This window comes from Prunus persica, chromosome G5 (genome assembly GCF_000346465.2).
Source record: "Prunus persica cultivar Lovell chromosome G5, Prunus_persica_NCBIv2, whole genome shotgun sequence".
In the NCBI taxonomy this organism is placed as follows: Eukaryota; Viridiplantae; Streptophyta; class Magnoliopsida; order Rosales; family Rosaceae; genus Prunus; species Prunus persica.
This window is the reverse complement of record NC_034013.1, coordinates 11,936,949-12,046,222: the sequence shown is the minus strand read 5'-3', so window position 1 is coordinate 12,046,222 and position 109,274 is coordinate 11,936,949. Positions and strand designations below refer to the sequence as shown.

Here is a 109,274-nt window from a genome sequence, read left to right as displayed (position 1 = left end):
ATGATGGTTCTATTTTATAAATTGAATTTAATATATAGTATAGACGAGCGGCTATATTCTTTTACATACGTGTTCATATATATGTACATACACACATATATAGGAACGTATTTTTCAACAATACATTCGTGTTCTATACACGTCTCACGTTTTCTTTAAAAAGCAAACATACAATAGTCGTTTTGTACATGTACGTACGTATTTCTAATATTTTATACTATTATTTTTTACAAAATTTTCAGTAACACACACAAATTCACGTAGTATACCAGTAATTCTCACGCATTATTGAATAAGAATAACATATTTTATAAAAATTATATTAAAATATCAAATAGTGGAATATTCATATCTACTTTGGATATGTTGCAAATTGATATCCATAAGGTACAAACCAATGCAACTAGGAGGGTCCTTTTTTGTATTTTTAAAATTTTTTATTATTTAAAAAAAAAAAAAAAAAAAGCGTACAGCCGCACGGCTATACTCAGTTTTGAAATTTTTATTAAAAAGAAACGTGTTGACACGTGGGCATAATGGCTGGGGGTTTTTTTATTTAAAAATAGTATAGCCGCGCGGCTATACTCTATTTTGAATTTTTTTAAAAGAAATATATGTGTTGACACGTGGCTCCTATTGGTTGGGGGACTTTTTTCACATTTAAAAATAGTATAGCCGCTCGGCTATACTCTGTTTTGAAAAATTTTTTATTATAAAGAAATGTGTCGACACGTGGGCATAATGGCTGGGGCTCTTTTTTTATATTTAAAAATAGTAGAGCCGCACGGCTATACTCGGTGTGGAATTTTTTTTAAAAGAAATGTATGTGTTGACACGTGGGCATAATGGCTGGGGTCTTTTTTATATTTAAAAATAGTATAGTATAGCCGCACGGCTATACTCTGTTTTGAATTTTAATGTGTTGGCACGTGGCCCCTGTTGGCTGGGGGACTTTTTTTATATTTAAAAATAGTATAGCCGCACGGCTATACTCTGTTTTGAATTTTTTTTTAAAGAAATATATGTGTTGACACGTGGGCATAATGGCTGGGGGTCTTTTTTTATATTTAAAAATAGTATAGCCGCACGGCTATACGCTGTTTTGAATTTTTTTTGAAAAAGACACGTGGCCCCTATTGGTTGGGGACTTTTTTTGTATTTAAAAATAGTATAGCCGCACGGCTGTACTCTTTTGTTTTTTTTTTTTTTTAAAATTTTGTATATAACAAAATATAGTAGAGGCGGGAGGCGTTACTTTTTCTATTTTATAAATTGAATTTAATATATAGTATAGACGAGCGGCTATATTCTTTTACATACGTGTTCATATATATGTACATACACACATATATAGGAACGTATTTTTCAACAATACATTCGTGTTCTATACACGTCTCACGTTTTCTTTAAAAAGCAAACATACAATAGTCGTTTTGTACATGTACGTACGTATTTCTAATATTTTATACTATTATTTTTTACAAAATTTTCAGTAACACATACAAATTCACGTAGTATACCAGTAATTCTCACGCATTATTAAATAAGAATAACATATTTTATAAAAATTATATTAAAATATCAAATAGTGGAATATTCATATCTACTTTGGATATGTTGCAAATTAATATCCATAAGGTACAAACCAATGCAACTGGGAGGGTCCTTTTTTGTATTTTTAAAATTTTTTATTATTTAAAAAGAAAAAAAGAAAAAAAAAAGAGTACCGCCGCACGGCTATACTCAGTTTTGAAATTTTTATTAAAAAGAAACGTGTTGACACATGGGCATAATGGTTGGGGTTTTTTTATATATTTAAAAATAGTATAGCCGTACGGCTATACTCTGTTTTGAATTTTTTTTAAAGAAATATATGTGTTGACACGTGGGCCCTATTGGTTGGGGGACTTTTTTCATACTTAAAAATAGTATAGCCGCGCGGCTATACTCTGTTTTGAAAATTTTTTAATTAGAAAGTTTTTTTGACACGTGGGCATGATGGCTGGGGATCTTTTTTTATATTTAAAAATAGTAGAGCCGAACGGCTATACTCGGTTTGGAATTTTTTTTAAAAGAAATGTATGTGTTGACACGTGGGCATAATGGCTGGGGTCTTTTTTATATTTAAAAATAGTATAGCCGCACGGCGATACTCTGTTTTGAATTTTAATGTGTTGACACGTGGCCCCTGTTGGCTGGGGGACTTTTTTTATATTTAAAAATCGTAGAGCCGCACGGCTAGACTCGGTTTGGAATTTTTTTAAAAGAAATGTATGTCTTGACACGTGGGCATAATGGCTGGGGTCTTATTTTCTATTTAAAAATAGTATAGCCGCACGGCTATACTCGGTTTGGAATTTTTTTTAAAAGAAATGTATGTGTTGACACGTGGGCATAATGGCTGGGGTCTTTTTTATATTTAAAAATAGTATAGCCGCACGGCTATACTCTGTTTTGAATTTTAATGTGTTGACACGTGTCGCTGTTGGCTGGGGGACTTTTTTTATATTTAAAAATAGTATAGCCGCACGGCTATACTCTGTTTTGAATATTTTTTTAAAGAAATATATGTGTTGACACGTGGGCATAATGGCTGGGGGTCTTTTTTTATATTTAAAAATAGTATAGCCGCACGGCTATACGCTGTTTTGAATTTTTTTTGAAAAAGACACGTGGCCCCTATTGGTTGGGGACTTTTTTTGTATTTAAAAATAGTATAGCCGCACGGCTCTACTCTTTTGTTTTTTTTTTTTTTTTGAATTTTGTATATAACAAAATATAGCAGAGGCGGGAGGCGTTACTTTTTTTATTTTATAAATTGAATTTAATATATAGTATAGACGAGCGGCTATATTCTTTTACATACGTGTTCATATATATGTACATACACACATATATAGGAACGTATTTTTCAACAATACATTCGTGTTCTATACACGTCTCACGTTTTTTTTAAAAAGCAAACATACAATAGTCGTTTTGTACATGTACGTACGTATTTCTAATATTTTATACTATTATTTTTTACAAAATTTTCCGTCACACACACAAATTCACGTAGTATACCAGTAATTCTCACGCATTATTGAATAAGAATAACATATTTTATAAAAATTATATTAAAATATCAAATAGTGGAATATTCATATCTACTTTGGATATGTTGCAAATTGATATCCATAAGGTACAAACCAATGCAACTAGGAGGGTCCTTTTTTGTATTTTTAAATTTTTTTATTATTTTAAAAAAAAAAAAAAAAAAAGCGTACAGCCGCACGGCTATACTCAGTTTTGAAATTTTTATTAAAAAGAAACGTGTTGACACGTGGGCATAATGGCTGGGGTTTTTTTTATTTAAAAATAGTATAGCTGCCCGGCTACACTCTATTTTGAATTTTTTTAAAAGAAATATATGTGTTGACACGTGGCTCCTATTGGTTGGGGGACTTTTTTCACATTTAAAAATAGTATAGCCGCTCGGCTATCCTCTGTTTTGAAAATTTTTTTATTATAAAGTATGTGTTGACACGTGGGCATAATGGCTGGGGTCTTTTTTATATTTAAAAATAGTATAGCCGCACGGCTATTTTGTTAAAAAGAAATGTATGTGTTGACACGTGGGCATAATGGCTGGGGTCTTTTTTATATTTAAAAATAGTATAGCCGCACGGCTATACTCTGTTTTGAATTTTAATGTGTTGGCACGTGGCCCCTGTTGGCTGGGGGAACTTTTTTATATTTAAAAATAGTATAGCCGCACGGCTATACGCTGTTTTGAATTTTTTTTGAAAAAGACACGTGGCCCCTATTGGTTGGGGACTTTTTTTGTATTTAAAAATAGTATAGCCGCACGGCTCTACTCTTTTGTTTTTTTTTTTTTTTTGAATTTTGTATATAACAAAATATAGCAGAGGCGGGAGGCGTTACTTTTTTTATTTTATAAATTGAATTTAATATATAGTATAGACGAGCGGCTATATTCTTTTACATACGTGTTCATATATATGTACATACACACATATATAGGAACGTATTTTTCAACAATACATTCGTGTTCTATACACGTCTCACGTTTTCTTTAAAAAGCAAACATACAATAGTCGTTTTGTACATGTACGTACGTATTTCTAATATTTTATACTATTATTTTTTACAAAATTTTCAGTAACACACACAAATTCACGTAGTATACCAGTAATTCTCACGCATTATTGAATAAGAATAACATATTTTATAAAAATTATATTAAAATATTAAATAGTGGAATATTCATATCTACTTTGGATATGTTGCAAATTGATATCCATAAGGTACAAACCAATGCAACTAGGAGGGTCCTTTTTGTATTTTTAAAATTTTTTATTATTTAAAAAAAAAAAAAAAAAAAGCGTACAGCCGCACGGCTATACTCAGTTTTGAAATTTTTATTAAAAAGAAACGTGTTGACACGTGGGCATAATGGCTGGGTTTTTTTTATTTAAAAATAGTATAGCCGCGCGGCTACACTCTATTTTGAATTTTTTTAAAAGAAATATATGTGTTGACACGTGGCTCCTATTGGTTGGGGGACTTTTTTCACATTTAAAAATAGTATAGCCGCTCGGCTATACTCTGTTTTGAAATTTTTTTTATTATAAAGAAATGTGTTGACACGTGGTTTAATATATGTAATTGTATTTTCATTATTATTTTTTAGCGTGTTTATTAAACTTCCCCAGAGCCCAAGAGGCCCAAGGCCTATGTCTTTGATTGATATAATTATTATTCATGAAAGCCGAATCCAAAGCCAAGCCTATGGCAAAGCCCAATGGCCGAACTCTCCAGTGTTAACCTTGCTTATCAAACCAGCACAGTGTTTTGTTTATAAATATCTTTATATGATTGTGGATTTTCGATGTGGGATTTTCACAAAGGGCACCTCATAAGATAGGCCTACAAAGAAGTCTATATTTTTATTGTTGGTGCAATGTGAAAATATATTTAAAGCCCTTGAAAGTCTTCGTGATGCATCTATAAATGCCCTTCAAGGTCTTGTATCTATCAACCCTGATATTATTTGGCTCTTATAGCTGATGTTTACTATTCTCTGAAGAAAAAAGACACGCCTTCACCCTCCACATCAGACATACCTGAAATCTTACAAATTCTGCCCCCCACATCAGACATTTGATAAGCTTTATATAATTCCTGAATCTGCAGTCTTCCTTGCCATTACAGGAAAGGAAATGGCTGCACTGGCTTTTAAACAATGAAATGGATAAAAATTAAACAGACAAAAGCATTGTCATTAGTTTAATTCAAATAAAAAAATATGATGTCAGTTATTAGCAGCACTGTTTCCATCTGATGGAACCAGCAATGGCATGTAAAAGAGTTGTGTAAATATTTTCAACTACATGGAGGTAACAAGATTGTGTGGAGGCAATTAAATCAAAATGTTTTCTACTTTCCAGTTTGCCAGAATAAGCATGGCACATTTACATCTAGGATCAATAGATGTTCTGACAAATAAAAAAAAACATCAACACCTGAAATCATGAGCTGGGTCTATTTATTTTAGTAGTAAGGCAATGGATCATTATGAGAAGAGAAATTGAAAATCTACGATGTTATTAGTACAAAATGAGTACAAATGCTGTTCTTCTCACAGAGCTGACATGCTTTGGTTCAGGCACTAGGACTGGTGACAATATCTGATATCAATTTCATCAAGGAGCAGACCCCACCCAAAAAATTATGGTCAATAACACCTTTGCCTTCGATGACACGCGCGAAATCGATGAGTTTGATTTCAGCACCTGAATTCCTCCTTCTCATACACCATTAACACTGAACAAGAATGGAAATGGAAAATGGTCTGCTCCTCAGACCATGACTTCAGTTCCAACAATTGTGCCAATATCCCAGCAGGACCTCCATAGACAGTCGATGGAAAAGAACAATCTGGTTTGATATCTGAATCTGTAGAGGGTTAGAAGACACAAATTTCCTCAGAGCTAACCTAGTATCCTCAATGGTCTCTCTATCTTTCTTATGACATAATCTTCAGCAGCTTGCGGGTACCACCATGTTCTGGAACCAATTTTTGCGTCTAATACAGATGGATTGATTCTACTTGAGACAATATCTTCCAATGCTAGGTGAGAACTTGCGGATGTGGTCTGGAATCCTAGTGTCAGTAGAAAATGATGTATAGAATGCTAGCTCATGGGATCCACGCCCGTCATTCTGAAGAGGCTTGTAAAAGTGCCCTGAATCATCTATAAGAGGGCCAAGCTTCCCATCACCGGCTTGGTGGCCGGCAACTTGATGATCTGGGACCTTAAGCATAGTCTAGAATGTAAAGAAACTTATTAGATGTAATCAAATTACAAAGAGGTTGTCATTGTAGGCAGTAGACAATTAATATTTAAGATTTTGTGAACAATAAATATAGTGCCTTTATGAATTCAAGGATGAAAATTGTATTAGCAATAAAGAAACCACTTGAGTATATCAATTACGAGCTTCTCATCATCAAGAAGTGAGATGGTAGCAAGATGTATGAGTTTTCTATTATGCTAAAACTCACCAACTTAGCACATTCAACTCAAAGATAATTAATGTTTTCTTAGTCCCTATAGAAAAGCAGGTTCAAAATGATAGCAAGATGTATACTGGAGTAAATTCCCGCTATCATGTTTACATACCAAAGCTGTATATCTAGTGACATGCACCAGGAAATCAAAACCTCCAGAACATAATCTGTGTGTTTTTGATTGGATGAATAAGTTTAATACGGGCCATTCTAATAATCTAAGCGTCAAATACATGAGGCATCATCAAGTTTTGAGTTAAGGGGTTTTTTTTTTTAAATTTTAATAACTCACGTTAAACATTAACATAGACAATTAGAGTAATTCACTATTTTTTGGTGACGCAATTTTGTTTCTTTCTCCCAAAAAAAAAAAAGGTTCTAACTTGACTTTGTCAATTGTTGTTGTTACATTGAATTGAATACATTTTGCCGATGTCCGTGAGGTATGTCTGAAAGAGATGCAGCCTTCGGCTTAAACAGTCTTATAGTTTATGGTTCCTTTGGATCTTATTTGCATTCAGTGCATAAGATGTTTGCGTAGCGGCAGACTAATCAAAGTGGGCGGGAGAATTGGTGGATCAGCTACTGGGCTTACTGCTGTCCTATGTGTGGTGGAACATGGGTTCGTTCGAGTTGTAGATGACTGAACTGAATGTACCATGGAACGAGCTTCAAGGTGGACATACACAAACCATTGCTGATCATTGACAACTGAATGAGGTGGCGCTGCTGATTGTTGACAATCATAACAATAGTCTCCCGTGGCGGATCCAATAATTTTTCGTGTTCATAGTGGAGCACAGAATAATAAAATTCACAATTGTTTGTCCATTATGCGGGACTTCATATGAACCTAAACAGTTTGATGATCCGGGCACCTAGACTATTAATGCAATGTAGAAACATGATAACAAAAAAAAGCATGAGACTGAATGAAGTAAACAAAGGCAGCAACCACAAATCATAAGATAAAGAGAAGGCATAATTTTGATCGGAAAAAACGTAGAAATTGTTTCAATGTGTACTTTCAAAAGCACCATGTATCCGACTTACATTCACTGACTCATACCCAATTGAGTGACCCATCACACCCTCATCAGGCACTTTTGAAAATGGTATATGATCACACCTAGTATCAACTAATATCCAATCATCCGCGCCACCAGCAGAATGTTCACCGCCTCCGGAGTCACTGGCTCTGCTCAGGTGACCAGGTGAGCCAGGAGCAGATTGCGATGCATGGTCGATAGTAGGACAATTGTCGTTGATACAGCCATTTGAAGCGTCCAAACCGACAACAGAAACAGACTCATATACCTTCTTATGGGGGGCAGAACAAGTAGGAAGCAACTTCTCTGGTTTGGACCCATTGGAAGATGAAATTGGCTCTGTTTGCTTCTCTAAGGCACAATTCGGAACAACATCCATGTTCTTTGCACTACAAAATGATGCCTTCTGTTTGTTGAATAATGAGGGGAGAGGTATGGCCCTCTGCTGCTTGTAAAAGGACATGGCTCTCTACAAAATAATCACAAATCAGAATTGTTAAACCCATATATTAGGCTATCGCAAAACCAAATACCAATACCTCAAAAATTGCTGTATTTTTGTAACATAATGATGAAAGGGTCCAAATTTTCTACATCACTTTATGTTGGTAACTTGGTACTAATTATATAACATCTGAGTTCATACCTGAAAAACACAATCGTTTATGGCAACAAAAAGAGAAGCACTCGAGGCAAGTTTGGAAAGCTCCGCTTGGGTTTTTACAACCTCCTGTGAAACAAAGAAAATACCATTATGATTGAAAAATTAACATTAACGTAGATAAACCACAAGATCCAACTATAAATTTTACCTCCAGATAGAGAAGCTTCAAAGAATCTTCATCAACATTTTGACTCTGTTCTGCATCCATTAGTTTTAGGCATTGATTATATAACTCTGGATGAGTAAGCTCTGCCGAAATATCAAGCTTAGAAAGATATACAAGCCAAAGACGATCATCATCATCCTTGGATATCTTAGAAAGTTCAGGTAATTGTTCAGCAATACTGTTGGATGGTTTAGGTGGTTCCTTTGCTAAAGCATCACCATTTTGACCAATTTCAATCTTCTGACTCTTGTCCACAAGATCATCACACTGGTTCTCTTGATTTTGAACTTGCAGACTTGATGCTCCTAACCAAATTTCATCCTCTTGTGTTCGGACTGCAGGCTCCTTTGCCCGAAGTACAGAAGGCAACTCTAGATTCACACCATCATGTGGGCCCTTCCACATATCTGTTCTTGTTTCCGACCGCTGGCCATCAATTGGTTCTCTATTATGGCTCCAGTCAAGCCTCCCATATGCTAGAGAATTAGTCCGGGCAACACTGTTAATTTCATCCCACGCATAAAATGGAGGAGGCTGAGAGCCATCAATAGGATTCGGCCACCCAAATGAATGGTCTTGCCTGAGGAACCTGTCAGCATCATGGATATGATGGGGAAATAAAGAGCGTATATCCATCACAGGTCTGACACCATACATTGGCAAAGCAGAAAACGGATGCATAACTGGATGTAAACCAACAGGGGGAGGACCATGACGGAAATGAGTGAAGCTGTTCATTACTGGAGAAGGCCGATTTGGAACAGCACTCCTGGCATTAACTGGAGCACCGTTCCTGGCATTACCATACATTCGTCCAACAATGGAACTATTATTTCTCTTGTATCGATGGCGAGGTGGAGGAAAATTGGACCATGAGTTGCTAGGCAATTGATCAGCTTTGACAGAAGATAAAGAAGAGAAACCATCAATATCTTCCCGGGATAACTCACCTGTAGGAGGTGTCTCTGAAGGCGGCTGCAAATTTCCTTTGCCTTCAGTACCAGATAAGTCTCTGTGCTTGGTAACACCACTCCTCTTTCCAAATTCTTTACTATCAAAACTCCCCTTAATACCAAGTGTGGTAAACTTAGAATCATCAACTAGATGCACAGCAGAAGCACAGGCATCTGGATTCAAGCACCTTGCAGCGGATAAGTCACCCAAATGGCTGTCATCCTTGTCAATCAGTCTCTTGGTAGGCTTAGACAAAGAAGACTGTTTGAGTACTCCACAAACATCTGCAACCTCCTTAAAATGAAGGAGACTATGCCTAACCCTTTCTTGAGGTTCAGAGTCACCAGACATCAATTCTGCTTCCCTTGAGTGCCTAAAGAAGGCCCACAAGGACATTCATTAGTAGAGGTTCTATAGCACAAATATTTTGACAGTGATTGCTTCTTGTCAAACCAAATGACCAAAAGAAAAAAAGAAAAAAAAAAGTGAAGCACTAGCAACCATAAGATCATTATGACATATCCAGACAAATTCCAAGTCCCTGTATGCAAATTACTACTTAAAATTGTAAAGAACACATAAAAGTAGATTTGACTGAATTAGAAAAGTTTCAGATTTCCCTTCATCGTAGAGAATTAATGCCTGACATCCATATACAACTCATTCATCTTCATGTCACTTATCAGTATGGTCTACAAAGTCCATTTTTGAAACAGATAATTATTGGCACAAAACCATTCATTCCAAAAACCGCTACAACTAGGCACTGAAACATGCATAACCAGTCAACACTGAACAACAAATGCCTTTTCTAAGCAAAGATGCCAAAAAAAAAAAATCATTTGAACATAACAACACTTGCTGCATTCATGAATACAATACAAGACTGCATTCTCTAAAAATCCTTACCACATGATGAGAACATAAAATAAGAAGAAAAACAATTACCTGCACTGGTCTTTCGCAACATGAGAATAGGAGCTAGGGAAACTCATCTGTCTTTTATGACTTGCACTAAAGTCTGCATCAACACAGCATTTGTGAGAATCTTCTTTATCATCAACAGACTTTACCATGGCTCTGCCTGTAATTTTCTTTTCTGCATCAGCGTGTTCCCTGGTACTTAGGCACCTACTGTAGATTTGGTCCTCTTTATCATCATCTCGCTTTCCCCTATCATCACTGTATCTAGTGTTTTGACCATCGTCATAATTACTACTATCAAATCTTGATTTCTTATATCGAATTCCACCAGCATTACTTTTATCCCTTGTGTACTTAGTACCCGACCTGTCACCATTGTGATCTATTAAGGCATGCTCATCCTTGTGCCTGTCTTCCCACTGTGTTTTCTTCCAATCAACATCTTCCTTAGGCTTGCTATCCCTGTGCCTCCTATCTTTGTCAGCATCTTCTCCATATCCATCCTTGTAACTTCTGCCACCATCTTTTCCATACTTGACCTTATAACTTCTGTCACCATCTTCTCCATACGTATCTTTATAACTTCTGTCACCACCATCTTCTCCATGCTTTACCTTATAACTTCTGTCAGCATCTTCTCCATCCTTATCCTTATAACTTCTGTCACCATATTCTTCATGTTTTACCTTATAACTTCTGCCAACATCTTCTCCATCCTTATCCTTATAACTTCTGTCACCATCTTCTCCATACTTATAACTTCTATCACCATCTTCTCCATACTTGACCTTATAAATTCTGTCACCATCTTCTCCATACTTATCCTTATAACTTCTCTCTGCATCTTCTCCATGTTTAACCCTATAACTTCTGTCACCATCTTCTCCATACTCAACCTTATAACTTCTGTCACCGTCTTCTCCGTGCTTAACCTTATAACTTCTGTCACCGTCTTCTCCGTGCTTCACCTTATAACTTCTGTCAGCATCTTCGCCATACTTGTCTTTATAATTTTCATCATCCATGTATCTTCTATCCTTGGCATGCTTTCCCGTTGAAGACCGCCGACTATCATTATCATCTCTTACATAATCTTTATATTTCGCCTTGTCAACAGAGCCATCTCTGTTCCTCCTAATTTGTTTCTCAAGCTCCTCCTTTAACTTAGGATTTCGCACCTCATCTTTCAAATACCTCTCTACAAAGTGAAACATATAAACTTAAAAAGATACATGATAACAATCAGGTTGAGTGCACTCAATGTGTATAAAAATCATCAATAGAAACTTTTCAAAGATTAATTATATTCTTATTAAGAAGCATCAAGACCTCAAAGTACATTGCACATTGTACAGTAAACATTAATAGGAACAATAAAAGTATTTAAAATTTAAAATTTAAAATTCAAAGCACAGCGTAAACACTCGCAAAGAGAATTCAATCACATTACCCGTGTCATCCATTGCTTGTCCAACCTCTGGAACCTTCTCCTTCACATCCTTCCGAATCCTCTTAATATCTTTTCTCCTCTTTGAAGCAATGTACTCGACCTCAGCTGAATCTTCATTATCATCTCTCACATAATCTTTATATTTTCCCTTCTCAACAGAGCCATCCCTGCTCCTCCTAATATGCTTCTCAAGCTCCTTCTTTGGCTCGGGATTTCGCACCTCATGTTTCAGAAGCATCTCTACAAATTCAAACATATATACTTTTTCAGATGCATGATATCAATCAGTTTAACCGCACTCAAATGTGTATACAAATCATCAACAGCAATGTTGGAAAAGAATAAAATAAAAATAAAAAATTCATCAAGATGGAGTAAAACCTCAAACTACATTGCAATCATCACCAGAAACAGAAAAAACTCAAAGCACAATGGAAAACACCGACACAGAGAATTCAGTCACATTACCAGTGTCTTCCGTTCCTCTACGAACTTCTGGAACCTTCTCCTTCCCATCCTTCCTCTCACTATCTCTTCTCCTCTTCGAAGCAATGTGCTCGACCTCAGCCGAATATTCGACGTCATTGCCACGCTCTCGCGGTCTTCGCTTGTCACCGGGGAGCGAATCCTTAGAAACCCTAACCGAGCTCTCTTCTTTACCATTCCTGCTCTTTTTCGTTTTTACTTCGTCAACTATTTCTATCTCCTCTTCTGAATCCGAGTGGTCTAATGCGGCGTCGTTTGAGCTGTGCTTGCTCTGCTTCTGAGTCCACTTCTGTCGAGAGTTCTTCCCCATAATTGTTTAACTTCCGCTGAGAAATGAAAAACTTGTTTTTGTTGATTAACAAGTACAATTGGAAAGAAATCGAGATAGAAATCCAGCGACGGTGAGAGTGGGTAGCGATTTCATCGGAATCTGACGGTTCAGATTGCCGGCAAGAGAGGGCGGAGGAAAATGGCGGTTTGATATGAGAGGGTTTTGGGACGGAGGAGACGGTAGACTGAAGGGGTTTCTGATTGATGTGAAATGGACCAGATCACCCTCATTCAGTTTCCCGGGTTACTTGTTGCCTTGTTGGTTTGCCACGTAGGTTCAGCCATGCCAACTGGAGGGAACACACATTGCCAAATTTTGCAGACCGCCATCACTTTTGGGCCACACAACGAGCCCAATCCCTTGGAGGCCCTTGACGTTTGGCCACACTCTATATTGGGAGAAAGTCTTAGGTTCGACTGTCCTATACGGCAACACACTCACAAATGAATGAAACCGATACATGAGCGTCTCATCTGATCCCACTTAGACATATAGAACAGTTGTACCTAAGACTTTATCCGAATTTGATAGTCGGTTATTAAGATTTTTTATTATAATTTTTTAGATTTTTCAAAAAATAAAAATTATTGTTTACGAATTAGTTTATTCACAGATGATTGAGATGTAATGAGGAAATAAATGTTTAGTCGACGCAGTATGGATATTGTGAGTGATGAGGTGTGTATATTGAAATGATGGGTACATGTGTTTTTTTTCTTTTTTTTGTTTGGTCGGAATGGGTACATGTGTTTGGCATGTGTCTTTTTGCTGGCCTACATCACAAATGAAGACAATAATACTACAGGCATCAAACAGATAGGGAAGATAGGATCATAGGACATAACCCAACAAGAGTCTATTGCGGCCACAAATTCTAAGTGTTGATATTTCTCTCTTCTTCTTCCTCTCTCTCTCTCTCTCTCTCTCTCCGTTGATTGCAGTAGTAAAACATGGCTTCTAACATAACTCTCCCAAGCTTTCAAGGCCCTCTTCTCAAATCCAATTTTCTTGGAAGAAATGATCTCTCCAATCGTGCTCATAAATCGTCTTTCACAATTCACAAACAGCCATCGATCCATTCCCTAAGGCCGTGTGCCAAATTCAATCTATCTGAAATCTTGGGAGGCAGAGGGCTTTGCAATGGTGAAGAAGGTCTGCTACAAGAGCTTACAAGAAATGTTGAAGAACAAAAAGATGTGGAAGAACAAGTATCAGCAGCTGTTGCTGCTGAAACAGATGAAGAAAAATCAGATAGTTCTTCGGCAAGTGCTCTTAAAAGCGTTCAAGAAGATGCTTTTGAAAAGGAGCTTATGGGGCTTACTGGGGGATTTCCTGGTGGTGAGAAGGGGTTGCAAAAGTTCATTGAGAAAAACCCACCTCCCAAAAAGCCATTGGTTGCAGACTCTGGATCAACTGCGGCACTTGTGAGCTCAAAGAAGCCAAAAGCACCTGAATTGCCATTGTTGCTGCCTGGTATGATTGCCATTGTGAACAACCCTAATAGCCCTTATTACAAGTACTGTGGCATTGTACAGCGAATCACCGATGGGAAAGCTGGGGTTCTTTTTGAGGGAGGGAATTGGGATAGGTTAATTACTTTCCGACTGGGAGAGCTACTGCGCAGAGACAAGGGCCCTCCTGGGAAAAATCCCAAATCTGCCGTCCTCGAACCTTTTCTCCAAAAGGATTCTGAATGAGTCATTCCCTTAGAAACTATCACATGCATATGTATTTGAATTCGGAATGTGCAGTACTGAAATTTCTAACTTAAATGGCAACCACTTGTTGAATGAGTCATTCCCTTAGAAACTCTATCACATGCATATGTATTTGAATTCCGAATGTGCAGTACTGAAATTTCTAGCTTAAATGGCAACCACTTGTGTTGTAAATTGCATGAACAAGACTACAAGAGAAAACATGTCATAAGGATGCCAATCAATATCACATCTTTATTGTTCAAAGTGTTGTCTATCATTATGAATTTCAGCTAGTAGGTTATTCTTTAAACAATATAAAGAAGTCAACTCTGGATACTTCCAGGTGCTTTAAAAGGGTCAAAATATTGTCCAACACATAGTCCTCTGTACTTCAATCTCCACACAGGATCAGATGCAGCCACCCAACTGCCCAAAGACAATTAACATAAATAAGTAAATAAGTGCAAGCCCAAAGAAAAGACAGACAAGAAATTTGATGTCAAGTTGGTCACATTAGCCAAGAAAATTGATTTCAAGTTCATCACATTAGCCCTTTCAAAATTTTGATGACGATGGTTCACTGGACTAGCGCCCATCCTGATCAAGACTCAAATGTTTAGTTCACACTTTATAACTCACATATAAAAAAGAATCACCATTCATCATATACCATAGCTTTGTGGCGAACAATACATGTCTCTTAAACAGTGAAGAGGAATTTCCTAACAACTGCTGACTTAGCATAGATTTATTAACTATTAGTGAAACTGAGGAATCCACCACTTTCACAACATTAGCCACTTTAGCCATTTTCGCCACTTAATACCAATAAATACATGACGCATCAATAGCCAGTCAAGAGGCAAGCATTATCCTTTTTACACAGTTGATTATTTGTTTAAGCCTCAATAGTGATTAAAATCACAAGACAGAGGAAGCACTTAAGGCTGCAAAATTCATTGCATGAAAATTTGATGAATCAAACCATAAGTGTAGAACTTCTTGAGACAAAAAGGAAAGTTCCACATACCAAAATGGCCTCAATCTCCTCTTTGGACACTGGTGTTCGTTCGGGTTGAAGAGAAGCTTTTCCTCCTAAGGTGGTGGTGGTTGAGGCCTTTGAACCGGAGAAGAAAGTATGAGAAGCATCACCAGCCAAAGGTTCTGCTTGAATTCGAGATTCGGAACCTGCCAAGTAAATAATTACAAGTGTTAAGAAAAAACATGAACTATGACCCAAAAAGAACAACATAGTATCTAAACAAATGTGTATGACTCAATGGAGAAGAACAAGTAAGAAACTTCAAACAATAGCTGAAAATGAGGATTACAATTAAGATAAAGATCAACAATAGATTCATCATGCACGTCCAATTTTGCTACACCGATAGATATGCAACACGCACAATGTATGTATTTAATGTTCTTAGACTGTCAATTATGACTGCAAATTCAAACATGATTTCACCTTATCAACAGTTCTCATAAACAGTCCAACTGTCTGATAAAATAGCATTATCCTATACATATTTATATGTTGCCATAATTTGAATGCATATTACATGATTCTTCGAGTCTGAATATTACATGACTGAGCATGAGGCAATCAAAACAAGAAAACTCAAAAGTTGGTTCCCCTAAGTTATATGACTCCATATTGTCAATCTAAATTGTAGCATTGCCCACTTGTTTCGCCTACATGTCACCACATCAGAATGAATGAAACCGCCAAATCGATTAAAGATCAACAACTACCCATAGAAGTGGGGATTCGATTTGGGGTTATGTTGCATGAGTTCACCCACCTCAGAAAGTATAACGTTGAGGCCGAAACATTCCGGAACCTGCAGAAAATTCAAAACTTACATTTGAGACTCCCTCCCCAAGCGGCATCTTCCGGTTAATCCTATTCTCAATGTAATCAATTCCCATATTTTTAGCACTGCCTATACCTTACTTTCAGCATTTGCATGATGCAGCCAAGCCGAATAGTTTATGCACTTAAACCAACAAGCAGAGATTTCCATCCAAAAAAATCGAGGCAGCTAATCTTAGTAAATGAAACCTATCAATCTATTAAGCTCACACAAATGGTTGCCCAGAAGCTTCAACCAATGGCAACATGTTACAAAAGCAACCAATTGAAATCAGTCTATAGTTCATACCATTAGGCGTTTTGGAGATATCACAAATCCAATCTATGATTCAATGTAATACAGAGAAAGAAAATAAGACATCAATAAAGTTCCCAAATTTACAAGCAACGCACAAATCTTAGGCCAATTCAACAGAACCCATAAGAATTGGAACAAAAATACAGCGTAAATTCAAACACATATGTACATACATGCATAGACCTTAAAGTTAGTGGAGAGTAAAATCAATATATTGAGGTGAAACCAATGGTTCAGAAAACGATTAGAACGACAGACCAGAGGGTTTGGGATGTCTCTGAGGAAACTTGATGCGAGGGATTCTCTTCATCGCCTGGGCTCCACCCATCTCTCTCCCCTTTTTTTTCCCCTTCCTTCTGAGCAATCTCCCTCCTCTGTTGAAACGACGAATAAAAAAATTTAAAAGCTTTTAAAGTCTAATAGTTCTCCCACAACAATATGGGTCACACCCGTTTTGTTAAGAAAATAAAAGTGTTGGAAACTTGGGACAAATTAAAAAGTAGAATTTCGACCTAAATAAAAAAAGAAAAAAAGTAGAATAATCTTTCACATCTTAGTGCAAATTTTTCATAACAATTTACACATCTAACTCTCAATATTTTCCTTTTAAATCTTAGACGAAGTATAAATTTCAAATCACTATACCATGTTAATTACAAAGAATTTTTGCCAATTAGATTAGTTAATTTTGCTTACAAAAAAATTATTTAGCATTTTGAGACAAATCAAAACTTTGATATTGAAGTAAGGGGCTTGTAACTCAAGTGATTAAGATGAAGTTCTAGTTTTTTTTTTTTTTTTTGATAGGCAGCTCTAGGTTCGATTCCTCCTCTTTCAAATCGTTTATATATAAATAACATATAAAAAAAAGTTTTGGTATTGAATTGGGACACAGATCAAAATTCAACTACCAAAAAAACAACCCTAAAATTTCTTTTGCATTTTGGGTTGTATAAGAATCACCCAAGTGGTGTTTGTGGCTCCAGATCGTACACCAACTCCATACATATAACATGAGAGCATGTCTAATGTAAGGGCAAGGTGTAAGGGGTTAGGTGTTGTTTTAGCCCCTTAAAATGGTACTATTCATAAAATCTAGCCTCTTAATTTTTTTTTTGTGGGTCTAGTGGTGGTGAGGGGCTAGGGGCTAACTCAAAACTTGTTATTTTAATTTATTATTATTTTATTTGTGATAAAAATCTCAGCATAAGAGAAGCAACACAAAATTTTATTTTTGGAAACAATTTTGAGCCATACTTTGGAACAACAATTTTGAGCAAAATGAAAAAAGACAAACAAGTAAAAATGTTTGGAGTAATTGAGAGATTTTTTAGGTGAGAAGGTGATGAACAAATGGTTAGGTTTTAATAGAGTTGTGAGCAAGGTCTAAAATATCAAGGGTTTCAGAAATATCGGGTGTCCAAGAACATAGATATATTGATAGAAATATCCGAAAAGTATCGATATCGGTAAATATTGATTAAAAATCATGAAAATTGTAAGAAAAACTTGGGAATTTTGATTGAAATTTTAGATGATGTTTATTTAGTCAATTATCTATTATTTTATCAGAAAAAATTAGAAGAAAATGCATTACATGGTAGGTTTGACTTATTTAAGTTGATTATAGAGTGAGCTTACAAATATTGTGAGTGTATTATATATATATATATATATATATAGTAATTAATGAAAGAAGATTAAATACAACATAATCATTTATGTATAATGATTAACTACAATTTTTTACACTTAATAAATTGCATGGTAATATACATGAGTAACTTAGTACCACATAGAGTTCCTATGAGGTTCAAAATTTTATTTTCATCATATCTATGTGTAGAGTACGTGTATTGTGAAAAGTAGTCATCAAATGATAAGTCCCCAAAATAGTTTTGTATGTAATTGTTAACATGTCGCTCATATGAATCTAAGATTGGTTGACATTGTCCATAAGCAAAATCATTTGAAGATTGGGTCTCGGATTCTTTCTATTAGCAGTGTGATGGATGAGGCGTTAGAGGAAGAATGGAAGTGGCAGGGGTTCAAATCCACCTATGTGCACGCATAAGCCTTTTCAAATTTTTTTTTTTCTATTCCATATCCATATTGCGGTATATTGACCAAATGCTTATGATAATTGAAGGATATTATCGGTGCCCAAATTTCTGCGATATTTTCGATAATTATACGATAATTACATAAATATGTTCCAAAATATCCTCTACTAAAAAAGAATAATATTCTCAATATTTCAGTCATTGGTTGTGAGGGAAAAAAAAGGAAAGAAAAAAAGAGCCAGCAACTAGTCGTTGGGCTGTTGCATTTGAGAGTGCCACGTGGCATCTTCTCAATGGATGTTGGGTCAGCTTTTGTTGCTCCTTGTTTTCTTTTCAAAAACTGAGTGTAGAGCCCTTTAAAAAAAAAATTGAGACCAGATTTGGACCTAACCCAGGCCAGATTAGTCCCATTTTATTTATTTATAGTCGAATCCATATCAGTTCCATTAGACATGCTCTAACAATTCAAAATTTGACCCAAGTGCAAATTTGGGTCTAGCCTAATGTATAAAAGGGCTGGGCCTAAGCTTCGATTTCTTGGTTAGTTTAAACTCACCAAATCCAAATCCAAATCACAATCTAGATTAGCGAAAATCTATACAAAGAGTTTAGAATTTTCCTGTGCTTTGGCAGTTTGGATACGTGATTGAATTGGTCAATCTAGTCATCCTCTCAGCTTTTTATTTCTTCTGACATATACTAATTTTTTCCGATTATTAATTTATTACTGATAATTTCTAGATATTGCTAAACTATAAGGCATATTTGAGATGGAAAAAAAAAAAGAAAAAAAGAAAGACAATGACTTGTTTTTTTTCCCGTCCATTTGATAGATTGTCATTCTGAAATAAGTATATATATATATATATATATATATATATATTTTCATTCAATTAAAGTTGATTTGTTTTCTTTTTTTTAGGAACTATTGTGAATTTTGTACTCAACAACAACATGTTAAAAATTTGACAAAGCCAACCAAGCCTCAAAAGGCTCACTTGACTCTTCTTAACTTTCAAATTTGGTCATAATCCATATTTGTATTTTGATTTTTATATATTATATCTTAGTTTTTTTCCTTTATGAGTTCAATTTCCTTGTGCCCTCCTGTTTCTTTCTTAATATTTCGCCATTTGTACTCATACTAAACATAGAGAACACCCGTTAACTCATGGTTCAAATTTCAAAACAACAAATATTAAAAATGAAAATAAAAAAGTATTTTATTTTTATTATTTTATAACTCTCTGCAGTTTCACGGGCTTATTGATCTTGTTTAGGTCTTCATTCACATTAACAATTTCCTTGGAAATTAGGTCTGTTTATTTTCTTCCCGTTCTCCCAAATTCTATCTTTGACTTGTTTTGTTATCGAGAAACACGAGGAACATAACAGAATTGATTAATATTTTTTGGATTGATCTTTGAACAATATGTTATGCGTTTCTTCAGCAACTTCAACCATAACCAAAGAGATCAAAGGGTTTAAGTGCTAGATTAACCCTTGAACCAGATGCATAGGCTACAATCCCCTGAAGGTGGAGGCGAAGACATCGATATGGTGAGGGATCAAGACGGTGGAAGAGTGCCAATTTGGGCTTTATTATTGTTTCAACTTCTGAAAGGATTGGGAGGGGTTTGAACTTTGATCGATGGGTATTTCTCATTGGATGGTTAGAAAGCCAGAGGAAGAGGACAAAGTTTCCTTTTCAATATTTGTTTTAGATTTTCTATTTAAACCTCATACTTCTTTTAGTTCACCCTAATACTTAAATCATTAAGTTGTAAGTTTTATTATTGTGTAAAATGAAAAAAAATGTCATCCAACTTAATACTTAACCCTAGTACATCTATATACATTCATCACTCTTCATATTAAGTTTTAGAAAAATACGAACTCCTTTACATCGTATTGCCAGAGACGTAAAACATTGACGAGCATGCCTCTTAGAAATCTGCGTGGGAGCTAATGGAAAGACTTGTTGATTGTTTGGCTGTAATGATCTTATTCTCTTCCCTTTGTTGATTGCTTGGCTGTTGATTGCTTTTGTTTGTTTATTTTTTTTTACCTGATGTTTTAGTAAAGCTGTTGGGAATAGTAATATTATTGTCACTTTTGGAATTCCAGCATGCTTCAATAGTTGGTTATTTTTCTTGTTGCTTTTCCACTCTAATAAAAGCTTCAATGTATTCTCCATTGATGGCCGATTAGATGGCTTACTCCTATTGCAATGTGTAGCAACCTCAAGTACCCGTTTTATCTCATCTCAAAGTAAGTGCCTAAAGCTTCAGTACATAGTGTTTCAATGTTTAAAAATTCTAGATGGCATTCGCAGGAAGAAATCAAATAACAATCACATATTATGCACAAAAAATTTACCAATATATAAATTAACATTGTCAACAAATCAAGTGTCTGTCAAATAAGAACGTACTTCCTCCTCTAAGGGTAGCTTGTGGGGTTTAAATATAAAATTTCTTTTATTTCTTATTTTTTGAGCTTGGGGTGTATTTAAGGGTAGTTTGGGAAGATAGTGGGGTTTTCTTAGAAATTGTGAAAATTCAATTAAAAGTTGAGGTAAACTTAGAGTATGGGGTGAACTAAGAGAAGTGTGGGGTTTAAATAGAAAATCTCTATTTATTTTATTATTCAATTCCAATTCCAATTAACAGTTGTGATCTCTCTATTAAGTATGGGACATGTGGCGAAATATTAAGAAAGAAACAGGAAAGCACAGGGAAATTGGGCACAGGAAAATTGAACTCGTTGGCTTGACCACACAACCAGAGACGGACTCAGGATTTCAAATTTGATTAGGCTAAATTTAACTTACAGATAAACATACTAAGTAGATAGAGAACATATAATGTAATTTCATTGATAACAACAAATAATAATACACCTAGTCAAAAGAGGACATAAACAATTTCTTCTACTTTTCTTTCTTTTTTTCCACTGGCTGTGCATATATTTTTTTTCCCTATGGGTAGAGATGTGCAACTTTCCTTTTTTCCATTATATTCTCCACGTGCACTGCGAGGAATTCCTTAGGATAGTAACTTATTCAATTAGCTAGGCTATAATTTTTTTATTGCTTGGGGAAAAGAAAAAGCCACCTAAGATGTAGCCCAAGTTAGCCATGCCTATGGTTCGTCCCTGCATGCAACTTATGTCTAATTAGTATTATTTAAGGCTAGTTTGGCATTGCTGTGCTGTGAAAATAATAGCTGTCAGATTTGTTGTGAGATAAATCAGTTGTGAGAAAAAGCAGTTTGACATTTGGTAAACTTTTTGTTAAAAGTGTTGTTGGTACATATTCCCGTATAATCAAAAAATGATTGCCGCATAATCATTAAACCCAGCGCCTCTTCCAAACTGATTCTTGCATAATTAGAAAATGAAAAACACTTTATTAATTGTTTTCCCTTATAACTTTCTCTCACATCAATTTTTAATAATAAGTGATTTTCTCATAATTTACCAAACGAGTTGGGTTTTCCAAATTTTTAAAAAAATCACTTATCACCCCAAATAAGCAATACCAAATGGGCACTTAGTGTTGGTGACTTTTTTCGTTGTAATTTATTAGATTCCAACAAAATTTCTAATCATTCATAAATCAATACTAAGAATTGTGTGTTATTAGATGATTCAACTACTATAGTTATAGAGAACTTATTCTCTCACTCACGACAATAATTTGACTCTCAGACTCTTCTACTCTTAAATGAAAAGAGAAGAAATCGTTAATTTGAATAATTCAAGAGTCCGAAATATGAGCTAGGTGGCTTGAGTGAGAACAAACCACTTAATTGTGTTGATGTTGAACCTCATCGTTCCCCTTTGTTCAAGTTAATTGACATTATAATTTTTGTAGTTTTTCAAGATGCCAATAGTTGGAAGTTTAGGTGCTGCGATCAAATTCATTGACTAGTCAAGTCTGCCGCACAATTCGCAAGACTATCCAAAGCGCGTATTGAGAATCACAGAAGACAAGACACCAAGATCAATTTCAATCACATATGTACTTCTTCCAGCTGACTAATTAAAGTTTATGAGCGCCACTGATATTAACAGTTTGGTTTTGAAAATTGAAATTTCCATCTTCGGTCATGGTTAAAAACGTTCTATCACACGAAATTGAATTTCCAAGTTCGATTAGTTTTATTGGGTTGCATGGCTCGATACAAATTATGAAAAACGGAAATAAGCATAATCTAAATAGGTGGTCTATTACAAATTGTATATTGTCTTTTGAATTAAAACATGACACTATTTATCATCGTTTCACCTAAAAAAACATGACACTATTTAAAGAATTCATTAAGCCTAACATCGCCCAAATAATGCATCTTTTTATCCTATAAGCTAGATTGCTTTTGTTTTCAACACATAAAACCTGACTAAAATATCAGAACTTACTCTGCACTAACTACAAATTTTATTCTCCAACTAATTGTGGCAACATGTTTTAGAGCCCCAAAAAACATAAGCTGTTAGGAATGAAAACAAGGCAAACAAGTTTGAGGGCACCCCTCCCGTCTTGGGATATTGTTTTTAGAGATATTTAGTCATATATTTTTTCTTAGTACGAATACTATGGATAAACTCTACACCATTTAATTTCTATAAACAAACTAAAAAAAAACTCAAAAAATGACAGTTGGCCATATTGAATTTTATTTTGATTATTAAATTACTTTGATGTCCTATTGAGTATTTTGGGCTTTTTTTTATGAGGTTTTGAGTATAATAGTGAATCTCTCATAATTTTATACTTAAGTTAAGATTTTAAGAATTTAGTGTATTGAACTTATAATTTTTATTTTGATTTTGATAAAGTGATATTCTAAATTATTCAAATTTATCTACAAGGAGGAAAATTCGAAGTCGAGCAGAAAGAGACATAAAGAGAATTGACCAATTCCTTCATTAAAAAAAAAGAGCATTGACCAATTCCTTCTTAAAAAAGAAAAATAAAAAGAAAAAAAATGAGCATTGACCAATTCCAAAATGGTATTTATCTGTTTCTACTGCAACATGATTTTTGCTTGTACTTCGGGGTCCCCTTAGTCTTGTGACAGTCTACCACTTGAGCATGACTGGTAGAGAGACTTTGTGCACTCCTCATGAATCATGATGCACTTGCAGAAATTTACCCCATCTTACACTCCATGCTATCTCTGTCTCATCTATATGATCAATTAATTGCTATATATACACATATCCTCAACTTCATTATGCATCATCTATCTATCTATCTATCTCTCTCTCTCTCTCTCTCTCTCATAAAAATGTTGAGCTCTTTCCTTTCTTTTTTCAGTAGGATCAAAACAGTAGATGCCATGCTAGAACTTGAGAAACCCGACGTAAAAAATTTTATATACAGAGATGAGTTAAGTAAGAAGCCATTTTCAAAGAAGCAAAAGATGAATGGCAGTACTTGCTTTGAAAGTTCAGAGTCACTGATCAAGAGGGAATTGGAAGATGGGAAACTTTGTGGGGGGAGATCAAGCTATGGCAGTGCAGCTGAGGAGAAAGGAGAAGTGATCAGAGTAAAGATTAAGATGACGAAGCAAGAAGCGGCACAAATGCTTTCCAAGTGCAAAGATGGAGGAGTTCTCGAATTCAAGGATGTAACTTGTGCGCTTGCGCAGATTCCAACGAGTCGTGTTCGTATTGACCCGTCACCAGCCACTTGCTGTGGTGCTGTTCCAGCAGTTCTGAAGACCATCCCTGAAGAATACTGACAGTTAGTTCAAATATTTTTACATAATTGGGGGTATTGGTTAATTTTTTTGGGCCTTCAGATTCAGTATGTAGTACTAGCAAATTAGCATGTGAAATTTCACTTGATGATTATGTTCTGATATGCTGCAGTTTTCGTTGGATCTAATGAAACTTATAATTTACTCAATTACAGTATCAAGGTCCCCATTTTATTTAATTGGTACTTTAGGCGAAGATGTCCTTTTCTATCGTTTAATATATAGTTTACATAGGTTTGTCCTCAGATATATATAGGCCTAGTTCCAGGCTTAAACTGTAATTTCGACTCTCAAAACTGTTTAGAAATGGTGTTCGGTTTTCTTTCTTTTTATGAGTTTTTTATGGCAAAACGTCTCTGTGATACACGAAACTGTCACTTGTGGTCCTTAAGATTTTTTTTTCTTCTGTTATAGATGGTCTTGCACGTTAACCTCCGCACATCCAATTGGTCTCTACCGCCACACGCGGTAAACCCCTTTCATGTCACTTGAGCTAAGGATGATGAGCTTCACCAATTTGCATGTATTATGTAATTCTGCAATTGAAATCTCACCCCCCGTTTTTGAATAGGGCTTTGCCAGTAATTGGATCCCAACTTACCCAATGATGGTTTGGATTTGCAAAACATCATGAGATATCTGGCCTATGATTTCTTTTAGGTGTATGGGCCTTAGGTGAAAAGAAAAACAAGAAGAGTCTTGGTCATGGTGAAGTCTTTGTGGCTGAAGCTTGGGCCTTATTTTATGGTCTTAAACTTGCTTGGCAGCTGGGTTTGTGTCAGATAACTGTTAATTCTGATTCTGCCCTCGGTTTTGATATGGTCAATGGAGATTGGGTGGACTCTTATCCTATGTCTGGTTTGCTTACCAAGTGCAGAGAGCTTTTGAAAAACCAGTGGAATTGCAGCATTCTTCATGTCTATAGGGAGACCAATTTTGCTGCTGATTCTCTAGCTAAGATGGGTCATCATAAGGATTTGGGTTATCATGAGCTCTCTTCTCCTCCTGACCAGTTGCAGCCTATTTTAGATGAGGATAAGAATGGTCTCTTGAGGCCTAAATTTCTTTCTGTGTAGTCTTTTTGGTTTGGGCTTTGACTCCTATTTTACCTAAAAAAAGAAAAAAAAAAAAAAACAAGAAAAACAAGAATCTGTCTGGTTTGGGTTGCCTTAACTTCGACTTGTAGGGTGCCACTGTCACTCAAATTAAAGCCATGCTAATGTTTCTGCTGTGAGAGATTACTATGAATGAAATTCAATGCCTAGATAATATTATTGGTTACTTGATTTTCTTCTGGCTATTAAATTCAGTTTGGCAAGAGCTCAAGCATGAATGAAGGCCACAATTTTCCATGGTGTTCTGCAATCTGTATGTCAACATGTTAGAAATTTGTGGGTTGAAATGGGCTGCAAGTCTCTGTTTGGAGTAAATGCATGTGGCAAAATGGTAGTTAAAACACTTGTGAGACACACCATGTTTCATTAGTCATAAGCTGGTTCTTAGACTAACCATCCATAAATAATTCAATCCCCACATGCAGTTAGGTGCTCACTTCAACTATGGGGACCCCAAGTGTATATATATATATATACACTAAGTTTGATTTGATTTATGGTTTGATGGAGTATCTAAATATATACACCTTTTTACTTTTTTCTTTTCTTTTTTCAACATCAACTTCCACTAGTGCCGGATGATTGAAAGGTAGCAAATACTTCACAGATTTCTGAATTTCACTGGCTCTGAACAGAATATAAACATGGGAAAATATAAGAGATTTTATTGAATCAAACTCTCTGGATTTAAATTTAACGAGTATGTATAAGAAAACTTTGGAAAATGCTAGCTAAAAACACAAATAATCTTCAGAAAAGGAACCCCCAACCCCCCCCCCCCCCCCCCCAAAAAAAAAGTATGTTTCCTGGCAAACCGACTTGGACTTGCCAACTTCAACTTGGACCATAAAGATATGAAGAGAATTTAAAAGCCACTTTTCAACTTGAATTTGTACGGACATGTTATCTACTTGCATGGACAAATGCCATATACATGCATATACAGTCTCAAATTCCCTGGTATAGCTTTGTTGGTTGTGCTTTTTCATTTGTACTCATGTGGGTAGAGGTTCGAAACCTCAGGTATCCAATTAATATTTGTGTGTAAACTCCCCTCCTCAACCAATCACTTGTACTAAAATAAACAATCCCAAATTCCCAATTGAAAATATGGAAGAAGACCAAGATCAGAGCAAGAGAAAGTTGTTTTACATATCAAACCACATCTGAGCTCACCATTTTAGAAAATTTTAATTACAAAATTGGGTCATCACCCACATCAAATTAAACTCTGCAAACAAAGAAAAACAAAAAGAGTTTGGATTTTGAGACTCATCTATCCATCTCATTTACTTCAGGGCACTCCATGATACTCTCCAAAGAAGGCTTCCACCCTTCCTCAACTTTGGCTCTGCTTCTCTGGATCTCCTCCAAAACATCTTCCAAGCTCTTCCCTCCTCTATCTTTCAGCTGAAGCATCAACCACTCTAGCTCTTCCTTGGTCAACACAATCTTCACCCTTACGTTGCCATCTTTGCTCAAATTGCTCTCTTTCACAAACCTAATTTCATTTTGTCTTTCTTCTTGCTCATGCTTTTGCTGCTGCATTTGATCCTCTCCTTGCTGCCTCTCTGTGCATGTCTCCACACAATTTCCCATGGTCTTGGGTTGTGTCTGCTACCAAATAATTAGGAACCACACCTTCCCCAAAATGATAAGTTTTGATTTGAACAACTCTTTTTGTTGTTTTAAATCAAAACCATTAAAACCAGTTTTGGACACAAGAAAAATCAGGCTTTGATGGAGAAGTAGGTTAATGTTAAAGTGCTTTTTTCTGCTGATAGATATATATAGCTAGTTAGAGCATGTAATGGATGAGAGAAGGGAGCTAGCAGCATATATTTATATAGGTGTGAAATGGAAGAAATAAAATAAATAAAAACAAAGAAAAAGATTACGTAGACTTGTTTCATTCACGAGTTTTGATTCTTCTAAATTTAAAAGTGAGAAATTCTTATGTCACTGCCTATGGATATGTCTGCTTGTGACATTTTAAGGCCCTGTTGCTGCATAATGCATAGCTAAGCGCTCACAAGAGTCGCAACTATATTGTCAACATTTTTTTTTTAAAAACCGACATTCTATTCTAATCAACTGATCTAATTCGCATCTAAATGCTAATTTCTTTAAATATTTTTCTTTTGGTTACAACAGAGGTTAATTATTAAAGAGCAATGGAAGAGCAGAATCATATGTCGGCTCATGGAAATTACTATTCTTCATATAAACAATGGAGGCACGGCCCAAATAATCATTTTATCACAGTTTGGCCAAATCGGGAAGTACTTGCAGCCACCAAATTATTGATTGAAATATTTGAAAATGCAAACTACACAACAAGAACAGAAGAAGAAACTTTCTTTGTCGCGGCACTAAATTTGATAACGAGAAATGCTTAAACATGTTTAACGGATGTATAAGATTTGCAAAAATAAAAACAGATTCGCATCCACTTTTTTTAGAGCCCAACATATACAAATTTTTTTTTGCTTCTACTCTACTCTCATTTTCCGTTTTCTGTACACGTCTTTATCAATTTCTTCCTAATATTGCAACAACAGTTTTCCCCCTTTCGTGGACAATGTGAACATAATTTGGTGGAATCTGTAGGCTAAATCTACAGAAGTTTCATGTCCAAAATTCATGGACCCCATTCCCCGACATGTCACGGGCATACAGCAAGTCTGCAACCTAACGTCCTCTGCCAGTGCCAACCATGATATTATAATACAAGGTGCCAAAATTAATAGATATATAGCCACAAGTCCTGTCTTTTCCATAGTCTACTAGGGTTTTTGTTTTCTTCTATAGCATCAGTAAGCACGGATAATTGGGATGGGATGCATAAAAATATAAAATATTTGAATTTACGAAAATACATGGAAAATTAGACAGTCTCACACCGACACCATTTCTATTTTTTCTATAATTTTGCCTACGCAGTCATAATTTCCCTCTATTTCAGCAAGTTTTTTCTTTTTCTATTATCATTTTACTAAAATAATAGGGAAAGAAAAATAAAATAATAATTAATTAATTTTTATACCAATATTTCCAAGTGTGCATGTGAATGTGCCATAATTTACGTAGAAAATGTCTACGAATTTTACCTACTACATATATTTATTTTCAAAGTGGAATGCAACTTTTAAAAAAAAATTTAATTAATTTTGGGTGAAAGAGATTGAAGTTCAAAAGCAGAAGAAGAAATTCGCAAAGGCACACCAATGAAACTTAGAGATTTGGTTTTTACAATTGAATTGAAAACATAGGGTCAAGAGAAAGGGGCTTATGGTTGAAAACATCTGCCCTCCAGAATTCAAGCATATACTTTTGTGGTGATATATGGTTCTTTTTAGAGATCACTCACTTTAGAGAGTGACTAATTTTCTATTTTGTTTCAATGATTGATCACTTTGTAATTAAAAACAATAAAATCCAACCTAATAAGCACTTTTATTACTTTAGGTCTGCAAAAGTTTAGGACCCAAGCTTTTTCTTCTTTAAAAGAGGTATGAACACGAATATGATGAGCCCTTTTCCAATTTTTTTTTTTTTTTTTTTTTTTTTTTGTAAAGCAAACTAAGGACTGTAATTAAGGTTTATTTTAAAGTATCGACTAATCTTATTTACAACTGTAAAAATGTTGATTTTCTGTTAAAATGATTAGACCTCTGTCTATTTTGAAAGCCGCCACAAATTTGGAAAGAAATCTTAAGTCAGGCTATTCTATGCGACTGCCGGTCTCACTATCTTGTGAGAGCCGCCGCATATAACATGTGTTACAATAGCATTATGTTGAAACCCCAATTATCTAAATAGCCCAAAACGAAAAACATTAACACGTTGGCCAAATTACAATCTTGGTCCTTTACAATTTGATACATGCCATTTTAGTTTTGACAATTTTGATGTTTTGTTTTGTTAACAATCACGACTCTAATATTATTAAGAAAAATAGATGGAATACTTACGTTTTGAATAATTGGTAATCAAGAAAAATAGGGGGTGTGTTGAAGTCATCATGACGACCAATGACGAAAATACATGGCACCCCAAGAAAACAAAAAACCCTATGCACAGAAGAAACGTAGAGAAAATCTTGACTTGTTTAAAATACAAGGTGAGTTTGAATTTTTATACGACTAATGATAATAGCTTAATATAATTAGATCACTTTTAACAACCGGAAAAACTATAAGTTATACAAATCTTCAATGAAATATATACTTGCTTAGTCCTCTCACTAATCAGCGGTACATTAGTCCTCTCACTCGAGAGTCTCCAAAGTTTAGGTAGGATAATGACTACTTTTTTTAATTTTGGATAGACTCGATCAACTGTAAAACAAATGAATACAATCATTTTCCGTCCCCAAGGGAGGGCTAAAAACCAAGGCCAAACCTACTTTTGCCCCCTCCTGTTAAAGAGTGTTGACAAATCTGCATTTCATATGGGGATATTTATTTGTGAATCAGAAAATCACGGCCCCAAGATTTCCTCAGCCCCACCCAATATTTAAGTGCCAAATAAGCTTTAAATTATTAAGACCACGGAACAAATCAACATCTAGTCTCACAGCAGATTTGAGTTTATTGTTTGTATAGGAGCGCTCAAACGCTAACCGCTCGTTTGAACCCGCTCCACAACGTCATCTCATAATCCAAACTGTTCCTTTTTCTTACGTCATCATAACGTTTTGACAGCATGTACGCGTGTACCTTGTCGTCATAGATTGCAACACAATAATACCGAATTGTATGATCTAGTCGCTTATATAAACATTTCATCTTGAGCAAATGAACAGAAGAACCTCAAATTATTGTCATAAGGTTAATATGTAAGTCTGCAAGGTAGTAGCATTGACACTAGTAGAACATTCTAACTTAGAACAGCCTAGATGTGCAAAGGCTTTTAATACTGTTACTGAAACCGGGAGTAACTCCAAAAGCAAACATAGAAGGTTAATAACGTTAACACAGCAAAGATGCAGTAATAACTTACTCTACACGCCTGCGCTTCTTTGCTAGATTCTCAAAAACCTGGTGGACATCATCAGACGTGATTGCCTTTGATGGATCAAATGATTCCTGCAAAATTGTGCAGCTTACATTTGAGCACAACTTAAAATCGCATATTTATAAAAGCGCATACTCTAAAATGGTCTCTTACATGATTTAAGATTATATAAGCACTGCACAGAAAAATATTAAAGTTTATAATCATCAAGGACATACCAGGAAAGAACGAAGCTCATCTTTCATGTCCGCAATGCCATTCAGAATCTCTATTTTCTCTACATGGCCAAGTTTATCGAGCATAGTCAACTCAGCCCCCTCCTGTTGCTGCAATTTTTCTTCTCTCTTCTGCTTTGCCATTTTCTCATACTCCATAATTGTGTCTTCCTTGTCAAGCAAAAACCTGATATGCTTCTGTTCATAAAATTCACTGCACTTTTCACACCTGCAGAGTGCATCCCTCCAATTTTTTGATAGAAACAATGGCTTACACTCTAAAACAGGGGAAGCATCCACCAGATTAACTCCAAGAACACAAGTAACTTGTGAATTGGCATCTGTCGTGCATTGATCAGAACCTATATTTTTCCCAGAATTTTCTCCAAGGAGCAAACCCTCCTCACCAGACACAGGTTCAGAAATGTTATTATAACTATGAGAAATATCATTCTCCAGCTTTCCAGATCCACAAGCTAAAGTCACATCTCCCAAAACTTCTTTATCCTTGCCAGTATTAACGGAAGAATCTTTTTGGCTTCCTGCTGCCAAGATGTTTTGACTATATAGCCTTAAAAAAGAGCAAATTACTGAGCATCCCTTACATATAAAATCCTCATATAGAGGTTCACCTTCCTCGTCTCTTGGAATCTGTAGTACAATCAAGGACAAGTAAATGTAAGCAGGGTTCTTGGATAGAACATCAACCATTAAAAATTGGAAAAGTTTAGATGTGATCGTCGCAATTGAGAGAGATCAAAGATAATTTCTTTTTTACAAGTAAATGTAAAACTCTAACCCTATAAAAATAGTAAGATAAGTCTTCATACTAAATTTCAAATTTTCACAAAAGGTCTAAAATCCTTAGTACAAAAGCAGGAAGACTACCTTCAAGATTTAGAGTGGCTAAAGTACTTCAAAGTGAGGATTTAGCAATCTAGTACAGCTATATTAAAATTATCATTACGTTGATTAACTTTCCTCCAAACTGATGGAAAGCCATTACCAACTGATAAGGAACAGTATCAGAGTATACCCCCTGAACTGATATCATAGCTAAAATACAAGCAGCAGCAGTATACAATGGGCCCCAAAATATTTGATTTGCTTTACTGTTGATGATTAATCAGCACAAAAGGTGAGAAATTGTAAGACTCATCATAAATACTGGCCGTTCAAACTGACAGCATGACCCAAAACCCAGTACCATTGTATTAATTACACCACTTGGATAGGAAACATGCCTTGCCTAATAGTCGGAGAAAACATGATCTAGATATATCGCCTACAAAATGAAACAAAAGCAGTATAAAACATGTCAAATATGTAAATAGCTCAAGCTACCAACCTCATCAGAAGAGTCAAGGCCGATATGTTCCTCATGGAACCAGTCCTCACACACACAGCACTGTATCATCTCTACTTGGTCTTCAACATCTGGATCAGGATAGGGGCGACCGCAGGTGCAGTATGAACCCTTGAAATTATGGTTGTACGAATTCTCAACATTTTCCACATCTTTCTTTGGAAAAAGCTTGCAGAAGAATTCTCCAAATTTTGAATTTCCACAATCACATCTAAAATTTCTCTTGGTCCATAGTTCTACAATCTTCTCCAAGTAATAAGAAAGGCCATCATTAGATTTAGGCACTAATACATCAAGATGTAACAAACTTGAAATAGTAGAAAACATTTAAAGCAGTAGAAATAACACACCAGGAATACCAGAACCCAAAAGAACATAGACCACTGAAGAGGTGATATAAGAAATGAAAACAAAAATTGCAAAGCCTTATTTTATTAACTTAACATAAATATTTAACATTGGTAAGAATATCAAAATACCTCGTGGCCATCATGGCAAGACAAGCTGCAAGCTGTGCAAACCCCAGCATTCCCGTCTGGGGTGCAAGTCAAGCATGAGAAAATTGCTTGCCTCTTCATATAACCATTATTATAGGTACACTCCTTGCCTTCATCGCCTCCCAAAACCAAATCAGCTTCCTATGAATGATCAAACACCAAAAAGTAGGAAATAACTAGAAAGCAATAGTAACGTTTTATTTGAAGTCTGTATTACTCTTTTCAAATTTAAGATTATGAAGGCGGATCAAGCAGTCCCAGAAGATAATTGCTCCTGCTCCTCAAAAGATTTGGCTTGGTTCATTGATTAAACAAATGTATAAACAAGACATTGTTTTAAAGCTGATTAGTTAAATGGGACAAGACTAAACATCAAATTAATCAGTCTGAAAAAGTAGAAGAACTGGGAATTCTGGAATTAGAATAGAGTTCCCCAAAGACAAACTACTAATCTATGTTTCATTTTCACAATCCATCACTATTTGATTTAATCCTTCCTCGGATCTTCTGCCATCCCTCAAAAAATCAAATATTTGGTCACCAACCCTTCGTCCAGTTGAACAATTAAATACATTTTGAATGAGCTGAGCTCAATCTTCTGTGTGCAAGAGGACCAATCATGACCTTTGTTAACTTAATCAGGACTTGTGAGCCAGTCCAGGCTAGTTGTGCCAAACTCAAACTCTCAAAAAGCTTTCAGAGTACTAACTTGACCTTATTTGGGCTTGTTTACAACCCCAGAAGTAGTAATTCTTTGCAACTTAATCCTCGCTTGCAAAATTTATTTTCTTTTCATATTCGCACTTTCAACATTTACTAATTTTTCTGTTACAAGAAATATCTTAAATACTGTTAAGCATGAAGTTAGCTGTCCAACCAAGCAAGTATGTACATTCACGAAATCTTCAATCTTGAAAGGACAACTCAATCGCAGAGAAGTTACATAACCCTTAAGCCAATCGAACCTAGAATGGATTGCTTATCCATTTAAAACCTGCTTAGCTCATTATAACAACTCTGTTCAAGATTAAACCTAGTATTGTCTTCAAAACACTATAAATGGTAAAATGCAACATTTTAACCCATTTAATTTCACTGACATCTTTACAAAAGTAAAACACTTTGGACAAATTGGTAACTGATTATGATAAAAAGAGGCAAACCAGTTCCTGATCCTCAACATCCTTGAGATACTCTTGGATTGAAACGGTGTGTTCAGCCTCATCCTCAAACGCACTGTCCATCTGCACAAAGACAATCAATTTGCTTCAGCGCAAACCTCTGTACCCAAAACCCAATTTGAAAAACAAAAATTTCAGTCAAGAAATTAATCAACAATTGCAAGTCAGGAAAGAATACAACCTAGAACAGTAAACCCTAGACAAAATGGGGAAGTGAGTTTTCGATAAAAAGTACCAATTTGTTGGGGCAGGTGTCTTAGGGCAATCAGAGGTAGACGAGAATGACGATGTGGGTGAGATATTGAAGCAGAAGAGAGGCGTTCGAAGAAAGAGAGAGGAGAGGCAGAGGGCTAGGGATTTTATATGTGGTAAGGACTATAAGGACATTTTCCCGCCATATTGAGCCCCTATTGAGGGGTGAGTTCACAGATCAAATTACTAAATTCCGTTCCCTCCAATCGAAATGTGAATATTTTTGGAGTTGCTTTGCTTCTATAATGGCCTTTTTTTTTCAAAAAAAAAAGAAAGTATTTTCCTTCAATAATACACATGTATAATTTATTTTCTTTTTATTTACTTGATTTTTAAAAATATATTTTAACTGTTAAATTTTTACTTTTTAGATGAAATGACAAAATTGTGATATGAGATAGGACAACGTGAGATGAGAAATGTGTTAAGTGAAAGGCAAAAAGTCATTTTGGTACTTGTAGTTTGTCACTTTTATCATTTTGGTCTTTGTCGTTTCAATTTGATTAATTTTGTCTCTATAATTTTCAATTTAAGCAATTTAAGGACAAATTCCAATTTCTGTCAAAATATAACTTCTGTTAGTTGTAGAGGGTCATTTCGGTCCCAAAATAAAATGGTAAAAATGGCAAACTATAGGGACCAAAAACGACTACAGTTAAACTAAAAATTATTTAAAATTGTTTTATGGGTTTTTCTCAAAAAAAAAAAAAAGTTTTATGGGTTGGGCTAAGTTAGGCTTGGAAGTAGGTTGGCTGGAAATACAAATTCACAATCTAGTCTTCTTCTTTCTTTTTTTTTCTTAGTCATATTTGGTATATAAGCATCACATTGTTGTATAAGATTGGAGTATCATATTTGATAAATTTACCTAGCATAATCAACTTTAATTGATATCCCACATATTAGTTAAATCAGTATATTTTACAACTATCACTACTAGATTCCCTTATATTGGACTTTAAAAATTATTTTTTGGTATACTACACACCACTTATTACATCATGTGGCATTAAAATATGATTACGTAATTAATTCGAGAAATTTGATCCTCTAGGTCAATTCCAGTAGAAGTACATAATGATAGATACTTATTAACTTGTTGGTCCTTTTTCCCACAAACGCCTCTTGTTGGATTTGCTCTACGGAGCGAGGAGGTCATTGAATCAACACCAATGCCTCGTTTGGATCTTCTTGGCCTGCGGAGAGGATTCTCTCAACTTCCGAACAAAATTGAAAGTTGAATCACGTTGACAATAGCGGGCGAGCTTGGGCTGGGCCCTGTCGGTTTGCTCCTTCCGTCCTAATTCAGGAGTCGCGTAGGCATGTCACTATTGGATATGGGACCAGCTCAATAGACCTGGTGTGAGTGGTCTGGTGTGTTGATTTATTGTGTTTGCAAGTGTTCTGGACCTCTGCTCAAGCCATTGTTCTCTAAGGGGGGGTACTGGCCTGGATAAGTTCTTTTTTATGCATTACTAAGAGGACTTCAATATTCTTTCATTTGTGTATGTTAGTTTGACAAATACGAGCAATATCTAATCAAACAAGGAGGAAACCAAGATCGTGGTTAATGACATCCTATTTGGGTTTATAAACCTAGTTCAAATTCAATTGACCCTTAGATAGGGTCAATATTCCAGTCAATTTCGGGCCCAACAAGGTAACTTGGGCCCAAATCAACCTTCTATTTTTGGATTAATATAGCCCTATTCGGGCCTAGACCTTTATTTTGGATTTGAATGATAAATTTAAATAGTGCGAGGGCGGGAAATTAAATTAATCTACTGAAACATTTAAATATGTAAAAGCGATTAAACAACAAATGTCTAATGAAACAGTAAAGGTATATTCCAAAATCTCTTTATTTGATTTTAACTTGACAACAAAAGGAAGATGAGAGTTATGAATTTATCCATTTAATTAATTTGAAATATAAATGATAATGCAAGGAAAAATTGGAGATTTCTCTATCCAGTTAGATGGATACATGAATACAAACTGATCATTTAAAAGAAAATCATACAATGAAGATGACAAAGCAATAAAAGATGAACCATGAGTTGTCAACTGGTTATTTGGAAATTAAGCAGGTTGGTTTGAAAAGATCTTGAGTTTTTTCAAGTGTTTTCGAGACATTGCATCTAACTTGGAGAGAGAGTCCTTTTCTTCTGTGGCGGAGGCTCTTTATTTATAGGCAAAACTTCAATGATGAAAGCTGAAAGATGATATTTGGCTGCTATCTAAAGTCAGCTGTTGATTTGTACCGGTTCATAGGTCAGATGATGAGATGCTTATGAAAAAACCGCTGGTCCCTTGCGATATTCTCCTGACCTGAGTCCTTTGTACCTGGAAATCTAATTGGCAATTTGGCTCCCTCTGGTTTTGGTGGCTTTTGTCTAGTTTGCTTTCTTGTTAGGCGAGAAGAAGGTCAAGTCGTCATTAATTGTGACAATCTTCTTCAGACCCTCACGTGGGTCAATGTGCAATAGTTACCGATTTTTTTAATTTTAGTGCGACTCAAAGGCCTGAGCTTTCTGACTTTGTGGGCTTCTATTAATTTTCCTTGCTTATTGACGGCCCACTAAGTATGAGGATTTCTTTTGTCTTTTAAAGAAAAGAAAAATATATTGGGCCAGGGCTTCAAAATATATTCTTTTGAGAGATAGATCATTTTTTAGTCCATTTACAAAATATGGTACAAACATAACCTCACTCTCTCTCTCTCTCTCTCTCTCTCTCTCTCAATTAGCACATCAAACATGGCTATGATATTAGAGCTGTGTATTATAACAATTTTCTTGTTTAGCTTTCTTCCACACATAGCAACAAGTGTTGATATTCAAAATCTGTGAGGACATAATAAGTTGCGGCGCCAATTTGCAGGTTATTTGATTCTCGTTTCGACTAAACGGACACCAAGATTCTAGTTGTGGCTATGATCGCAACTTTGATCTCACATGCGATTGTTGCGGTTGTAGTCCTTGTTGCTGTCCTTGTGGGTATCTTCTGCTGCACTTTGTTTAGGTGCTGCTGCTTGTAATGCTGCAATGCCTCAGAGGCATTATTATACTACTATTAGGAATGCATTTTGTCATGTTATTCATACGGATTTGAGCTAAAAGTGACTTTTGAATTTCTAAATCTTGCTTAAGTATCACAGAATAAATATTATCGATACATTTTTTATACAATAATTTGATGGACACCAACTTATATACACCATGATCCAGCATGACATGTCTTTCCAAGTCATATTCCACATCATATAATTTAATTACTTAAAAATTCAATCCTGCCACATCATCTTTTCCTCTTGCAACTCAAACGATCCTCACTTTAATCAATATGCCTAAACCGCTGATCATAGCCTTCATCATTGTTATATCGTATCCGTGAGATGCCCCACCGTCAACCGCCACAACATCATCGATCGGCTTCTATGGTGCTTCGTCATTAGTTCGCGGCTATTTTTGGATATATAAGGCTTCAAGCGTCAAATTTGAAGTAAATAAAGTAGGTGATGTTAGTACCAAAAGTTAATGGCAACAACCACAACTAACACAATTTTGTGTCAAGTGGTCAATCTATGGTGGCCAACGCCCTTTGATCACGACATTAATTATTTATAACAAACATGAATATAGGCCATAGGTTATCTATGAGTGTGACTTATAATAAAATTTTCTAGTAGTGGATGTATGACTTGGAAGTTCATATCGTGTTTCACACATAAGTTAGTGACGTGAAAATTTTATCCAACCAAACATAATTAAATATCAATTTATCGTAAATTATTGTGTTTTTTTCAATGGTATATGAATATTTTTTAGTTTTATTATGTAGTGTTTCAGTGCCATATTTTCTTTTCTTTTTCTTTATTACTGACGTCTATCTCACTGCATTATAAAATTAATTAGGCCAAGCACTGATCGAAATCTTGATTAATTACAGAATTCATATTTTCTTTTTGGTCGGAATCAGATAAACTTTAACAAACATACTATTCTAAGAAGCTGACATGCAGTATAATGGTGCCTGGAAATTACTATTACCACGTACTGGTGCTTCATGTTTCAAACTTAATTTCAATAATTTATTTTGTTTGCTAGGTATTGGATTAAAGAAGACTGTGAGGGGAACAAAAAGTAATCAAGATATTTTATAAAGGGAACAAAGAGTAAGAGTATATAAATGATTATGAAGATATAGTTTGAAGTTTATGTAATTAACGATTATCAGTCATTCATGTAAATATATAATCGATATTATTATTATTATTTGAAATTAATTTAGTTTTGGCATTATTTGTTGGGGTCCTCTGAAAAGTATGCATGGAATCAGTGGACTCTTTAATTGATTTTCAGCCTAGGTCATATATATTCTCTAGAAATTGTGCAAAAGTAGACTTGGTCTTGTCAAATGGGTTAATAAAAATAAAAATAATGTTTAATGAATTAAATTTAGAAGATTCAGATGGTCTTGGCAAACAAACTGTGTAAACTTGTCAATTAGACTCCCTCACCTCACCCCATGTGATGTGAGTTCGAAGCCACATTCAATGAGCCTTCATAGACCCAACAATTTGCTTCTTGTATCAAACGCTGACTTCTTCCACTATGCCATGCCACCCAAATTTAATATTCAAGACAAAACAAGAGTCTGAAGGCGATGACTTTCGCCCAGTTTCCACCGTCACGAGGCCTCCAGCCCAACTATAATGTCAAACCATTTACATTTTTCTTTTCACAATAATTCATCATAAAATATGTCGAGGTTATGAACCACTCTATATGCCTAACTAGCTTAAACCCTTCACCAAACAGCTCATTTCTAGTTTTCACTATCAAATGGCTGCCTTCGAGCTCTTCTTCTCATTCTTACTCTTGTTGATCTTCTTCTTCATCATTCCAACACGGGCTTCCTGCCCTCCCTCAAGCTGCCCGAACGGACCGACAGTCCGCTTCCCTTTCCGGCTTCAGAGCCTCCAACTCCGGCGTTGTGGGTATGCAGGGTTTGACCTCTCGTGCAACAACCAAACCCTTCAAACCACACTCTCTTTCTCAAACTCTAGTGGCAATAACTTCGTAGTCCAAACCATAGAATACGATCTCCAAACACTTATTGTCAACGACCCCGATCAGTGCCTCCCCAAACGCTTCCTAGACGGCAGCTTCGACAAGCTCCTCAACACGAGGCCGTTCCGCATCCATAGTTTCCAAATGTACACGTTCCTCAACTGCTCGCCTCAGGCGACGTCGTTTCCAGCCCCGGCCAGGAATATTTCCTGCCTCAGCGGTGAGAATCACACGGTCTTTGCTATGCGGTCGGGAGAGTACGATAATTGGCTTCAGTCTACGGCTCCGTCACCGTCGTCGTCACCATCGTCATCAGGACTTTCGTGCGAGGTGATTTCGAGTGTTCGGGTTCCGGCAAGAGCTGCGAATGAATTGGCTGTATTTGGAGATGCCATAGAAGGTGTTGCGTTGACTTGGTCAACGCCTGATTGTAGAGTTTGTGAAACCAGTGGGAGATATTGTGGGTTAAACAGAGATAATCAGATTGTCTGCTCTGATCCTAAGGCTAAAAGAAAAGGTAGGTTTTTTGAATTACTCGTGATATATATAATTAATTATGTGCATGATTGAAAGTAATTAACAACAGCTCTGAAATTAATTTAATTTCACTCACTTATTTCTGTTTGGTTTTGATTTCACTCACTTACCACAATTTTATTGGGAAATTTGGTTTTGATAAACAGTTTAAGATACTTTTTTTTTTTTTTGGGCCTATTTGGAATCAATCTGAAACGAGGAATTAGAATTATCCCAATATTTTCACACGAGTTGAATAAACCTTGATCGAGAGAGAACAATGTCTAATCAGGTAAAGAAAATGACTAAGTCAATTCCTGGGAGGGGTCGTGTTGCATATTCCTTGGGTACGTCAGACTGAACTTTCATGTCCACTTCACTTGTGCATTTGAATTCTCACCGTATACCCATATTATGATTAAAATGAGTTGAACTTGGATGTGCACTCAAATATTGTTCATACTTGTGGTTAGGACATCTCTTTCTATCATTAGCAAAGCCACTATGTGGCAGTGACACGTAATGCCACGTAGCATGGTGTGGCCTTTTAATTATGGAAAATGCTAGGGAGACCAACTTTAGATACCAACTTGTGTACCAACTCTCTAATAGAGTGTGGGACCCATTGTATTGGTGGGCTCCACCTCTATTAGAGAGTTGGTACACAAGTTGGTATCTAAAGTTGGTCTCCCTAGCATGACCCTAATATAGCCTAGTTTGACCCTTGAACCGTTGTGGACCTTTTATCTCAATCCATAGTCAAGTTGTCAACCCAGAAATGAGGGATGAACAAACGCGTAGCTTGACTACTGAAAGTTTCCATGCTTACCAACTTACAGCTTCAAACATTTAATGTCATGATCATCAGCTTCCAACTTCTGAGAATTCCCCTTCAAAGAAATTAAGCTTTTTGTTTGTAGCGGCCAAAATCATTCTATTTTTAATATATTACAATACGTCGTCATTAGTGATGTGTACATGCACCAATTGTTCATTATAGTTTATTATTAAAAAAAAAGGACAAAAGAATTTTGCAAAATACTAACGTTGTCTATTGCAATTTCAGGTCTTCCCAGAAGTGCAAAGTACGGCATAATCATAGGCGTGGTAATACCCGGGTTCTTATGCATCCTTGGACTAGCAAGTTATGTCTGCGGCAGAATAAATGCTTATGGTCGCCGCAACCAGCCTGACATGGACCTATCTACCTCTGCTTCTCAGCAGCCCGCTATTGTCGTAGTGGGCCTTGACAGTCCAACTATCGAATCGTACCCGAAAACTTTGCTAGGGGAGAGTCGGAGGTTGCCCAAGCCCAACGACACCACTTGCTCCATATGTTTAGGTGAGTACCAACCCAAGGAAGAACTGAGGACTATACCAGAGTGCAACCATTACTTCCATGCTAGTTGTGTAGACGAGTGGCTCAAAATGAATGCAACGTGCCCCGTTTGCCGGAAGTCACCGGAGGGCTCAGCTCTTGTAACCCCTTCGTCTTCAATGTCTTCATCTTCAACTTCTTTACCATCGCCATAGAATTCGATGGTTTATTTTTTGCTTCTTTCTCACTTTTCGCCATAATTTAATTAGGTATGGTTGTGATTTGTTTTGTATATAATATACTTGGGGGTTGTAATCGATAGAGACAATGATTGTTTTGTAATACAATAGTTTCCTTAGTTAACGTGGACGATGTTGTTTGTTTGGTTTGTTTTGTCATGGCATATTCATATATATAAGCCGGCGGCCACTACCTATATATTGGTCTGGTTTTCCCCGCCTAGCTCATATGGCCACCTTAGAAATCTTCACCTTGTTATTCTTCTTGTTCTTCTTCCTTCCTCACACACCAGCAAGAGCTACAACATGTCCTCGATCAAAATGCACAGCCGGCAGCCCATCGGTTCGCTTCCCTTTTCGGATAAGCAACCTTCAACCCTTACATTGTGGATATCCAGGGTTTGATCTCTCGTGCAACAACGAATCTCAAACCATTCTCACTCTCCCATCTTCCGGAGACTTCATCGTCCAGACCATCAGTTACAAGGACCAAATCGTATTGATCAACGACCCCGATAACTGCCTCCCTAAGCGGTTCCTCGACCATGACATAACTCTTAAAGATTCACCCTTCAACTACGCTCATGGCCTCGAAACCTACATGTTCCTCAACTGCTCGGCTGCAGCTGCAGCTGCAGCAACATGGACTTTTGCACCAATTTCTTGCTTGAGCAATGAGAACTACAAGGTCATTGCAGCTCCAACGAGCTTGTTATCACCGCCGGGTAACGTTTCAGGGCAGTGCGTTGTGATTTCAACAGCTTTGATTCCCAGCTTATTTGATCCGTTGCAAGGTGTTCAACTGGGATGGCTCGAGCCTGAATGTATTTCTTGTGAAGCAGCTGGTCATTATTGTGGATTCGACAGTGCAAGTTCGCAAATTAAGTGCCTTGATCCTTCAGATTTCTGTATGTTTTTTTTAGTACCTGAATTTGTTCCTGGATTTTATTTTGGTCCTTTCAGTTGTATCATGCATGGTAATTTGGTCAAACCGTTAATTTGAGGGGTACAATCATCAATTTGGTCATACTCATTTCGAGACCATATTGACGGAATTTGACGAAAATACCAAATTATTAGGGGATATATGAAATTAAAAATTAACACCATACAAATTCATGGTCCATTGCAATTAAAAACACACGTCCTAATTAATATTTTCATCATACTTGAGCATGAACTAATGGTATTCCTTATACTGTTGCAAATTCAGTCTCTTCAGGTCTCTCAAGAGTTGCAAAGTTTGGCATAATGATAATCATGGGAATTCCTGGGCTTTTGTCCATCATTGGGATTGCGGTTTGTGTTTGTGACTCGATAGGTGCCGGTAGTCGGTCCCACCAGCCAATTGCAGAACTATCCACAGTAAGCAATCGAGAACCTCACATGCTCAGAATGGGGCTTGATGGTCAGACCATCGAGTCATATCCTAAGACTCAACTTGGTGAGAGTTTGGAATTGCCCGAGCCCAAGGACAACACTTGCCCGATATGTTTGGGAGAGTACAAAGCCAAGGCAATACTGAGGACTATACCAGGTTGCAGCCATTATTTTCATGCCAGTTGTATAGATGAGTGGCTTAGATTGAATGCAACTTGCCCCATTTGTCGAAATCAATCGAACAAACAGTAATATTAACTAAAAAATTTTCAACGTCGTTTTAATAAAAGCGTTTCTGATAAAAATTCTTTGGTGTAGAAGTGCTTTTTATAGAAGCACTTTCAAAACTAATCTTTACTAGTCTTTTGCTTTAAAGATTTGGCTTGTGTATATAATTTTTTTTTACGCAATCATTTATCTCATATTTTTACTTTCTATAAACAAAGGTATATATATGTCGATGAGACAGAGAAAGAGATGTGGTTGATTAGGCTTATGATATTTGGGTTTATTGTCACGGTCATAGGCCGGCCATATTATAGACTCATATTGGTATAGTTTTCACCGCCTATTCTATTGCTATGCCTCACTCAGATGGCTACATGGCTGCTACCTTAGAAATCTCCACCTTCTCGACCATATTCCTATTCCTCCTCTTCCTTCCACAGAGCGCTGCAAAAACCACCGCCTGCGGTAGTTCAACATGCACCGCTGGTGCCTGGTGGCCTACTGGTTCGTTTCCCTTTCCAACTAAAAAACAACCAAGTCCCAAGTAATTGTGGGTATCCAGGGTTTGATATCTCATGTAACAACCGAAGACTCAACTAGGTGAGAGCTGGGAATTGCCTGTGCCTAATGACAACATTTGCTCAATATGCTTGCGCGAGTACCAGCCCAAGGAAGTTTTGCGGACCATACCTGAATGCAACCATTATTTTCATGCTAATTGTATAGATGAGTGGCTTAGAAGGAATGCAACATGCCCTCTTTGTCGAAATCTACAAGAGAGATACATAAATAAAAAGTGATTTAGTGCATGTTTGGCATTGCTTATTTGGGGTAATAAGTGATTTTTTAAAAATTTCGAGAAGCCCAACCCGTTTGGTAAACTATGAGAAAATCACTTCTTGTTAAAAATTGCTGTGAGAGAAAGCTATAAGGGAAAGCAGCTAATGAGGTGATTTCATTTTCTGATTATGCAGGAATCAGTTTCGAAGAGGCGTTGAGTTTCGTAATTATGTAGCAATCATGTTCTAATTATGCGTAAAATCAATACTAACAACACTTTTAACAAAAATTTTACCAAACACCAAATTGCTTTATCTCACAGCTGATTTCTCTCACAGCAAATCTGACATCGATTATTTTAACAGCACAGCAATGCCAAACTGGCCCTTGAGATATGATTGTCTCGTACTAGTATATATGTAGATGTGTAAATAAGTTGGTTTGACTTGCTTCTTTTACGAGCCGAACTCGATCACCTAAAAGAATTGATGTATTGGCGCTTCTGCCATTTCTGCAAGATTTTTTTTGGCATTTGACTCATTGAGAAGCCATGTTCATCCTTCACAAAGCTACTGAAGAAATTGCCCAAAAATCACTACACTAAAAAAAAAAGCGGCAGTAGTACTAATTATTTTTTGTGTGACTGTTCTTATTAGTAACGTTTTTTAGCGACTAAAGCCAACAGTCACCCTGCAGTTACGAATTTTGGGTTTGTTACATATGTGGCGGCCATGACTTTTTGGTCTTTGTTACGATTAAAAAACATTGGTGACACAATATGTTGACTTTCTATAGCTCCAACACCATGGCCAATCAAAATATTTTATAATTGTAGTATTTATATTTGTTCAAGTCTTGTATTTGTATTTATATTGTCTTTCGTATGGTTGCTTGCTTATGCAAGGAAAATGCCCATCAGACTCTCTTATTTTATCTTTAAAAAATAATTCAAACTTCAAATTCCTTTTCATATTCCAATAAATCATTAAGAAATACACATTATACAACCAATTCTAACGCAACAGGTAGAAGGTATCAATGTCCGTGCCATTCAATACAACATCCGTGCGTGTGTAGTGAATGGTTCATTGGGGACTCTCTGTTAGCTTTTCCGTAGATGAGGAAAACTGACGATTTCTTCTTAAATGAGAAAAAAGCTTACTTGAATGTTATTGTTGATGCTTTCAGATATTCATTCCTCTTAATTTATTCTCTCATTTCTTCTTTCTTTGAAATAAATTTAAATCATCTTTCTCCCAATTTTTATTGGTCTGCTTGTGAAAGAAAATCATTGAATTTTCCTTTTCTTTTTGGGGGAAAGGGGGATATATTAGTTTGAGGATCTTTCCCATGGGAGTATCAGTCAAACGTTGATTCTTGTTAAATGAGTATTTTAGACTCAAACAATGGCTGATCGATTTTAAGTGGGATTTATTGTATAATTAACCCAAAAGAACTGTTGACACTACTTAATATAAGAACAATGCTCAGTGGATTGAATGAGAACACCCATGACCATGGCTTTTGAGAGAGAACCAAAGAGAGAGAAGAAGAAGGAAAAAAACTTGCAAAGCTTTGGGCGGTGAGAAGGTGTTGTGCATTTGGAGAAAGACTTACATGTCATTGGGAAAACACTGTTTTGCTATCCCCATCCAATCACGCTTCGTCATGTCGAATTTTTATCATGCGTGGCAGAACATAATTAGTATGAGATAACAAAACAGTGTATTCCCGTAGTATACAAGTTTTTCTCGTACATTTTCCACTAAGGTTTGATGGGTGACGTTAACAATAATATCAAACGAACATTAGTTCCTCATTTCCTTTTAGTAGCTGTTGCTCAACTGTCCTCATGTCATTCGTTGATACCACCACTTGGCAAATGCCACGTGGTACTACAATACTATTTTATAATTTCTCCCTCTGTAATTACATCAATACATCATAATCAAGTTAAGCACAACATATAGCATAACTCGATTTGGACGTGAACGTCTTCCTTTCTGTCGTATATACGATTAGCGTTTGATTCGCGCAATATATATTTGGGATGGGATGGTGACCTAAAATTGCCATGTATGACTACTATTATTAAAGTGTTGTGCCTTTAATTAATGACGACAAGGAGATAGATACATGCATATATGGTCAATTTGGTTTGTAATTTATTTGTAAACCCAAATATTAAAAGTTAATCCTCAGACATCTTATAGATGATTGGGATGTTTAGTTGGCCTTATAGATTGGGTTTATTGTTGTCATGAGTAGTATTGTGTGGTTTTCAATATTAACATGGCTACCTTAGAAATCTTCACCATCTCCATTTTATTCTTATTCTCCCTCTTCCTTCCTCACAGAGCTGCCACCCATTGCAATGGCTCAACATGCTCCTTTGACGGCCCTGTGGCTCGATTTCCTTTCCAAATAATAAACAACCAACTCTCAAGGAATTGTGGATATGCAGGGTTTGATCTCTCATGCAACAACCAAAGTCAAACTATTATCACTTTCCCATCTTCTGGGGACTTCATCGTCCAGTGGATCAACTACAGAGAGCAAACCCTATTTATCAACGGCACCGATAACTGCATCCCTAAACGCAGTGGCGGATCCAGGATCCGTAACCCAAGAGGTCATAGTGTAAATGTTCCAAAAAAATATTTTAGAGAGTTTTTCATTTTTCTTATCTATTATTTCAAGAGCTCTTGTTGCTTTGTTTTTCTAAAAAAATTAAAATAAAAATCACAAGTAAATGCAATACAATACAATACAAAACAAATTAACACTATTTGAATTTAAAATTTTATCATGCAAAGATTAGATTAGAAGTTTTAAATTCCTCAATTATTGTTGCATTATCGAATTAAAACATTACTTAAATATTTATAAATTTCTATATATTTATATTGATTGTTAAAATAGTTTTTTTGTTTGTTAGATAATCTTCTATTATATTATATTGGCCCATAGGATAAAGTTTATAAATAATTCACCCATTACCATGAAGCCAAATCTCATAAAACCGATAAAACCAAAACTAGTCCATTAAACCCATCGACAATGACGAGGCAGCCTAATGTTGAACACTAAACCCACCGTTTCACTAAAGGAGGCTAATCACAAAACGGTGTGTTTCGTTTATAAGGGCACCGAGACAACCCAGACATCATCTTCCTTGCCAGGCACACACAGTGCCTCCTCTGCAACTCCGAAAACCTTATTAAAGGAGGCTCCGCTACCCTATCAATAACAAAGCTCTGGTGCATTCGGTCTCTGCTTCGTGAAACAGAGCCATCACAGACTTAGAGACAAGCTGGGACTTTCATCGAGCACCTGGTGTGCACACAAAGGGTCGCTCCGCAGCTGTTCAAGGGGTCGTCCATGGAGTCCACAACCAAATTTCAGGCATTCCAAGGGGTCGTTAGACCCCTCTTGTCCCAACGTGCGTCCGCCTCTGCCTAAACGGTTCCTCCACCGTGACTTCAGTTTTAAAGACACACCCTTCTTTTACTACTCGAGTCATGACAGCACTACAAACTACACGTTCTTCAACTGCTCTCCCGATCAAGTAATATATTGGCCTTCACGCATTGTGTCTTGCCTAGGTACGGAGAACTACACGGTCCTTGCTTTGCCAACAACTTGGACTCTGCCACACCATGAGATATCGTTGCCTAATTGCACTGTAATTTCGACAACTTTGGCTCCAAAATCATTTGAGTGGGAGGAAATTAACCACGGTTTCGAGCTGGCATGGGACGTCCCTGCTTGTCGTTATTGTGAAGTAAGGGGTCAGGCTTGTGGGTTGAAGAAGGGCAAAAGTTTGACAAGTCGATGCTTTCGTACTTGTATGCTTATAATGTTTGTATATAAAAGTTTGGCTTGTACTTTATTTTTGTAACAAAACCGTTCAAGGTCAAAGCCACCATCCCATCGCAGAATTATCCACCCTAACCAGCCAACAACCTTCCACCATCGTAACGGGGCTTGATGCTTCGACCATCGAATCATATCCCAAGACTCTGCTGGGTGAGAGTTGGGAATTGCCCAAGTCGAATGACAACAGTTGCCCAATTTGTTTGTCCGAGTACAAATCCAAGGAAACACTAAGGACTATACCAGAATGCAACCATTATTTCCATGCTAGTGGTGTAGACGAGTGGCTTAGAATGAATGCAACCTGCCCACTTTGTCGAAATCCACAGGAGAGATAATAATAATTTAATGAACGTTTCTTGGATTTTTCATGTCAGTGTTCAAAAGGGAAGATGCTATATATACAATTCATCCCATATGAAAGAAGTCGAGAAAAAAAGGTTAGGAAATGAGTTCAATTGTGAAGCATTTCCTATTTAATTACTTTGATGTAAGCTACAAGATTAGAAGGCCAAATACGGCACATCCAATTATTTTGTGGAATGCACGAGACCAATATTGGGATCCCTTGATCTTCCTCTTGGAAATTTTTTATTTATTTCATGAAAATAGGAAGAAGTTATTTCAGAATAGGACTCTTTTTTTTATATTTTATATATATATATATATATATTTAGCATCGTTATTATATATAATTTATATTCATTTGCCTGTCATTGTTTTGCAACCGTTTATAGTCAATGTATATTTGTGAGATGATCGTTTGATTTGCATATTGCTAATATATGTACAGTCTATATCTAGTGATGGAGTCAGAAAATTTTCACAGGGGGCACCTTATATGTTGCAAGGAAGTGAAAGAGAAGGGAGGGGCGGCGCAGGGGAAGGGGAGGCAGTTTTGGGTCACTCGTTCTCTTTTTTTTTCTTTTTTTTTTCCTTTTGAAAGGGTAAATGTATAATTACATATCCAGCTCCAATTAGTTTTCATTTTTAAAAATAAAAATAGATGGCAATTTCTAAATAGAGTATTATTACCATCTGACGGGATGATACAATATCACTCTGTAATTTCTACTTTCTGTGGTATATAAGATTGGTATTAAAAGTTCATCTTCATCGCCTTCTTCTCCTCTTTCTTATTTTGCCTTCCTCACACAAAGTACCAACTGCTCACAATGCTCTAATTCATCTGGAAAAATACTTTTGTTTTACACCCAGTTAGCTCTCTCACATGTAATAAGTCCTAGAATATATTGTGGATTTTGGTTTGGTTTGTTTTGTTTAAACAAAGCGCGTCGTTTTTATCTCATATGTTTGTCATTGGATCTGTACAATATATTTGGGGTGAGATAAAGACATGATTGTTGAGTATTAGTACTATATATGATTGGTTTGTGGCTTTGAATAATGCATAGAAAGAGATGACTGGGATGTTTCGTTGGCCTTATATAGACTGGGTTTATTGTTGTCATGAGGTCAATACAACCAATATTGGTATGGTTTATTGTTGTCATGGCTACCTTAGAAATCTTCAACATCTCCATTTTATTCTTATTCTCCCTCTTCCTTCCTCACAGAGCTGCCACCCCTTGCAATGGCTCAACATGCTCCATTGACGGCCCTGTGGCTCGATTTCCTTTCCAAATAAGAAACAACCAAGTGTCAAGTAATTGTGGATATCCTGGGTTTGATCTCTCATGTAACAACCAAAGTCAAACTATTATCACTTTCCCATCTTCTGGGGACTTCATCGTCCAGAGCATCAGCTACCTAGCACAAATCCTATACATCAATGGCACCGATAACTGCATGCCTAAACGGTTCCTCCACCGCGACTTGAGTTTTGAAGACACACCCTTCTCTATCTACTTGGGTTTTGAGGGCACTAAAAACTACACGTTCTTCAACTGCTCTTCCGACCAAGAAATATATTGGCCTTCAAACATTATCTCTTGCATAAGCACAGAGTACTACAAGGTCCTTGCTTTGCCAACAAATTGGTCTCAGCCACGGTTAAAGTTGGCTAATTGCACTGTAATTTCGACAACTTTGGTTCCAAGTTCATTTGAGTGGCAGGAAATTAACCAGGGTTTCATGCTGACATGGGACGTCCCTGATTGTGGTTATTGTGAAGAAAGAGATCAGGCTTGTGGATTGACGAAGGGCAAAAGTTCGACAATTCAATGCTTACATACTGGTATGCTTTATGCTCACACACATCACGTGATTTTTGTATAAATGTTCTCTTCCCAACCTCAAACTTTGAATTTAGACTATTATAATTCTTGTCTAAATGTTGTCATACTTGATCCTAAACTAATAGGATAAAATTCAATTGCAGATAAAGTCTCTTCAGTTCTCTCAAAAGAGGCAAAGTTTGGCATAATGATGGGCGTGGGAATTCCTGGGCTATTGTTCTTCGTTTGGCTTGTACTTCATTTTTGTAACAGAACAGTTCAAGGTCAAAACCCCCAGCCCATCACAGAATTATCCACCCTAACCAGCCAACAACCTTCGACGGTCGTAACGGGGCTTTATGCTTCGACTATCGAATCATATCCCAAGACTCAGCTGGGTGAGAGTTGGGAATTGCCCAAGCCGAATGACAATAGTTGCCCAATTTGTTTGTCTGAGTACAAATCCAAGGAAACACTAAGGACTATACCAGAATGCAACCATTATTTCCATGCTAATTGTGTAGACGAGTGGCTTAGAATGAAGGCAACATGCCCACTTTGTCGAAATCCACAGGAGAAGTGATTGAGATTTCATGAACGCTTCTTGCAAAAAGGGAAGATCCTATACAATTCATCCCATATATATGAAAGATTTCGAGAAAATAGAAGTTAGGAAATCAGTTGAATTAATGTAAAGTAAAGTATTTCCTATGTTTTTTGTGTTGCCTTGGTGTGTTATTCATTGCGTTATCTCATATTTGTAGCACTTTCTTTAATTTGGCCGGTAGAAATGAGTTGAATGCAAAAAATATTATAATTTTTTTTAATTAATTTGATGTACGCGTACAAGATTCAAATTAGTTTGGAATGCACCAGACGAGAGGGTTCATATATAATTTTCTTTGTTTCATATAATTAAAAAAAATATTATTTCGGATTGCAAAGGACGAGAGGGTCATCTCTTATCAACCCAATTAGGACTATTTTTTGCAGTGAATCATCATCGTCTTCACCATCGTTATTATGTAGTTTATATTCATTTGCTTGTCATTGTTTTGCAACTGTTTATAGTCAATGTATATCTGATTGTCGTTTGATTTGTATATTAATACATATATTTGAATATTGTGCCTTCAATTAATGAAGACAGAGAGATATGGTTGAATTTGTTTATAATATGTTTGGGCTGGTCATTACCCAAACACTAACGTTAATCTTCACCCACCTTGGCTTTGAATAATGCAAAGAAATAAATGATTGAATATATATGTTATTTGGCTTTGATGTTGGGTTTATGGAGTCATAGTAATCGGCCGGTCAACGGCCATTGCAACCCAAAATGTTGGTTTAGTTGATCACCGTCTCAGTCTATGGTTCACTCCCTACATGGAGAACATAAAAATCTTCACCTTCTTCATCTTATTCTTGTTCCTCCTCTTCCTTCCTCACACCGTTACCAAAACCACCTGCGGTAGCTCGACATGCACTGCCGGCGGCCCACTGGTTAAGTTCCCTTTCCAACTAAGAAACTACCAAGCTTCAAGTTGTGGGTATCCAGGGTTTGATGTCTCATGTCACAACAACAGTCAAACCATTCTCACTCTCCCATCTTTTGGGGACTTCACCGTTGAAAGCATCGACTACAATGGCCAAGTCGTAACGATCAACGATCCTGATAAATGCCTCCCTGCACGGCTCCTCAACCATGAAACCAGTCTTGTAGAATATTCACCCTTTTCATACTTAAGCTTTGGCGGCCCTATAAACTACACGTTCCTCAACTGCTCCTCCTCTAAACCATCCATCTTGCCTGCACGCATCATCTCTTGCCTCAGCACTGGCTACTACAAGGTCATTGCTTTGCCTACGAGTTGGCTTTTGCCACCGGATCCGATATTATTGCCTCATTGCAATGCAATTTCGACAATTTTGGTTCCAACTTCATTAGAGTGGGAGCATTTTAACGATGGTCTCGAGTTGACATGGGAGGTGCCTGATTGTCGTTCTTGTGAAGTAAGGGGTCAGGCTTGTGGGTTAAAAAATGGAAAAAGCTTGGAAATTCGATGCTTTGGTCCTTCCAAGATACACTCGGGTATGATTAATTAATTCAACGAACATAATATAATTTGTTTTCTTCCCCAATCGTGTTTATATCTTCTTAGAATATGAACCATTGATCATATTGATTCTTGCCTAAATAGGCAGTGGTATTCACATTTTAGCAACATAAGCATTTGTGAGACAAGAAAATATTTTCCCTCTCTCTCCATAAATCCTAGATATTGTCATACTTGAATGATGATGAACTAAAGTGATGCAATTGAATGTTGCAGTTAGAGCCTCTTCCGGTCCCTCAAGAGCTGCAAAGTACGGCATAATGATGGCCATCGGAATTCCTCCGGTATTGTTCATCATTTGGCTTGTACTCTATATGTGCGGCAGAATGATGATCGAAGTTAATGGTCAAAACCACCGGCATATCACAGAATTATCCATCGTAACCAATCAGCAACTTCCCACAATCGTAACTGGCCTTGATGCTCCCACCATCGAATCATATTCCACGACTCTGCTAGGCGAGAGTTGGGAACTGCCCAAGCCTAATGACAACACTTGCCCAATATGTTTGTCTGAGTACCAATCCAAGGAAACACTGCGGACAATACCAAAATGCAACCATTATTTCCATGCTAATTGTGTAGACAAGTGGCTTCGATTGAATGCAACATGCCCGCTTTGTCGAAATCCACAGGATAGAGATAACAATATAAGTCATTTAGTGATTGAGATTTGATTTTATCTGTTTTATTATACCCTTAGTTTTGATGAAGTACACTAAATCTGCATTTCATGTCTAGTGGTCAAAATGGAAGATACTATAGAATCTGACTTTTGTTTTCTCAACTCTCTCAAACGCGATGAGTCTGCAATATAATAGGATAGGATTCGTCCCATATAAAAGAAAGTTAGGAAATGAGTTCAATTTGTGAACTATATATCTTTTTAAGCTTTTGGTTGTCTATTCATTATGGTCTTTAAGGGTCCGTTTGATAACCATTTCAATTTTAGTTTTTAGTTTTCAATTTTTCTTTTGGGTGCTAGAGTGAGGAAATGAGAGTGAGAATGAGAGTTTGGATGAGATTGAGAGAGAGGATAAGAGGGGAGGATGGGAGGGAGGAGTAACAAATTGAAAACAAAAACTTGAAAGTGAAAACAATTTGAATTAGATTTCAGCTTTTATAGCTTTTGTTACTTCTCCCACGCATCTTCCCCTCTCATCTTCCCTCTCAATCTCATCTCTCCACTCTCATTCTCACTTCCATTCTCCCTTTTTTTCCTCTATACTCTAGCACAAAAATGAAAACTAAAAAACTAAAATTCAAATGGTTATCAAACAGGCCCTAAACTTTTTTTAAAAAAATATTTTTTTATACCTTTCCTTAAGTTGGTTGGCAGAGACAGCTCCATGTTCGTGAAAAAAAAAAAAAGAGATTATTTTCTTGCACACACAAGAAGAGCACAATTACCATAGACTCTACAATATATTGTTGAAGACAATTTTTGGAGATTGTTAATCTGAATTCGTTAAAGCTACTACAGAGGGTTTTTGCTAAATTTATACATTGAATCCAATGTGCTTAGTTATGTGATTCAACTGTGATATACCTGTCTTTTTGCCCGCGGCATCTTGTTTCGTCTTCAAAACTTTTCCTATTGCCTTATTTGATAAGAGGAAGAATTTGTATCAATAGTGTTCTGTTTCCTTGTCGTTGGTGGTTCGGTGTGAGCCATATGAATGTTTTGCTCTGGCAATGCTGTTTTATTCAAAACTTTCTCATCTTATCATTGTCCGTCTGGAAATGATGAAGTTAAAAGAATCTGCCACAACCGCAAGAAGCTGTCTAATATAAGAAAGATGTGTGAGGCATGCGTGCTTTCTATTTAAAGTGTATAGCCGTGCGGCTATACTGTTAAAATATTCTATTTAAACGGTATAGCCGCGCGGCTATACTCTTAAAATATTTTAAAATGGTATTATTCTTGTTTGTACAACCTCAGAAAGTATGGCATTCGGAGGTTCTTGTTGGTGGATAGGTATGATGGTCATAAGCTTCAGTACCGTGATGAATATATACAGAAGATCAATGTGAGTTTGGCAATACCCGTAGCTCCCTTATTTAATTTCTTTCCTTTTCATTTTATGCTTGTGAGCTTTATGTTTCTACCTGAGTAATTCTACTGTTGGGGGATAAAATTAATTTTGATGCAGATAGTTTAGTTGATGTAATTGTATGTATTGGCTAGTTGAGCTGATGTAAAAATCAATTTTAGTTGAAAACAGAACCTGAAACTTAAATTAACACACACACACACACACATACAGAGAAGATAAAATATTAATATAACCAAAAATATTGTGGGGAAACAGAGTAACCTGCCAAGACCAACACACCAAGGTAAATCTTTCGATCCTTCAGAGCTAACTGCCAAGCCAACAATGGTTACGTTAAGAACTATAGAAGATCTCAGAACCTCGGACCTAGTCAACCAAGTCAACCAATATAACAATTGCTTGCTTTGAAGTTCGTACAACGTTTAGAAGCCTAAAAATATGCCACGCATCAATATCACTGTCCTCATCATCAGCTTCTTTCTTTAGCATCATTTCGACAATATATTTGGGATGAGACGGAGACATAATTGTCATGTAAGACTAGGATTATTACGTTTGATTAATGAAGCCAAAGAGATATGTACATATATATACGGTTGATTTGGCATATAATATACTTGTACGGGTCACTACACAAAAATTAAAAAATTAGTTTTCACCGACCTTCTCTTCTCTTGTTTTTCTTGATCTTACTTCATGATTATTCTCTAGTGTAGCTAAGCTAAGCTCTATCTCTCTCTCTCTCTCTCTCTCTCTCTCAAAGCTGATGAACTCAAAAGGAAAGTGTAGTGCTACTTTTGCTAACATCTTGGAGCAGATTTCATGGTCTTAATCAGTTGTTAGGGACAACTGGTTTGTTTCGATTGGAGGAATTTGTGAAAAATACATGAGCTAATTATCTCATATATATTTCATTATCATATTTCGTGCATTATACTTCACAGTCAAGATACGTATGGATGTGGAATTGTTATAAGTTTTCAGTGGTGGAGCCATGAATGTTTAATTTGTCTTACAATTGGTACGTGCCTTCTGAGTAATTTCCTTTGGGTATGTGCCTTTGAATAATTCAGAGAAAGCGATGTGGTTTATCTTGTTTATTGGGTTTATAATTGTCAGTCAGATAGGCCAGTCAAATATTACCGCGTATGGCTATGGCTACCTTAAAAATCTTCACCTTCTTCTTCTTCTTTCCTCTTGTAGTACCAAGCACTACCACCTGCGTTGGATCGACATGCCCCGCCGGCGGTCCATTGGTTCGATTCCCTTTCCTGCTCAGAGACCACCAAGCCTCAAGTTGTGGGCACCCAGGGTTTAATCTCTCGTGCAACAACAAAAATCAAACCATTCTCACTCTGCCATCTTCTTCCGGGGACTTCATCGTCCAAAGCATCGACTATAAGTACCAAACCCTAACGATCAACGACCCCGATAACTGCCTCCCAAGACGGTTCCTCCACCATGACATCAATCTTAACAATTCACCCTTTTTATACGCATACCCCCCTGAAAACTACACCTTCGTTGGCTGCTCGTCCCAAAAAGCATCTTGGCCATGGAATTCAGCACCCGCAATCCCTTGCCTCACCGAGCACCACTACAAGGTCATTTACGTTGTACAAACCAGTTCGCTTTTGCAGCCGGATCGTATACTTTTTCCGCCGGTTCGGAAACCTTTGCCGGCTGGTTGCTCTAAAATTTCGACAGCTTTGGTTCCATTTTTATTTAACTTTGGTGCTCAGTTGACTTGGGACAGTCCTAATTGTCGTTCTTGTGAAGCTAAGGGTCGTGTTTGTGGGCTGGAAAATGGTACTACAACTTCTCAAATTCGGTGCTTTGGTTCTTCCGGTATGTTTTATAATGTCATATTCATTTTCTTATTTGGATACTGCTCGACTGACTATTATTGAGGGCTACTGCCCTGGGCCCCATCTCAAGGAGGGCCCCAAAATATTTATTTATTTTATTGTTCTTTTAAAAGATGCTTATAAATAGTTTATTAATATGAGGTACAGTAGTTTATGATGATTGATGAGTTGATGTTCTGATTATAAAATGTATCAAATGGACTATCTTTTGAAAAAAAGAGGACTCTAAATGACTTTGGAAGGAGTAATTTGTTCTACCCCTCTTTCTTCCTTTGGTGCATTCTACTACTTAAAATGTCATATCTTTCTTCCAATCATTGCTTTCAATTTTTTTTTTTCTTGTGTTCAATCATTGCTTTATATATAATTTTTAAACATTTCCCAAAGTCAAATGAAATTTTTTTTAAGGCTTAATTTTTGTTACTAGCTGTAAAATGTCTACATTCTATCTACATACCTATAAATGAAAACAAATATTTTTACTTGTACGTAGACTGGAGTCTTGCATTTATAGGGCCTTCTTTTTTGACTTTGCCCTGGACCATCAAAATCTCAGGACCAACACTAATTTTCTAGCCTGCAACAAAACAAGGTGCTTCGGTGACGACCACTTTTGATAATTATCTTTTCCATTTTTAATTCCATCCCTGATATAAGCTTGATTAGTTTAGTGTGTTCAATCACATCTACGATCAAAGTCAGTTTTGAGTTACTGCCCAAATTTTAAGAGTTTAATTTAAAATTTGAAGTACATGGTCGATGGCAGAAAGAAAAACAAAAAACTGAAACGGTGTTGATGGTAATCAAATAGCTAAATTTTTTTGTGAAGTAGTAGTTTTTGCATGGTTGGTCGTTGAAGGAGAATCTAAAAAGATAACGGTTCGGATCAACAAATTTGAAATAAGATATTCATATCCATAAATACATATAAACTCCTCCATATATAAATGTAAATCATATTCTAAATATTGTCTTACTTATCCGAACTAACGGGACGCTATGGAAATTATTGTGATTTCAGGCTTTTCAAGTCTGCCAAGAGCTGCAAGGTATGGCGTAGTGATAAGCGTGGGAATTCCAGGGCTACTGTGCATCATAGGGCTTGCAGGTTATGTTTGTAACAAGACGAGGGCTCGTGGTCAGATTCACCAGCCCACCATCGCACAATTGTTATCCACCATACCCGATCGACGACCTTCGACAGTCAGAATTGGCCTTGATGATCCGACCATCAAATCATATCCCGAGATTCAACTTGGTGAGAGCTGGGAATTGTCAAAACTCAATGACAACACTTGCCCAATATGTTTGTCTGAGTACCAGCCCAAAGAAACACTAAGGACCATACCAGAATGCGGCCATTATTTCCATGCTAATTGCATAGATGAATGGCTTAGAATGAATGCAACTTGCCCAGTTTGTAGAAACCCACAAAAGAGATAACAATATGTTTATGCAGTACTGGTTATTCATATATAATTGTTCCCTACATATATAGGGTTATGATTTCTCCACTCCCATTTTCTCCACTTACACTCCTTTTTGCTTTTTAATACTTTTTAATCAATTTTGTTCATTCTCTTTCCTATTCTACCCTTACCCTACATTAATTTCTTTTTAAGGTTAATCGTTTTATTAGTCCCTGAACTTTGACCCGATTTGCATTTGAGTACCTCAATTTTCAAAATGGTTCCCGTGGCCCTTTAACTTTAGTTTCATTTGGACAAATAGTCCTGCCGTCAATTTTGTTAACTTTTTCTGTTAAATGCATGGGCAAAATGATATTTTTATATTAAAAACAAAAAAATGAATTAAAAAATCATATCTTTAAAATAACAATAAAAGAAAATCAAATAAAAAACCAACCAAAAAAACTATATATCAAGTTTTTGGGGAGTAGAAATCAAGATAGAGGGGGAGAGAGATTTTAATTTTAATTTTATAGTTTTTTTTTAAATTTATAAAATTTTTATTCATATTTTTATCAATTTGATACAAAAATATCATTTTGCCCCTGCACTTAACAGAAAAATTAACAAAATTGACGGCAGGACCATTTGTCCTAACAACACTAAAGTTAAAAGACCACGGGAACTATTTTGGAAATTGAGGTACTCAAACGCAAATCGGGTTTAAATTTAGGGACTAATAAAACGATTAACCCTTCTTTTTAATTCACTTTTATATTAATTCTTTTTCTTTATACTTAATTTTCCAACTTGCACTCCATTTTCAGTATTTTTTTCTTTAATCGAGTAAAAAATTAAGTTTGTTTTTCCTTTTAATACTGAAAATGGAGTATAAGTTAGAAAATTAAGTATAAAGAAAAAGAAATAATATAAAAGTGAAGTAAAAAAGAAATTAATGTGTAGGGTAAGGATAGAATAGGAAGGATGAAGAACAAAATTGATTAAAAAGTATTAAAAAGTAAAGAGAAGCGCAAGTGGAGAAAATGGAACCGCATAAGAGCAAAACTCTATATATATATATATATTGTGAGGCTTAGGGCGAGACCAAAGAAAAGGCCTTGTATATATTATTTGTTTGTGTGTGTATATAACAAAGAAAAGGCCTTGTACATCAACCAAAATTATGTGTGTAAATATTGATATTCGTAAGAACACAAATATTTAATTTAATTTTTTTTTTGATATGAGCGATAATCTAAACATTTTATACAAGTTTAGAAAATGTCAACTTGGTCAAAAATACCGGGCAATAATCTTTAAAGCAAGAGCCCAATTGTTATCACTTTCTTTTTACTTGTGTGACAGATGCAACAGCCTGCACATGAAAAATGCATTTTCCTGCATATCTGTAACTTTCAAGTCTTAATATATGGAACACGAAATTCTTACATCAACATGTATATATATGAGCTTGTCCCTTAGCAACACATATAGATCATACAAATACTTTGAAAAGGCTCTACATCAAAGTCTATTATAAGGCCAAACATGATGCATCCGATCACAAAGATCATAGCCGTTGTGATCATCTCAATGGTTTCTGGGGCTGCCATGGGTGCTGATCCTCAATCTCCCTACTGCGACATCATCCTCGACCACTTCACCCCTTGCCTTCCCTACATACTTCAAGGTGAGGTGAATCCAGCCAAGGTTTGCTGTGATGGTGTCCTGGGCCTCACACAGTATACAAACGCCAAGGGAGGCCAACAAGATATATGTGACTGCGTGAAGGCTGCAGCAATTTTGATGGGGGCACCTGTTGATAATTTCTCTAAGATTTCTTCTCTTCCCAAAACTTGTGGCCTATCGGTCACACTTCCACCCATCTCTAGCGGCACCGATTGTTCCCAGTAATTAACCATTTCTGCTCTAAATTCTATCTCTACTTTCATATCATGATGCTAATGTTATATATGAAAAGAGCTAATTTCTGATTTTGGTTTCTTGAATATATTACAGGGTTAAGTGAAGATTTGATGGAAGGGGTAATGCTTCAACAGACAATGGAATAAATGAATAATTTGTCTAATGAAGGGGTAAATGTAATGAGAATATGAAGCAATATATGTGGAATAATATTACCTGTTTTAAACTTGTGGAGTGGTTTGGAATTCTTACTCTAGTATTTGAACTCACCAGTTCCATTATCATGCAATTCTATATCACACTATATATCACGTCCCCAAGCAATATAGTTTCTAAGTTTTTTTTTTTTTTTTCACCAAAATTGGATTTTGGTAAGCAATAACCTGATCAAAGGATTTGGATTTGGTGGTTTTGCGCTAATTAAGAAGAAGGTTAATTATTTATGGAGAATCACTGTAAGATGATTTTAAAGTGATTATATATGGAGAAGTATTCTCTATAAAAGTGATTATTGGTCTATCGAGAATCATACCAAATGAGTCCACGAGTAGTGATTCTTCATAAAAGTATGTTTTCTTTATCAAAGTCGGAATTCTTCTCAATTCCTTCATCACGAGGAAAATGACTTTTTATTTACACCTTCGCGTCACGAGTAGTCTAGCTAAAAGCTCTCTTCATCTCTCTCAAAAGGAAAGTACGTAGGGTGCCACATTTACTATAACATCTTGGAGCAGATTTCATGGTCTTAATCAGTTGTTAGGCAGAACGGGCTTGTTTTGGTCGGAGGAGGGACTTTTGAAAACACATTTTTGCTATTATTTCATATAGGCAAGGTACGATATGGAATTTCCATTTGACTTGTATATGATAATATGTTTTCGGTGATGGTGATATAAAAGTTTAATTCATTTCTCTTGCAATTGGTACGCCTCTTTCAATCATTTGTTTTTGGGTAACATATCCCGGTCAAAAACCTTATGACGGCCCCAAGCGCGAGGTAGGTTCTGGAAAACTTTTTTTCACCAAAATTGGTTTTTCGTAAGCATCATTTCGAAAGTCAATATAATTTTCCAGTTTCTTGTCATTCTTTCGCATGCAATTATAAAATCAATTTGTTTGTGACTGCCATTTGACTGTATATATATACACATATGGATATGGATTTGTCATATGTTTTCAGTGATGGAGCCATGAATGTTTAATTTGCCTTACAATTGGTACGTGCCTTCTGAGTAATTTCCTTTGGGTATGTGCCTTTGAATAATTCATAGAAAGCGATGTAAATTAATCTGGTCTATTGCCTTTATTGTCACGGTCACATAGGTCAGTCAAATATTAATAGTAAACTTCTCGCTGCGTATGGCTCACTCATATCGTATGGCTACCTTAGAAATCTTCACCTTCTTCTTCTTCTTTCCTCTTGTATTAGCAAGCGCTACCACCTGCGGTGGATCGACATGCACTGCCGACGGCCCATTGGTTCGATTCCCTTTCCTGCTCAGAGACCACCAAGCCTCAAGTTGTGGGTACCCAGCGTTTAATCTCTCGTGCAACAACAAAAACCAAACCGTTCTCACTCTGCCATCTTCTTCCGGGGACTTCATCGTCCAAAGCATCGACTATATAGACCAAACCCTAACGATCAATGACCCCGATAACTGCCTCCTAAGAAGGTTCCTCCACCATGACATCAATCTTAAAAATTCACTCTTTTCACACGCAAACGCCCCTGAAAACTACACGTTCGTTGGCTGCTCGTCCCAAAAAGCATTTTGGCCATGGAATTCAGCACCCGTAATCCCTTGCCTCACCAAGTACCACTACAAGGTCATATACGTTGTACAAACCAGTTCGCTTTTGCATCCGGATTGGATTCCGCCGGTTCCGAAAATTTTGCCGGCTGGTTGCTCTAAAATTTCGACTGCTTTGGTTCCATTTTTATTTGATTCGGAGTATCTTGGTGTTCAGTTGACTTGGTACGTGCCTAATTGTGGTTCTTGTGAAGCTACAGGTCGTGTTTGTGGGTGGGAAAATGGTACTACAACTTCTCAAATTCGGTGCTTTGGTTCTTCCGGTATGTGAGTTTTATAATGTCATATTCATTTTCTTATTTGGATGCTCGACTGACTATTATTTTCTAGCCTGCAACAATTTTCCATTTTTAATTCCATCCCTGATATAAGCTTGATTAGTTTAGTGTGTACAATCACATCCACGATCATAGGATTTAAGTCGAGTTTTGAGTTGCTGCCCAAATTTTAAGAGTTTAAAATTTAAAATCTTGAGTACACGGTGGATCGCAGAAGTTATTTAAAAAAAAAAAAAGGGAAGAAAAGAAAGAAAGCTGAAACAGTGTTGATGGTAATCAAATAGCTAAATTTATTGTGAAGTAGTTTTTGCAAGGTTGGTCTTTGAAGGAGAATCTAAAAAAATAACGGTTTGGATCAACAAATTCCAGATAAGATATTCATAATAGATACATATAAACTCCTCTATGATATATAAATGTAAATCATATTCTAAATATTGTCTTACCTATCCTGACCTAATGGAAATTATTGTGATTTCAGGCTTTTCAAGTCTGCCAAGAGCTGCAAGGTATGGCATAGTGATAGCCGTGGGAATTCCAGGGCTACTGTGCATCATAGGGCTTGCAGTTTATGTTTGTAACAAGACAAGGGTTCCTGGTCAGGTTCACCAGCCCACCATCACACAAGTGTTATCCATACCCGATCGACAACCTTCGACAGTCAGAATTGGCCTTGATGATCCGACCATCGAATCATATCCCGAGATTCAACTTGGTGAGAGCTGGGAATTGCCAAAACTCAATGACAACACTTGCCCAATATGTTTGTCTGAGTACCAGCCCAAAGAAACACTAAGGACCATACCAGAATGCGGCCATTATTTCCATGCTAATTGCATAGATGAGTGGCTTAGAATGAATGCAACTTGCCCTGTTTGTAGAAACCCACAAAAGAGATAACAATATGTTTATGTAGTACTGGTTATTAATATATAATTGTTACCTATGTTGAGTCCTTACTTCGTTAGGATTTTGGTTACTTACCCATTTTTCTAGTCCTATTATAATTGAGATTTATTTCTTATTGTAATTCATATTTATTTTCTATTGTAATTTGGATTTATTTCCTATTTTATTTAGGGTTGTATTTTTTATTTATTTATAAATTCCTCAATATTAGAGAAGAATAAAGATATTTAGGGTTGTACTTTTTTATAAATACCTTCATATTGGAGAAGAATAAAGATATGAGCATAACTTAATATTTTTCCTAATTTGTTTGACTTATATATATAATAAATCTATGCCTTGAGTAAAGAACACGAAACATGTCAATTGCTAAACCTTGAGTCAATAAAGAAACGTAAGAGTGATGGAAACAATTTCCTTCACATTGGCCTAGTTGAAGTAGCAGTAAAACCCCTAACTAGATTAGGACTAAATGTCTCTATCTTACTTTACCTACGTGATGCCAGATTTACCAACTTTAGTGATAGTACCCTATGAATAATAGTCAAGCTTGTTTAATGGTCCAATTCATTTTGACTGCTACTCAGACTTCACAATAAGCCTTAGTGATCCCCACATATTAAAAACTCTAACATTAAACATTAAAACTTCAGGGTATAAAGTCTTACCAGGAACCCAACCTCTAGCCCTAGTATATAGAATATATTATAAAGTCACAAGAACTAATATGAATTTTCAAGCCCTTAATAAAAGCCCAAAAGACCAAACCTTACTTATACAAAGTAAGTAAGGTTTAGAGTATTTGGTCAAGGTCTAGAGTGTGTGAAGTTTGTTGCGTTCTTGATTGAATATCTTTTAAATTTACCCCTCGTCACCTAAGTACCAATTTCACATTCTTCCCTCCCAATTGAAGGAAGATCCAAGTCAGAAATAAAAGAATTAGCCAAACAATTAATGATTCAAGCCTCTCAGATGGATGATGATGATGATGCTTCCCCAAGGTCACGTTCCACTCAAGCCTCCTCCTCTAGTCAGACAAAAAATCTTTCAAGTAGTCAAAAGGATTCCACGCAGAAATTCAGATGGGCCGACTATCCGGATAGTCAAGACCCTTATGATTTGAATGAAGACTAAAATAAAAGATAGCGTAATGCCTCCAAGACATGTTCCCCTACAGTCAATATTCTTTGATAAAGGAAAAAGCAAAAGCACATGTGAAAGCAAGAAAGCAAGATTCTCCACCGACACTTTTGAGTCTTTAAATAGAGGCCCATTTGGCCATAGTTAGGAAGAATGTAATTTTGAGTTTTCTCAGTTTCAAAGTTTTCTCTGAATCACCTTCAAAGAAAACTCTACTTGTGAGTTCATTTTCAGTTAAGATTTTCTATAAGTTCATTTTTTGTAAGTTCTCTCATTTAAGTATTACTTTCATTTACACATTATTTTCCTGGCATTGGCACCCTCCTGGTATATATATATATATATATATATATATAGTCCCCTTTTATTAAGGGACACCCTTTAGGGAACCCTATGAACTTTTTTCCAACGATCCAAACCATTTTTTTTTAAAGTCTACATTCATAGATCATCCTTGCAAAAAATTAGACAAATCGGAAATCCTTTCGACATCCAATTGTATCTTACAAAATTAATGAACACGGTGCTTCAAGAAAGTACTAAAATTTCAAACATAATTGAGTGATCAAACAATACCAGATTCAAGTATTTTTTGTAGAGATGATCTTTGAATGATTATCTAAAAACTAGACGGTTTAGATTAGTAGAATACAATGTGGAGTGAGGCCCTACAAAAGTGTCCCTCAAATAAACTTATTTAAGGAATCCCTAGATATATATCCCTTATATTTGTGAGGCCTGGGGCGAGACCAAAGAAAAGGCCTTGTATATACAATAATATTTGTTTGTGTGTCTATAACAAAGAAAAGGCCTTGTACATACAACAAAAATTATTTGTGTAAATATTGATGCGTATGAACAAAAGTATTTAATTTTTTTTAGTACGAATCTAAACATTTTATACAAGTTTAGAAAATGTCAACTTGGTCAAAAATACCGGGCAATAATCTTTAAAGCAAGAGCCCAATTGTTATCACTTTCTTTTTACTTGTGTGACAGATGCAACAGCCTGCACATGAAAAATGCATTTTCCTGCATATCTGAAACTTTCAAGTCTTAATATATGGAACATGAAATTCTCACATCAACATGTATTCATATATATATATATATATATATATATATATGAGCCTGTCCCTTGGCAACACATATAGATCATACAAATACTTCGAAGTTCTCTACATCAAAGTCTATTATAAGACCAAACATGATGCATCCAATCACAAAGATCATAGCCGTTGTGATCATCTCAATGGTTTCTGGGGCCGCCACGGGTGCTGATCCTCAATCTCCCTACTGCAACATCATCCTCGACCACTTGAACCCTTGCCTTCCCTATATACTTCAAGGTGAGGTGAAGCCAGCCAAGGTTTGCTGTGATGGTGTCCTGGGCCTCACACAGTATACAAACGCCAAGGGAGGCCAACAAAATATATGTGACTGCGTCAAGGCTGCAGCAATTTTGATGGGGGCACCTGTTGATAATTTCTCTAAGATTTCTGCTCTTCCCAAAAGTTGTGGCCTATCGGTCACACTTCCACCCATCTCTAGTGGCACCGATTGTTCCCAGTAATTAACCATCTATGCTCTAATTTCATATCATGATGCAAATGTTTTATATGAAAAAAACTAATTTTTGATTTTGGTTTCTTGAATATATTGCAGGGTTAAGTGAAGATTTGATGGAAGGGGTAATGCTTCAACAGACAACGGAATAAATGAATAAGTTGTAAAATGAATAATTTGTGCAATGGCCTCATATAATGAATACATATAGCTCATGTGATCATATGATCATATGTCTTTTTCTTTGAATTAATCACATTCTTATCTTCTTCTTCTTCTTCCTCCCTCTCACGTAGCTACCACATTGTGGTGTCCCATATGCACTTCGATTCCCTCTCCGCCCAAAAAAAACACACGAACTCTCACGTTGAGGATAAATATATAAACCTATTTAATTAGATCTGTTATCTCAGATATAAATTTATATATATATTTTACACATTTTTTATGAGCACGACTGGTGTGACAGCAAAATCCCAGCCGCACGAAAACCCAAATTCCTACTATATTGTGGAGAGTAAGATTCACATGAATCATGATGAAATTAACCGCAACAATAAATTACTCCATACATCTATATATATAAACTTCCCCCATATCAACACAGCCTACAAATTTATAAGCCAACAGAATTGAGGCCAAATATGCTCGTCTAACCAAGATCACTATTGTGATCATGTCACTGGTTTCTGGGTCAGCTATGGGTGATCTACCTTGCTGCGAAACCATCTTCGAAAAGTTGAGCCCTTGCGCCAAGCAACAAAATAATGACGTGAAGCCACCGCAGACTTGCTGTGACGCTACACAGAGCCTCAGCTGGTAGTCAAACGACAAGGAAGATCGACACGAAATATGCGACTATATCAAGGCTGTAGCAATTTTGGCGGGGCTGCCTATTAATGATTTTTCTTGCATTTCTTTTCTTCCTCACGCCTGTGGCCTATCCGTGAAACTTCCTGTTGGAATTTTAAAAGGTTTTAAAAATTTAACCGTTTTATTTATTTAATTATTTTGGCGGTTTTATTTTATTTATTGTGGGGTTATAAATATTTAATATTCAGGTTTTATTTCTGGTTGGTAAAAGCTTTAATTTTTTGGTTGGTGAACTTTTATGGTTGGTAAAGGTTACATGTTTTTGGATGCCTATAAAAGGCCACTCCTCCTTCACATTTGAGTATACACAACACACACAAAAACACACAATAACACATGATATATACAATACCCTATCAGAATATCACATACACATTCTAATTCTCTCTTTTTCTACTTTTACATATATTCTCTACTTTATTATTATTATTTTGGGCAATGGTTATGTGACTTGGATACCTATATGTCTGTGAACGTGCTCATAGCAGATCTTGAGTTTGTGTATAAGGGGTCGTATCTTGGAGTCTTGTAGACCGTCAATACCTGCACGTAGGGAGGCTACAAAGGCTTTAGGACAGCGTCTTTGACGTGCTTCACCGTACCAAACTCACCTTCTTACTTATTATTTATTTTCCTTTACTTACCTATTATTTTATTTTCTTCAATTTTATTATACCTTCAAAGCTTTCCAATTTGTTTATATGTTATTTATGATATAAATGTTTTGTATTTGGCTTTACGGAAAGAGGAAAACTATTATTTTTTATAACACTTCCACCCATCTCTACGACTGACATCGATTGTTCCCAGTAAGTCTTTTGGCTAACCATAATCTATCTTTTTTGGTGCATTGATATGTTAACACAAAACATTTTGCATTAATTCCTTTAGTAGGACTTGGTGCATGGAGTGTACATGACGGAGTTTGATATTGTCATTGGATTTGTATATAATATGATTTGGGGCAGATCGAGAATTTGTTGTTATGTATGATCACTATGTGGCATTTAGTTAATGCATAGAAAAAGATGTGGTTGGCGTATTGGGTTTATTCCCACAAGCATAATAGGCCGGCCATCACCCAAAAACTTTTGGAGAGCTAGAGATTTATTTCACCATGCCTGCCTTAATAGAATATTTCTTGATCTCCTTCCTCTTGTTCTTCTTCTTCATTCCTCACCTAGCCTCAACAAGCTCCGCCACCACCTGTGGTGAATCGACATGCACTTCCACTAGCCCTCAGATTCGATTCCCTTTCTGGCTAAAAAACTCCAACCCTCAACCTGCGGGTATGAAGGGTTTGGTCTCACATGCAACCCTAGACACCGATGGCAAAGCATTCTCATCACTGTCCCATCTTCCTCGAGGCACTTCGCCGTCCAAGAAATCGACTACTTGAACCAAAACGTATGGATCACCGACCCCAACAACTGCTTCCCAAGGCGGTTCATGGACAACGACTTCAGTTTTGATGGTTCACCCTTCTCATACGTGCATGCCCTCGAAAGATTCACGTTCCTCAATTGCGCTTACCAAGCAGAAGTATCGTATCCAACCATTTCTTGCCTTAGAGCATTACATGGTCACTGGTGTGCCATCGGAGTGGATTAATTCATCAAAGACGTGGTCTTCGTGCTCTGTGATTTCCGAAGCTTTGGTTCCACTCTCAGAACCATTTGAATGGGACTATCTTAATGGTTTTGAGTTGGAATGGTATGTGCCCAATTGCCGTTTTTGTGAAGCCGTACCTGGTAAAGTTTGTGGATTCGACAACAATACAAGGTCCAAGCTTAGGTGCTCTAATGCTATTAATTCAACCAACGGTACGCTTATGAGTAATATTGTTACATATACATCATACGTAATTGATTATGTTGTCATCATACTTGACCATAATAATGTTACAATTGCAAGGGCTTGTAGTGGTTAAGAATATTTATCCATGCATCCGAGGTTTTAGGCTCGATTCTCCCCCTCCCCTAGTATCGCTTGTATAAAAAAATGTATTAATGTTGCAATTAATTTCAACATTTTTTCAGGTCTCTCAAAAACTGCGATGTACGGTATGAAGATATGCATAGGAATTACAGGACTATTTTTTCTCGTCATTGTGATCATGTTTAGGCTGGGGGCTTGCGGTCGGGTCAATCGACCCATAATAGAATTATCAGCCATACCTCATCCACAACCTTCTGCAGTCATAATGGGTTGATGATCCAACCATTGATTCATATCCTAAGACTCAACTTGGAGAGAGCTTGGAATTGCCCAAGCCTAATGACAACACTTGCTCAATATGTTTGGGAAACTACCAGCCCCAGGAAACATTGAGAACCATACCAGAATGCAACCATTATTTTCATGCTACTTGTATATATGAGTGGCTTAGAAGAAATGCGACGTGCCCGATTTGTCGAAAATCATCCGAGGGTAATACAGGGATTGAGGCGTGACTGTTTTGTATTACATTCTTTACATAAACTTCAATATGAAATAGAGGAGATCGTGTCAAAGAAAGAAAATAACAAAACAAGGAATGAAAGAGATCTATGTACTTCTAGGAAAAAAAAAATTGAGAGAAGAAGGAAAATAAGCTAGATGAATATATATATATATATATATATATATACTTTCCTTTTTATTTTTTCTTAGTGTACTACTTCTTAGCATAGTATTGCTTTCTCAATGTCTAACTTTGAAGATGTGGAACTATATATTGCTAAGTGTTTTATATTGGTATTTGAAATTTAAGATATTATAGAAGCCAACACATTTCGTAAGAGAGCTGATTTTTCCACTCTTTTTTTTGTTCACTTACACTTCCTTGTATGTTATAATAAAAAGTATTTTTAAAAAAATAAAAGAGAGTGTAAATGGACAAAAGGAAAGTGAAAAAATCACCACCCTTTCCGCAAATGTTAAAAGGACTTGGATTGTGAAGTGTTTTACTTTCTTTGGATGAGCAGCGGAGCAATTAATTCATTAAAACAGAAAAGCGTTTTTCTATTCTTTCGCAACACACGTCTAAATTGACCCAACAATGAGAGAGAGAGAGAGAGAGAGAGAGAGAGAGAGAGAGAGAGTGGTGGTGGCTGGTAAAGGAATGACACGCCTCATAGAACTGTTGGTTCAACGGAAACAAATTTGATTCGTTTTTGGTAATTTCCTTGAAGCTAATCTACGAAGTTAATATATATTATTTAAGTGTGTATTTGATATATTAACCCAAAACATGTTTTGATTTGTATAAAATTAATACATGTTGCCGTGCATTGCTATGATTCCTAGGTGTGTATTTGGATGGATTTCAATGAACACATAGAAAGTTATGTTGATTATATTTGGCGTATTGTGTTTATTCCCACAGGCATAATAGGCCGGTCATGCACTTATTACCCAAAAAATATTGGTCTAGTTTTCATTTCACCATGTCTACCTTACAATTCTTGATCACCTTCCTCTTGCTCTTCTTCTTCATTCATCATAACGGCGCAAGCGCCCCAATCTGTAGCGAATCTACGTGCTCTTTCAATAGCCACCCATGGATTCGATTCCCTTTCCGGCTGCAAAACCTTCAACCCTCCCTTTGTGGGTACTCAAAAAGCTTTGATCTCTCATGCAACAACCAAAATGAAGCCATTCTCACTCTCCCATCTTCCGGTGACTTCATAGTCAAAACCATAGATTACACTGGCCAAAACATATGGATCACTGACCTCAATAGCTGCTTCCCTAGGTTGTTCCTCGACCATGGCTTGAGCCTAGAAGGTTCACCTTTCTCATATGCGAATGATCTTGTAAACTTCACGCTCCTCAATTGCTCCTCTTTCGCAGAAACACCATATCCACCCATCCCTTGCCTTAGTAATAATGAGCAGTACGTGATCACTGCTGTGCCGTCGTCGGATTCTACGGTACCACCTTTGTGTTCTGTGTTTTCAACAGCTTTGGCTCCCCTGAGAGATCCACGCGATTGGAGCATTATTGATCTTTATGGTGTAGAGTTGGCATGGGATGTGCCCGATTGTCGTTTTTGTGTTGAATTGGGAAAATTTTGTGGGTTTGAGAATGCTAAAAGCTCCAAGCTTATGTGCTACGATATTTATAAGTATTATCCTTCAAATAACGGTATGTTCATAGAACAATGTTTATGTTACATCAACTTACATATATCATCAACCTAGGGCCTCTGCCTTTGTCATTAAAAAAAATCTTTGTATTTGGTTTAATATTTTTCCAAATGCAACTGTTGTTTGATCAAAGGAATTTAAGAATTTTTCGGGACTCTTCTTTGTAATTTTCTTTTGTACTTCATAAAAAAATACCTTACATATATCATATAATATACACACACATCCTAAATGTTATCACTCCGCATGAACTAATGGAATGCTATGGAATTCATGTTGATTTCAACCTTTTCAGATACAGCAAGAACTTCAGAGATTGCTCTAATAACATGCTTGGGAGTTCTAGGGCTACTTTTTACCACTGCGATTTTCCTAAGGCTCATGAGGACTTGTGGTCGGGTGCAGCAACCCATCGTGGAATTATCCACCATAACCAACCAACAATCTCCCGCAGTCATGAAGGGCCTTGATGATGCTACTATCGAGTCATATCCCAAGATTCAACTTGGTCAGAGTTGGGAATTGCCCAAGCCAAATGACAATACTTGCCCAATATGTTTAGGCACATACAAGTCCAAGGAAACATTGAGAACGATTCCAGAATGCAACCATTATTTCCATGCTAATTGCATAGACGAGTGGCTTAGAAGAAATGCGACGTGCCCGCTTTGTCGAAACCCTTCGGAGGGTAACAAAGTGATTATTGAGGCATAAATATTGTTATGTTGTATTAAGTACTTTGCATAAACTTCAATGAAATAGAGGAGAGATCATGGCCAATAAAAAACGAACAAAATAACCTAACAAGGAATGAAGGAGATCTATGTACGAGCATAAATTTTTTTCCTCTTTTTCTTATAATTAATGTACTATTCTTAGCAGCATTATTGCTTTGTCAATGTGAGACTTTGAAGCTGTGGAATTATATTGCTAACATATCTTTTTAATTCTTTTCCAACGAAAAAACCTTCTTTTTTTTTTTTGGTTACATTAAGAGGAAAAAAAAACCCCAGGTTTCGATCACGGACCCGGACAAGTGCTTCACTAGGCGGGTCATGGACAATGACTTCAGTCTTATTTATAAGTTCACCATTTTCATACGTTCCTGCCCTTAAAAACTTCACCTTCCTGAATTGCTCGTCCAACGTGGAAACATCCTATCCACTTATTTACTGCCTTAGCAATGAAAATTACATGGTCAGATTGATCCGGATCCTTCATCTCTTCGTTCTGTGATTTCCACAATTTTGGTTCCACTGGAAAATCCATTTCAGTGGGACAGTCTTGATACTTACGGTTTTGAGTTGGCATGGAATGTGCCTAGTTGTTATTTTTGTGAAGCAGTTCCGGGTAAAGTTCGTGGGTTCGAGAATGGTTCAAGTTCCAAGCTTACGTGCTCTAGTACTATTTATCCTGATTCAAATAAGGGTATGTTTATTTGACATATTCTTGACTAATGTTTACCTGTCAAAAATAAGGGAAGTCATGAATCAACAAACTTAGATAGGATAATCAAAGATTTGAAATCAAATCAACTATTTCCTGTGATTACATTTCTGATTTTGAGGATATTTGATTACAAATTTAAACGTAGAACCTACATAATTTTTTATTCATTATGTATTAATCAAGGCACGAGAAGCCATGAATTAGAACCATTCTAATAACCAAGTATTAGTAAAACACAGTACTTTCAATACTGTGACCATTAATTTCAACCTCTCTCAGGTATTTCAACAACTGGAAAGTACAGTATAATGATGATATGCAGGGAATCACAGGGCTCTTGTTCATCTTTGTGTTTGTAGTGATCAGGATAGAGGGCTTGTGGTCGGGTTGATCAACCCCACCAACTCAATATGGTAGAATTTTCCACCATAACCAACCATCAATTCATTGGGCCTAAACCCAAGCCTAATGACAACACATATGCCAAAGGAAATATTGAGAACCATACCAAAATGCAACCATTATTTTCATGCTAATTGTATAGACGAGTGGAAGAAATCTGACGTGCCCACTTTGTCAAAACCCCTCGAAATGTAACAAAGTGATTGAGGCATGACATTTACTGTACACAAACGATTAGTACATTAATTGTATTTTACTTTGTACCCTTCTAGCTAATGATTTCCTTAGGTTTTTTAGTTAAACATGTGTTTTTATCTGTTTTTATGTATTTTTCATTCAATTCATTGAACTTTAGGGTTTAGGTAGCAATGATGACTTTAGATAAATAAAAATATGCAAAAGAGTGCAACCTGGTGACTCAATCAGTTTTCAATAGAAATGACTTTTTGGTGGAATTTTTCTACAAAGCCAATTGGATAGTGAAGCTAAGGCATTGAATATGCCTGCGTAATTTTTCTAGAAATTTTGGAGCAGCCAATCACAGCAGTATTTAAAGACAATGCAACTTAAAATGAATTTGGACGCATCTGCATTACTATTCCAAAAATAATATTTGAAGGCCTTTCCAATTTTTCCTTAAGATTGACTATATATGGTTAGAAAAATAAGACAAAAAGCTTGAAGATTCATATTTTATGAACAAAGGAACGAGCCCAAAATGTGCCAACAAGCAGAGCATTCACTATCAAAACCGAACCACCAGCTATACAATCAAGGAGTATCAACCTTTTTTATGGCTTTCATTGAGAATTGGTGACATGACCTTAGTCCATTGGAAAGATCATTTTCTAGGCTTCAATTTAGTATGGTCAAAGTCTTCATTTGGAGTAGAAAAGTCCACGTTATAATGCTCACAAAGTTGCTTGGTCATGCATGACCTATGCATGAGCTAATTGTTTTTTGTGAGGAAGTTAGAAAAAGTTGATGAAGTGTGTGTTGTAGATAAAAGCAATACTCAAATTCGATATTTCATTCCCTTATGCCTATAAATAGTGAGGTTCTCCAAACTTACAAACATCACAAAGGAAATGAGCTCAAATATAAAGGAAAATTTAACAAAAGAATTTTATTACAACATTTGAGAGAATTTGAGAGAGAGAAGGGAGAGGAGCTCTAGAGATATGTTTGAGAGCTCCCCCTCTTGCGGTGTGTTCGTAAATTTGGAAAACCTCACTATTTATAAACATAAAGGAAGGAAAAATCTTATTTAAGTATTGCATCTACCTACAACACCAACTTCACCAACTTTACCTAACTTTCCAATAAAAAACAATTAACTTATACATAGGTCATACATAACCAAACAATCTTGTGAGCATCACAACTTGAGCTTCCAAACTCCAAATAAAGACTTTTACTACACTAATTTAAGACAAAAAAATGATCTTTCCAATGGACTAAGGCCCTATCGCCACTTCTTAACTACACAGCTGTTGGCCCAATTTTAACAGTGTGCACTGCAATATATTTGTAGGCACATTTTGGGCTCATTCCTCGTTCATAAAAAATTCTAAAAAAATATTAATCTTAAAACTCTATGTTCTCTTTCCAACCATATATACTTCATCTGAAGGAAAATTGAAAATGCCTTCAAATATTATTTTTGGCACAATAATACAGATGCTTTCGAATTTCTCCTTAAGCTGCCTTATCTTACAAATACAAGTTTAACTAAAAAATATAACCAAATCATAAACTAAAAAGATACAAAATGAAACACAATTATGCATTAATCAACAAACTTCAAAGAATGGAGGAATTTGTATTACATGAATGTACTTTCTTTTCTTTAGTGTTTTTTTACTTCTAAGCATTGGATTAATTTGTAGTACTACATATTTTATACTAGTACTTTGAAATGATAGAGACGAACTTTTTATCAGCAAGTGGAGAATTTATTTTGGAGCGACCACGATGACTTCATGTGGTGTTATCAATTCACATATAATACGAGTGAACGACACAATTTATATTTTGATTCCTTTCGGAGTTTGTACCATAATTTACATTAGTCAAGGTATGCTTGTAATTTGATTTTGTATATAAAATATTTGTGGTGAGATGGCAGACATTCGATTGTTATGTATTACAAAAATTACTATATGCTTTTACTAATGAAAAGGATGTGGTTGTTTTTGCTACCCTAGAATTTAGAAATCTTCACCATCATCGTACATGCTTCTTCCTTCCTCGCTAACTTTAATAAACTCATATTTTAGATTTTTTTTTTCAGGGGTTAAATCAAATCTCTTTGGGCCTACGAGCCCACGGGGTTTTAGGTTGTGATTATCTTTTTCGTTTTAGCAAACTCAACAAAGAAATAATAATGAACCACATTGTAATTACCTTCACCTTCTTCTTTTTTTGGTACAAGCGATTCTAATAGGAAATGCTAAACACAAAAAAAAAAAAATTTAAAGTAACGATTGCAAAAGTTAAGGGTACCTCTAATTGCAACTGACAACACCATCAATGATCAACATCTTACTAGCTTCTTATAGTAGTCGTGCAAATTTCTCAATAACATAATTCAAGGGCCATTGTAATGGGCACCGGTGAGCATAACAAATTTCATATCAATTATTTATGCAAAAGATTGTGATATGATGTACAATTTTTCTCTAAGAGAAATGGTGGAGGTAAAAATATAAAGTGTCTAAACATGAGTAATCCCAGGACGGATGACGATACGGTAGAACGGATTTTTAAATGTACCCCATAAATTTCAAATGGAATATATCCTTTACCCTTGGATGTACATAAGTGGATGTCAACAACATGTCCAAAAGTTTGATGATGATGAATGGATGGTGGGGGATGTGTTGTTGCAACACATTAGACATCACACCTTATGAATGGTAACAAAACGCAAATGCTCGTCAAATTATTGATCCTGATAAACTCAATGCGATTGGCAAGATCAATAATTTAATCCGTATCAACTCTTCGTTACCATTCGTGAAGTGTGATCTCGAAACACAGAGTCCCCAGAACCCATTCACCATCAGTTTTTCACACACATTGTTAATATCATACAACTGTTTCTGCAACAACCAAAGCCAAAGAATACTTCCATGAGAAACCCTTGTGGTAACATTAAAAATGTTACCTCTCATCAACTCCCACATCATTACCCATATTTAAATACCTACCTACCTACACCATTTTTCTTATAAAAAAAAATTTCTACATCATATGAATCATTTTCACATAAACAATTAAGATAAACAAGTTCACACATGTACCTATTACAATAGATCTCAAATTATGTACTCGAGAATTATCTCCAATGTATTCAAGAAAATCACAATCAAAATCAGTTGAAATACTGAGGTTGAGCAGAAAAGAAAGAATACCTTGTGAAGATTGAAGATCTGGACTTATTGCCTCTTCCCTTGGATAGGGAGGGAGGAGGAGACTTGGTTTCGATTTTGGTTTCGAAAGCGGCAGCCGGTACCTCTATGCTATCCTATTTATACAGGTGGAACAGAAACTACAACCCTAAGCGTTGAGAAATGATTCTCCAAACTAGTATCCTGACCGTTGAAATTAAAAAAAAGGATCCCACGGCTCTGTAGGAACAGAACCATTTATCTCGTGTTTCGGCTTCGTTGAAAATTGATTTTGGGTAAAAAAGTCATTTAGACATAATTACTCGGTATCCCTCGAATGGAGGGGGTAATGGCAAAGAAAAGACGACGTAAAAAATACAATGAACGACCAATGGAAGAGATCTATGTATTTTTGTAGTTTAGAAATTGAAATAAGAAGAAGAAAATAAGCTAAACGGACTTTGAAGCTGTAATTTAGATTAGTATTTGAAATTATAGAAGCCAATTTTTTTTTTCCCTTTTAAGCACAACATTTATCTCGTGTTTTTATTTTCTATGAATTAATATGACTAGCTCTGATAGTAAAAACATCTAACACCCGTCCCGGCCTTGTCCAGGGGCAGTCAGTGCGATTGCCCTGGGCCCATTATTCAAAGGGGCCCCAAATTATTTTATTATAATAAGTGTTATATTATATTATTATAAATTAATTTAATATTTTTTCATAATTTTTAAGAATAGGATATTGAGATGAATCTGATCCATGATGAGAGTTTTAAAAGAAATTCTTTGATATTGGCTTGACTTGCATTCTTGAAATTATTTGACTCACTAATATGGTATCCATAGTTGGACATTTGTTTTCATTATTTAAGAATATGGAAGACATTGCTCAAAGTCTAAAAATATTTTCGAATAAATACTTTCTCAAAAAACCCAATACTTAGTTGATAAAATAAGAAGTATACTAATATTAGTGATTAATGTATGTAGTACAAACTTTAGATTTTTTTTCTGGATCTTAGAAAACTCAGGACCGACCCTGTCTAACACAAAATCAATTTACAATGAATAGGTCAACTTGAGATCTTTTGTGCACTCATACTCATTCTCTGTTATATATAATCTCAACACTTACTCATGTCTTTCATTTTAGTATTATTATAAAGTTCGATCTACTTTTGTTTCCTTTTTCAATTTGTACCACAACTTACATGAAGTAGTGAAGATATGTTTGTCATTTCATTTGCATTTAAGAGCACTTTCATTCGCATTTAAGAGCACTTTCATTTCATCCCCTTTTGTCAAGAGGCCTAGGCTCTAAAAACAACATTTATCCAAGAAAAAATTGACATGACAAGAAGTGGGCTATGAAACTGGGCAAGTTGAAAGGCAAGATTTATCTGGGCAAGTTGACGTCAGCGACCAATTTAAATACTAAAATATTTTTAAAAATGAGGAAAATATACCCCCAAATTTAAGATTTTTTTTTCTTCTATAAATACCTAGCCATATTATTCACTTCCCACACCAAAATTCATACAAATTCCTCTCCTCCATCCCATGTGAATAGTGGTTACCCTTGAATTGTCATGGTAATGGGTGGGAATGCATCACAAAAATTACTAGAGCATGAACCCTTACTTACCCATACCCTTTGTCATGATACAACGGGTGTGCTCTAATACATTTTCGGGTGAGATGGAAGACATTTGATTGTTAATTAACTTATGTGATTAATGCAAAGGATGTGGTTTTATTTGTCAAAATCAACATTGGCCGGTCATTACCTTAGAAATGTGCTTATTCCTAGTTCCTTCCTCACATAAAAGCAAGCGCTAAAAGTTACTTCTACTTAGTGAATTGAAATTTTAAATGCAAAATAACAAAGTTCATTCGGTCTTGGTGATTTTCTTGAAGCCAGTCTAACGGAGTATATTAACACAACATTATTTTTTTCTTAATTTGTGACGGAGTTTGATATTTGATTTGATTTTTGTATATAATATATTTGGGACTAAGGAGAACCAGACAAATTTTTCATTATACCATGCCTACCTTACAAATCTTGATCATCTTCCTCTTAAGCGCCGGCGCCTGTGCCGAATCATCATGCTCTTCTAGTTATATCTCATCGATTCCGATTAAATTCCCTTTCCAGCTAAAGACACTAGAGCCCTCACGTTGTGGGTATGAAGGGTTTGATGTCTCATGCAACAAAAGCAACCACAGTCAAACCCTTCTCACTCTCCCATCTTCCGGGGACTTCATCGTCCAAGGAATCTACTACTTGCGTCAAAGACTAGTGATTGCTGACCCCGCTAACTGCTTGCCTAGGCGGTTCCTAGAACATGACTTCAGTTTAATAGGTTCACCCTTCTCATTCATCCATGGCCTCGAAAACTATACGTTCCTCAACTGCTCCTACCAAGTAGAAACATCGCATGAATCTATTTCTTGCCTTAGCAATGAGCTCTACAAGGTCATTGGTGTGCCGTCGAAATCGATTAATTTTTCTGCTCCTTCTCTTTGTTCTGTGATTTCCACAGCTTTGGTTCCTCTCTCAGGGTCATTTGAGACTGATGGCTGGGACTTGCTTAACTATTATTTTGAGTTAGCATGGGATGTGCCTGATTGTCGATTTTGTGAACAATCGGGTAACGTTTGTGGGTTCAAGGATGGTAAAAGCTCGGAGCTCAAGTGCTCAAGTATTTATTCTTCAAAAAAAGGTATTGTCTTATGAGTAATTTCAACCTAATTAATATTGTCATATACTTGACCATGAACTAATTGAATTAATGCAACTCAATGTTGCAATTTCTCAACCTTTTTCAGGTCTCTCAGGAATTGCAAAGTACGCTTTCATGGCATTCACTGGAATCATGGCAATAATTTTCATCCTTACTCTTGTACTTCAACTGAGGGATTCTGACCGGGCACACCAACCCATGACAGAGCTATCCACCGTAACAGATCGACAGCCTCTGGTAATCAGGATAGGCCTTGACGATGCAACCATCGAGTCATATCCCACGACTCAACTTGGTGAGAGTTGGGAATTGCCCAAGCCTAATGACAGTACTTGCCCAATATGTTTGAGCACGTACAAGCCGAAGGAAACATTGAGAACCATATCAGAGTGCAACCATTATTTTCATGCTAGTTGTGTAGATGAGTGGCTTAGGGTGAGCGCGACGTGCCCGCTCTGTCGAAACCCCTCAGAGGGAAACAAAATAAGTCATTTGGCTACTGAGGCATGATTATTATTATTTTTTCATTTTGATTTTACTTCTTAGCATTTTTTGCCTGAAATTTTGAAGCTGTAATTTGTTAGTTGTTTTATTTTGTATTAGTATTTGAAATCGAAGAAAATGTAAAAGCCAACCTTTATTTTCAAAACTTGATTTGCATTTACTTTATACATTAATTATTAATAATTGTCGACACTTTGACTCATATCTGATTCATATAAATCAAATCAAAGACGCGTCCATGATCGCTCAAACTACGTACCCAAAAAATAATGTATACATGTAGAAAACAAGAAGCAAATAAAACAAGAATTTTACGGAGTTCACCCGTTATTTCAACCCGCTATTCCAACACTCTTCCTCTTCATTATAGAATTTGATCTCTTTTTTGTCTCGTTCTCATTCTGTGCCACAATTTATGTTAGTCAAAGTATTATTGTGATTGATTAGTAGATAATATATGGGGTGAGGTGGATACGTGTGTGTTTGATGGCAGACATTTGATCCTTATACGTATTACGTGGTTTATTGTCACAATCATGACTGGCCGGTCATTATTCAAATATAATCTAATTCTGATCACCTATGCTTCACTCACATGGCTCCCTTAGCAATCTTCACCATCTCCTTATGCTGCTGCTGCTTCTTCTTCTTCTTCTTCCCTCATAAAGTAGCAAGCGCTACCAACTGTGTTGAATCAACATGCACACCGGCCGGCGCACGGGTTCGATTTCCTTTCTGGCTAAGAAACCTTCAACCCTCAAGTTGTGGATATCAAGGGTTTGATCTCTCATGCAACAACCAAACCATTCTCACTCTCCCATCTTCCGGGGACTTCTTCGTCAAGACCATCAGCTACAAGGACCAAATCGTATGGCTCAGCGACCCCGATAACTGCCTCCCTAAGCGGTTCCTTGACGATGACGTCAGTCTTCAAGGTACACCCTTCTTATTTGCTCAGGACCTTGAGACATACACTTTCCTCAACTGCTCAGCATCCCAAGCAACAGAGTCTTCAGCCATCCCTTGCCTCAGTAGTGACTCTTACGACGTCATTATCGTGGCATCGGGTTGGTCAACGTCGTTGTCAACGGCTAATCATGCATCGTCATCATCTCTCTGCTCTGTGATTTCGACAGCTCTGGTTCCACCAAGTTTGGTTGAGGGATATCTTAGCTCTAGTCTCCAGTTGGCTTGGAGTGTGCCTGATTGTAGTTCTTGTGAAGCAAACGGTATAATTTGTGAGTTGGACAATGCTACAAGCTCACAAACTATATGTCCTCATTCAAAATCAGGTATAATGGAACATATATTTCTACATACCATCGCCTAAATATTATTACAGAAAATTTGGTTAAATGAACTAAGGAAAATTAATGCAATTCAATTTTCCAATTTCAGGTCCGTCAGGTCTTTCAAGCGCTGCAAAGAACGGCATAATGATAGGTGTGGGAATTCCAGCGCTATTTTGCGTCATTGGGCTTTCTTTTTATTTTCACAACAGAATGAGGGCTCCTGATCAGCTCCGCCAACCCGTATCTGCCGATGTACCCAATCGGCAACCTCCGGTGCTCGCAATATCGGGTCTTGATGGTCCGACCATCCAGTCATATCCCACAACTGAGCTTGGTGAAACTTGGGAACTGCCATATCCCAATGACAACACTTGCCCAATATGTTTGGCTGAGTACCAGGCCAAGGAAACATTGAGGGCTATGCCAGAATGCAACCATTATTTTCATGCTAGTTGTATAGACGAATGGCTCAAAATGAATGCGACGTGCCCACTTTGTCGAAATCCACCAGAGGCCAGCAAAATAATAAGTCCTGTGATTGAGACATGATTGTTCTGTATTTCTATGTACCTTTCAATTAGACATGATTGTTCTGTAACAGTTCATTTGGCTTTTGTTTATGTTTCTAGTCTTAGCAGGTTTGAACTCTAAATACACAAATCGCGATATGTTTTTTCCATCTCATGCAACAACCAAAAGCAAACCATTCTCACTCTCCCGTCTTCCGGGGACTTCATCGTCCAAAACATCAACTACAAGGACCAAAGGGTAACCGTCAACGACCCCAATAACTGCCTCCCTCGACGGTTTCTCGAACATGACTTTAATCTTACAGATTCACCCTTTGATTTTGCGACCGGCACTGAGAACTACACGTTCCTCAATTGCTCGTACAAAGATGTAGAATGGGCTTCACCCATCACATGCCTCAGCAATGACCACTACAAGGTCCTTCTTGAGCCAACTTCGTCCGAGTCATGGGCTCCTTGCTCTGTCATTTCCACGGCTTTGGTTCCCTACTATTCATTTGACTGGTACGACCTTAATGTGGTTGGTGTTGAGCTGGAATGGGAGGTGCCTGATTGTCGTTCTTGGGAAGCAAGGAATCTTCGTTGCGGGTTGGAAACTCCTACAAGTTCGCAAGCTCAAGGCTTTGATCATTCTTCAAAAGTTTGTAAGTTATCATTTAATTTAACGATAAAGTTACATTTGATCCCTGTATTGTTCAGTTTGGTTGGGTTTCAATTTCAAGGACACACACAAAAAATTCCATCCAATTATGTCCAAAATACCCTTCACATGAGGGACACATGCTTATTTCATCATAAAATTGGACGGAAATTTGGATGTGTCCTTGAATTGCAATGAATATCAACATAGTCAAATCGCCATAATTGAAATCACATGGACCAATACATAGGCAAAAACTGATTTTTTTTAGTGACACGTCGACATGTTATTTGGCCTCTAAGAGTGCTTCATATTCGGCCTCATTGTTCGTTTTGAAAATTTGAAGCTAATCTAAGACTCTACACGTGTTTAATATCAGTGTTCCAAGTGGAAGATTGTCAAGTATTTCCACTTGAAATTTGGTCCTCCGAATTGTTGAGTGACACGTCGACATGTTATTTTGATATCATATTAGAATATAAACATTCAATTAACATCTACTTGAGGTAGAGAGGCTCAAATTTTTTAAGATATTAATAAGCTAAGTTTTAATCGTTCGATATAGGATACTCTCAACTTATTCTTACCACCTATAGTAAATTCTGTCTAAAAAATAAAAACCTCTCATTTATTTTATGTTATGCTTGTTAATTTTACTATATATATATTTATATTTGGAGAGAAAAGACGTCTGATGATCGATTTTGGCTTTTTATATACATATACAGAGTTTGAAGATTTAAGGCAAGGACTCAAGGAGTAGTTCAAATTCAATGATCACTCTCTCTCTCTCTCTCTCTCTCTCTCTCTCTCTCTCTCCTTCTTCTCTTCCATGTTTCCTCTGTATATCGTGTACTTTTTGATGAATTAGGGATAACAAATTGGAAATTTATTCCTTTAAGATTAGGAGGAGGATTGTTTTATTCACTTACTCTTTTATGTCATCTTTTTACTTTCTTTGGATGAGCATAAGTAGTGTGACAGCAACAGCCCAACCATGAAAAATCATTTTCCTGCATATGATGCAAGTCTCTGGTCTTAGCTCTTAACAATAACTGGTTCATGAGATTTACATGACAATCAAATTCTAACCACACAACAAACTAACAAAATAAAAAACAAACACCCCCTTATAAATAAACTTCTCCCACCATCCCACTATCCTTAACACATCTATTTTACAAACCAAGCAACTTATAAGGCCAAATATGATTCATCAAGCCATTCTTCTACTGTTCTTGCTGGCTTCTGCTTCTGCTTCAGCCATGGGCCCCAAACCCTCGTGCCCCGACATCACGTATCAGTTGGCCCCCTGCGTTTCTTACCTGCTGCAAATTGAGGTGGCGCCGCCTCCGGCTTGCTGTGATGGTGTCAAGTACCTCAGCCAGTATTCAAGTGACAAGGAAGATAGAGAGGCTATATGTTGGTGTATCAAGGGCGCAGCTAGTATGATGGGGCTTACTGATTTTCCTCTCATTTCTGCTCTGCCTAATACCTGCGGCGTTTCTGTAAAACTTCCACCTATCTCTAGCGACATTGATTGTTCCCAGTAAGCAGTCTTGGATTCTTGGCTAACTTTGTCATCTATGTGTATGCATGAAGAGAAAAGACTGAATTTTTTGGTTTCTTATATATACAGGGTCTGAACTGAAGATGTAGAGGAAGGAGCTAAAGAGTTGGGCAATGTTTGAATAAGTGCAGTTCTTCACCGTTTGCAATGGGAAAGGAGTAATTATGTGAAAAGAAACAACTGTAATGAGAATAATGGAATACGTGGAATAATATTTACTTTGCGGTACTTGTGGAAGATGATTACCCCATCACTTCTATAATTGAAGACAAATTCTTACTCTTAATCTTACTCTCCATTTTAAAATTTTGATGTGCCGAGCTTTTTAAGGCAAAGAAAATAAAATTTCGTAGTATTGTTCATGACTCTTATACACTTAAAAATCATTGTATATTTCACACATACATAAACTCAAATTATTTATTAATTCAATGTGATCTTATGTGTAATTGTTTCGTTTTCAAAAGCTACAAAATATGATCAAACAAAATATAAATAAAAATTCACTTAGAACACCACAAAAGTTTACATTCAGCACACTACCATGTTCAAAATAAATTAATCATAATGAAAAGATGAAAAATGAAAAACAAATAAAGTATACTTGACTTTTTTTGGTTGTAAAATCTAAAAATACCTCAGAGACTGATAGTTTAATGAGAATGTCAATTTTGCCCTCGATGAACTAAATTCCCTACGAACTTGTACCCGTGTAAAAACCTAGACCGCCATTGATCTCAGCTCATGCTCTCAGACAGGAATCTAGGACTGTCTGTTTCTCTCTCTCTCTCTCTCTCTCTCTCTCTCTCTCTCTCTCTCTCTCTCTCTCTCAGTACGGTCCAATACCTCTCCGATAATCAAGCGAAAATCCAAATTCAATCAGATTCAAAATCCATCGTCTTCGAGACTCTGTTAGGGTTTTATTAGGGTTTAAAGAGTCCTTTTTTCTTCCTAATTAATTTGAACTTTTCTGTATAGAGAGCTAGTCATACTCAGACAGACGTATCGATACACATCAATGGCTTACTGGAGAAGCCTCTCCACCAGAGCGAGCTTTACAGCTCGACGACGACAGAACCATCCGTCCATCACTCACATTCTCCACGACGACGACCGCAAGCACGACGTCGTTTCTGAACAAGCTTCTTCGCCGAATTTGAATCATTTTCTCAGCCAAAAGCGATTTTTCGGGAACAATTTGGGCAGAATATCGGGTTTTGGCGGTTTTGCTCCAGACAGGAGGATTTCAAATGCTCTGCTTTCTTCCAGTTCTGGGTTCGCGTGCTCTCGATATATGTCGACGGCGATTGGTGGCGGTTCCGATAAGGTAGAGCTGTTGAGTGATGTATCGGGGGTTGTATCGGACGCGACGATGGAAGCCGTGGCTTCTCAGGTCTCGGCAATGAGCGAAATTGCAATTGCCACTGCAGACTCGTGGCTGCCGGTTAAGGCCTTGCAGTACTTGATTGGTTCGGTGCATACTTATACTGGCTTGAACTGGTTAGAAGCTATTTGCTTTTGATTATTTTTAATTGTTAATTTTATTTAGGCCAATCTTTGAATTTGTGAATGATCTTAAATGGAAAAGAATTTAGCCCGTTTTATTTGATTTTCTGAAGCCAATTTCAGAAATTGTATGTTAATTGGGTGAAATGATTTGCCTACACAGAACATTTTTTGTTTTGTCTAGCAGCATATATAGTGGTTATGATTGGTTTTGATATTGTATTACATTATGAAGGTATTTTATTGTTTGTTACTTTTCAGGTGGGCTGCCATAGCAATAACAACTCTTTTGATTCGAACAGCCACGGTTCCAATTCTAATTAATCAACTTAAAGCAATGTCAAAGCTCGCTGTAAGTTTTGTTGTTGTTGCTGTTTAAAACTTGTACAATCCACCTCTTGTTGCTTTCTTTCTTACACTTAGAGTGAGAATTTCTTGATGGTAGCCTCTCAGTGCTTTATTGGTGTTTCAAGCTTTAAGTGACTATTCGAGTATTTTAATGAGTGTCTACTTTCCTCGCCTAGAGACTGGTTCTTCTATTGACTTGTGTGCTTTCTGCAGCTCATGAAACCTCAACTGGAGGAATACAGGCAAGAGATGCAAGACAAGGTATGATGTCTGGTTCTTGTGTGCTTTCTCCCACCAAGGATGTTGCTTATCTAATGTCTCTGCTTTATGATATATCTAGTTGCATTAGCAAGGTCACCTTTGCAACAGCAATCTCTTTGTCCTATTATAGACACTGTCGTGTTGTGCTTGTCTAATTTCTACAGTTAATGTAATAGGATGGTAGGTGCTTTAAGAAATGAATATTTTGACTAGGCAACTTAAGAGAACACTGTCCAGGCTCATAGCAAGGATGGGCATGGATTTTATAACTGAGCTCTCCCAGGAGACTAAGAAATGACTCTTTCAAGCATGTTTATCGATGTTCTTTTCTCTTTTATCAGGGTATGGGTCGTGAGGCTGTGGCTGAATTTCAAAAGAAAACGGGGAAGCTATATAAGGAGTAAGCAATCTTGTTTGTGTCATTCCACCTTACTGAGGTTTTCCTTATTATGATTTAATAAACGAAATATGAGATCCAGTGCAGTGTTGCCTGGGATAAATGCTTATCGCTTAGTTAATTATATATATATATATATATATATTATTTCTTCTTTTTAAAAGTATCTTTATGCAACTACCAATTCTCCTTCCTGAGCTTTTTCATTTTGTTACTGTGATTTGGGCATGCAGATATGGCGTCCATCCATTATCTGCAATGAAGGGAATTTTTGTTCAAGCTCCTGTCTTCATCAGTTTTTTCCTTGCTGTAAGATCTCTCTCTTAGTATCTTCCAACTGATGATGTCTGATTTTAGATTTCGTGTTTGATGTCTGAAATAGCTTTGTTTTGGTTTGGCAGATAAGTAACATGGCAGAGAAAGTGCCATCCTTTAAAAGTGGTGGCGCCTACTGGTTTCTTGATCTGACAACTCCAGATAGCATGTACATTTTTCCAGTTTTGGCAGCATTGACATTCTTACTAACCGTGGAGGTACCCAACTGCTTTGTCATATAATATTTTTCAACTTTGTTGGTTTCATTTTAGAAGGGATACTTTCCCTGATGAAATAGTACACTTGAAATCTTTCCTTATTTACAGTAGAGTGAATTTTGACAGGTTTAGATCCACAGAGGCTTTTGCTTTCCTTAAATTTGGCCATGAGAGAAGCACTCTAAATATACAGGAAAGGATAACAATTTTGAATAGGACCAGTTGTATATGCTAGTAAATCCTGGGCCTGATAGTCTGTCAAGTTGTAGGGGGTTTGGTACATTTGATACCTAGTTGCTTAAGAAATGTTTATTATCTTTTTTGTGCCATTCTCAGGCTTTTTTTAATATTTTTTTCCGGAGAGGGAAAGACCAAAGGTGGGGGTGGGTGTGTGTGCAATCAGATTGGTTCAAAAATTCTGTCAAACCAATTTGAAAATTTATTTATTTACGTTTGTTCTCTAGTGCAATCTGCAAGAAGGTATGGAGGGAAATCCTGCTGCTGGCACCATGAAAAATGTTTCAAGAGGCCTTGCTGTTCTTACAGTTCCATTTACCATGAGCTTTCCAAAGGTATCTTTGCTAATTTTAGTGGCTTCTGATATATTCTATGTGCTTCTCTCCATTCATTTCTATAATAGATGTGAGTAAGTCTTGCACTGTCACGCCGATGGCTTTGGGCCTAATGGCACCTCCTCCTAACCAGTGTGGAGGCTGAATTCTGGGTTCAATTCCCATGAGGTGCATGTGTAATTTGCCAGGACTTCCACCATCAATTTTTGTTCCTCAAAGGATCTTTTACTGTCCAATGTTCTTCGTGAATTAGCTCTGTGGAGGTTCATATCTAGATACGATTTGGACCTTTTCAGACAGTATATGTTCTTTCGCTTAATCTTTGTGCAAAGCTATGCTCATTAAAGCTGTTGAAGGCCAAAATATCATATGGTTGATGGAATAAAAGGGATTTCCAGGGCAAATTCATCCTTCACTTGCAAGGCACATAATTACATATAAGGATGGACAGTCGAAGAATTGTCTCATATATTTCTTATAAGGATAGACAATCAAATAATGGTCTCATAGATGTCTCCTATTTGGTTGCATGTAGTTTTAAGATCACAATATAGACCACTTATGAGGTTTTTTTAAATTTGTTTTAATAATGATAGTTACCTACACAGAAATAAGAAAGGTGGTTAAATTTTGTTTTACATATGTATTTGTGTTTTGGGTTTGTTTCACTTTCATGTTATCAACCAAAGTCACATGATGACAAACTTTATCAGACTTTGAAGCCAGGCTGATGGTATATTTTACTTGGTCTTTATCAACTGTGCAGGCTGTATTTTGTTACTGGGTTACATCCAACATGTTTTCGCTTGGGTATGGACTGGGTGAGTCCTTCTAGATTATATTTTCTGAACAATGGAGCGCCCCCCTCCTCTCTCGCAAAGAATATCTCAGACTTATTGTGCTGGAAGTTCTGGTGTATTTTTCCCCTTTCCCCTTATAACTAACTCTACATTTTGATTTCAGTGCTTAAATATTCTGGGCTGAAGAAGGCCTTGGGTATTCCTCGGCTGCCTAGTACTCCTCCATCACAACGATCACAACCCGCATTTTCACTGTTATCCACAATGAAACAAGTCGCTGCAGTGACTCAGGATACAACCTCATCACCTGTTGAACAATCAAAGGTTCAAGACGGAAGAACGTCATCGTCATCAGTTCTCAGTCAAAGGATTAAAACTTTAGAGAAACAAGTGAAGGGAAGAAAGAGAAACAAGAAGAGGTAGAGAATTTATTGATTTTTACAAGTTCAACCGTAGGCATGACCATTGATGAGGAGGTTTCATTGCTTTACGGTTATAATATAATATTCTTTAAATTGGCGACTCATTGTTTCACTTATTGAGAGATGGTAGGGATCGAATGGTTTTAATGAGTTAGATTAGAACTATCAGTGCCTGTAATTTTTGGTCGGAAAGTTTGAGAATTTTGTGGAAGTCTTTGAGGTGGTGGTCCCTTGTATCTTACTCTGCAAGAATTAACAAATCCACTTGCATTGTAAAATAAAATAAAGTTATATGTTTCTTTTTAAAATTATCAACTAATCATCATTATTGTAACTGGACTGTGTTATTTGATTCCCCTAATACATCATTATTGATCCCATATTCTGGCTAATCACACATTATATAATTTTGATTAAACTAAGGGCCATTTTATGGTTTCCTTGTAACTTTTTATCCCTAGCCTAAGACTGGCGGACTCTTATCCGAGTCGGCGTTTGCATTTTAGGAGACGCTGCAGAATGACACTTCGTCCCAGACGAATTACTTATTAGTTTCGTCACGGTCTTTGTATGGGAGAAGGGCAAAATCGTCATAGAAAAGGTTGGAAATCGGACGTTTCCTGTGCAATAGAAGCTACACTAACAAAACATTGATCAGTTTCAAACCTTTAGCAGCAGCTTCTACGCGCGTTGAGCCAGCCAGGCATTTAGAACTCTGATCTGATCCGTCCTAAGATGTAACAATGGCAGTGCAAACCAGAAGTAGATATTTCAACTCACAAAATATATTATCTTGATGTAGCAATGAAAGTGCAAGCCAGAATTAGACATTTCAACTCTCAAAATTGATGTAGCAATGGAATTTATCATGCAACTGCTTGTCAAGGGAGAAACACTTACATGAAATGAGGATAACACTGTTTTACTATTTTCGGTCAATTATAGTATGTCACATATGATAATCTTTTCACATAACATTCTATGATTAACAGAGACTAGCAAAACAATATTATTCCATTTCATACAAGTTTTTCTGCTGCCAAGGGTGGATAAGGGCCACATAGTTATATAGAGGTTTTTTTTTTTTTTTTGGGGTCAATTATATATACAGGCAATTAGGCAATGACCCTACAATGGCCACACAATAAAGGGCTTGTCTTTTTCAGCTCAAGTTCCGTGTCTCTCCTGCCCAAACTAGCTTTGTAGCCCACAAAATTATTTGTATTTTTTTATGATCGTAGCCCACATTTTAGTGTTGGGCAACGAGTCGGCAATTAATTGTGGTGCATGGCATCATGACTCCTCTTCATGTAGCCGTAGGTCCTAAGGATCACCTTTAGATGGTTGTGTGGATTTTTTTTTTATATATATAATACAAGTGATAGTCTAAATAACGAGGATAGAGAGTTTTCGCACGCATATATTTTCAATGTATCATAGAGGTTTCAGACTGAGACCATTAGTTGCAAATTAAGATCTTTTTTCCACTAAACTATTTCGATCAAAATAGGCTAATATTTTGATTGTTATGTGTGAATATGTGGCTTACAAATTTTCTTAGTGGAAGGTGATTCTATTGACTACAATCCGTCCCGATTCTATCCAATCCCAACTAACCAATTCTTTGATAAACAACTACTTGAAAAGAATGATAAAGCAAACATATCATATGTTTAAGTTCAACACTCTTATCAACCAAATAAAAAGAGAAAAATAGAGTCGCAATAGTCGCCTCATTTAACTACTAAGATGACCAACTAACTATTTCTCGTTTTTATTCTATGAAACATTCTCTGAAAATGCTCTCTAAAAACATTACCATACGAGCCCTAAGATAACCAACTAACTATTTCTTCACTTGGTTAGCAAAGCACCACTATATACACAAGAATGATTTGGTGATGAGAAGGTGCTTTCTTGCTTAATAAGAAATGTAAAATCAATATCTTTTGTTAGTTGTTGTTGCCTTCTTTTAGACTTTTGGATTGCTGATGGCATGTGGAGATTAATATAATCAAATACTTTTCAATTTACAATGTCAAAGAAAATGAAATTAGGGAAAATCTTTAAAATTAGTGATGATCACAACCCTAATTAATAATTAATTGATTTAAATGTTGATTACTTTGCATATAATAATATGATGGTATTGACAGAAGCATGGATCTCATATTTAATTCCCGCCGGTCTATAGAGGTTTGGCTAAGTATCAAATTGCTGATGCAGATTTGTTAAATAATTATAAAACTTTTTATAAAATAAAATTATATATATAGGGAAATTCTTCAATAAATATTTTATGTTAAGAATTTGTGATATATTTCTAATCTCGATCGTTGCGTGAGATTAGAAATATGTTAAAATGAAAGAAAATGTGTGATGGATTTTTATCTGAGTTGAGAAGAAAATGTGAAACAGATAAGAGGGTGAGGAGTTTGAGTGGTTCACCTACATGCATAATGCATTGCCCTTTGTTGACGTATTCGGTTGGATTAAGAAAGTTAGAAAATTACAAACAGAGATAGATGGCCTGATAAGCTAGGATTGGTATAAATTAGTATGTGGACATGCATTAACTCTTTGAATTGAAATGCTACAGAATTAATCAAGTTTCAATTTCTAGAACAATGACCAATTTTAGTTGTTCTTATTTTGGATTTGACTGGTACTCTACTCTCCAGATCACAACAAATTTCAGAGAAAGTTCCTCTAAGGAAATGGTCCAAAAATAATATAATATATTGAGACACATTGACTTTGATTTTCAATAATTTATTTACATAATCAAACTTTTCTAAAGTGTTAAGTGACTTAGATAACATGAGATCACAAATTTAATATGAAATTACTTAGTGTTATATATATATATAGAGATTGCGTAAGTTTTATGTTAGAATGTGAGCATTTAATCCGAAATTAATTAATAGCAAATTTATCTCGAAAAACTTACTCTATAAATCTTTAACTTTAGCCTATCATAGATTAACTTCTAATATTTCAAATTTAAAAATGAATCCTACAAATTTGATTTTGTTCTTGGTAATATGTCTCACATAGCAGGAAATTACTCTCTCTAATTCACTTACAGTAAAAATGGTAAAAAGTTAGAATACGCTTGGCAAACCTCGAATTTGCCTTGAAATATAAAGAAGTCTGATATAATTAGTTCAAAATGTTCTGAATTACAGTCTGGAAAAAAGTAATTTAACTTTTTCTTCAATCCAGAAATTACTCTGATTGATTGTCACGCCAATGTTTGTTTGGAGCAAAAGCTTTCCTGTCGTACAAAGACTTAACAGTTACACGACAATAAAAGAAAGAAACGTATACAACAAGATCTCAAAATCCCAAAAACCAAATCCGAAAATCAGAGCCGTTGAGACTGTTGACCAGTCGTGTAACACAATCAACTCTGAACACTGTGTCACAGGACTCGAAACACAACTACCACCAAACAAACCAGAAGGCTAAAATCCAAGCGAGTGGTCCTCCCCTATTTAGGACTCAGTGAGTCAGTGACTCGTCTTCGTCTGCTAGTCAAAAAACCAGCTGCCAGCGGTAGCCTCATAAACTCTGTGTCGTCAATTTACCAAAATAGCCACTACTCGTCGTTCCATTCCACCCACTGCCCTGCCACCTATATTTATTGACTATTTTTCCTCATAAATAATATTTATTACGAACTGCTTTATATATAGTTTCGCATTTCTCTCATTCTCAGATTTGTATAGAGAGAGATAGGAGGAAGGAAGGTCTGTACGATCCGATTGAGATTTGATAATGGCGGCAACGAAGTATAAGTATCTTATTGAAGTGGAGAAGGCGAAGGAGGCCAAGGACGGGAAGCCATCGCAGGGACCTGTGTATCGAAGCCTGTTCGCTAAAGATGGCTTTCCGCCTCCCATTCCTGGATTGGACAGTTGCTGGGATGTTTTCCGGTACTTTTTTTTATATCCTAATTTCCTGCTTGGGTTCCGAGAAAGCACAAGAAAACGAAAGAAACTAAATGAGGACTGTTTTTAGCTTTGGCAATCTGTTGTTTGATGCAAATTTTTTAAGTTCAGGAAAAAAAAAAGAGTAAAATAAGTCAACTGAGCTGTTTTGCTTTGTTTTTATCGGACTCTGAATTGCGAGTATTTAGAATTTGGTTTTACGAAAGAATTTCGTTTTTACTAGACTATTTTTATGGGTGATTGAGCATGATTACGATCTTTCTACTGGGTTTTAGAGAATGTGTCAAATTGTGGATGAATTTGTTTTTGGGGTTGTGAAGTTTGTGGCTTTGACTCGCACAAAAAAATAAGCGTCTGAGACAATTCTATTGCGTGATCAATGCGAAAAGAAATGCAATAAGTTCAGTCTTGGCCAACCTCCGAGTGCTGCAGTAAAAATTATCAAAGTAAAAAAAATTGTTTTTGTCATACTAAAATGCAAAATGATTGCTAAGTTACACATCACATGCACTGTTTTCAATCCGGCAGCTTAAGTGAAGAAATATGGTTCTGGGCCATGCTTGTTAAAGAGCTCTGCTTGGCTCTGGGTATGGGTTGGCTCAATTTTACTAAGACAGCTTAATAAACTCTGACCTATCCAGAAATTTGAATACAAAGTTATTTTATGTATGAATTTTTATTGTTTGTAAGTTTTCTTACTTATTTTGCAGTTTGTCAGTGGAGAAAAATCCTGGAAACCCAATGCTTGGTCGTCGGGAGACTGTGAACGGGAAGGTGTAATTTCATAGTTGTAGACAAGCTATGTCTATCCTTTGCCATAGGTTGCTTTCTAGCTAATTCTTTTGGCTTGTAGCTAATTTGTGAAGTTTTGTCTCTTTGCAGGCCGGTAAATATGTGTGGCTAACTTATAAAGAAGTATATGCCATGGTAGTAAAAATTGGAAATTCCATTCGCAGTTGTGGTGTGGGGGAAGTATGTCATCATCGTTCTCATTGGCTATTTTATTTTTTATTCAATACTTTGCAAAATATTGTCCCATGCAATTTATGCGAACAGTATAATTTAATGTAATTATGGCGGATTACAGGGAGACAAATGTGGTATATATGGTGTCAACTGCCCAGAATGGATTATGAGCATGGAGGTATGCTGTCTTTTTTCCATTTTCATTATCCTTTGTAAATTCTTCCATTTTTTTACTCTACCTGTCAGTCGGTAGAAAAATGTGTACTTGATCAAGCAGGTAGGATCTTCACGCCCTATTTTGTTTCGTTACTGCCCATTTTCCACTGATATGGTTCATAAAGAAAAAGGAAACGGTCCTCACTGTCCATTGTGGTATCATCTTGAATTCTGAAGTTATGAGTTTGCATTTGAGAAAAATATCTTTTGTGTTTGGTATCTCTGCTTAGGCGTGCACATTCTCTGAATCTTAGCTCATTCATTTGGTTATTTTTACATAAATGTCCTTTGTTCTTGGAACCTTTTATTAATAATATAAATCTTACACTTCATTCCGAAATATTAAATGAAAATCTTTTGCAGGCTTGCAATGCTCATGGACTCTATTGTGTGCCTTTATATGACACTCTAGGTAGGCATATCTCTTATTTATCATGTAGCCCACCCCAATTAGTTGGGTTCAAGGCATGGTTGATCTGAGTTGTGGTGCATTCACCTTAACTCTCAATTCATGATTTTCGAAATATTGTATTATATGTTTCTTTTCTAATCTCTGATATTTGGTTTAGGTGCTGGTGCTGTGGAATTTATCATTTGCCATGCTGAAGTTTCAATTGCTTTTACGGAAGAAAAGAAGATACCTGAGGTACATGAGTTTTATATCAACAATTGTATTACTTACTACAGTATTAATGTGGCACATTGGAGAAAACTGCTGTCATATTATACTTACAACAAAGGTCGAATATTGACAATCATTGCCTAAAAAATGCTAGTTGGTTTGAGAGTAAAGGCATTTTTAAGCTTTGAGTGCTCATTCCGGTTCTCTTATGTGTACTGTATATTTTTCTCTTTCAGCTGTTGAAAACATTTCCTAACGCGGCAAAGCATCTGAAGAGTAAGTTGCTGCATGTTTCTCATATTTTTCAAGATTCCTTGGTATGCGTCTGTTGTTGTCAGTAAAATAACTTCTTTATGTTCTTTATTTTTTCTTCTTTTGATCATGTAGCACTTGTGAGCTTTGGCAAGGTTACACCTGAACAAAAGGAAACACTTGAGAAGTATGGAGTAGCATTATATTCTTGGAATGAGTTTCTGCAACTGGTGGGTTGTTCTATCTGATCTCCCAGTCCTCTTCTCGTGTAATAAGTCATATTGGTGAACCAAAGAAATTTATCTGAAAAGAAAAGAAGGACAAAGACCTCTAGATCACTATTATGAAGAAATTATTTGTGAAATTTTTAATGGAAGTACTCCCCTTCAGTCGGCCGAACGTGGTTTAAAAGTTCCAAATGGTGCTTCTCTGTCTCTGTGGAATTGCCAAACTTCTAATCAAGATAATGTGTATTGTGTTCAAGGCAGGGATGTCTGGCTGTAATTGTCGTGTTTCGTGCATAGTTTGGTTATTTACAGATTTCTAGAAGATCAGTATTTTTCATTTTTCTGGTTTAAGTTTTAGATCTGTTCCTGCAGGGAGATAATAAAGATTTTGATCTTCCAGTAAAAAAGAAAAGTGATATCTGCACTATAATGTATACTAGTGGAACAACTGGTGACCCCAAGGGAGTATTGATATCCAATGATAGCATCATTACACTTCTGGCAGGGGTGAAGCGATTGCTAGAGAGTGTAAATGAACAGGTGATTTCCTTTTCATCTCTCACTACATACCTTATTTTGTGAGAACATGAGCTGGTTACTTTCGTTTTAAGGATGCTGACTTTTTACAAAATATTTTTCTTTTTCATTTTTAAAGTTGAACGAGAAGGATGTATATCTTTCGTTTCTTCCTCTTGCACATATCTTCGATCGCGTGATTGAGGAGTTATTTATCTGGACTGGCGCCTCAATAGGGTTCTGGCGTGGGGTGAGTACAATTACTCGTTGCTCTTCTCTAACCATAAATTATAAACCTGATATTACCTTATTTCTTATTCTACAGGATGTCAAATTATTGACTGAAGACATTGGGGAGCTGAAACCGACCATCTTCTGTGCTGTTCCTCGTGTATTAGACAGGATCTACGCAGGTACTGTTTGACTGCATGATTTTAGCCAGGGAATTGAGGCTTCTTACTCATTGATGCAATTATATCATCAAATGAATCCACAATAATTTACTATATCAACTATTACGCTCTATAATTGCTATGTGCATTTCCAGGCTTGACACAGAGGATTGCGACAGGGGGTTTTGTGAAAAAGACAATGTTCAATTTTGCATATTCATAGTAAGTGCCATTCTTTGCTTATGATAATTAGTAAAATATAATTTATTATTGAATTTGTGCACATGTTTATTGAGAAAACAAGCTTAAATCTGTGTTTGATCTTATCCCTTACTCTCATATGCTTCTTACTTTGTAAACAAGATATTTTATACTTGCATGTGGATAATTTTTTATTTTCCCTAAAATATCTTGTCTATTTGTTTGCTATGCATATACTACAACATGTGGATTTGCTGCAAATTTAGTTCCCCCTACCCCTACTTGATATTTAGGCTCCAAGTAGAGATCAAATACGTATGCTTTTAATGGCCGTAGTGTGTTTCTCTGTTTCTGCAGCAAGTATCATAACATGCAAAAGGGGCATGCACATGGGGATGCTTCTCCAATTGCTGACAAAATTGTGTTTAGTAAGGTGGTGAAATATTTATTTTTTCTTCCCCTTCAAGATGCTTCATTGATATGAACCATGATTGTGATCCTATTCTGCTTACTCAATTGAGTCTCATTAATACTCTGACAACTTCAGGTCAAGCAAGGGTTGGGCGGTAGGGTGCGGCTTATTTTGTCTGGAGCTGCTCCTCTTTCTACTCATGTAGAAGCTTTCTTACGAGTGGTGGCATGCGCTCATGTTCTACAAGGATATGGTAAAGCTATCTTCAACAGTTATTTTCACGGGGTTATAAAAGCTAGTTTTCATTTTCTCAATGGCTTTATTGAGTCTTTCTGCATTGCTTTTACATTGATAGCCTTTTCCATATCAACGTTACTGCAGGTCTGACAGAAACTTGTGCTGGTACGTTTGTGTCACTGCCAAATGAATTGTCAATGCTTGGCACAGTGGGTCCTCCAGTTCCAAATGTGGATGTATGCCTAGAATCTGTCCCTGAAATGGGGTACGATGCCCTTTCAGATACACCGCGTGGAGAAATATGTGTAAAGGGAAACACTTTGTTTTCAGGATATTACAAACGTGAGGACCTCACCAAAGAGGTCATGATCGATGGGTGGTTCCATACAGGTTTGTCCATATTGATGTATTTTGTAGTATGGTATGACTCTCATGTCATTGACTGGAAACATTCAACTTTGCCTAAAATTATCTTTATATCAGGTGATGTTGGTGAGTGGCAACCAGATGGAAGCTTGAAAATCATTGACCGCAAGAAGAATATTTTCAAGCTTTCACAAGGAGAGTATGTTGCAGTTGAAAACTTGGAGAATATTTATGGACTTGTTTCTGATATCGATGCGGTATGCCTTTCTTCTTTTGTATTTGTATTTCAAAAGTATTTAATTTCTGCCTTTCATTCTCATCCGCCTTATTAAATAGAAAATGTTCTTCTAGATATAATGACTTGTGTGATAAATTGATACATACATTAAATGCAATATTATGCTTGAAAGGTTGTCAGCTATCTTTGTGTGAAAGAAAGAGAGAGTTGTTTTAGCTGCTGGAAGGATACACTAGTCTGATGACTTAAGAGTTCATTCTTTCAATTTTGATATGAATTTATACTTAGTCTGATGATTTTTATTTTTATTTTTGTCAAATTTAGATATGGGTTTATGGGAACAGCTTTGAGTCCTTCCTGATCGCAGTAGTTAATCCTAACAAGCAAGCAATTGAAAGTTGGGCTGAACAAAACGGTGTATCTGGTGATTTCAATTCTCTCTGTGAACATACAAGGGTGAAAGAATACATACTTGGAGAGCTCAATAAGATTGCTAAAGAGAAAAAGGTTACTGCTTTCTCAATTTGAGTACCTTAAATATTTAGTCATGGGCCACACTTATTTTTGGCTGTTGGAAAATTTTTCAAAGCTTTTTGTGATTCTATTGTGTCGTTCGTGGCAGTTGAAAGGCTTTGAGGTTATAAAAGCTGTTCATCTCGACCCAGAACCATTTGACATGGAGCGTGACCTTATCACTCCAACATACAAGAAGAAGAGACCCCAGTTGCTTAAATACTATAAGGTACCTCTTATCCTGTTTCCTCTAGGAATTTTTCTAAATACTTGTATTAACAATGCACATAACGTGAAAGGTGTGGTTAACACAATTGTACCACTATGGTAATCTGATCTACACCACTTGATTTATACTACAGTCATTGTAATTTCGGCATCACATTGACACAGTTAAAATATATTCTTAGCTTCATCGCATGGTATCTGATATAAGGACCTAACATTACTTATGTTCGGTGACTCTGTCAATACATGGTTTATGCCTGTCTATCCATTATGACACATGAAGCCAGGATGGGAAAGACTGTAATAGTTGTTGTCCCTGTTGCATAGATTGTCCGTTTGGAAATCTGTTTAGATGTACGAAAATTCCCATTAATTCATGTGTTGTTACACAATAGGTTGCCAATTGTTCCCGATGCCTTCATTTCTAATCGTTGTTCTCTGCTCAAAGTCTTATAGTGCATGGATTACTTCATTAATGGATGCTTATACAGTGATTAGTTTCTATGAGTAATTGTTTGTTTGGTTACTTCTTACAAATAGAAAAGTATATTGATTTTGGTGAAAGTGCTGACTGAACTTTTTTGATGCACAGGAAATCATTGATAACATGTACAAGAGTGCAAAATAAGCCCTAATGCCTGAAAGATTTACTTGAGGAGCCGGAAGACCTTGTTCAATTTGACAAACTCATCTCTAGTTTATTTTGTGACTGTACATATGCTTATTTGTACACCTGATCATTTGTGTACCGAATTTGGATGTACTTTAGAAAACCACAGATATGTTTTATGCAAATGAGCTAAACCATTTACTTTGATTCTTCTCTTGTTCAATTTGCTGCGATATTCTTTTGGAATAACCCCAGAGGCAACAATGTCATATCCAAATTTTTTGGTTTTTTCTGAATTATATACACACTTTTTAAATTCCAATAATTTGTTTATGTTTAAAAACCCACCTTGAATATGATTTATTTACAACCAATAAGCAATTGTCATGTTGGCACATCAGTTTGTATTAAAAATATTCAATTCTTCTTTCCTTATCGCTTGTATTTATAAAAATAAAATAAAATTACATTGTCCAACCACCATATTTTCGACTTAATCCATCAGTCTTTTGGCTCTGACGACTAGCTCCTCAGTTTGACTACTTAATTTATATTTTCTAATCTAGAATTGAGGCGTTTCCTTGTGTACCAAAAACGCAAAAGGAAAATAAAAGTTAAATAAAATAATTCTACAATTCTGGCCCAGGGTGTAGGAATTTATGGTTGGCCAAATGTTAGAAAATTTCGACACAAGCATGCCGATGATAAGCGAATTCCTTTTACACATCCAATGCGCATAAAAGTTTTAGAGAAAAAGGATGAACAATGGGGCAACATGTTCCTCAAGACGTAAGATCTCAAAACAATAAGACTATTGAGTCATATGGCATACACATGGAAAATGCAAAAGGACAAACCACAAAGCGGCACGTCGCTTTCTGTTATCAGGAAATTCATCTTACACATCCACATCTATCAGTTCAATATAAAACATTGTCGACTCACTCAATCTCATTTTCTAAAGTGGCTTGTGGCCATCTTTGGAAAAGAAACAGAAAAAAGGATCTTAGCTATGCTATGATTACAGGATAGTGCAATTCTGTACAAAGTATAAGACATGGCGGTAGTCGAGTAGAGCATACAAGCGCAAAAGCATGGCGACTAATCTGCATGTTACTGTCGGAACTGCTCAGGTTCAATCTGATTGTGTGTTAGGTAATACAACGTCCCTATCATGAGGAGGAGCACGGGATACTGATGAATACTGTAGCGCAAGTAGCTCCTCTCTGCTATACTTCAATCTTTGATCTGGTTCATAAAATTTAGGAATGAGGTTAGATGATGCATATAAATATGCTACTGCCATAAATAAAAAAACAAAGTTGATTTTATATAAATTCTACCTAAAAAGCATGGCAACACAGGTACTTCCTGCTTCTGCTTCGCTTGTGAAGCCTTTAAAGTTGATCGTGAAGAAGATGCACTATTAGAAACAATCTGCTTGGACGGATAGATATGAACAAGTTCATGCCTTACTTCAATATGAGGATGAGTTTTACAAAAGGATAAGATTGCATCTTCAGTTAAGAGCCAACAACCCCTCAGGTCCATCATTCTTAAAGTCGAGGGGGGTTTATATGAATTGAGCCCAGAATTTGTCAGAACACCATCATGAATGCGAAGATTTGTCAGCTTTGGCATAGATGACGTATAGTTAAAGGAGATGTCTGTAAGAGAAACACTTTTAAGTGACAACTCGCGTAACTCCTGGAAGTTTTCTAAAGGGTATAGAGCTGCCTCTGTAACTTGCGTATCTACCAAATTCAACCGTCCCAGATGTTGGAGATTTTGAAGTGCTGACAGAGAGAGGACTGGATCTGACTCAGGCCCAACCTGGTGAATGACACCTGATAAAGGAAAAACACATATTATGTCTCAATTTCATGCAGCTGAAAACTGTTCATTTTTATGTATGCAGTGGACTACAAAATAATTGCACCTAACCACATGGAGAAGACAGAATAGCATACAGCCTATTTACTAGATACCAGATTATTCAAGCCCTCCTTCTATCCTTATCATTGCATACTGATGAAGAAAACCAGACATCTAGCATTTGTATCATAAACCCATACCTTTAATGTTCGTACTGCTCAAGTCGATAACCTTCACAGATGGCATCATGCTCATATATGAAATGGCAACATCATCCACCGATGTGTGAGATACTGACAAAAACTCAAGATTGGGTACATGTCCGGTTAAAGTTTTAACTCCAGCAGAGCTGACTCTGGTGTGGCTAAGATTTAGATATTTCAAATTTACTCCAATACATGCAATCAGTTCAAGGGAATCATCCCCTATCATACTACGGCTGAGATCCAAATGTTCCAGAGCATTTATATGAGATAAGAAGTAGAATCTGTGAAGTGAAGAGTTGGATACATCCAAAAATGTCAAAAAAGTTGTTTCAATATAATGGAAGGCTTCAAACTCATCCCCGAATGTAGCTCCAGAAACAATAAGCTTGGTTAAAGGAGCTTTATTATTATTATCTCCTTCAAGTAGAGTATTAATTGTACAATTACTCATGTTCAGACATTCAAGGGATGACAAATTTGGCAACTTCGTGACATTGGTCCAAGCTAGATTGAGGAAACTCAACTTAGGGAACATTTGAAGAAAAGCAGCACCTTTGTCAGTTATTTTACTCCCCCAAAGGTCAAGGTATTGTAGTTTAGTAAGTACCTGAGGAAAATCATTGCAAAACATGAAGTTGAGAAATGAAATGGAAAGGGTGGATAGAATGTAGATATCCAGTAAGCAACTTCTATAAAACGCAGCATAGAAAACATTGGATGAAATCAAGAACCATATATGGTTGCAACGAGCAGATAACTATGTGGCAGCACAGAAAGACAAATCAAGTTCAGCTGCTAAGATATCAGGGCCGAATTCCCTTATTCAAACCACATAAAAATATACTACAGCAGTTTCAACCAAATGCAACGTTTACAAATATCAAGTCTTTACTTCTGGGACAGCCTAAGACGAGCAAATGGATACCAACAAAAAACAGTCGGACAGTCACAGAAATTCAAGTGTCAAATTATGTTGAATATGAGGTTCACCAATCATCACAAGGAAATTTGAGCTCACTTGATTCCATAAACATGTAATCATAATCAAGTATTGAGAACTACAATCAATCAATGTTTCAAAAACATGTGCAGAAAGAAACACCTGAAAACTAGATTTACCTGGAGAGAACTCAGTGCTAGATCAGTGACAGGCAAACCACCCAAGTCCAGGACAGACAAGTTTCTAAGTGAAGAGAGAAGCATAACCCCATTTGCAGACACACCAGTTTCAGAAATGGACAATTTCTCCAAAGTTGTAATAGTTAGAAGATGCCTAATGCCAGCATCAGTAACCTTGGAGCATCTAGAAAGGTCCAACTCCCTCAATCTCTCCAGCCCTAATTCAAACCCAGTAAACACTTCAAAATGTAAGACATTTTCCAAAACAGAATTCTATATGAGTGCTAGCATACACTAACTTGATCAAAATTTCAACATTTTAGGCCATAAATAGAAACTTAAAAATAAAACAAAATCGAAATACCTGCAATAGGCCAAAGAGCAGAAGTAGTGAGCCTACGGCAATCAGAAAGATTTAAAGATCGCAAGTAACGAAAGGCTCCTATGTATGCAATCCATTCGGCGTCAACAGAGCTCTCGCCTCTCAGATCAAGCTCCTCTACGCTGTGTTTGAATAATCTACACCATATGCCCATAACCCATTTCATTTCCATGCGCAAGTAATCGAACAGATTAGACACGAGTTTCTAGGGAAACAAACAGAAGAAATTAAAAAGGTGAGAAACGTACTCGAGCAAGGAAGGGAAGAGGATGCGACGGGAGATGAGGCGGCGAAGGAGAGAGTCGGCGAGCTGAGAAGGCAGGCGCTCGAGAGTTCGTCTCTGCCTCCGCCATTTCTCGATGCTATCCCTGCTTACAGAGGCTGCTTGTAAGCAAAGCTCCACCAATTGGTTCTCCATTTCTCTGATTCTTTTCTCTCTTTGCCTTGTGTCTTTGTGTTTCTGAGAGACGTGAATGAAAGTCTGAGGTCAAAGAAATTGTGCTCGATTTTTTAATAATTTAGTTAAGAAATTGGAGGGTAATTAAACGATTATCTTTACTCTCTTTTTTTTCTTTTCAATTACTTGTTGGACCGTTGGTATGAGTCACAAGTCCGATTCCGTTTCTGCTTCACACTGAAATCGAAATCAGAGTTATTCAACTGGTGCTGTTTGTTCTGATTTTGGTGAAATTTTTTTTTGAAGAAATCAATGGATCCGGTTTAAATCGGTTCTGATGTTATTTTTGGTTTTTTCGGTTTTGGATTGGATTTTATTATTATATATTTTTCAATTTTTTTTTTATTTTTTACAAATTCTAATAATAAAAAATTTTAAACTTAATTCACAAATGACTCAATTTCATGCAAAGAGAGATGATTGGACCGAAAAAAGAGAATTGCTTTAAAGTTGGGCTCGAAGAAATATTAGTCATGGATTAGAAATTTAGCATTGGACTTAAATAAAATTTTAAAAAATAAAAAATACACTGCCGATCCGGTACGATTTTGTAAGGTATGAAACCGGCACTAGAATTGGTTTGAACTGATCTGGTCCGATTTGGAATCAATTTGTTAACTTTTTAGTCAACACGATTTTTTTTTCTTCTAATTTTTTCCGTCCAATGCAGCTTGATGTTCCGATTTTCCAATCTCGATGTCCACTCTTAATCACAAGGAATTATCGGTGTATTTTACCAACACAAAAAAGAAGAGGTGTAAAGAGCATGAGCAAGGGGCACATGTTTGTGTCATGCTAAGCATGAAATGGTACATGTGTTCTCTCATGCCACCACATACCAATTGGAAATTATTGTGTATATATTTGATACGGTGTCGTATATCGAATTCAATCAATTATAATACGTGAATTATTGTTGATATCTAAATGTGAAATTCCAAATGATGAATCAAGACTCATTATAATTTGAGCATATTTGATGCACTCAGCATGGCACGTAGTGCATCGATGCATTCAATAACTTTTACTTTCATATGTGAAATGGAAATTTCATTAGATAGATCAAGATACATACCAATAAAACACCGAAGCTGTTTTTATGCTAAACCATGCTACAAATAACTTTATGATTATATCCTACATCATTTATTTATAATGTTTCTACAAGCTGTTTTTTAAAGAAGTAGAATTTATCTCTTCTCTCTCTCTCTCTCTCTCTCTCTTTACGGAGCGAAAATTACGGAGCGAAAATTACAGAGACGTGTCTCGCACAAACCCCAAGCGACCCCCTCAAAACTGGCAGAAATTATGGATGACTTTGCTTAACGGCCCCCGTTTTCGTCTATAAAAGGAAACAAGGGGAAAATACAAAATCACAACTCAGAAAATGCAATTCTCGCCAATTTTCTTCCTTCCCATTTCTCTCAATCTAAACCTATCTCATCAAACTTGGAAATAAAATGGCATTTTCATTCTCATTTTCTCTTGATCTAAACCTAGCTCCGCCAACACATACATGGGGGCAAAAGGCTGCACCAGTGTGGATGCCTTATTTTGTTTCCACACGAGGACTAATTACCGTAAACGACTCATTACTCCTTGACAACGATGTTGTCATTGGAGTTGCAATGAGTTTGGTGACTCCCAGGAATGTGCGCGTGTTGGGAATATGGGATGATAACCGGGTGGTAAGTGATGTCATAACACTAAGCGTGCAAAGTGCGGCGTCATTCGCAAGTGTTGGTCATCACTTCATTGTGAAATCTCATGAGGTGCAAGTGCTAAGAGCTCAGTTGGTGGCATAACGAAATTTGGTTGAAGATTGTCAGCGTACTATGAGGAGATTGAAAAGGGAAAGGGTAAAGACATTGGAAGAGACGCGATACCAGCTTGAAATATTGTAGGAAGATAATCAAAAGCTATTAAAGATGGTAGATTTTTACTCTAAGGACATGAAGATTAGCTGGAGGCCTCAGATCGACCAGGTAACGTGCGTAATGAGATCCAAGTTTTGCTAAAGCTAAGAAAGTGATCTTTAGAAGTTCAAGTGATGAGCCCCAAGACGCGGTATGTGAAACTCGATAGAGTAGATCCAGAGGGCCAAACTAAAGTCTCCTATTGTGGAATCATAAAACGTACCATGATGTTGTTTTTTTTATAAAAAAATTTAAAAATTAATGTAGTCCCATGTTTCCTCTTTTTTTTTAATGTGAAATCTTTTTTCTTTTCTTTTAATTTTAACGGCACAAATTAACGTGCTAATCATCTAGTTATAAATATCCGCAAGTGTACAAATCTATTAGAAACTAGAAATGAGTAAACAGGTTATTAACTAGGTAACCTGTTTAATAACCTGTTGAAGATGACCCGAACCCAACATGACACGTTTATTAAATTGGTCGGATTCAGGTTAAGCATTCTTGACACATTATCCCGACACGACACGAACCCAACAAAACACGACCCATTGCCAACCTTACATATGAGAGATAAGGACTCTCTTAGAGTTTAGGATAGGAGACACCTCCAAATGAAAGGGCATATACACCACTCAACATCCACCGTGACACATTGTTATATTGTCTCTCATTCACTCCAATTGATACGTAGATCCACAGAATCAAACAAAAACATCAAGGACAAAACAGTAAAGAGTTAAATATCGATAATCTACACATATCTACAAACATCTAGCCGAAAAAACTAATAGAATGACCCTAAAATAACTAGGAGTTAGATAACCACCTTGGAAAACACATGCGATAGAGTTCTTTTGTGGTCACCAGAATGGCAAAAGTTGAAATCTGACCTCATTGTTTAGCACAATTGTTTGATGGAATGAAAGGAAGCTGGTCAATGGCGATTTCGAAATGATATTGAATGAAAGTTAGAGCCAAGTGATATTTGTCAGTGATACACAAGTTGGCACAAGTATTTAAGTTTGAGCTATCGTCAAATGAAGTTTGTGACAACAGAGAGTGAAATTTAGTCTGACCAGTGAGACCAAGAATCAACCTCTGCTATCACCACTTGTAACATGCAAGAGATAGTAATTCTAATAGTTTAATGTCTCAGAATGCAACTTGATATATCTGAGAAAGAAAAGTATATATATATATATATTATTATTTACACAAAACTAGCAAACAGAGCTTGGCTTTCTGAAGACTGGTGAGGTGAGAAAGAAAAATGTATATATATATATATATATATATATTAGGGTTTATATAATATTTTTTCTAATTTATTGGGAAAAAAAATCACATAAATATACATAAAAAGTAAAAGATCACATTTAAGTTGTTCGTTTAGGATCTCCAAAACATTTAACCGCCCTTGAGCGCATGTTTGTGTCAGCCAAGCATGAAATGGGTGATTTCTCATGCCACAGTACGGACTTGGTCCATCAATTATAACACATGAATTATTGTTGATATCTAAATGCAAAATTCCAAATGATGATGAATGAAAGTTGGAGCCAAGTGAGGTTTCAGTATTTTAAGTCGTGAAATGAAATTTGTGACAACAGAATCAACCTCTAGCTTGTACCACTTATAAGATAGTAATGACTCAGAAGATATATAACAACAACAACACCTGCTTGGTTCAAACTTCAAAGGATTCTTTCGATCGTCATACATTAAGAACCCAGATAGCTCTTATCTCTTAGGCATATCGGCCGCCCACTGAAATAACAAATTTAAACTTCTAGTCATGCTCAGCATGCATGCATGCGTGCGTGCGTGCATGTAAACCAAATTATACCACACAGTTGGTGTTTTTTTCCATGTATTTGGTAAAGGCCCAAAAAAAGAATGAAATTTTCACAAGTGTGCAAACAAAAGTAGCACTCAAAGCATGCGCGATCTCGAACCCCCTATGACCGACATACATATATATATATATATATATATATGAACATTTGGACCAACTACCAAAAATAGAGAAACACCAATGAAGGGTGGTGATTTGGTATTTAGGGTTGAAGCCCTGCGAGAGTTACGTGTTGTTCAAATTGCTACAGCCACTTATGGCGTCCAGCCAAACATTCTCTTTACTTGACCGACTGACGTCTCAATTTCAAAACAAATATTCAAATATAAAAAATTAAAATTAAAAATAGCAAATTGGCCATGAAAAACTTGAAGAGTTAAAAGAGAGGTGGCGCAGCGTCAGCGTCGGGGCACCGGTTGGTTTTTTTTGAGCCCTCCTCCTCTCCTCCTCTACAAATTCACAACGCCACGTCACCATCTACCGCCGAAACCCAAACACCTTGGGGTTTAGCCCTGCCGACAATGTGTCCTCTGCCCTCTCCCAAAACCCCCTCCCACCCTTGAATGAACCCTAAAAACCAAGACCGCCTTTCCCCATTCAACCCCCAAACACGTGTCCTCCATCCAGCCCACCCTCCACCTCCTCGACCGTCCCGATTTCAGCTCCTTCCCTTGTTTAAAAAGACTTTCTCAGTTCTCTGTTTCAGCTCACAAACTCAGAGTAAGTACATGAAAAGAAAACAGAGGAGGACTGACCCATCCAATCCAGTCCGCCCGATTCAATTCCTCCATTGAGAGGTTAAATCCGCAAGGCATCGATTCTGGCTTCGAAGATTGCTACATGAACAAGAGGCAGAGAAGCATCACCGACCGCACTTCCCGCGAAGCCGCCGCAATTTCCTCCTCCCACGACCCTTCCTCCAGCCACTACTCCTCCGAAGGCGGAAGCACGGAGGAGGAAGAGGGCATGTTCACAAGGAGCTTGTGCCTTTCCTACGGCTCCATCTCCGTCATGGGACGGCGGAGAAACATGAAAGACGCCGTCTCCCTAGCGAAAGTAGATTCGTACCAGTTCTTCGCCGTGTACGACGGCCACGGTGGCTCCTCCGTCTCCAACGCCTGCCGCGACCGCCTGCACCACCTCCTGGAGCAGGAGGTGGAGCAATGGAAACTCGGCGGCAAGGGAGCGGTCGATTGGGAGAAGGTCATGACCGCGTGCTTTACCAAAATGGACGAGGAGGTCGGCGGCGAATCCGGCAGTACCCCCGCCGACGACGATACGGACACAAATTGGGGGAACACGGTGGGGTCCAGCGCGGTGGTGGTGATGGTGGGGCAAAATGAGGTCGTCGTGGCCAATTCCGGAAACTCACGTGCCGTCCTCTGCCGTGACGGCGTCGCTACTCCCCTGTCACGTGACCACAAGCCGGACCTCCCCGACGAGCGGGAGCGGGTGGAGGCGGCGGGCGGGAGAGTGATCAATTGGAACGGCTACCGCGTTCTGGGAGTTCTGGCGACGTCGCGGTCGATCGGCGACCACTACTTGAAGCCGTACGTCATATCGGAGCCGGAGGTGACGATCAGCGAGAGGACGGAATGCTGCGATTTTCTGGTGATCGCGAGCGACGGACTTTGGGATGTCGTAACGAATGAGTGCGCGTGCCAGGTGGTGAGGAGGTGCCTGGATGCGCAGACGAAGAGGCAGTTGTCGGAGGAGATGAGCGGCTCGAGCTCGGCGCCGGCTAATGCAGCGGCGCTGCTGGCGCAGCTGGCTTTGGCGCGAGGCAGTAAAGATAATATTACTATTATCGTAGCTGAGCTTGGTTGAGTTAAATTTTACATCTACGGACTCATTTTTATAAATTTATGTTTTTTGGGGTCTAGTTTTGTTTTTTTAATTTGATATTTCATACTGTTTTTGTAGCATGCACTAAGCTCAAGTTTTGAAAATTTGCGGTTTTTGTCACGTTTGTATACGTTTAAGGTTCAAAATCCATTTTTGTTTGCTTAGTCATAATTAAGCTTTCTATTCAATACTGGAGAGAGGGAGATGAGAAAGGTCAGGTGGTCAATGTGGTTTTTTTCATGTGAATCGTAATCTTTTTATGCCATCCTCCTTATGATTACTTAATTAAAGTACTCCCTCTCTCCCTTTAGAACTTCAAGTCAACATATGTTATTTTTTAACTATTTCGTTCTAGCAATCAACAAATTTACATCACATAACGTGACATGAACTATTATTACATTAATCAATAGTGTCACATGACATGAACAACTCCACTTAAGTTCTTCTCAATGGTAACAAAGCTTGGAACTAGGCAGCAACTGCCGGTGTACTTTGGCTTGGCAACTTTATTTTGGGAGTTCCTTGTTTAGATTAGATGGGAAGAAAATTTGTTGTTACTGTGCGTTGCATTGCCTGAGTAGAGTTCGTTGTGTGGCAGGTTGGTAGGGTTGTAGACAAGACTCCTGGGCTGGCAAGCAACAATGGGGAGGCTAACACATGCACAATGCCTTTTATTGGCTTTTTCAGTAGTTGGTCTTGACATAGTCAGATTCAGACAGTCACAGAAGATATAACCATTGGACTCATCTTTCATTTTTCTTAATAATACAAGCGATACTCGATGAGGAGGAAATCCAACTTAGGACTTTGAAATGCAAAAATAAATGCCCGTAACAGCTTGAATTTCAAGTCCCTTACACCATTGCACTTTATCTTATGTAACTGTGATGTGATTATATACTACAAGGCCCTTTACCATGGCAGGTGTTGATTAATGCCTAAATGACTTGGGCTGTCCTTCCAAAAAAAATAATATGACTTGGGCTTTCAAAACATGAGATAGATTAGACACAATAACATCGCACAAACTATATTTCCATTCGAAAGATTAAAAATGTTGCAAAGCTTACAACATTCACAACACAAAAAAGGAAACGAAGACAGGCATTCAAAGTTGCTTTGAAGTACAAAGAAATAAGACTTCTTGAAAATGAGTTGAGAGGAAGTCATTTTCACCCCTCTCAACCCTCACACTTGTTTAACTGTTACTCTCTCAAAACCTATCTATATAACTCTACTGAAAGTTGAGGTGAAAGAGGATGAGCACTCATTTTAACCCGTCTCTTCACTCCTTTCTTCCCCAATCTTCATACTTATTTGACCTAACATCGTCTAAAAAGCCTATGCAGATCCCAATCATAAGTACTTTTTGAAAAGGAAAAGAAAAAAAAGTCCTTTTTTTTTCTGGTCTCCATTTGTATAGCTGCACAATTCTTACATTACCATCCCAGAAACTGTGTGAACCTCTCTCCTTTGTTTCAATGAGTTTTCTTCCTTTCTTAGGCTAGTGAGTAGCTTGAGACCGCGACAACTGCTGGAGAAGCAGAGTGGATGTAGACAAACTCCAGGCTCTTTCCCGCCGATAAAGAGTTGATCCATGATGGGAAAACATAGGAATCGCCGGCCTTTGTGAGACCCCAAATAGGGCCATAAAGTTTGGATACTGAAAGCTTGAGGTTTGTTAGTGTCTTGGCAGACTTGTTGGTCACTACTGTGGAATATCTGTAGTAAGTTACTCCCTTGGAAACCCAAGAAGTTGTTAGCTTTTGCTGAATGGCAATTGGGCTAGAAGATGAAGCTGCAAAAAATAGAAACACAAAAGAAACTCATTTTAGATCTCTTTCCAACAACTCATGTCAGGGCTAGTTGAATTGAAAGCCTTAACAAAAAAAAAAAGAGGCCATGTAATACCTGGAGCAACTGGAGTGATTTTAGGTAGTGGAGCTACTTTTGGTTGGGTGGTAACCACTGTAAGAAAAAACACACCAATCAATTGCCATTACAAAAAGAAAATTTCAATCAAGAAAGTTTTAGAAGCAATTATCACAATCAATATACCTGGTAGGAGCTGGTTGTACCCGCCATGGCCGGCATTCAAGCGTGCCAATATACCGAGAAGAGGAGCATTGTTGTAGGTAGCAGGCTCAGTCTGCTCATAGTTGTCTCTCTGATCAGCAAAGTTGTCATAGGCATCAGGTCCACCAACAATGGCACCAGTGAGCAGATTGGGGTCACTTGCTTTCCTGCTAAACCAAGTGGCATAGCCTCCCCTGCAGCTCACAAAGGAAGAGTCCTTCTTGTAGGAAACAATTGAGGAAGCCCTGTGGTGAACTTGTTGGGGGAAGTTGTTTCCATAGCCCACCATGTAGCTAGTGGCTCTTGGGTTGTCACCAAGAATGTAGTCAACCTGAGGATTTCAACAAATCATTAGGATCAAATTACATGCTTTCGCAAAGTCACAATCTTCTGTATGATTTTATCAGAGCTTGTTTCGGGCTGAGTTACCTGAGATTTAGCGAAAGATAGAAGCTCGGAAGGTGCCACATTGCCAGCAGCACAACTCAATGTCTTCCCGGCAGATGTGAGGTAGTCGGAGTAGACTGTGGCCAAGAAGGAGGCACTTGTAACAAACTGCATGTTGTTCCACCTCTGGCGGAAAATCAGGCCACCAG

At 36.8% G+C, this 109,274-nt stretch overlaps 25 protein-coding genes and 1 pseudogene across 30 annotated transcripts in view; 19 read left to right on the top strand and 7 right to left on the bottom strand.

Moving 5' to 3' along the window:
- On the bottom strand, positions 5,668–6,330 carry LOC109949350 (annotated as a pseudogene).
- On the bottom strand, positions 7,511–12,963 carry LOC18776371. Its single transcript, XM_020563952.1, has 6 exons — positions 12,253–12,963; positions 11,785–12,024; positions 10,359–11,532; positions 8,439–9,783; positions 8,273–8,356; positions 7,511–8,095 (listed from the first exon to the last, which is right to left on the bottom strand). The coding sequence occupies exons 1-6, from the start codon at positions 12,578–12,580 to the stop codon at positions 7,592–7,594; spliced, it is 3,675 nt and encodes a 1,224-aa protein (XP_020419541.1). The 5' UTR covers positions 12,581–12,963; the 3' UTR covers positions 7,511–7,591.
- On the top strand, positions 13,286–14,438 carry LOC18776614 (NAD(P)H-quinone oxidoreductase subunit S, chloroplastic). Its single transcript, XM_007209456.2, has one exon. It carries the CDS (start codon positions 13,552–13,554, stop codon positions 14,296–14,298), a length of 747 nt encoding a protein of 248 aa, XP_007209518.1. The 5' UTR covers positions 13,286–13,551; the 3' UTR covers positions 14,299–14,438.
- LOC18777430 lies at positions 14,487–16,903 on the bottom strand. Its single transcript, XM_020564274.1, has 3 exons — positions 16,734–16,903; positions 15,332–15,489; positions 14,487–14,727 (listed from the first exon to the last, which is right to left on the bottom strand). Exons 1-3 carry the CDS (start codon positions 16,801–16,803, stop codon positions 14,710–14,712), a joined length of 246 nt encoding a protein of 81 aa, XP_020419863.1. The 5' UTR covers positions 16,804–16,903; the 3' UTR covers positions 14,487–14,709.
- On the top strand, positions 23,833–24,288 carry LOC18776630. The gene has a single exon (XM_007210559.2). The coding sequence runs from the start codon at positions 23,833–23,835 to the stop codon at positions 24,286–24,288; it is 456 nt and encodes a 151-aa protein (XP_007210621.2).
- LOC18776068 lies at positions 26,503–27,246 on the bottom strand. The gene has a single exon (XM_007209739.2). It carries the CDS (start codon positions 27,018–27,020, stop codon positions 26,694–26,696), a length of 327 nt encoding a protein of 108 aa, XP_007209801.2. The 5' UTR covers positions 27,021–27,246; the 3' UTR covers positions 26,503–26,693.
- Positions 30,168–34,090, bottom strand: LOC18777278 (putative E3 ubiquitin-protein ligase UBR7). Of its 3 annotated transcripts, none has more exons than XM_020564433.1 (6): positions 33,881–34,090; positions 33,682–33,762; positions 32,501–32,659; positions 32,004–32,264; positions 30,659–31,306; positions 30,168–30,511 (listed from the first exon to the last, which is right to left on the bottom strand). In XM_020564433.1, exons 2-6 carry the CDS (start codon positions 33,760–33,762, stop codon positions 30,422–30,424), a joined length of 1,239 nt encoding a protein of 412 aa, XP_020420022.1. In that variant the 5' UTR covers positions 33,881–34,090; the 3' UTR covers positions 30,168–30,421. The 3 variants fall into 3 exon arrangements, with proteins under 3 accessions (XP_020420022.1, XP_020420021.1, XP_007209195.1); XM_020564432.1 differs by having other exon boundaries at positions 33,682–33,799; positions 33,935–34,090; XM_007209133.2 differs by having other exon boundaries at positions 33,935–34,090.
- On the top strand, positions 38,460–41,244 carry LOC18776973 (RING-H2 finger protein ATL20). The gene is made up of 2 exons (XM_007211259.2): positions 38,460–39,543; positions 40,609–41,244. The coding sequence occupies exons 1-2, from the start codon at positions 38,799–38,801 to the stop codon at positions 41,073–41,075; spliced, it is 1,212 nt and encodes a 403-aa protein (XP_007211321.2). The 5' UTR covers positions 38,460–38,798; the 3' UTR covers positions 41,076–41,244.
- LOC18777773 (putative RING-H2 finger protein ATL21A) lies at positions 41,310–42,731 on the top strand. Its single transcript, XM_007210088.2, has 2 exons — positions 41,310–42,007; positions 42,313–42,731. Exons 1-2 carry the CDS (start codon positions 41,329–41,331, stop codon positions 42,729–42,731), a joined length of 1,098 nt encoding a protein of 365 aa, XP_007210150.1. The 5' UTR covers positions 41,310–41,328.
- On the top strand, positions 45,780–47,701 carry LOC18776136 (putative RING-H2 finger protein ATL21A). Its single transcript, XM_020564762.1, has 2 exons — positions 45,780–46,119; positions 47,364–47,701. The coding sequence occupies exons 1-2, from the start codon at positions 45,780–45,782 to the stop codon at positions 47,699–47,701; spliced, it is 678 nt and encodes a 225-aa protein (XP_020420351.1).
- On the top strand, positions 48,876–50,352 carry LOC18775866 (RING-H2 finger protein ATL22). Its single transcript, XM_007209208.2, has 2 exons — positions 48,876–49,560; positions 49,705–50,352. Exons 1-2 carry the CDS (start codon positions 48,876–48,878, stop codon positions 50,121–50,123), a joined length of 1,104 nt encoding a protein of 367 aa, XP_007209270.1. The 3' UTR covers positions 50,124–50,352.
- Positions 50,927–52,334, top strand: LOC18777876 (putative RING-H2 finger protein ATL21B). Its single transcript, XM_007208928.1, has 2 exons — positions 50,927–51,632; positions 51,874–52,334. Exons 1-2 carry the CDS (start codon positions 50,927–50,929, stop codon positions 52,332–52,334), a joined length of 1,167 nt encoding a protein of 388 aa, XP_007208990.1.
- Positions 54,841–57,091, top strand: LOC18777612 (putative RING-H2 finger protein ATL21B). Its single transcript, XM_020563489.1, has 2 exons — positions 54,841–55,562; positions 56,604–57,091. Exons 1-2 carry the CDS (start codon positions 54,863–54,865, stop codon positions 57,023–57,025), a joined length of 1,122 nt encoding a protein of 373 aa, XP_020419078.1. The 5' UTR covers positions 54,841–54,862; the 3' UTR covers positions 57,026–57,091.
- LOC18775779 (non-specific lipid-transfer protein A) lies at positions 58,532–59,525 on the top strand. The gene is made up of 2 exons (XM_007210741.2): positions 58,532–58,901; positions 59,011–59,525. The coding sequence occupies exons 1-2, from the start codon at positions 58,540–58,542 to the stop codon at positions 59,018–59,020; spliced, it is 372 nt and encodes a 123-aa protein (XP_007210803.2). The 5' UTR covers positions 58,532–58,539; the 3' UTR covers positions 59,021–59,525.
- LOC18777769 (putative RING-H2 finger protein ATL69) lies at positions 60,273–62,024 on the top strand. 2 transcript variants are annotated; one of them, XM_020564350.1, is made up of 3 exons: positions 60,598–60,744; positions 60,929–60,991; positions 61,488–62,022. In XM_020564350.1, the coding sequence occupies exons 1-3, from the start codon at positions 60,696–60,698 to the stop codon at positions 61,904–61,906; spliced, it is 531 nt and encodes a 176-aa protein (XP_020419939.1). In that variant the 5' UTR covers positions 60,598–60,695; the 3' UTR covers positions 61,907–62,022. The 2 variants fall into 2 exon arrangements, with proteins under 2 accessions (XP_007208903.2, XP_020419939.1); XM_007208841.2 differs by having other exon boundaries at positions 60,273–60,991; positions 61,488–62,024.
- Positions 64,192–64,892, top strand: LOC18775934 (non-specific lipid-transfer protein A). The gene is made up of 2 exons (XM_007210899.2): positions 64,192–64,624; positions 64,721–64,892. Exons 1-2 carry the CDS (start codon positions 64,263–64,265, stop codon positions 64,728–64,730), a joined length of 372 nt encoding a protein of 123 aa, XP_007210961.2. The 5' UTR covers positions 64,192–64,262; the 3' UTR covers positions 64,731–64,892.
- LOC18775726 (putative RING-H2 finger protein ATL21B) lies at positions 66,990–70,338 on the top strand. The gene is made up of 3 exons (XM_020564761.1): positions 66,990–67,207; positions 68,862–69,622; positions 69,920–70,338. The coding sequence occupies exons 1-3, from the start codon at positions 66,990–66,992 to the stop codon at positions 70,336–70,338; spliced, it is 1,398 nt and encodes a 465-aa protein (XP_020420350.1).
- On the top strand, positions 76,918–78,127 carry LOC18776113 (RING-H2 finger protein ATL22). Its single transcript, XM_007208788.1, has 2 exons — positions 76,918–77,596; positions 77,703–78,127. The coding sequence occupies exons 1-2, from the start codon at positions 76,918–76,920 to the stop codon at positions 78,125–78,127; spliced, it is 1,104 nt and encodes a 367-aa protein (XP_007208850.1).
- Positions 78,677–80,092, top strand: LOC18777766 (putative RING-H2 finger protein ATL21A). Its single transcript, XM_007209181.2, has 2 exons — positions 78,677–79,413; positions 79,520–80,092. Exons 1-2 carry the CDS (start codon positions 78,717–78,719, stop codon positions 79,960–79,962), a joined length of 1,140 nt encoding a protein of 379 aa, XP_007209243.1. The 5' UTR covers positions 78,677–78,716; the 3' UTR covers positions 79,963–80,092.
- Positions 80,065–81,304, top strand: LOC109949349 (putative RING-H2 finger protein ATL21B; the record flags this gene model as incomplete). Its single annotated transcript, XM_020564759.1, has 1 exon — positions 80,065–81,304. A coding segment is annotated over one exon (717 nt), but the record flags the coding sequence as incomplete, so codon positions are not given.
- Positions 81,792–82,136, top strand: LOC18776029 (non-specific lipid-transfer protein 3). The gene has a single exon (XM_007210896.1). The coding sequence runs from the start codon at positions 81,792–81,794 to the stop codon at positions 82,134–82,136; it is 345 nt and encodes a 114-aa protein (XP_007210958.1).
- LOC18778095 (mitochondrial inner membrane protein OXA1) lies at positions 82,875–87,327 on the top strand. The gene is made up of 9 exons (XM_007209093.2): positions 82,875–83,653; positions 83,921–84,011; positions 84,221–84,268; positions 84,610–84,668; positions 84,899–84,974; positions 85,067–85,198; positions 85,663–85,770; positions 86,537–86,591; positions 86,734–87,327. The coding sequence occupies exons 1-9, from the start codon at positions 83,172–83,174 to the stop codon at positions 86,991–86,993; spliced, it is 1,311 nt and encodes a 436-aa protein (XP_007209155.1). The 5' UTR covers positions 82,875–83,171; the 3' UTR covers positions 86,994–87,327.
- Positions 90,332–97,152, top strand: LOC18778031 (long chain acyl-CoA synthetase 4). 3 transcript variants are annotated; one of them, XM_020563951.1, is made up of 20 exons: positions 90,437–90,550; positions 90,714–90,930; positions 91,656–91,719; positions 91,828–91,917; positions 92,033–92,089; positions 92,491–92,539; positions 92,697–92,773; positions 92,986–93,025; positions 93,137–93,231; positions 93,601–93,768; positions 93,884–93,994; positions 94,070–94,157; positions 94,292–94,358; positions 94,674–94,770; positions 94,885–95,002; positions 95,131–95,376; positions 95,470–95,609; positions 95,915–96,097; positions 96,213–96,332; positions 96,924–97,152. In XM_020563951.1, the coding sequence occupies exons 2-20, from the start codon at positions 90,773–90,775 to the stop codon at positions 96,957–96,959; spliced, it is 2,004 nt and encodes a 667-aa protein (XP_020419540.1). In that variant the 5' UTR covers positions 90,437–90,550; positions 90,714–90,772; the 3' UTR covers positions 96,960–97,152. The 3 variants fall into 3 exon arrangements, with proteins under 3 accessions (XP_007211290.1, XP_020419540.1, XP_020419538.1); XM_007211228.2 differs by having other exon boundaries at positions 90,332–90,930; positions 94,695–94,770; positions 96,924–97,151; XM_020563949.1 differs by lacking the exon at positions 90,437–90,550 and having other exon boundaries at positions 90,570–90,930.
- Positions 97,720–101,533, bottom strand: LOC18777621 (MDIS1-interacting receptor like kinase 1). The gene is made up of 6 exons (XM_020564499.1): positions 100,772–101,533; positions 100,506–100,660; positions 100,142–100,359; positions 99,017–99,629; positions 98,285–98,788; positions 97,720–98,189 (listed from the first exon to the last, which is right to left on the bottom strand). The coding sequence occupies exons 1-6, from the start codon at positions 100,939–100,941 to the stop codon at positions 98,077–98,079; spliced, it is 1,773 nt and encodes a 590-aa protein (XP_020420088.1). The 5' UTR covers positions 100,942–101,533; the 3' UTR covers positions 97,720–98,076.
- Positions 102,441–106,766, top strand: LOC18777102 (probable protein phosphatase 2C 51). Its single transcript, XM_007210750.2, has 2 exons — positions 102,441–102,717; positions 105,491–106,766. The coding sequence occupies exons 1-2, from the start codon at positions 102,441–102,443 to the stop codon at positions 106,579–106,581; spliced, it is 1,368 nt and encodes a 455-aa protein (XP_007210812.2). The 3' UTR covers positions 106,582–106,766.
- The window catches only part of LOC18776275 (endoglucanase 6), a 4,748-nt gene continuing 3,084 nt past the window's right edge, over positions 107,611–109,274 (bottom strand). Inside the window, exons 6-9 of the mRNA XM_007210219.2 lie at positions 109,108–109,274; positions 108,661–109,009; positions 108,514–108,570; positions 107,611–108,400 (exon numbers count right to left, since the gene is read on the bottom strand). The exon at positions 109,108–109,274 is cut by the window's right edge and continues 118 nt beyond it. Of these exons, the coding sequence (XP_007210281.1) occupies positions 108,102–108,400; positions 108,514–108,570; positions 108,661–109,009; positions 109,108–109,274 (872 nt within the window). The 3' untranslated portion in view covers positions 107,611–108,101. The remainder of the gene's footprint in view (positions 108,401–108,513; positions 108,571–108,660; positions 109,010–109,107) is intronic.

Excerpts from the sequence above, each read along its gene's own strand:
- LOC18777102 (XM_007210750.2), top strand. The coding sequence starts at position 102,441 with ATGGCATTTTCATTCTCATTTTCTCTTGATCTAAACCTAGCTCCGCCA. Across the intron at positions 102,718-105,490 it reads AAGTGCGGCGTCATTCGCAA|AAAACAGAGGAGGACTGACC; the intron begins GTGTTGGTCATC and ends GTACATGAAAAG.
- LOC18776113 (XM_007208788.1), top strand. The coding sequence starts at position 76,918 with ATGCCTACCTTACAAATCTTGATCATCTTCCTCTTAAGCGCCGGCGCC. Across the intron at positions 77,597-77,702 it reads TATTTATTCTTCAAAAAAAG|GTCTCTCAGGAATTGCAAAG; the intron begins GTATTGTCTTAT and ends AACCTTTTTCAG.
- LOC18776614 (XM_007209456.2), top strand. The coding sequence starts at position 13,552 with ATGGCTTCTAACATAACTCTCCCAAGCTTTCAAGGCCCTCTTCTCAAA.
- LOC18777278 (XM_020564433.1), bottom strand. The coding sequence starts at position 33,762 with ATGGACAGTGCGTTTGAGGATGAGGCTGAACACACCGTTTCAATCCAA. Across the intron at positions 32,660-33,681 it reads ATGTTGAGGATCAGGAACTG|GAAGCTGATTTGGTTTTGGG; the intron begins GTTTGCCTCTTT and ends GATCATTCATAG. Across the intron at positions 31,307-32,003 it reads GCCTTGACTCTTCTGATGAG|ATTCCAAGAGACGAGGAAGG; the intron begins GTTGGTAGCTTG and ends ATTGTACTACAG.
- LOC18776029 (XM_007210896.1), top strand. The coding sequence starts at position 81,792 with ATGATTCATCAAGCCATTCTTCTACTGTTCTTGCTGGCTTCTGCTTCT.
- LOC18775726 (XM_020564761.1), top strand. The coding sequence starts at position 66,990 with ATGCCCTCGAAAGATTCACGTTCCTCAATTGCGCTTACCAAGCAGAAG. Across the intron at positions 67,208-68,861 it reads AATGGTTTTGAGTTGGAATG|GCATAATAGGCCGGTCATGC; the intron begins GTATGTGCCCAA and ends TTATTCCCACAG. Across the intron at positions 69,623-69,919 it reads GTATTATCCTTCAAATAACG|ATACAGCAAGAACTTCAGAG; the intron begins GTATGTTCATAG and ends CAACCTTTTCAG.
- LOC18776371 (XM_020563952.1), bottom strand. The coding sequence starts at position 12,580 with ATGGGGAAGAACTCTCGACAGAAGTGGACTCAGAAGCAGAGCAAGCAC. Across the intron at positions 12,025-12,252 it reads TAGAGGAACGGAAGACACTG|AGATGCTTCTGAAACATGAG; the intron begins GTAATGTGACTG and ends TTGAATTTGTAG. Across the intron at positions 8,096-8,272 it reads TAAACGATTGTGTTTTTCAG|AGAGCCATGTCCTTTTACAA; the intron begins GTATGAACTCAG and ends ATTATTTTGTAG.
- LOC18775934 (XM_007210899.2), top strand. The coding sequence starts at position 64,263 with ATGATGCATCCAATCACAAAGATCATAGCCGTTGTGATCATCTCAATG.
- LOC18777766 (XM_007209181.2), top strand. The coding sequence starts at position 78,717 with ATGGCTCCCTTAGCAATCTTCACCATCTCCTTATGCTGCTGCTGCTTC. Across the intron at positions 79,414-79,519 it reads ATGTCCTCATTCAAAATCAG|GTCCGTCAGGTCTTTCAAGC; the intron begins GTATAATGGAAC and ends TTCCAATTTCAG.
- LOC18777876 (XM_007208928.1), top strand. The coding sequence starts at position 50,927 with ATGGAGAACATAAAAATCTTCACCTTCTTCATCTTATTCTTGTTCCTC. Across the intron at positions 51,633-51,873 it reads TCCTTCCAAGATACACTCGG|TTAGAGCCTCTTCCGGTCCC; the intron begins GTATGATTAATT and ends TGAATGTTGCAG.
- LOC18776068 (XM_007209739.2), bottom strand. The coding sequence starts at position 27,020 with ATGGGAAATTGTGTGGAGACATGCACAGAGAGGCAGCAAGGAGAGGAT.
- LOC18775779 (XM_007210741.2), top strand. The coding sequence starts at position 58,540 with ATGATGCATCCGATCACAAAGATCATAGCCGTTGTGATCATCTCAATG.
- LOC18776630 (XM_007210559.2), top strand. The coding sequence starts at position 23,833 with ATGTTGAGCTCTTTCCTTTCTTTTTTCAGTAGGATCAAAACAGTAGAT.
- LOC18776973 (XM_007211259.2), top strand. The coding sequence starts at position 38,799 with ATGGCTGCCTTCGAGCTCTTCTTCTCATTCTTACTCTTGTTGATCTTC. Across the intron at positions 39,544-40,608 it reads TCCTAAGGCTAAAAGAAAAG|GTCTTCCCAGAAGTGCAAAG; the intron begins GTAGGTTTTTTG and ends TTGCAATTTCAG.
- LOC18777773 (XM_007210088.2), top strand. The coding sequence starts at position 41,329 with ATGGCCACCTTAGAAATCTTCACCTTGTTATTCTTCTTGTTCTTCTTC. Across the intron at positions 42,008-42,312 it reads CCTTGATCCTTCAGATTTCT|TCTCTTCAGGTCTCTCAAGA; the intron begins GTATGTTTTTTT and ends TTGCAAATTCAG.
- LOC18778031 (XM_020563951.1), top strand. The coding sequence starts at position 90,773 with ATGGCGGCAACGAAGTATAAGTATCTTATTGAAGTGGAGAAGGCGAAG. Across the intron at positions 91,918-92,032 it reads GCAGTTGTGGTGTGGGGGAA|GGAGACAAATGTGGTATATA; the intron begins GTATGTCATCAT and ends GGCGGATTACAG. Across the intron at positions 94,158-94,291 it reads ATTAGACAGGATCTACGCAG|GCTTGACACAGAGGATTGCG; the intron begins GTACTGTTTGAC and ends GTGCATTTCCAG.
- LOC18777612 (XM_020563489.1), top strand. The coding sequence starts at position 54,863 with ATGGCTATGGCTACCTTAAAAATCTTCACCTTCTTCTTCTTCTTTCCT. Across the intron at positions 55,563-56,603 it reads TCGGTGCTTTGGTTCTTCCG|GCTTTTCAAGTCTGCCAAGA; the intron begins GTATGTTTTATA and ends TTGTGATTTCAG.
- LOC18775866 (XM_007209208.2), top strand. The coding sequence starts at position 48,876 with ATGGCTACCTTAGAAATCTTCAACATCTCCATTTTATTCTTATTCTCC. Across the intron at positions 49,561-49,704 it reads AATTCAATGCTTACATACTG|ATAAAGTCTCTTCAGTTCTC; the intron begins GTATGCTTTATG and ends ATTCAATTGCAG.
- LOC18777621 (XM_020564499.1), bottom strand. The coding sequence starts at position 100,941 with ATGGAGAACCAATTGGTGGAGCTTTGCTTACAAGCAGCCTCTGTAAGC. Across the intron at positions 100,661-100,771 it reads CTCTTCCCTTCCTTGCTCGA|ATTATTCAAACACAGCGTAG; the intron begins GTACGTTTCTCA and ends CATATGGTGTAG. Across the intron at positions 98,789-99,016 it reads GAGCAGTACGAACATTAAAG|GTGTCATTCACCAGGTTGGG; the intron begins GTATGGGTTTAT and ends TTCCTTTATCAG.
- LOC18777769 (XM_007208841.2), top strand. The coding sequence starts at position 60,277 with ATGGCTCACTCATATCGTATGGCTACCTTAGAAATCTTCACCTTCTTC. Across the intron at positions 60,992-61,487 it reads TCGGTGCTTTGGTTCTTCCG|GCTTTTCAAGTCTGCCAAGA; the intron begins GTATGTGAGTTT and ends TTGTGATTTCAG.
- LOC18776136 (XM_020564762.1), top strand. The coding sequence starts at position 45,780 with ATGGCTACCTTAGAAATCTTCACCATCTCCATTTTATTCTTATTCTCC. Across the intron at positions 46,120-47,363 it reads CAGGATCCGTAACCCAAGAG|TTTGGCTTGTACTTTATTTT; the intron begins GTCATAGTGTAA and ends TGTATATAAAAG.
- LOC18778095 (XM_007209093.2), top strand. The coding sequence starts at position 83,172 with ATGGCTTACTGGAGAAGCCTCTCCACCAGAGCGAGCTTTACAGCTCGA. Across the intron at positions 84,669-84,898 it reads ACGGGGAAGCTATATAAGGA|ATATGGCGTCCATCCATTAT; the intron begins GTAAGCAATCTT and ends TTGGGCATGCAG. Across the intron at positions 86,592-86,733 it reads TTCGCTTGGGTATGGACTGG|TGCTTAAATATTCTGGGCTG; the intron begins GTGAGTCCTTCT and ends TTTTGATTTCAG.
- LOC18777430 (XM_020564274.1), bottom strand. The coding sequence starts at position 16,803 with ATGGGTGGAGCCCAGGCGATGAAGAGAATCCCTCGCATCAAGTTTCCT. Across the intron at positions 15,490-16,733 it reads GAGACATCCCAAACCCTCTG|GTTCCGAATCTCGAATTCAA; the intron begins GTCTGTCGTTCT and ends TTTACTTGGCAG.